This window comes from Schistocerca americana, chromosome 5 (assembly GCF_021461395.2).
Source record: "Schistocerca americana isolate TAMUIC-IGC-003095 chromosome 5, iqSchAmer2.1, whole genome shotgun sequence".
Classification (NCBI taxonomy): Eukaryota; Metazoa; Arthropoda; class Insecta; order Orthoptera; family Acrididae; genus Schistocerca; species Schistocerca americana.
In genome coordinates, this window is record NC_060123.1 from 34159290 (window position 1) to 34303468 (window position 144179).

Below are 144179 nucleotides of genomic sequence, written 5' to 3' on the forward strand. Positions count from 1 at the left end.
AAATTATGGTTACTATACAGATTGTACACAAGCATCAACGAAGCTAGTAAATAACTATATTATAAAATGGTTCACATTCAAGAAAAAAATTCTTAAAAAAATATCTTTGGGACAGAACACTTTCCTGGGCTAAAATCTGAAAAATAAAGTGATATATTATTCTATTTTGTATTGCTCCTCTTCTTGTACTGGATTTGTCGAAGCACTACAAATGGAATTGTGTAATATATTAAAATATATTCCAAACATGCATAACACATTTGTTGCATTTTAACTTTGGCAGCTACACCAATAAGGTACAGAGGAGATCTTCTCACAACTAATTTCTTAAGCACCTCTTATAGTATTATGCCTATTAAAATTCTTCATATATGTATATATACTTTTTCAGGAGACTAATCTAATATGTTGAGTCAACATACAAAGACTGGATTGTAATGAAAAATCAACAGATATTTATCAGAGCATAAAAAATAATTCTGTTATTACTTGACAGGAAGAACAGCAACTTTATAAGAATGCCCATACTTTACAATCTAGGGTGAAATTTACGAATTAGTTAACATTTAGGAAATTTCTGGTAGCCAGATGGTCTAAGTAAACAATATTAATCAAATGCATATAGGCCTACTTTTCAATAACTTACATGCATAGTGACTGTAGTGCCAGAAGTTTTTCATGTACAGTTTTATAGCCTACCTTGAGAAGAGAGTCGTGTAACTGGATGTCACTTTTTAGTACTGTGTGTTGTATATATGTGAACTGGGAACAATGATAGTGTTACAATAAAAGGTTATTGTCAGTTTCCTGATAGATCAGTAGTACCAGTAATGGAAGACAGCCTATCTTTTGTTACTGTATTATGCTATTAACAGCAAGAATTTATTGTATGCGAGGTGATGAGCAGAGTTAATAGAAAGGAAATTTAATAACACAAGACTAGCAGGATGTAATACTAATCATAAAGGTTTGAGTATTACACATAATTTGCCAGTTCATATATGTACACTGGGTACTGTAGAAGAATTCTAAACTGCAAACACTTATAATATCTCCTGTTGTGGGATGTTTTGCGGCTTTCACATTTTAAAGTGTAGGTATGCTACAGATTTCCAGGAACTATCATTTGACCAAAAGTAAATTCACAAAAATCAGAAGATGCTGTTTCTTTTCTTTGTTCAGTCTCTTTTTTGCATACAAAAAAGTACATCACATAAAAATAGCTATATGACATTCAAAAACTGCAATGTTTGCTGGACACCTATAAATTGCATAAAGTATTGTCTGAAAGCCACCACTTTTATTCATAGTCGCTTCAGACACAAAGAACAGGTATAGTTTGTAAGAGAGGGACATATCTCACTCTTAATTTAAGCTGTTAATGGTAAATTTCTATACAATTACAGTCAGATGATATTAAAACATGAAGCACTATTATAATAGTCTTGTCTTTCACACAACCAAAATGAAGTTAAAAATTTAAACTGATGACACATGTGTAGCTTATTTTCAGTCACAGAAGAATTAAATTTTTGAAATGTTACATAGGTAGCACTTATTTCCATTGCCAAAATTTGTTTAAGCGCAGTGAAATGGTATGTAAAGACTTTCTGCTCACTTGCAAGCATGAAGGTAGTACTCTGTTTCTGTCTTGTATTATCCTAGAGGACCTCCTCACTATGAATCAATTCGAATGAAAGTAAATCTAATCTAATCTAAACAGTTTACTAAGTTAGAAGCCTCCATCCTCTGGCATCTTTTTGAGGTGTGGGAGAGGATGTGGGTATTAAAATGAATAATAAAAAACAACTTATTACATTCTTCAACAGAAATAATCTGTCATAGCTTTTCAGTGTTTACATATAAGGAATGTATTTCAGTGGTTGAAGATAGAATATTAAACATATCATTATAAAAAGCAGCACCTTGTGACAACTGAAATTTGCATTCAGTGAAGAACAGAACAACATGGGCATTCTAATATGTACTTCCAAAGGCACCTGCACAGATGGAGTCTTTCATGTCATGCTGCCACTACTGAGTGTCTATTAAAAATAATTATGCTTAAATAGCTAAATTATGTATAATATCATTACTGTATTGTTGAACATTCTGATAGTTTGTTGGGAGTAGATTAATATTTATCATGTCACATTCAGGTGCATCTAAGGAAATATGAAGAGAGAAACAGCAAGAGCAATAACATCGTAATGAACATCGTAATGAAATGTCCTACTGTCTTTGTCAGACACCTTTGGTGAGGTTACTATAGTTTTGTGGGCCTTACTTCATAATAATAAAAATAATAATAAGAGACAATACCAACAGCTGTTCAATTTATTTCATGTTTCAGTCTTAGTTGGAGACAATCTGAAGACTTTTTATAAAAAATTGAGTATGGACTTTGTCTGCAACACAGATTTTCTTTCCTCATTTTCGCATTCAAAAGCAGATCTGTGACTGGCATAGTTAAATGGAATTTATAACTACAGAAGTGTGTGTTACTGCTTGATAATTTTATTAACGTTTCAGACAGTATTGTTCATTGCTTGCTGTGTGTATTGGGACTAATGGCCACTTTGTAACACAATTGTCTGCTTCTAAAATCTGAAAAAAGTGCCACAAAGTGCTTTGATCATTTTTGTAACATTAACGGTCACGATTTTTACGTGCTGAATAATGACAATTCTGAGGCGTGATAAATTATTTACAAGTTAGTAACATATTTATATCATAGCTCTTAATTGTGAAATGCTCATCTGTCTTGTTGCTATACATTTTATTAACCACAGAATTCAGAATACAAAATGACCTGGAAGCATACACTCACAAATGAGTTGTACCAAAGGGGGTGGTGGTGGTGGGGGGGGGGGGGGGGGGGAGGAGGAGGAGGAGGAGGAGGGTGAAGTGCCAACCCAATAAAATCTTATACTTTCAGAGTTTTCTAATTAATATCAAACAGCCAATCATTGCTATTAATTTGTTGCAGCTGAAATCTGTTAGAGTGGCTATTTTCTGCCCACTATAAAACATTTGTTCGTCCCTCGTAAGCAAAAAACCTTTCATGCTGCGGTGTGTAGAAACCTTATTGACAAGAGGCATTTCTGAGAGCAGATTGATAGTTTAAATGTTTTTCCAAAGCAAGGTCTCAAAAATTGTAACGTTGCAGCAGAAACTAACAAAAATTAAGGGCTATATTATTAATAAAAATGTTATTTGATACAGTGTACAGAAAATAATATCTAGTGAGCCAGAAAACTGGCACATGCAGTATGAATGTTGGCAAAATGCTCAAAAACTGCAGTGCAACTGTAATTTTTTAATCAATGCAAAAAACAGTGACAGGAACAGAAAATGAAAATTTATATAGAAATCAAAAGATACACAAATAATGATCCATAAATCAAAGTTTCTCTAATAATTTATAATTGCCTTAACACATTGATTGCCATAAGGCCTCGGGTGGTGCAGCAGAACTGCCTGCTGTGGCCACTGGCAGCCACACATCTGTTATGATGCTTTTTAAATTAAAGCAAAATGTATCTGGGTTAACAAATATCTACAACATTCCAATCCTAAAACAGCTGTTTGTTGCCTATAAAGGAACATACAAGATAACAGTCATAGCTTAAAGAAAATTGTAATGAGTTGCATGAAAAAGAAACAGAGGACGTAAGGACAAGCCCTGTCTAACGTAGAATTACCAACATAAAATCTTGTAGATTAACACACGTGTAGAAGCAACGAACATGTGTGTCCTCAGCAAGCAGAAGCATGATAAGAATATCAGGAAAAATAACCAATGGGAAAAATGTAATTTGAATAATTATGTTGTCAACTGCAAATAGTGCACTGTGGTTATTTTCTGGAGAAAATCTGTGGGTATCTTATGTGAAAAGACAAATTGTGGATAAACACCTGAACATAGATGGTGCTGATCGACCTCACGTAGATTTCTAATCGAGACTAAATCTTTCATTGTGCTTCAGTGTATAAGTGGTATTGAAATGTTCTGAACTATTAAAAGGTATATTAGACTAGAACTTGAATCTGGACTTGTACCTTTCACAAATAATATTCTTATAGACTTTAATGCCACAAAAGCCTCATTGTTCAGTCAAAGCTTCAAATGACAAAACAGGCCTGGAAACACCCCCCACCCCACCCCCAACCCATCTGCTCTTTTGCTTCACAAAGAGTCCAATCTAAAGTCCTAGTCTGGTATGCATTTTTAAACTGTCAGAAAGCTTCATCTCTACCAGTTTTTTGTCACTGTATTTTTATTTAGATGTGGTGCTCTAACAGTATGGATGACAGCCAGGTCACTATGACATAATGAGACAGGGGAGTCACAGGAAGAATATTTTATTTGCCATACAAAACTAGATGGCTGAAGCTTATGAAAATGTACCGTAATCTCAAACCTTTATGACAATAAAACTGCATATTTCATCAAGTGTTGACATCAACTTTACCACAATTAATTCCAGTCTCAGTTAAAACTTTGCAGTAAGTAATGGCTTTCTGAGTGTAAATTTTTGCTTGTTTATTGTGACTCTATTTTTTCCATCTACTTTCTTCTTCTTCTTCTCTTTTTTTTTTTTTTTTTTTTTTTTTTTTTTATCATCTAAATTTCATGTCTCATGGATCACATCACAGCATATTTTTTTTCGAGGCTCAATTAGCAGTGTGACACAAATTTTTTTCTCATTAAGCTTCACTTCAGTGGTTCACCCAAAGCCAAGTGAGAGGTTCATTCTAGGAAAATTAGATTTATAGTAAATATCAGCATCACAAATCATATTTCTAGCTGCCTTATCACTGAATTTGAATTACTTTCTTGCTTGGAGATCATGTGGGTGAGAGTAAAACAATGAGGGCAAACTATAGAATTATTGGACCGTAACAAAGAGGAGCTATTACAGTTTGCGTAGTTCTTATTCTGTCTGCGAGTACATGTCACACTTCAAAACATTTCACACAGTCTTCACAGCTCTCTAATAGAAGAGCCACCATCCGTACAGTGTCAGAGGAGCAGCCATAGAACCAGGAACTGTACTCGCTGCCAGGTACGATCAGCGCCGCTGGGATTCCACAGGCGGTGGAGGACACCGGGATCAGGAGATGGTGCAGTTCTTGTCCTTGTCATCAGCGGCACCACTCTTCTTTGTAGGTGACTTGGGGGCTGCAGACGCAGCTTGCTGCTGACGGCGGGCGCACGCCAGTGCATCATTGGGCACGTACGAGATGCGGACACCACCGTAGGCGCGCCTCGGTGGCAGCTCGTAGGCGTATTCGTCACTGCTGGAGCTAGAGGAGCAGGTGGAGCAGTAACTGTCTGCATCGTCACGGTCTGCTGACGACGACGGCGGAAGTGGGAAGCGCGCAGCGCTGCCACTGGGCACGTGGCTCTCAGAGTTGGTCTTGCGCGGCCCGCGCGCCCTCCGTGAGTCTTCGTAGCCATAGCTGTAGTCACGATCCCGGTCACGGTAGCGCGACCTGCCCGAGTAGCTCCTGCTGCGTGGGAACGTCGTCCGGTGCCGGCTCGGGGACGACGACAGTGTTGCCGACGCCGACACGCTGGAAACTGCAGCAGCGCCCTCTTCTGCATCGTCAATGTCGCGATCGATATCGTCGTGCCTGTCACCCTGGAAACGCACGCTTAGCTGACCCTTGCTTGCCTTGCCCTGCCGCCGTGAGGGTGAAGCCGGTTGCTGTGGTAGTGGTGATTGCTGCTGCTGCTGCTGCTGCTGCTGCTGGGGTAATGGGAAGTGGTGATGGTGAGGTGGGGGTGGTGTGGGCCTACGTGGCAGAATGTCAGGCGTAGCCTCGGGGAGTGGGGTGGTTGGCACGGGTGAGCTCTGCTGAGGTGCAGGTGTGGGCAGGGGTGGAGGAGGCGGTGCTGGGGGCGGTGGTGGCTTCCACGCGTCCAGGCTGAGGCTGAGTTCGGCCAAGTGCAGTGGCTCACGGCTACGGTCGCGTGCGTGCAACAACCTCTCCAGATCTGGGTTGCAGCCAGCGGGCTGCGCATCCATTGGACCCGCTGTCATGCTGCCAGGCCCCGAGGATCCACCACCGTGCTCCGAAAGCAGCCGCTCGAGGTTACGCTCCAGTAACACACGGTCCAGCCCCTTCCCTGCACAAAAGACAAGGTGTTTCTTCATTTAGCTTTCAATGTGGAACACAGGCAGCACAGTTAAACATTACAATAAACTCACCAAACATTATGTTTGTCACACGCTGGGCCCTTTGAAGCATTGTATATGGTTAAATTCGTGGACTCATCGAAACAATTCATGTGAAAAACTGCTTGCTTTATTCATTTGTGACATCTTAGAAACAATAGATGTGGGTGAACAGGTAAATTCTGCCAGTCAGGATTTACAAAATACATTTAAAGCTGCACTGCATCATCAATTGCTAATCAAAACATGATTATACAGAGTAGCTTTATAAATACATGACTGACTGTGGACTGTTTGACTAATAGAACCCAATATGTGATACCAGACAATGAATGTCCCACAGAAATGAAAATAACTTGTGGTGCTCCAAAATCGTGTAATAGGACATCTATTGTTTTCAGAGTATGAAAACAGTTTATCAAACAGGATCAGCAGCACCATGAGATTATTCGCTGATGCTGCTGCTATCTACAAGCAAATACGAGGGTAATGCCAAAAGAAAAGTCTCCTATTTTTTTATAAGTACATAGACCTGTTTATTTCTACAATGGTTTACATCAGTTTACAGCTTGAACATTAAGCTATTTTTCAACACAATTGCCATTTCTGTCAATGCATTTTTGTAGACGATGTGGCAGATCTTGTATGCCCATGTCATACCAGCTTGCTGCCATGCTGTTCACCTCGTCGTCGGAGCTGAATCGCTTTCTGGCCAAATGTTCTTTTAACTTCTGGAACAGATGATAGTCACTGGCCACCAAGTCAGGACTATAGGGTGGGTGGGTGATTATGTTCCACTGAAACTGTTCCAGGAGAACAACGGGTTGCCGAGCAATGTGTGGGCGAGCGTTGTCATGGAAATGTGTACACCCTTGCTCAACATTCCTCTTGTCCGGTTCTGAATTCACTGTTTGAGATTTTGCAGAGTCTCACAGTACCTGTCAGCATTAATTGTGGTCCCAGTGGGCACAAAGTTGACCAACAATACCCCTTTCTGATCCCAAAGAACAGTTGTCATGACTTTGCCGGCAGACTGTATTTGTCTGAATTTCCATGGCTTTGGCGAAGAAGGATGCCACCACTGATGTGACTGTTGCTTGGTCTCAGGTGTAAAGTGGGACACCCAGGTTTCGTCACCCATGACAATTGAGTCCAGAAAGTTGTTCTGTTCGGCTGCAAGGTGGTGAAGAAACGCGCGAGAAGCATCAACTTATTGCCGCATGTGGTCCTCAATCAGCATGTGTGGCACCCATCTTGCACACACCTTCTGATAGTCCAATGTTTCCATTAAAATTCTGTGAGTGGTGTTTCAGGAAACCTCAGGAACCAGCATGCAGAGATCATCCAGGGTGATCCTCCAATCTTCACGCGTGCTTTGCTCAACCTTCGACACTGTCTCCTCAGAAATTGACGGTCTCCCGTTCCTACCATCTGCAAACTCTCTACACCACTTAGGAACATTTTTGAAGTCCATGCATGAATCACTATATACTTCTGTCAATTGCTGATGGATTTCAATTGGCGCAGTGCCTTTTGCGTTCAAAAACCGCATAACTGCACACAATCGCACTTGGCGGTAACATCCAACAGGAGCTCCATGACTTTACCGGCAGACTGTATTTGTCTGAATTTCCATGGCTTTGGCGAAGAAGGATGCCACCACTGATGTGACTGTTGCTTGGTCTCAGGTGTAAAGTGGTACGCCCAGGTTTCGTCACCCATGACAATTGAGTCCAGAAAGTTGTTCTGTTCGGCTGCAAGGCGATGATAGTCACTGGCCACCAAGTCAGGACTATAGGGTGGGTGGGTGATTATGTTCCACTGAAACTGTTCCAGGAGAACAACAGTTTGCCGAGCAATGTGTGGGTGAGCGTTGTCATGGAAATGTGTACACATTCCGGAGCTGCAGTAGCCGTTGAGGCTGCCAAGCCAAGACTGAGCGACTCAGCAAGGTGTGCACATGTTTACACACAGCGCGTGAAGCACTCTTCATAACAGTGTGACCAACTGCAACCCAAACAGAGCTGGCAGCTGTGGCTGAATGGTTCTAGGCACTTCAGTCTGGTACCGCGCGACCGCTGGTTCAAATCCTGCTTCAGGCATGGATGTGTGTGATGTCCTTAGGTTAGTTAGGTTTAAGTAGGTCTAAGTTCTAGGCAACTGATGACCACAGCAGTTGAGTCCCATAGTGCTCAGAGCCATTTGAACCATTTTTGAGCCACATAAACAGAGTTCTGTACGTATAAAAAAATAGGAGACCTTACTTTTGGGATTACCCTCATATAACCATTGGACGATCAGAAAGAACTATAGTAAGACTGGGACAAAATTTCTGTTTGGTGTAATGAATGATAGTGGATTTAAATGTGGATAAATGTAAGATAATACCTTTAAAAAAAGAGAAAAACCCTTATAGTATATGTTTACAAGATTAGTGTGAACATCTTGAGCATGAAGCATTGCATAGATATAAAGGGGAAATACCAAGAAGCGATATGAAGTTGTATGTGTAGAATCGTACATAATCGGTAAATGGAAGATTTAGATTTGTTGGAAAGATTCTGGAAAAACATAGTGAACCCATAAGGGAAGTCACATACTAGATGCCAGTGCGATCAGTTTTGGAGTATTATTCAATGTTTGGAGTCCTTGTCAAATAGGCAAACGAATCCAGAGACATGTTGCTTGTATGGTAATAGATCAATATAGACCATATCAAAGTGCAATGGAAATGCTCATGGATCTTACACAGGAATCCATTCTAAGAATGATGATGTAGTTCTCACAAATCCATGTTGTGTAAATTTAGAGAGACTGTATTTGAAGAAGACTGTGTGACTATTATGTTGTCACCATCGTAGAGATAATGAGAATAATACAGTAGAGATTAGGGCATGCACAGTGGCAAACAGTCATTTTTCACTTGTTCAGTACATGAAAAGAACAGGAAATAATGGTATACCATCCATTTTACAGTGGCTTGCAGAATATTCATGTATATGTGTATGCAGTTGACCAGTCATGTGGCCTTCCACCACTGACTAAATCATGGTAGTGAAGTAGTGTGTATGCACAAGTTGGCTGTAGGGAACTGCTGCAGTAAGCTGGATTGACATGGACACATAACAGAATGGCAGATACGAGCTGTCATGTTTGGAAGTGCCCGTGACCACACGGTGGATGTAGTTGTCTTATTTACTTATGTATCAATGCAGATGGTGCATGGCATCTACAAGGAATAGTGTCACTTGCAGCCATGTAACTCAGTGTTAGAACAGCGACTGTAAAAATATCCTATCTGACAGGGAGTGGAAACAAATGTCACACCACATCAATGACAGTCAGTTTCAAATCAAACAAGAATTTCTACTGTCAGTGAATGCAATTTCATACCAACCAGTTTCAGTGAACATTGTGAAGGGAAATGCATGCAGTGGACATTTGGGAGCAGCTATCTTGCAAAAGTGCTTTTCTCATAGTGGCACATAAGGCTGCATGTTTTCTACGGGCCATACAATGCAGACTAGATGGTAGTTAACAGGAGGCATGGAGTGTGGCGCAAAGAGTCACTGTTTTGTCTTTTTCAACTTATGCAGTGCATCCAAAACATGAAGACTAAAAGATGCAAGAAGGCAAACGTTACGTGTGCCAAGTGTGGCAACCAAGGACACAAGCACACTGAGTGCACATCCACTGAGGCTTGCGACTGTGTGTATCCTGGAAATACAGTGGCCAAGTCTGCAACAAAATAAAAGGACATGATTGTCAAACATTTAAAGTCCGTAATTAAGATGTCACAGTCATGCACTCAACTGTAGAGATAACCAATGGGAATGTTACATGGGTGACTGCATCCACTTATGCCCACTACAGCCATCAATTACAACCTTTTGCAAATGACTTCAGAGACCTAGCACTGTAAGACAGGGGAAAAACAGTGGTAAATGATAAATGAATTCAAGATTCAACCCCTGGAACTCGGACAGAACATACAGCAGAGGACGCATAATCACCCACCTCAGTAGTATCAACTTTACGCTAGCAAATAATGCAGCAGTGGGATACGTAACAAATTGAAGCATACATGACAATATAACCAGTAGTGGCTGCAATGTTATAACATACACACTAACATACACTCATTATACAACTACTGAAGCACACATCAGACACTTATTGTTCCATAAAGGAGACCGGAAGAAATTTACAGCAATGCGGTCTAGAAAAGATCAATGGAGGAATCAGTTACAGAGCACACAAACATAACACAGGTAATACAACCTGCACAAAACACATTAACACTGATGGCAAAGAACATAAAATACTCATCAAAACAATGGATGAGATTCAAACAAGATGCCAACCACAAACGAAAATTAGAGAGATGGAAGCATAAGACTTGAGGCATTTAGACATACACAGACCCTATATAACACATGTACTCAATACTGGAAACAAATTGTTACAACACAAACAGAGCAAAATATAAGGGATGAACTGTACAAAATACTGCCAGAGAAGACAAAAACTGCACTAATCCTGGGAATGCTAAAGTAGGCTAACGGCATGATTATGAGGGGATTGTAAGAATGCAGTAGAGTTTGTACTGTTAAACTGCTCCCTGACGACATCATCGATACAGACACACAATATCACACAACGCTAAGAGAAGACCTGCCCACACCATACAACACTGCCACTCTCACCTGTCCTTTTGTGCAAGAAGTGGTTGCACTAGCAGTTTCAGAGCTCAAAAACAAAAAAGCATCTGGACCAGATGGTACCCACTCAGAAACACTGAAAAAACTGGCACTGCACATCACCCCATTTCTAATAACGTTACTGAATTATGCCTTATGGCTGGACAGGGTATCTACGGTATGGAAAACCTTCCGATACAGTACACCTAGTGCCTAAACAGACCTATACGCCTCATAAACGCCCTAGCAAAGATTCAGGGGAAGCTACCGTGTAAGTGTTTGCAAACCCACAGAGCTCTCAGGGGCATAAGCCAACGCCATTTCAGCTTTAGAACCAGCAAATCCATAGATGATACCACAACCACACTCTACACATAGTTAATAACACAATGCAGAAATACGCCACGGCATAAATGTGTCAACTGGAATCACTGGAGGAGTGCTTTTGAGCCCTTACCTAATGCCAGACAAGTTGAATGTGCCCCTGTATCGTACGTTTCTTTGCAATACTTTTCCTGATGCATTAGAAAACGTTCCACTTGATGTTTGGCTACAGCTGTTGTTTCAGCATAATGGTGCACTACCACACTTTGCAATGATTGTGCGTAACTATTTAAATGAAGTGTTTCCAGGGAAATGGATTGGTCAAGGAGGTCCGATGTTCTGGTCACCATGTTCCCCATTACTTAATCCACTAGATTGTTATTTGTGGGGACACTTAAAGGAATAAGTTTATAGTACTCCACCCATGAATATAAATGACTTAATAGCTCTCACGCATGCTGCTTCGGCTGTGGTGGATGTGGGTATGTCGTGGAGGGTCCAGTAAAACATTATTAAGCAAGTGGTGAAGTGTTTGCAAATGGAAGGTGGTTACTCTGAACAACATCTCTAAAGTGAATATTGCTCATACATGTACGTACATACCAGCTCTGCAAAGGCAAGTCTGGATATCAAACATACAGAATGGTATTACTGCACCTAGTATATTGTGCAGTCTAGTGTAGCCCACATATTGTTTTCTTTGTACCTCACTGGATACTGATTTACTTTCTATTGGCTTTATTTGTGTCATGGACAAAACTAAGTGGTCACTTATATATGTAAGAAATTTATAATATGTCTTAATGTTTAAATAAAGATAACAGTAACAGAAAGAAATGTACAAGATCCTGCATTGAGGAGGTGTAAATTAGATACAGTATGATGCGTTAAGTGAAAAAGAATGTTTGGCGCAAATGTAATGCGAACATCGGTGAATCTGCATATTGTTCTCCCCATAGTTACGATTTCTCACCGAGCTAACGGGACAACTCGAGCACAGTGCAAAATTCGTGCTACTTGTGCCTGGCCACACTGCACATAGGTGCAGTGTTTGCCAGAGCCTCCTTTTTTAAATCACATTTCTATTAAATGTACTGGCCGGACTACGTTTTGCTACATAAACCTTTGTCTCGAATTGGGATTAGGAAATGCATGCCGAATGCCAAGGGCAGCATTTTCTCTTCAACCTTTATAACTAATGATAATTTTAACGATGTCCCTTGAGTCAAAGCGAGGTTGGGAGCCTGTATTTAGAGTCATTTTATAAGTGTTGCTGTGTGGAGAATTGATGTAGGTTGGCAGTTTCCAGAAGGATGTGTAGAGTGGTATGTCACATAATTTGTCACACACACACAGTGCATCAGTAGGAGTGAGTGGAAACTAGCCACAGCCAAGAATGGGGGCTGTGCAATGCTGTGGATGCGCCGAGAAAAAGACAAACGAATGTTTCAAAATACACTGCCAGAAAAAAAATAGTAAATCCCTCTAGAGTTTTCCAATTTGGTCAAGATTTATTGTTGCAATAGTGCATACTGAGTACATGAAATGATAACATTTACAGATGAATAGCACAAGTGGTTCTGAGGTACCAGATATTGACCCATGCTGAAGCACCCGTATTAATACGTGGTGTAGCCTCCAAGGACGGCAATGCAGGTGCTGTCTGTGGCATCCAGTCGATCGTGGAGATGGTGAATACCATCCTGGGATATGTTATGCCACGCCTGCTCAGCCTGTTCACGTAGTTCTATGAGTCGGGAAGTCGCACGAGTCACTCCTCGTCCCATCGTATTCCACATGTGCCCGACTGGAGACAAGTGCTGAAATTGTGCTGGCCAGGGAAGTTGCTGCACATCTTGCAGAGCAAGTCGAGTTTGTCGGTCAGAGTGTGAGCAAGCATTATCCTGTTGGAATGGCACTTCAGCTTCCCGATGCCAGAACGGAAAAAGAACAGGTCTAACAACGTACTGAGTGCTGGTTAGAGTCCCCTCCAGAAACAACAAAGGTGAGCGAGTGTTATGGCTTATCGTACCCCCAGACAATAAGGCACAGGGTGGGCCACAGTGTATCGGACAAATGCATTTTACGAGACAGCGTTCACCAGGCCTATGTCGTACGTGCAAATAACTGTCAGTAGCATGCAGACAGAATCGCCGAAGACGACGGTGCCCATTCCATCATCAGAGTGATCCTCTGACGGAACCAGCCGAGCTATGCACGTCAATTCTGTGGCATGAGTAAAGACCGACTAGAGGTGTGTGTGCCCGTAGTCATACTCCTAACAATCAGTTCGCAACAGCTTGTGTTGACACGTCTGGGCCCACAAGCTCTCTTATCTGTGCTGTGGTAGCTGTACAAACTGCCACTGCTGCCCTTACAATATGATGATCCTATGATCCTGGTGGGAGTCTGCTGTGTGGATGCCCACAACCTTGTGTACGGGTGTAAGGACGGTCACACGACCACCGATACCAGCATCATTGGACAACTGACGGAGCACATTTAACTCACAAGGGGAGGCCATGACGTTTGGAACGCGGATTTACTGCAAACTTCGTACACTCGTAGTGCTCCATTGTTATTGTTGTTGTGGTCTTCAGTCCTGAGACTGGTTTGATGCAGCTCTCCATGCTACTCTATCCTGTGCAAGCTTCTTCATCTCCCAGTATCTACTGCTGCCTACATTCTTCTGAATCTGCTTAGTGTATTCATATCTTGGTCTCCCTCTACAATTTTTACCCTCCACACTGCCCTCCAACACTAAATTGCTGATCCCTCGATGCCTCAGAACATGTTCTACCAACCAATCCCTTCTTCTCGCCAAGTTGTGCCACAAGCTCTTCTTCTCCCCAATTCTATTCAACACTTCCTCGTTAGTTATGAGATCTACCCATCTAATCTTCAGCATTCTTCTGTAGCACCACATTTCGAAAGCTTCTATTCTCTTCTTGTCTAAACTATTTATTGTCCATGTTTCACTTCCATACATGGCTACACTCCACACAAATACTTCCAGAAACGACTTCCTGACATTTAAATATATACTCGATGTTAACAAATTTTTCTTATTCAGAAATGCTTTCCTTGCCATTGCCAGTCTACATTTTATATCCTCTCTACTTCGACCATCATCAGTTATTTTGCTCCCCAAATAGCAAAACTCCTTTACTACTTTAAGTGTCTCATTTCCTAATGTAATTCCCTCAGCATAACCCGACTTAATTCGACTACATTCCATTATTCTCGTTTTGCTTTTGTTGATGTTCATCTTATATCCTCCTTTCAAGACACTGTCCATTTCGTTCAACTGCTCTTCCAGATCCTTTGCTATCTCTGACAGAATTACATTGTCATCGGCGAACCTCAAAGTTTTTATTTCTTCTCCATGGATTTTAATACCTACTCCGAACTTTTCTTTTGTTTCTTTCACTGCTTGCTCAATATACAGATTGAATAACTTCGGGGAGAGGCTACAACCCTGTCTCACTCCCTTCCCAACCACTCCTTCCCTTTCATGCCCCTGGACTCTTATAACTGCCATCTGCTTTCTGTACAAATTGTAAATAGCCTTTCGCTCGCTGTACTTTAACCTTCAGAATTTGAAAGAGAGTATTCCAGTCAACATTGTCAAAAGCTTTCTCTAAGTCTACAAATGCTAGAAACGTAGGTTTGCCTTTCCTTAATCTTTCTTCTAAGATAAGTCGTAGCGTCAGTATTGCCTCACGTGTTCCAACATTTCTACGGAATCCAAACTGATCTTCCCCGAGTTCGGCTTCTACCAGTTTTTCCATAGGACAACAAAATGTGTAAGCACTAGCGCGTACTTCTCAAGTGTCATTGAGGAAATCGCAAGATAATTTCGGTCGTCAAATATATACCTGTGCGTGGCCATTTTTACCATGAAGCGCCGGCAGCCGAGTGGTTCTGCTCTCTGTAATAAAAAAAACTGAGTTAATGGATCAACGACGAACTGAAACGAGTGTCTTGCGACGTCCGCGCCGAGCAGATACAACGAACGAAAACGAACAAAATGAGATCTAAGAAAGAAAAAAAAAGGTGGTTAGCGTTCAAGCCCAGTAATCGTTGGGTCGCTGGATCGAGTCCTGCTAGTATTTTTTTTATTTCTAACATAGTCATTTTCTTTACTATTTATATTACAATTGATATAATGGGAAAAAATACGTGTAATCGGATGAACTTTTATTAAATTTACAATGTTATTTGGCAGTCTACAAATTTTTGCTATCACAAATAATATAATATTCATAACTACCGACTAGTAAACGACCAATCGCACAAAGTGATACTGAAAATGTATGCTTGACTGTGTCTTCAAAATTGTCCGTATTTAATCGAAAGAGAACGAGAAATTGCTTCTCGTGAAGACGCTATTAAAATACACTCGACACTACGTGACCGATGATCAGCGCCGATATTTAAGGAAATGCTGCATTACGCATGGTTTGCTTCCAAATTATCGGCTGAGAGAGAGGTTTTTGAAAATGTTAACGAGGTTTGTTTTTCCACGGAAAACCTCAAAAGACCTTGCGTGTGCAGAAACATAGCATTTATTCAATGCAGCTGGTGCCGTTTAACTTTGTTTTTCATGTTTTTACGAAAAATACCATCCGGCAACTTGTACTCGTAATGTCGAAAGCGACGATTAATTGTACATCTTTCGAAAGCCGTCTGTGCCGGTCAAAACTTGGAGGTAACAAGTCGTTTCGGGCTCCTTCCAGGTATAAGGGATTTCTCAAATCACGGACAAGCATACATTTACGTATTTTTCCCATTACATCAATTGTAATATAAATAGTGAAGAAAATGACTTTGTTAGAAATAAAAAAAAAAAAACTGACAAGCTGGACTCGACCCAGCGATTACAGGGCTTGAACGCAAACCACTTTTTTTTTTTTTTTTAATCTAATTTCGTTCGTTTTCGTTCGTTTCATCTGCTCGGCGCGGACGTCGCAAGACACCCGTTTCAGTTCGTCGTTGATCCATTAACTCAGTTTTTTTATTACAGAGGACAGCTAACCATCTGACCGAACACGCTGAGTTACCGTCCCGGCATCATTTTGTTCGCTTTTGTTCGTTGCATCTGCTCGGGGCGGACGTCGTAGGACAATCGTTTAAGTTCGTTATTGATCGATTAACTCAGTTTTTTTAATTACAGAGGGCACGTATCCCTCTGACCGAACACGCTGTTACCGTGTCGGCGTCCGCTCGGCTGCCGGCGGTACATGGTAAACATGGCCACGCACAGGTATATATTTGACGACCGAAATTATCTTGCGATTTCCTCAATAACGCTTGAGAAGTACGCGCTGCTGCTTACACATTTTGTTGTCATCATGGAGTACTACGAGTGTACGAAGTTTGCAGTAAATCCGCGTTCCAAATGTCGTGGTCTCCTCTCGTCAGTTGCCAATTCCCCGAAAGAATCGTCCCGCCTCTCGGAAGGCCACAGTTTGTCCCCTTTTAAATTCGCTCAGTCAGCTGTAGGAAGCACGAGTGTGTCTTTGTGGTACAGTTGCGTGCTCGCTTCAAACGTTTGCGCCACACTGACCCTCTGGCTGTGAGCATTTCCTATTAAAGGGTACATTGTTGTAGCTATCCCGCTATGCTGTATGTTGGTGGGCGAAATCGAAACCATTATCTGAAGGCTGTAAATTCAGTAAATACCTAGGGATTACAGGTACAAATAACCTAAACTAGAACGATCACATAGATAATATTGTGAGTAGAACAAACGAAAGACTGCGATTCATTTGCAGAACACAATGAGCGTGCAACAGGTCTACTAGACTGCTTACACCACGCTCGTCCGCCCTGTTCTGGAGTATTGCTGTGTGGTGTGGGATCCGCATCAGGTGGGTCAGACGGATGACATCTAAAAAGTACACAGAAGGGCAGGACGTTTTGTATTATCGCGAAATAGGGGAGATAGTGTCACAGACATGATACGTGAATTGGAGTGGCAATCATTAAAACAAGGGCGTTTTTCGTAGCGACGGGATTTTCTCACGAAATTTCAATCCCAGTTTTCTGCTCCGATTGCCAAAACATTCTGTTGGCACCCACCTACGTAGGGAGAAACGATCATGACGATAAAATAAGAGAAATCAGGGCTCGCAAGGAAATTTTTAAGTGCTCGTTTTTCCCACGTGCCGTTCGAGAGTCGAACGGTAGAGAGACGGCTTGAAGGTGGTTCCTTTAACTCTCTGCCAAGCACTTTATTGTGAATAGCAGAGTAATCACGTAGATGTACATCTACTATCACCAAGGTGGCATATGCCATCATCGGATCAAAATCGATGTCGTCTTTCCAGGTGTACTAATCTTATTTTACGATAGTGTATCGGAACAAGCTCCGGGCCGTTATACGTACCAGCTGGCGACGGCGAGGGCTGTATGTTGTACTGCGGCGGCTCGCTGGCTGGCGGCGGAGGCGGCGGGTCAGGCGCGGGTGGCGGGGGCGGAGGCGGCGTCGGGGGCAGCGCCTTGCAGGCGGAGGCGGCGCCCGCGCGGTCCCGCTGCAGCGCGCGCCGCCCCATCTTGGGCGAGCGCGTGGGCGGCGGGCTGCGCAGTGGCGACGCCTGCAGGCTGGGCGTCGGGGACTGCGACTGCGAGGAGTGGTGGCTGGCCGTGGGCGACTGGCACGGCGCCGCCCTCGACGGGGACAGCCGCCGCGGAGACAGCTGCGGCGGCGGCGTCAGCTGCGACGGCGGCGGCGACTGCGCCGAGCTGCGCGCAGCATGAGATGGCATCCTTCTTTAGTGTCTGCTTTAGCGTTCACTCATTCGTCGATGATATACAGGGTGTTACAAAAAGGTACGGCCAAACTTTCAGGAACCATTCCTCACACACAAATAAAGAAAAGATGTTATGTGGACATGTGTCCGGAAACGCTGAATTTCTATGTTAGAGCTCATTTTAGTTCTTCCACCTACGCTCAATGGAGCACGTTATCGTGATTTCATACGGGATACTCTACCTGTGCTGCTAGAACATGTGCCTTTACAAGTACGACACAACATGTGGTTCATGCACGATGGAGCTCCTGCACATTTCAGTCGAAGTGTTCGTACGCTTCTCAACAACAGATTCGGTGACCGATGGATTGGTAGAGGCGGACCAATTCCATGGCCTCCACGCTCTCCTGACCTCAACCCTCTTGACATTCATTTATGGGGGGCATTTGAAAGCTCTTGTCTACGCAATCCCGGTACCAAATGTAGAGACTCTTCGTGCTCGTATTGTGGACGGCTCTGATACAATACGCCATTCTCCAGGGCTGCATCAGCGCATCAGGGATTCCATGCGACGGAGGGTGGATGCATGTATCCTCGCTAACGGAGGACATTTTGAACATTTCCTGCAACCAAGTGTTTGAAGTCACGCTGGTACGTTCTGTTGCTGTGTGTTTCCATTCCATGATTAATGTGATTTGAAGAGAAGTAATAAAATGAGCTCTAACATGGAAAGTGAGCGTTTCCGGACACATGTCCACATAACATATTTTCTTTCTTTGTGTGTGAGGAATGTTTCCTGAAAGTTTGGCCGTACCTTTTTGTAACACCCTGTATATGGCAGAAGTTAACTGAAGATCGAAATACCTGTCCTCACATTTGTGTTAACACGACAAGGGTTGCGAACAAGTCCATATTCGAGTGTAAAATCCCTTAATTAATATTTTTCTGCCACCTTATTTTATTCTTGTATCTCTTTTTATCGAAATTACATGCCTTATATGTTGCTGGTCAATATATAAAAGTGTGCGTTTAGTAGGGTTAACTATTGGGTGCGAAAGCCTATTTACAAGAAAAAATAAAACTTTGAGGTTCGCTGATGATATTGTAATTCTGTCAGAGACAGCAAAGGTCTGGGAGAGCAGTTGAACGGACCGGACAATGTCTTGAAAGGACGATGTAAGACGAACATCAACAAAAGCAAAACGAGGATAATGGAATGTAGTCGAATTAAATCGGGTGATGCTGCCGGAATTACATTAGGAAATGAGATACTTAAAGTAGTAAAGGAGTTTTGCTATTTGGGGAGCAAAATAACTGACGATGGTCGAAGGAGAGAGGGTATAAAACGTAGATTGGCAATGACAAGGAGAGCGTTTCTGAAGAAGATAAATTTGTTAATATCGAGTATAGATTTAAGCGTCAGGAAGTCGTTTCTGAAAGTATTTGTATGGAGTGTAGCCATGTATGGAAGTGAAACATGGACGATAACCAGTTTGGACAAGAACAGAATAGAAGCTTTCGAAATGTGGTGCTACAGAAGAATGCTGAAGATTAGATGGGTAGACCACATAACTAATAAGGAGGTATTGAGTAGAATTGGGCAGAAGAGGAGTTTGTGGCATAACGTGACTAGAAGAGGGGATCGGTTCGGAGGACATGTTCTGAGGCATCAAGGGATCACAAATTTAGCATTGGAGGGCAGCGTGGAGGGTAAAAATCGTAGAGGGAGACCAAGGGATGAGTACACTAAACAGATTCAGAAGGATGTAGGTTGCAGTAGGTACTGGGAGATGAAGAAGCTTGCACGGGATAGAGCAGCATGGAGAGCTGCATCAAACCAGTCTCTGGACTGAAGACCACAACAACAACAGGAACCAGAGGGCAGTTATAAGAGTCGAGGGGCATGAGAGGGAAGCAGTGGATGGAAGGGAGCGAGACAGGATTATAGCCTATCCCCGATGTTATTCAATCTGTATATCGAGCAAGCAATAAAGGAAACGTGGACGACAAACAGTTCACACAAAAAGAGAATAGGAACTTTTGTGATGTGGTACTACAGGAGAGCGCTAAAGATCAGATGCGTATATTATGTAACTAATGATGAGGTACTGAACAGAACTGGGGTGACAAGAAATTTGGGCTACAACTTCACTATAAGAAGGGATCGATCGTTTGATAGGACACATTCTGAGACATAAAGTGATCACCAGTTTAGTACTGGATGGAAGTGCGGGGGGGGTGGGGGTAAAATCGTAGAGGGAGACCAAGAGATTAATATAGTAGTAGATTCAGAAAGTTGCAGTAGTTACTGGGAGATGAGGAGGCTTGCACAGGATGAAGTGCCATGGAGAGCTGAATCAAACCAGTTTCGGACGGAAGACCACCACAACAACAACGTATGTGATTCAAGAGTTAGCAGTTTACATAGTTAATTGTAGCCTTCAGTGTCCAGATCAGAGCACGTATGTTTAAATTACGAGCGACTCTCTGAGCCTTTGCAGTCGACATGTTACTATAAAAAGTATCCAGATAACTGCACCCCATCAGTCCTAAATATTTTCTAGACTGGATTAATAAAGACTAGAGAAACGTTAAGATGGTTGTTTTAGTGCTTCAGGTGTTGTACATAGTCCTCCACCAGTTAAGGACACCACACAAGACGTTCATACAGCCATGTGAAACTGTCAGAAAATTCATTCTCTTGGATGTTGTACAACTCGTGCGTCACACTGGCTTGAATGTTGGTCACGTTTTCAAAGGCTCTTATCCTTTATGCGAATTTATGCACTTTGTAGTTTTCTAATAGGCTTCGTATTGATAACACGAAGTCTCGTACTCGTGATGATTGTTTCCGAAAAATAATTGTCCACATTTTGCATTTCAGTAAAGTCGTAGCAGGCGTCCATGTGTCGCCATTTTTGTTCTGGAGTCAATATGTGCAGGACAAACTTGGCATACATTTCCCTCTTCTGCAGGTTACCGAGTTTTCCAGTAATCTTTCCCCAATTAGAAATATTCATAAGGCATAAAATATGACACATAGGTGAATAATTTTTACCTACAGTTGAATGTGACATATCCAAATTTTTATGTACGTACGTACTTAATGTTTCTTTGTTTGTTAATGGCCCAGTGAAACAACAACAGCGGAATCGGACACCATTTGCGAACAATATGTACCCAAACCAGGAGAAAGCCCAAAGTGTCCTCTGGTATAGCGAGACACAGTCACCAAAAATAGTAGAGAGAAAATTCCAGATGGCATACCATAGGCAGCCACCAGATGTTAAAGACATCAAGATGTGGTATGCAAAGTTTAAGGGAACTGGGAGCATCTGTGATCTCTCTAGAACTGCCTGGCCTGGACCTAGTGCGCAGACAATTCAAACAGTTAGAGACGTTTTCGTGAGAAGTCCCAAGAAGTCAGTCTGCAGGGCCTCACGTGAACTGCAGATTCCTAAGACATCAGTGCACCATATCGTACATAATCAATTTCTTTTCCATGCGTACAGAATCCAGATCTTGCAGTCCTTCCAACGAGTTGATTAAGTGCTCGTTATGACTTTGCTGTTGCCATGCTGGCTGAGACTGAGAAAGGTAATGACTATCTGAAACGTGTCCTTTTCTCAGATGAGGGCACATTTCATTTGAACGGTGTTGTCAACTGAAACAACTGGGGGTCTGAGAATTCCAAAGCTGTGCCTGAGAAGTTCAGAGACAGCACTAAACTGACTGCGGTGTGAAACGTTACGTACAATTCAGTTGTAGGACCTTTTTTCACAAGTAAAACGACAATCACAGCCAATTCCAGTCTTGATATGTTGCAGTTACTTGTTGTGGCCAGATTCAGGAGATTCTGGAATTAATTATTGTGGCATGAGTGGGACAGTGCACAAATGGTTTAATTCGTACCTAACTGGAAGAGTGCAGAAAGTTGAAATAAGTAGTTCTCATAACATGCAAAGATCAGCACATTCCTCAAACTGGGGAACTATGAAGAATGGGGTTCCACAAGGGTCAGTCTTGGGTCCTTTGTTGTTCTTAATATATATTAATGACTTGCCATTCTATAATCATGAAGAGGCAAAGTTAGTTCTCTTTGCTGATGATACAAGTATAGTAATCACACCTGACAAACAAGAATTAACTGATGAAATTGTCAATACTGTCTTTCAGAAAATTACTAAGTGGTTCCTTGTAAACGGACTCTCACTGAATTTTGATAAGACACAGTACATACAGTTCCGTACAGTGCATGGTATGATGCCATTAATAAATATAGACCTTAATCAGAAGCATATAGCTAAGGTAGAATATTCCAAATTTTTAGGTGTGTCCATTGATGAGAGATTAAATTGGAAGAAACACATTGATGATCTGCTGAAACGTTTGAGTTCAGCTACTTATGCAATAAGGATCATTGTAAATTTTGGTGATAAACGTCTTAGTAAATTAGCTTACTACGCCTATTTTCACTCATTGCTTTCATATGGCATCATATTTTGGGGTAATTCATCACTGAGGAATAAAGTATTTATTGCACAAAAGCGTGTAATCAGAATAATAGCTGGAGTCCACCCAAGATCATCCTGCAGACATTTATTTAAGGATCTAGGGATATTCACAGTAGCTTCTCAGTATATATATACTCTCTTATGAAATTTGTTATTAACAACCAAACCCAATTCAAAGGTAATAGCAGTGTGCATAACTACAATACTAGGAGAAAGGATGATCTTCACTATTCAAGACTAAATCTAACTTTGGCACAGAAAGGGGTGAATTATACTGGCACTAAAGTCTTTGGTCACTTACCAAATAGTATCAAAAGACTGACAGATAACCAACAAGTATTTAAGAAGAAATTAAAAGAATTTCTGAATGGCAACTCCTTATACTCCATAGAGGAATTTTTAGATATAAATTAAGAAAAAAAAATATTTTAAAAAATAAATAAATAAATAAAAAACACAAAAAAATAAAAAAGTTGTTAAATTAACTTAATTATGTCATGTATTGGAAAATTTGACTCGTTCCACATCATTACGAAATATCGTATTCATGATCCATGGAACTAGTATTAATCTAATCTAATCTAATCAACAGGATGATGTGCCACCCGACTGGGGGTTAGACGTTTGTGCCTACTTAAATACAACATTTGTGAGAAAACGTTCGAGCCTACTTGGATACTATTTTTGAAAGATGTTGCAGGCATGGTGGTCCCACCAACTGGCCTCTGGTCGCTGGATTTCTTCCATTAAGGACCAGGTTTATCAAACACTAGTGAACCACATCGCAACATTACGCCGCAGAATTACTGACGTCATAACATCCGTCCCTCACGAAATGCTGAGTAACACATGGGTGGAAAGGGAATATCGCCTGGATATCCTTTGGGCAACGAAATGAGGACACGTCGAAATTTATTAATTGTGTGTGAAAGTGTACACAAAAAAATAGTATGTTACCTGCACTTCAAAATAAAAGATATATGCGTGTGTGTCATATTTTCTGCCTTATGCATGTTGGGGTAATCAGGGAAAGACTCCTGGGACATCCTGTATTGTATTGACACCCTACGGCCATATGTCCACTACTTAACATAACCTGCTTACAACTGACTGGTCCAATGTACGTCTGCTGTTTATTGGTTCAACGCACGTCTGTTGTTTATAGTTATTAGTTCAAGCCGACATCGTAGTAACTGCACTGATAATGTTGCTTACACGTTAGGAATAAAATCAGTCTTGGGACGTTCTAGACGGATGGTGTAGTTGTGTAAAGAAGTTAAATTAGTAAATGAGTTTCCTATTATGATACTGTACCCATTTTCGGTTTTCATTAACCTGAGGCTGGACTACTCAGTTAATGTAATTTACAAGACGGTTGCAGTGTTTCCCCCAGGTAGTGTGCCTCGTCTCTGTGAGACGGGGTACAAATTATGGATGGACAAAGTTTTAAAAATATCGATATATATTGTATTAATTTTTATGAAAGGGGCATTGATGTTATCGAAACAAACAAATCGATATTTTGAAATATCGGTATTTTTGCCCCATCGCTACACGAGAGAAGTCTCTGGAGTGAAACACTACTGACGTGAGTTCTGCGCATTAAATGTTGTGCTTACCATAAATGTTTGCGACAACGAGAGTCCATTTTCCATTGAATACCAGTGCATTAATGTGTATGACTTTTGCGCTGAGTCTACGTCACTTTTACAGTGCGTCTGTCTTTTCTTGATCCAGACAATCAGGCGCACATTCTGTCTCATAGTTCAGAGCAGGGAGTGGTAGTTTCCATCATTTTCAAGAAATGCTGTCACCGAACTTGTTCGTTTTGCACGTCGTAACTGTCAGTTTCAGCGGTGGAAATGACACACGGAAGTAAAGAACTTTTGCAAATATGCAGCGCAGATCCATTCGTGTTGAAATATGGTGCTCAGTTGCAGTGCTGAATATGAAATTAAATTAAGCCAATTGTAAGACATATACGATTAGATAGCAAAGATTGGTAGTATCTGGGATGGGCAAGAAATCTGCCGCTGAAAACTTACAGTGCCTATGAGTGAAGAAAAGATACCCAATGTGTAGTATCGATTAGTCCTTACATCGACCGTTAAATTCTCAGAGTCGTATATCGACATGCTTAAGCGAAAGTATGAACATTCAGATGGATATCAATACTTCTTGCGTTACACTGCGGCGTTTTTAATAATCTATATATGTGGGCGATATTTCTTTACACGACATATCCATATCGAAATGGCAACATCAAGTGCCAATATTTTTATTTTTATAATTTAAAATTTTTTATATTTTATAATATATTTTTTCGCAGTTTTCGATAAATATTTGAAGCTGTTCTTTTGAAATTGTTATAGAACGTAATTTTGCTTTCGCTGTGTGAAGGAGTCTTACTACTTTTTGAGCTTTCTTCACGTCCAGTCTTCCTCTTTGACTGTGTGAAGCAAATATAGATGGCAGAAAGAAGTAGTCCGATTGCGCTTGGGGGGGGGGGGGGGGGCGGTGTGAACGGAATAAGACATCCGATGTGAAGAAAAACAATTTTTAACGCAGCTAGTGTGCTATTTCATTACATCGGTATTCTTAAAAAACTGCTGTTGAAAGTCATGAACAAAAATTCTAACTGACAAGATTGGTCTTTGCGGGTGGGCGGAGGCGTAAGAGAGGAAGTGCTGACGTAATCGGCGCTCGAAGCTACCGGCAGAAACTACAACGTTTAACTTCACCACGCAGTTTTGACACTACAACCGCTAGGTCGCTGGTGTTTACAGAAACACACACACACACACACACACACACACACACACACACACAGGGAAGTCGAGACCAAGGCTTCGAGACATCCGATATGTAACGAAACCGAACGACGGACCAATCGGACAGCTTTTATTGTGCCACTTACCTCCAGTTACCATTGTTAGCAAAGTGGTTATTGCCAATCGTGAACGTGTATCGTTTTCCTTTCACTTCTTGCTCTGAGGGGGGACAGTTTGGATTTCTGAAAGGTTCTGATATCGAGAAGGCTATTTACACCAACAGTGAAAATGTACTTAATTCATTAAATAACAAGTTACAAGCAGCAGGTATCTTCTGTGATTTGTCAAAGGCATTCGATTGTGTGAACCACAACATCCTTTTAAATAAATTAGAATTCTATTGTGTCACGGGCAGTGCTGCAAAATGGTTCAAGTCATACCTCGTTAACAGGAAACAATGGGTGTCAGTGCAAGGGACTAGTGAATTAAGTCATCAGTCATCATCAGAATGCGAAGAAATTACATGTCGTGTCCCACAAGGGTCCATCTTAGGGCCATTGCTTTTTCTTGTGTACATTAATGATCTCTCATCACTTAGACTGCCAGAAGCAGAGTTTGTTTTGTTTTCAGATGACACGAGTATTGCAATAAATAGTATGTCGAGTGTAGTTCTAGAAAGATCTGCTAATGAGATTTTCATGGATATTAATAAATGGTTCAAAGCCAACTCACTGACATAACTTCGAAAAGACTCACTATATGCAATTCAGAACCTGTAAGAGGTTTCCTTCCAGCATATGCATAAAGTATGAAGAAGAGCAGATAGAAGAGGTCGAAAGTCTTAAATTCCTGGGATTACAACTTGATAATAAATTCAGTTGGGAGGAGCACACCACAGAACTGCAGAAACGCCTTAACAAGTCTGTATTTGCAATTCGAGTGTTAGCAGACATAGGCGACATAAAAATAAAAAAGCTTGCATAGTTTGCCTACTTTAATTCCATAATGTCATATGGTGTAATATTTTGGGGTAACTCTTCAAGTCAAACAAAAGTTTTCAGAGTCCAAAAGCATGTAATACGTATTATTTGTGCAGTAAATTTGCGGACGTCCTGTAGAAACCTGTTCAAAGAACTGGGTATACTAACTACTGCCTCTCAGTATATTTACTCCTTAATGAAATTTGTCCCTAATAACATATCTCTTTTTCCAACAAACAGCTCAGTTCATACATACAATACCAGGAACACAAATGATCTGCACAAGGACTTAAAAGCACTTACTGTAGTTCAAAAAGGGATCCACTACTCAGGAAGACTCATCTTCAATAATTTGCCAGCAACATTCATCGGATATTTGATTATACAGAAGCAGCACTACTTCGAGAGAGGATACATTATACAAGACGAGAGATGGATTCTGCTGACCGTAAGTTACTGCAGTTACATTTATTCCTTGCTAGTAAGATACAGATAGACCTATGGAATAAAATAGATTGCCTTACATTTCAATCTATGGAAACCATGATGGAGACGACTACTAGAAGGCATAAGAAGAAGTTCGAAAAGTTGCAAAATTATGCAGAATCTACAAATAAGATAGTGATGTCCGAAACTGTTATTAATAAGTCAGACAGAGTTTTATCTCAAGACGAAATCTCAGTTCTTGCAAAAGGAGGAAACTACTCTATAACACCTCCGAAAGTTCCTGTTGAGGATATTATTGCAAATGTAGAAGCAGGTATACGTACTCTCCCCAAAGAAACTGCAAATGCAATCCGGATCGAAACCACCAGAGTATTATGCCGCAGTAAACCTCTGGAAAGTAATTTAACCAATGGCGAAAGAAAGGCTCTGAGAGATTTAAATGCAGATGAAGACATAGTGATTGTTCCTGCTGATAAAGGGAATGCTACGGTCATTTTAAATACAGAAGATTATCAAAGCAAAATTTTGAATCTTTTAACGGCAGGGCAATACAAAAAACTTAAGAAAGATCCTACAGCCAGCGTACTACGGAAAACAAATAATTTGATAAAATCGGCCACTTCTATTCAAAAAGAAGAAAAAAGAGCTTTATTGAAGACTGAAGCTATGTGTCCTAGACTCTATGGCCCACCCAAGGTACATAAGAGGGACCTTCCTCTGAGACCGATTGTTAGTGCTATCAATTCTCCTACGTACGAAATAGCAAGATATCTAACAACTCGCTTACAACCATATTTTGGAAAAACGGACTCATATATAAAGGACTCACGTCATTTTATAGAGAAAATTGAAGGTTTAATTCTGACTCCTGAAGATATTTTAGTAAGTTTCGATGTAGTATCCTTATTTACTATGATTCCAGTTAATGAAGTTATGGATTTTATAACGGATATTTTTCCAGAAGATCTGACTGCTCTTTTCAGACACTGTCTTACTTCCAGTCATTTCCAGTGGAATAATGAGTTTTACGAACAACTTAATGGCGTAGCAATGGGTAACCCATTGGGTCCTGCAGTAGCTAATTTGTACATGGAGAAATTCGAACAGTCAGCCTTGGAAAAAGCAGATAAGAAACCATCTCGCTGGTATCGGTATGTAGACGATACATTTGTGGTCTGGCCACATGGTAGAGAAGCCTTAGGCGAATTTTTTGATTACCTTAATAATATAAATCCAAGAATCCAGTTTACCATGGAGAGAGAAAATGATAACAAAATACCGATTTTGGATGTTTTAGTTATGAGACAGACGGATGGAAGCTTGAAACAACAGATTTTTAGAAAAATAACGCACACAGACAGATACTTACACAAAAACTCTAACCACCACCCAAAACAAAAAAGAGGTTGACAGACTCGTTGACAGAGCCAGACGGATTTGCACGCCGGAGTATCTAGACGACGAATTAAAACATCTGAAGCACGCTTTTGAGAAAAATGGCTACTCAAAGAAAGCAGTAAGCAGAATTCTGCACCCAAACAACAAAAAGCTTAAGGACAAGTCCGAAAAACGATGGAAGAATACAGTCTCTCTCCCTTTTATAAAGAAAGTAACGGATCAGATTGGAAAGATTTTAAGTAAACATGATATTAGACCTGTTTTTAGACCAACGAAGAAAATTTGTCATGTTCTTCGGTCTGTAAAAGATAAACGCGCTCCTCTATCAGCCAGTGGCGTATATAAAATTCCGTGTACATGTGGTAAAGTTTATGTTGGAACAACAAAAAGAAGCGTAAATACACGGTTAAAAGAACACAGAAGTCTTTGCCGATTAGGAAAAACAGATAAATCGGCTGTAGCAGAACACGCTTTTCAGCCAGGAAATCATCAAGTGAAGTTTTCCGAAACAAAAATTTTATCTACGACGACGAACTATTACCCACGGCTTTGTAGAGAAGCAATTGAAATATATAAACATAGGGATAATTTTAATCGGAAAGAAGAGACCATGAAACTTAGTGATATTTGGACAGTAGCACTACAGAATTGCTAGACAGTTTTATCCGTGACGAGATTACGATCGATAGTTAAGTTTTTATCTCTGACAAAGGTTATCTCTGCATATCACGTGTAACTCTGGTCACGCCCACTTTCTACGATACATAAGTCGCTCTCAGACGTCCGACCCGTCAGTCGGCAAGACTCACCGGAGGAGAAACACCCCTCTGAAGATGTCCAGCGCAGCTCTGGACGAAACGTTAGGAGCTGAAGAGTTTCATGGACCACGACCTTACATCCCGGAAGGTTTACCAGAAGATAAAAATTTTTGTTACAAATAAAGATCAGTTTAAAAGGAGCCTGAAAGACTTACTAGTGGACAACTCCTTCTACTCCATTGACGAATTTTTTAATAGAGACAAATGATGTTTTGTATATATTCTTACTATTAGTATTGTTATTTCAGGAAAAAAAAAATTGACATGTTCCACATCCACGAGGATCTTCTCAGCACGGATCTGTGGAACGAAAAACTAATCTAATGTAATTTATTCTAATCTAATCATAAGCAGGCTACTAGCTTTTTGATGTGCAAAATATCTAATAAAACTCAGTACTGAAATATACAGCTCTAAAAGTGGGAGTTTATTTAAAATGCGCGGCCGATATTCTTTGGGCTGTTACGTCGATTGTTTTTACCATCGATATACGTATTATACCTTTTCGATATAGGTATGTCGATATCGCCACACTTGAAGCATCGATACACCGGACACTCGATATTTTTATAAGTATCAACAGTCCTAGTCCGTAGTGCAAACAGTCCGGAAGCGTACCTGGTGGCGTGACGCGGCTGGTGGCGTCGCAGGGCGGGCGGCGAGGCGGCGGCGGGGGCGGGCGGCGGCGGCTGCGGCCGGTGGTGGGGGCGGCGCAGCCTGGAGGCGGCGTCGGGCGACCCCGGCGGCGTCAGGCTGGCGCTGGCGCTCGACTCGGAGGGCGCGCGCCGCCGCGGGCCGCCGCCCCCCGCCGGGCCGGCCGAGCTGTCGGACGGCGTGGGCGGCTCGCCCTTGCTGCACGCGATGCTGCAGTAGATGGCGCCGCGGCGCGGCAGGAAGGGCCGGCCCAGCAGCGAGGCGCGGCACGTGTGGCAGCAGAAGCACTGCTCCGTGGCGTGCCAGTGCTGGCCCTCGTGGCTCATCTGGCCTGCAACAGCGCGCAGCCGCCTCATTCACTCTGCGCTCCCGGGGGGCGTTCTCGCCCAGGAGGGGCGACGCTCTCGACAGCACACGTCGTTTTTACGAGATTTCTTACAAGGGAACCTCCTCATCGCACCCCCCTCAGATTTAGTTACAACTTGGCACAGTGGATAGGCCTTGAAAAACTCAACACAGAGCAGTCGAGAAAACAGGAAGAAGTTGTGTGGAACTATGAAAAAAATAAGCAAAATATACAAACTGAGTAGTCCATGCGCAAGATAGGCAACATCAAGGACGGTGTGCGCCCAGGAGTGCCGTGGTCCCGTGGCTAGCGTGAGCAGCTGCGGAACGACCGGTCCTTCGTTCAAGTCTTACCTCGAGTGAAAAGTTTACTTTCTTTATTTTCGTAAAGTTATGATCTGTCCGTTCGTTCACTGACGCCTCTCTTCACTGTAATAAGTTTAGTGTCTGTGTTTTGCGACCGCACCGCAAAACCGTGCCATTAGTAGACGAAAGGACGTGCCTCTCCAATGGGAACCGGAAACATTTGATCGCAAGGTCATAGGTCAACCGATTCCTCCACAGGAAAACACATCTGATATATTCTATACGACACTAGTGACGGCATGTGCGTCACATGACAGGAATATGTTGTTGACCCACCTAACTTGTACACTTGGCGAATGGCTAAAAAGATTCATCTACTTTGCCCGATTTAGGTTTTCTTGTGGATGTGATAATCACTCCCAAAAAAGTGATGAAAACATAACAGTTGTCAGATAATAATTCTCTGAAAATAAAAAATTAAACTTTTCACTCGAGGGAAGACTTGAAGTAAGGACCTGTCGTTCCGCAGCTGCTCACGCTAACCACGGGACCACGGCGCTCCTGAGCTTACACTGTCCTTGATGTTGCCTATGTTGCGCATGGACTACTCAGTTTGTATATTTTGCTTATTTTTTTCATAGTTCACACAACTTCTTCCTGTTTTCTCGATTGATCTGTGTTCAGTTTTTCAAGGCATATCCACTGTGCCAACTTATAACTAAATCTGAGGGGGGTGCGATGGGGAGATCCCTTGTTAGCGTATGTGGATGCTACTAGGAAGATACATACATTGACGAGCCCAAGAAACTGGTCACCTGCTTAATATCGTCTAGGGCAGGGGCGGGCAGGAATCCTGCACGTGTGCGGTGCACATGCACGCGTGCAGTTAACAGGTGTTCTGCGTGCACACAGGGGCAAGCTGGCCACCCGCTTATCTCCCATCCCCACCATACCTTCTGTCCTCTCCTTCCTCTGTAATGCGTTTTGTTTCCTAGCTTGCTTTATTGAGTGAATGAATAAGGTTAGTGGGAGTGCTTGAAGAAATCATGGTTTGAAAGGGTACCTATTACCTACGATACGTTTTATTTAATTATCACAGGTGGAGTTTACAATACGTTTAATATCTGGAACAAAATTTCTACATACAGACAAACACTAACAGTTACATAAATTTTCATCACTGATGTTTGCTCTTAACCGAGACTTATTAATTGAGCAAATGGTTTTCCAGCTCTCGCTATATTAAGCGCGGTCTTATAACTTGCACATACCGCTGCGCTATTATTGTTGTCGTCCTGAAAACTTGAAAACAGTGCTCCATAAAATGTTAAATCAGTTAGATGAGAGACATGACGAGAGAAAGTCGCAGATCTCTCGTGACAACAGCAACTACGACAAATTCAAATGGCTCTGAGCACTATGGGACTTAACTGCTGTGGTCATCAGTCCCCTAGAACTTAGAACTACTTAAACCTAACTAACCTAAGGACATCACACACATCCATGCCCGAGGCAGGATTCGAATCTGCGACCATAGCGGTCGCGCGGTTCCAGACTGTAGTGCCTAGAACCGCTCGGCCACTCCGGGCGGCCAACTTACGTCAGATTCATCTGGTATCGTCAGATCGCTCTTCTTAAGCTCAGTCAATTCCCCATCCGCTCAGAATCCGACAATAAATTGTACTCGTCCTTGTGAAATTTATTATAATGGCCTTCAATACTAAACTTCCGTTGACCAGCGAGAATACTGCCACATATTAAACATTTCGAATTTTCGCGTTTTTGCACAAAGAAAAAATGATTCTCCCATTACTTTTTAAAAGATAGCAAATCTCCACTTCTCCGTTTCTTGAAATACAACGTTCACTACATAGTGCTCGCTTCGCATCAACGTCCGCAGCTTAGCCTGGCACTACACTGCCGCAACCTGCCGGCTGTCGCCACAGCCCCGGTCGACGGCTGCACGCAAGCAGCACACGTGCAGCGCTGTGCGCTCATGAGCCGCGTGCAACGTTGGCCCGCCTCTGGTCTAGGGCCTCCGCGAACAAGCAGAAGTGTCGCAACACGACGTGGCATGGACTCGACCAATGTGTGAAGTAGTGCTAGAGGGAACTGACACCATGAATCCTACAGATCTATCCCTACATCCGTAAGAGTAAGAGGGGATGGAGATCTCTTCTGACACTCTCTGGCAGTTCTGGACGTGTGGGGTGTCTTATCCTGCTGGAATTGCCCAAGTTCGTTGGAATACACAATGGACATGAATGAATGCAGGTGATCAGACAGGATGCTTACGTACGTGTCACCTGTAAGTGTCGTATGTAGACGTATCAGGGATTCCATATCACTCCAACTGCAAACGCCCCGTATCGTTACAGAGCCTCCACCAGCTTGAACAGTCCCCTGCTGACATGTAGGGTCCATGGATTCGTGAGGTTTTCTTTCCTACAAAATGACACATCTACCGATTCTGTAAGTTATCTGAATAAATTTCTAAACCATTCCAAATTTGTGAAGTCGTTTTTGACTCACCTTATATAGGATGGGCGGGCAATAAGTAATGCAACACACTCCAAGAGAAATATTCATGAAAGTGGTTCTTCATAAAAAATTGGAGAAGTGACTATGAAGTACAATGTGTAAAATGTGTAATTGTGCCCATTGTATCCATTATACGTGGGGTAAGAGAGATATTAAGCATTATTTAGCTAACGTCAAGATTAAATAAAACGTGCAGTCTCCAAGCACTTCAAAGAAAGGGACATTTATTTTGTTTCATTTAAATAGGGAAAATACGTAAAAGCAGCGGAATTAGCAATGTGCTAGCACGCCGTTAAACTTCATACGTTTTTAATCAAAGGACTGAACTTCTAGGCTAAGTTCCAAACTTTTTCATGATTCCAATTCAAAAAATGTGGCGTTGGACAGAACAAAATCAACAGCAATAGTGAAATCAGTGTTAGCGCGTGACACTTCCAGACAAATAAGCGGCATCTTTCAAAGATCCATTATTTGGTGTACCTACAGACGCTTGTAATCACAAACCGAAAAATTATTTCCATCAATTAACTTTTTTTTTACCTTAAGGGCATTGCCCCTGTACCTGTCTCCCAAATTACGCCCATTTTCAGTCAGTTTAAGAGAAATGCCCCAGTTTGTCACACGCAAATTATGACAGTCCTAAACAGAACTGATATGATAATTCTTGAAGTGAGGCTGAATTCTCACCAGCATTTGGCAAGAGTGGTAAACCTTGTTCTCATGCCATTCGTGACCACGTCACGAAACGACATTTTCTAACAGGGTAACGCAAGATGCCGACAGTGAATTTCGCATCGCAAAAGCACCGAGCGAGGTGGCGCAATGTTTAGCACAGTGGACTTGCATTCGGGAGGACGACGGCATACCCGCGTCCAGCCATCCTGATTTAGGTTTTCCGTGATTGCCCTAAATCGCTTCAGGCAAATGCCGGGATGGCTCCTATGACATGGCACGGCCGATTTCCTTCCCCATCCTTCCCTAATCCGATGGGACCTATGACCTCACTGTTTGGCCCTTCCCCCAAATCAAACAGCCAACCAACCATCCAACCACAAAAGCTTTGAGGAATGGAGCGTGTCTGGATTGCAATGCGATGCCGCCCGCGTACGTTCACCTCGGCCTCCATCCAGCCAGCTACGTACGAGGGTAATCCCAAAAGTAAGGTCTCCTATTTTTTTATAAGTACATAGACCTGTTTATTTCTACAATGGCTTACATCAGTTTACAGCTTGAACATTTAGCTATTTTTAGACATAATCACCATTTCTGTCGATGCATTTTTGTAGACGCTGTGGCAGTTTTCGTATGTCCATCTCATACCAGCTCGCCCCCATGCTGTTCAGAAAGTTATGAACCTCTTCTGTCACCTCGTCGTCGGAGCTGAATCGCTTTCCGGCCAAATGTTCATTTAACCTAGGGAACAGGTGATAGTCACTGGGCGCCAAGTCAGGACTATAGGGTGGGTGGGTGATTATGTTCCACTGAAACTGTTGCAGGAGAGCAACGGTTTGCCGAGCGATGTGTGGGCGAGCGTTGTCATGGAGAATGTGTACGCCCTTGCTCGTCATTCCTCTTCTCCAGTTTTGGATTATCCGTTTGAGTTTTTTCAGAGTCTCACAGTACCTGTCAGCGTTAATTGTGGTCCCAGCGATTCAGCTCCGACGACGAGGTGAAAGAAGAGGTTCATAACTTTCTAAACAGCATGGCGGCGAGCTGGTATGACATGGGCATACAAAAAATGCCACAGCGTCTACAAAAATGCATCGACAGAAATGGTGATTATGTCGAAAAATAGCTAAATGTTCAAGCTGTAAACTGATGTAAACCATTGTAGAAATTAACAGGTCTATGTACTTATAAAAAAATATAGGAGACCTTACTTTTGGGATTACCATCGCATCTTCGCGAACTGACTCACTATGTGTTCTTAGTTAAGGCAGAAATTCCCCAAGGTCACATTCGGGGATTGTTTGCCTCCATGGTCCAACGAATACAAGAATGCATTCGTGCCCTTTGGGATTGAGCCGTGGCGCTCGTTACTGGCGCGCCAGTCTCTTGGATGTCCATTATCGATCCTTCCATGTTTCTATCTTTGCTTGGCTTGTTGATTTCGGCATTCGCGGGGCGAGTGGCAGTTGACGTTTGCTCGGGCGACCTGCTGAGACGCCGCGAGGTACGAGGGGGGAAGCAACCACGTATATGTGGAGTTGGTTGTACGCGGTCTGCCGGTTCAGGATGGAGGATATGCGTTGGCTGCCTGCCTGTTTGCTCTCCTGATTTTGCTCGCCGTGCCTTGCGACCGCCTAGTCTGGGTTGCTGCCTGGTGTATCCTACACGAGCCATACCGGGCGTCCAGCAGAAGTTAAGCAGCCTAGTGTTTCTTTTAAAGAAAAGGAGCGAATGTATAAGACCTTTTGTAACCAATTTTGGTGGCCTCTTAAATGTGGCCTTAGCGTTTACACTGCCTTTGGGGAGAGCTAATTCTTTTAAATTTAAATAGTTGGGGTTCCCTGTCCTTTATAATCTTTTGGGGGGTTTTATTTGAATTTTCTCTTTGGTGTTCCGTCCTTGTGCTTGGTTAAATGTTTACTTGTATAGCGGGAAGTGACTCCTGGTTAAAACTCGGAGAAGGTGTTTGATGTTACTGCCGCCTCCGGCATTCGCCTTTTCAATTAAGTGTTGCCATCCCTTCCAGCGACCTGGTGTCACTCCACGTTAATTAATGCTGGTTTATGTGTACTTAATTTTGAATTGGCCATTTGAATTAATATTTTGGAGCGCAGTATAGCACTAATGCAACCTCATTGTATACCACCTTGTGCCCCGGTCTAGTATCTTAATTTTCAATGGCACGAGTTAGCTCCACTACCGGTTTTACTGATGTGCTCCCTTCAAAATCTTGTCTTGTATAAGTTTGCCCCATGTGTGTCTGGAAACACAGAGATGAGCTTTAGTGTGGCTTTAGTGCTAGTCAGTTAATGGAATCTTCATTTTGGCTTGGCTTCCACTGAAGAGTTTGAGTGGAGCGTAGTGTGTTTTGATTTGTTATTCATTTAATTACTGTAAGTTTGTTTATTTAATGGGGAGCAAGACATTTAAAGACTGTTGGTATTAACTCCCCTAGTTGCTGGGTGTTGCTAATTCACCGGCCGGTGTGGCCGAGCGGTTCTAGGCGCTACGGTCTGGAGCCGAGCGACCGCTACGACCACAGGTTCGAATCCTGCCTCGGGCATGGATGTGTGTGATGTCCTTAGGTTAGTTCGGTTTAATTAGTTCCAAGTTCTAGGCGACTGATGACCTCAGAAGTTAAGTCGCATAGTGCCTCAGAGCCATTTTTGTTGCTAATTCGTTCCAACTGGCCTACTAGTTATTCAATGGCAAGGCTGTTGATTAGTTGATTACCGTGAGTATAAATTAACGCTATTTATTTGTTGCCAAAATTGTTAAAGTGTCTGTGTCGTGATTCAATCACTAGCTACGTGTTTGAGCGAAATTGATATAAACCTTACATTGCCTCCTTAAAATTTGTTGCCAGCAGAAACTCTAAAGAGAGCTAAGTTTTGTCACTGCTTATGTCAACCTTTACTGGGAGCAATATTTCATGTACACTCCTGGAAATGGAAAAAAGAACACATTGACACCGGTGTGTCAGACCCACCATACTTGCTCCGGACACTGCGAGAGGGCTGTACAAGCAATGATCACACGCACGGCACAGCGGACACACCAGGAACCGCGGTGTTGGCCGTCGAATGGCGCTAGCTGCGCAGCATTTGTGCACCGCCGCCGTCAGTGTCAGCCAGTTTGCCGTGGCATACGGAGCTCCATCGCAGTCTTTAACACTGGTAGCATGCCGCGACAGCGTGGACGTGAACCGTATGTGCAGTTGACGGACTTTGAGCGAGGGCGTATAGTGGGCATGCGGGAGGCCGGGTGGACGTACCGCCGAATTGCTCAACACGTGTGGCGTGAGGTCTCCACAGTACATCGATGTTGTCGCCAGTGGTCGGCGGAAGGTGCACGTGCCCGTCGATCTGGGACCGGACCGCAGCGACACACGGATGCACGCCAAGACCGTAGGATCCTACGCAGTGCCGTAGGGGACCGCACCGTCACTTCCCAGCAAATTAGGGACACTGTTGCTCCTGGGGTATCGGCGAGGACCATTCGCAACCGTCTCCATGAAGCTGGGCTACGGTCCCGCACACCGTTAGGCCGTCTTCCGCTCAAGCCCCAACATCGTGCAGCCTGCCTCCAGTGGTGTCGCGACAGGCGTGAATGGAGGGACGAATGGAGACGTGTCGTCTTCAGCGATGAGAGTCGCTTCTGCCTTGGTGCCAATGATGGTCGTACGCGTGTTTGGCGCCGTGCAGGTGAGCGCCACAATCAGGACTGCATACGACCGAGGCACACAGGGCCAACACCCGGCATCATGGTGTGGGGAGCGATCTCCTACACTGGCCGTACACCACTGGTGATCGTCGAGGGGACACTGAATAGTGCACGGTACATCCAAACCGTCATCGAACCCATCGTTCTACCATTCCTAGACCGGCAAGGGAACTTGCTGTTCCAACAGGACAATGCACGTCCGCATGTATCCCGTGCCACCCAATGTGCTCTAGAAGGTGTAAGTCAACTACCCTGGCCAGCAAGATCTCCGGATCTGTCCCCCATTGAGCATGTTTGGGACTGGATGAAGTGTCGTCTCACGCGGTCTGCACGTCCAGCACGAACGCTGGTCCAACTGAGGCGCCAGGTGGAAATGGCATGGCAAGCCGTTCCACAGGACTACATCCAGCATCTCTACGATCGTCTCCATGGGAGAATAGCAGCCTGCATTGCTGCGAAAGGTGGATATACACTGTACTAGTGCCGACATTGTGCATGCTCTGTTGCCTGTGTCTATGTGCCTGTGGTTCTGTCAGTGTGATCATGTGATGTATCTGACCCCAGGATTGTGTCAATAAAGTTTCCCCTTCCTGGGACAATGAATTCACGGTGTTCTTATTTCAATTTCCAGGAGTGTAGTTAAATTTTGTCTTAAAATGTGTATTTCTCTGATGTAATAGACGAGTGATACAAGAGAAAAGCAAAGGGGCCTGGTCCTTTCTATTGTGTCCGGTTTGCAACACGTATGAGGGATCACGTCTAATACTGATACTGACAGTGGACTCCAGTTCCGAATGGAATGAATATTTAATCATTTAATACCCTCCATGTGATGAACATGTCCGCAAAGTTTGATAAATATTGGATCACTGCCTTCGTGTCGTATCACTTTCCATTTTTGTCGGTGAACGAAGCGAAAGACAACATTAGTGCGTTACACACAAATGGAAAATTAGCTCCAGATGTGAAATCTCGGCATATATTTTGTCCATTTTTTCTCTCTCAATGTGACGATGGGCTGCCTGGAGAGGCAGAGAGCACTCACCTTGGTCGACGCCGATGGGCTCCCCGCACGAGTCGCAGTACTCGGCGAACATGGCGTCGAAGCAGTGCAGGCAGTAGGGGCGGCCGTCGCGCATGATGTACCGCTGCCCCCCCAGCTGGCGGTCGCACTCGAAGCACGCGAAGTGCTTCATGTGCCACGCCCGGCCCTCCGCCTCCGTGCACTCGTCCGCCAGGATGATCTGCGGGCACAGCCGGTACTCGATGACTACCAGTCCAACCTACACTACTGGCCATTAAAAGTGCTACACCAAGAAGAAATGCAGGTGATAAGCGGGTATTCATTGGACAAATATATTATACTAGAACTGACATGTGATTACATTTTCACGCAATTTGGGTGCATACATCCTGAGAAATCAGTACCCATAACAACCACCTCTGGCCGTAATAACGGTCTTGATTCACCTGGGCATTGAGTCAAACAGAGCTTGGACGGCGTGTACAGGTACAACTGCCCATGCAGCTTCGACACGATACCACAGTTCATCAAGAGTAGTGACTGGCGTATTGTGACGAGCCAGTTGCTCGGCCACCATTGACCAGACGTTTTCAGTAGTAGAATGTGCTGGCCAGGGCAGCAGTCGAACATTTTCTGTATCCAGAAAGGCCCGTACAGGACCTGCAACATGCGCTCGTGCATTATCCTGCTGAAATGTAGGGATTCGCAGGGATCGAACGAAGGGTAGAGCCACGGGTCGTAACACATCTGAAATGTAACGCCCACTGTTCAAAATGCCGTCAATGCGAACAAGAGGTGACCGAGACGTGTAACCAATGGCACCCCGTACCATCACGCCGGGTGATATGCCAGTATGGCGATGACGAATACACGCTTCCAATGCGTCCACCGCGATGTCGCCAAACACGGATGCGACCATCATGATGCTGTAAACAGAACCTGGATTCATCCGAAAAAATTACGTTTTGCCATTCGTGCACGCAGGTTCGTCGTTGAGTACACCATCGTAGGCGCTTCTGTCTGTGGTGCAGCGTCAGGGGTAACCGCAGCCATGGTCTCCGAGCTGATAGTCCATGCTGCTGCAAACGTTTCCGAACTGTTCGTGCACATGGTTGTTGTCTTGCAAACATCCCCATCTGTTGACTCAGGGATAGAGACGTGGCTGCACGATCCGTTACAGCCATGCGGATAAGATGCCTGTCATCTCGACTGCTAGTGATACGAGGCCGTTGGATCCACCACGGCGTTCCTTATTACCCTCCCGAACCCACCGATTCCATATTTTGCTAACAGTTATAGGATCTCGACCAACGCGAGCAGCAATGTCGCGCTACGATACACCGCAATCGCGACAGGCTACAATCCGAGCTTTATCAAAGTCGGTAACATGATGGTACGCATTTCTCCTCCTTACACGAGGCAACACAAGAACGTTTCACGAGGCAAAGCCGGTCAACTGCTGTTTGTGTATGAGAAATCGGTTGGAAAGTTTCCTCGTGTCGGCACGTTATAGGTGTCGCCACCAGCACCAACCTTGTGTGAATGCTCTGATAAGCTAATCATTTGCATATCACAGCATCTTCTTCCTGTCGGTTAAATTTCGCGTCGCGACGCTGCTGCAAACCAAACAAGCAAATGGCCTTGCCTTCGTCTCTTCAAGGTTTTAAGCCAAGTTCATTGCAGATATCAAACGCAAATTACTCACATGCCTATGAAAAGGACGTATAAGAAAAGCCACGGAACTTTTGAAGTGGATCTGGAAGTACTGGCGGAATATCGGGTTTCAGAATCTGCAGAGCACTTGCTGGCGAACCGTACAGCGTTCTACAGCCACATGACTAGCGCTCGCTGCTGGACGCTGGAGCCCACTTTCGATGCGGCGTCCGACCCGACGCTGCCGCGACCTGGCAGCCTTCCAGCGGGGAATGCCAGCGGCTTCGGGCCGCGCCTGCCCATGCTGGCTGCTCGCCGCCTCCCAGAATACGTAATGCCGGGGGCGGCGGGGTCCCCAGTCCGAGTGCGCAGGGCCGTGTTGTGTCCCAGATGCGATTCGCCGCAGGCGACAAGTTTAACAGCCCTGCTCTCTGGTCTAGCGGAAAGGGAACAGAGTCCCGCTCACTGTTAATAGTAGCGGTATGAGGCGCCATGGGACTACTTGCCACTACAGGGTCGTCGAAAAGTTTCGCACATCTAAAGATGTGAGTATGTGTAGTATGCATTTTCGCCCCATAGCGTCGGACACGTCGCTTGTGACGTATGTTGAAAATGGGTGCTCTCTTTAATAACGCATTCACGAACTAGTTTTACTACACCTGAGCTCACTTCGCGGAGCACGTTGAGAAATGTCAGTCTCTGTTATTATGGTAATATTTCATTCCAACAGCGTGTGAGGCCTATTTTTATAGACCCGTAGGTAGGTAATCCCAAAGAAATCAGGTGTTGACAGATGTGAAAATTACCGAACTATCAGTTTAAAATAAGTCACAGCTGCAAAATACTAACGCGAATTCTTTACAGACGAGTGGAAAAACTAGTAGAAGCCGACCTCGGGGAAGATCAGTTTGGATTCCGTAGAAATGTTGGAACACGTGAGGCAATACTGACCCTACGACTTATCTTAGAAGCTAAATTAAGGAAGGGCAAACCTACGTTTCTAGCATTTGTAGACTTAGAGAAAGCTTTTGACAATGTTGACTGGAATACTCTCTTTCAAATTCTGATGGTGGCAGGGGTAAAATACAGGGAGCGAAAGGGTATTTACAATTTGTACAGAAACCAGATGGCAGTTATAAGAGTCGAGGGGCATGAAAGGGAAGAAGCGGTTGGGAAGGGAGTGAGACAGGGTTGTAGCCTGTCCCCGATGTTATTCAATCTGTATATTGAGCAAGCAGTAAAGGAAACAAATGAAAAATTCGGAGTAGGTATTAAAATCCATGGAGAACAAATAAAAACTTTGGAGTTCGCTGATGACATTGTAATTCTGTCAGAGACAGCAAGGGACTTGGAAGAGCAGTTGAACGGAATGGACGGTGTCTTGAAACGAGGGTATAAGATGAAAATCAACAAAAGCAAAACGAGGATAATGGAATGTAATCGAATTAAGTCGGGTGATGCTGAGGGAATTAGATTAGGAAATGAGACACTTAAAGTAGTAAAGGAGTTTTGCTTTTTGGGGAGAAAAGTAAATGATGATTGTCGAAGTAGAGAGGATATAAAATGTACACTGGCAATGGCAAGGAAAGCGTTTCTGAAGAAGAGAAATTTGTTAACATCGAGTATAGATTTAAGTGTCAGGAAGTCATTTCTGAAAGTATTTGTATGGAGTGTAGCCATGTACGGAAGTGAAACATGGACGATAAATAGTTTGCACAAGAAGAGAATAGAAGCTTTCGAAATGTGGTGCTACAGAAGAATGCTGAAGATTAGATGGGTAGATCACATAACTAATGAAGAAGTATTGAATAGGATTGGGGAGAAGAGGAGTTTGTGGCACAACTTGACAAGAAGAAGGAATCGGTTGGTAGGATATGTTCTGAGGCATCACGGGATCACCAATTTAGTATTGGAGGGCGGCGTGGAGGGTAAAAATCGTAGAGGGAGACCAAGAGATGAATACACTAAGCAGATTCAGAAGGATGTAGGTTGCAGTAGCTACTGGGAGATGAAGAAGCTTGGACAGGATAGAGTAGCATGGAGAGCTGCATCAAACCAGTCTCAGAACTGAAGACCACAACAACAACAGGTAGGTAAGTTCACAGGAACAAGCCTGGAGACGTTCAGTAGGGAAGACGTAGGGGCGCTGTCAGATAGGTCACAGTTCGTAGTAATAGGCGGAAAGTCATCGAGTAAAACAGAAGTAGTATCCGGCGTTCCCCAAGGAAGTGTTATAGGCCCTCTATTGTTCCTGATCTATATTAACGACATAGGAGACAATCTGAGTAGCCGTCTTAAATTGTTTGCCGATGATGCTGTCATTTACCGTCTTGTAAAGTCATCACATGATCAAAACGACTTGCAAAATTATTTAGATAAGATATCTGTATGGTGCGAAAAGTGGCAATTGACCCTGAATAAAGCAAAGTGCGAAATTATTCACATGAGTACTAAAAGAAATCAGCTAAATTTCGATTACGCGATAGGTCACACAAATCTGAGGGCTGTAAATTCAACTAAATACTTAGGGATTACAATTACAAATAACCTAAATTGGAACGATCACATAGATAATATTGTGGGTAGAGCAAACCAAAGACTGCGATTCATTGGCAGAACACTTAGAAGGTGAACAGGTCTACTAAAGAGACTGCTAACACCACGCTTGTCCGCCCTATTCTGGAGTACTGCTGTGCGGTGTGGGATCCGCATCAGGTGGGACTGACGGATGACATCGAAAAAGTACAAAGAAGACAGCTCGTTTTGTATTACTGCGAAATAGGGGAGATAGTGTCACAGACATGATACGTGAATTGGAATGGCAATCATTAAAACAAAGGCGTTTTTCGTTGCGACGTGATCTTCTCATGAAATTTCAATCACCAGTTTTCTCCTCCGATTGCGAAAACATTCTACATAGGGAGAAATGATCATCACGATAAAATAAGAGAAATCAGGGCTCGCACGGAAAAATTTAAGTGCTCGCTTTTTCCCGCGTGCCGTTCGAGAGTGGAACGGTAGAGAGACAGCATGAAGGTGGTTCATTGAACCCTCTGCCAGGCGCTTTATTGTGAATAGCAGAGTAATCACGTGGATGTAGATGTAGATCCTTTATAGATTAGCTGAGTACCAACCGTTGCCTGGGTATTTATTTATTCTACTCTTCTACCAGTCAATCTCCTCCATCCTCCTCTCACCGTCCACCTTCTCCTGCACCCCCTCTATGTCCATCTCCTATATCCTCTCCCTCCACCCACCACCTCCATTCCCCACCCGCACGGCCTCTCCACCTCCTCCTGCCCCCCTCTATTAGTCTCTTCCTGTCCAATCTCTCCGTTCATTGGTCCTCCCTCTCTGTCCATAGGGTCCTCCCTCCTTATCTCTTATAGTTATCACGTTCACTCGATAAGGAGGCTGATGTTCGTGAAATTAAGCTAATGTGAAGCCATCGCAAAACTGTACGAGATTGAAGTAAAGCACGATTTCCATTTATTTTGTTATGGATCTGCTTAATCTAATAAAACATGTCCAAACGTGTATCTGCATTAATTTTCCGGGTAATGCAGAGAAGCAATTTTACAAGTAAATTTGTTTACCTTCCACTAAGAATGTAGAAACGTTTACGTCATTGTTCGCAACTGTTAGTGAGTTGTTTCAGTCGTTTCGTAACCTTGAAACGAGTTAGTTTTCTGCTTTGTTCAGTGAAATAACATAATAACAACATTGTATTTAATTGAAACCACACAGTAACTGTTGTAGTTTGTAGATGATTTATGAAAAAGGCATGTCTTTCGAATTTACGACAGAGGAATATGCCAAAATGTTGTTTCTTTACGGCAAATGTGATGGTAATGCTACGGCTGCAGTTAACGAATATTGCGTACGTTATCCAGCTCGGAGGATTCCGAATTCACGAACCATTAGCGGAGTCTTTCGAATGTTACGGGAGACAGGTTCTCTACCTAGCGTTCATAATCAGTACGAGCACTCGATACGTGAAGACGATGGAGAGGATATTATGGATGCTGTTCAACGTAGTCCGGGTACCAGTACAATAACTTCTGTTAAAAACTTCGTGCAACTGTCTGGAATTAAAAAAAAAACTAATTGAGTCAAGTAGTTAATAAATTAAAATTTTTACGAAATTACGTCTTTGCTTCTCTGGATGTTCTGGAAAACTACTGCAGAAACACGTCCGGGACCTGTTTTATCAGATTCACTAGATCAATAACAACAAAATAAGTGGGAATCGTGCTTTACTTTAATCTCTTACAGTTTTTCGATGGCTTCATATTTGCGAAGTTGCTGAATTTCAGGCAAAATCTTTTATTAGCCGTAACTCCGTAACTAAACATTTGCCCACCTATGTTTATATGAACTTTTTTCTCTAGTTTTACTTGTAGAATACCATATTAAAATATTTGCGTATCTTCGAGAATCACCCCGTATGTCATCCGTGAACATTATGTATTATGCTATGAGACCAAGACGCTAATGTGTTCGATTATATATTTTTGTTAAAATAAGGCTATTTCGACGTGATTGCCATCTTCATGTTATTTTAGTTTTACTTGTAGAATAACACGTTGAAGTATTTGCATGAGAACCTTGTATAAAATGAACTGTAGTGAGAGAGGGAGTCAGATCATCCTTAGCCTGGCTGGTTAACACTTGCTGGAATTCACGACCTTTATGCAGGATGGTGTTGCAACCCATATGACGACCGACATGAAGAGCACACTCCATGTTCGCGCCTTACCGCCTTCGAGAACGGCCTTGCAGTGGGGCTCACGAGAGATACGGGCCCCGCAACGAACTTTGTGATGTCACCTTGCCCGACGCACTTCGCGAACGCTCGGTTCCGTGCAGGGCCCGCCGGACATCAGTATGCCACTGGAAAAGTACTTGAGGACAATATTATAGAAATTGAAGAGGATGTAGATGAAGATGAGATGGGAGATACGATACTGCGTGAAGAGTTTGACAGAGCACTGAAAGACCTGAGTCGAAACAAGGCCCCGGGAGTAGACAACAGTCCATTAGAACTACTGACGGCCTTGGGAGAGCCAGTGCTGACAAAACTGTACCATCTGGTGAGCAAGATGTATGAAACAGGCGAAATACCCTCAGACTTCAAGAAGAATAGAATAATTCCAATCCCAAAGAAAGCAGGTGTTGACAGATGTGAAAATTACCGAACTATCAGTTTAATAAGTCACAGCTGCAAAATAGTAACTCGAATTCTTTAGAGACGAATCGAAAAACTGGTAGAAGCCGACCTCGGAGAAGATCAGTTTGGATTCCGTAGAAATATTGGAACAGGTGAGGCAATACTGACCTTACGACTTATCTTAGAAGAAAGATTAAGGAAAGGCAAACCTACGTTTCTAGCATTTCTACACTTAAAATAGCTCTGAGCACTGTGGAATTTAATGTCTATGGTCATCAGTCCCCTAGAACGTAGAACTACTTAAACCTAACTAACCTAAGGACATCACCCAACACTCAGTCATCACGAGGCAGAGAAAATCCCTGACATTTGTACACTTAGAGAAAGCTTTTGGCAGTGTTGACTCGAATACTCTGTTTCGAATTCTGAAGGTGACAGGGGTAAGATACAGGGAGCGAAAGGCTATTTACAATTTTTACAGGAACCAGATGACAATCATAAGAGTCGAGGGGCACGAAAGGGAAGCAGTGATTAGGAAGGGAGTGAGACAGGGTTGTAGCCTCTCCCCGAGGTTATTCAATCTGTATATTGAGCAAGCAGTAAAGGAAACAAAAGAAAAATTCGGAGTAGGAATTAAAATCCATGGAGAAGAAATAAAAACTTTGAGGTTCGCCGATGACACTGTAATTCTGTCAGAGACAGCAAGGGACTTGGAAGAGCACCTGAACGGAGTGGACAGTGTCTTGAAAAGAGGATATAAGATGAACATCAACAAAAGCAAAACGAGGATAATGGAATGTAGTCGAATTAAATCGGGTGATGCTGAGGAGATTAGATTAGGAAATGAGACACTTAAAGTAGTAAAGGAGTTTTGCTATTTAGGGAGTAAAATAACTGATGATGGTCGAAGTAGAGAGGATATAAAATGTAGACTGGCAATGGCAAGGAAAGTGTTTCTGAAGAAGAGAAATTTGTTAACATCGAGTATAGATTTAAATGTCAGGAAGTCGTTTCTGAAAGTATTTGTATGGAGTGTAGCCATGTATGGAAGTGAAACGTGGACGATAAACAGTTTGGACAAGAAGAGAATAGAAGCTTTCGAAATGTGGTGCTACAGAAGAATGCTGAAGATTAGATGGGTAGATCACATAACTAATGAGGAGGTATTGAATAGAATTGGGGAGAAGAGGAGTTTGTGGCACAACTTGACAAGAAGAAGGGATCGGTTGGTAGGACATGTTCTGAGGTATCAAGGGATCACCAATTTAGTATTGGAGGGTAGCGTGGAGGGTAAAAATCGTAGAGGGAGACCAAGAGATGAATACACTAAACAGATACAAAAGGATGTAGGTTGCAGTAGGTACTGGGAGATGAAGAAGCTTGCACAGGATAGAGTAGCATGGAGAGCTGGTGGCAGTTGACCCACATGAGTTCCAAAAGAAATCCGTTGGAATTCGATTACTCGATAAATAGTACAATTCTCAAAGCTGTCAATTCAACTAAGTACCTGGGTGTTAAAATTACGAACAAATTCAGTTGGGAAGACCACATAGATAATATCGTGGGGAAGGCGAGCCAAAGGTTGCGTTTCATTGGCAGGACACTTAGAAGATGCAACAGGTCCACTAAAGAGACAGCTTACACTACACTCGTTCGTCCTCTGTTAGAATATTGCTGCGCGGTGTGGGATGCTTACCAGGTGGGATTGACGGAGGACATCGAAAGGGTGCAAAAAAGGGCAGCTCGTTTTGTATTATCACGTAATAGGGGAGAGAATGTGGCAGGTATGATACGCGAGTTGGGATGGAAGTCATTAAAGCAAAGACGTTTTTCGTCGCGGCGAGATCTATTTACGAAATTTCAGTCACCAACTTTCTCTTCCGAATGCGAAAATATTTTGTTGAGCCCAACCTACATAGGTAGGAATGATCATCAAAATAAAATAAGAGAAATGAGAGCTCGAACAGAAAGGTTTAGGTGTTCGTTTTTCCCGCGCGCTGTTCGGGAGTGGAATGGTAGAGAGATAGAATGATTGTGGTTCGATGAACCCTCTGCGAAACACTTAAATGTGAATTGCAGAGTAATCATGTAGATGTAGATGTAGAAACCAGCCTCAGGACTGAAGACAACAACAACAACAACAACGGAAAAGTACCCGTTAAAGGTCTTAACTTTGTCGTATGCTATTGACAGCTTGCATGCATTTAAACGCGCAATTAAGAATTATTCAACTAGTCTGAAATACTCGCTCCCCACCGGAGACGGCTGCAGTCACTCGTAAGACGTGTAGTGTCACGTGGTGTGGCATATGCGCCGCTGCCTACCTTTCACGGAGGCCTCGCCTTGCAGGCTGTGACGTCAGACGGCGACAGGACTCCCTCAATGGCCCGTGAGAGTAACGTTCAGAGGAATGTAGCACTGGAGGTTTTACTCCGAAGCTACCTGCAGGTGAGCAAGCCTAGCTAGTCGACGGCGCCTGCTCGGCAGGCGTCGCGCGAGCCGCCAGCTGACCTCTGTCCGTGTCTACTCACCTCGTCGCAGGCGGAGCAGCGCGGCTTGAGCGTCTCGGCGTGGTGTCGGCCGCAGTAGAGGCGGCCGTCCTTCCAGAAGTAGATGAGGTCGACCAGCAGCTCGCGGCAGACGCAGCAGGTGAAGCAGGCGGGGTGCCAGCACGCGGCGGGCCCGGCGCGCGACGCGAACACCGCCATGTCGCCGCCCGACACCGGCTCCTCGCACTGCAACACGCCACGGCGCGGCCCTCACTCCACTGTCACACTGCCACTGTGCTGCTCCAGGCGGAGCCGCAGCAAGGGCGACGTCACTTTGGCTGTCATCATTCGACACTTGATAAATATTACCGGCTTGAGCTGCTCGTAAAAAGCTTTATTTATACAACAAGTTTCAGTCGTCTGACCATCATCGGGTTCCTAAACAGAAGTGCCAAAGAAAATGGTACAGGCATGCGTTTTCAAATATAGAGGCATGTAAACGGACAGAATACGACGCTGTGGTCGACAACGCCTACATAAGACGCCAAGTGCCTGGCGCAATTGTTAGATCGTTTGCTGCTGCTACAATGACAGGTTATCAAGTTTTAAGTGAGTTTGAACGCGGTGTTACAGTCGGCGCACGAGCGGTGGGACACAGCCTCTCCGGGGTAACGATGAAGTGGGGATTTTCCTGTACGACCATTTCACGAGTATAGCGTGAATATCATGAATCCGGTAAAACATCAAATCTCCGATATCGCTGCTGCCGGAAAAAGATCCTGCAAGAACGGGACCAACGACGACTGAAGAGAATCGTTCAGCGTGAGAGAAGTGTGCTGTCACCGCCAGACACCACACTTGCTAGGTGGTAGCCTTTAAATCGGCCGCGATCCCTTAGTATACGTCGGACCCACGTGTCGCCACTATCAGTGATTGCAGACTGAGCGCCACCACGCGGCAGGTCTAGAGAGACTCCCTAGCTCTCACCCCAGTTGTACAGCCGACTTAGCTAGCGATGGTTCACTGTCTACATATGCTCTCATTTGCAGAGACGACAGTTGAGCATAGCCTTCAGCTACGTCATTTGCTACGACCTAGCAAGGCGCCATATTCAGTTACTGTAATGACTACTTTCAAAAACGTATTCTGAACAGATAATATTGCGAATCATGTACCGTCAAGAGCGACATTCATCATTAATGGATTAAAGTTAAGTATGAAACTAATTACGTCCGCTTTCTGAATTCTCATTCCTTGTCATGTTCCAGACCTCAAGTCAGTATAGTTCTTCCCTCCTCACGCCAGCCTGCGTGAGCTAAAACGCGTGCATTTCGGCCTCCACTCGTAACACGGCGTTGGCTCTTCTGCTAACACAAAAGTTACAGTCGGCGCACCAGCGGTGGGACACAGCCTTCTCCGAGGTAGCGATGAGGTGGGGATTTTCCTATACGGCTATTTCACGAGTGTACCGTCAATATCAGGAATCCGGTAATACATCAAATCTCCGACATCGCTGCTGCCGGAAAAAGATCCTGCAAGAACGGGACCAACGACGACTAAAGAGAACCGTTCAATGTGACGGAAGTGCAACCCTTCCGCATACTGCTGCAAATTTCAATGCTGGGCCACCGACAAGTATCAGCGTGCGAATCATTCAACGAAACATCATCGATATGGGCTTTCGGAGCCTAAGGCCCACTCGTGTATCCTTGATGACTGCACGACACTAAGCTTTACGCCTTGCCTGGGCCCGTCAACGGCACACGCAAACACAACGGTACAGGTGAGCCCCTGTTAATCAGACGCCATTACTGGATATCCAGCTGGAATACACTGCCGAATAACTGGCACCACGCAGGGAAGCCGTACCGTACACTGCATGCAAACAAGCTCCACACATACCCCACACAGTGAGATGATCTATGGCCGATCTCCCACCACTATATAAAGATCTTGATTGTTCCAGGAATGTAGCGTCTGCAGCAACTGGGATACATCGCTATCGCTTGCCACGGTAATGATGCATGATACCTATACTAACAAATCCAACCTTGCATGAGCTATCGCAGCTAGTAAGCCACTACTGCTCTTACTACCCATCCCACTGTCGCAGAGGGTTTTTTTTTCCCCACGGCACGAGCCTTGGCACTTTTTTCCCTCTGCTCTTCAAATCGCTACCCTCACTCGCGTTTCGTCCACTATCTATCACCTGATGGACCGTGTTAATGCGTAGTCTTACCCAGACGCACGGACAACATCACAGCCCAGCATCTTGTGATCCAGCTGTTAGATAACTAACATGTTGTACGGAGGTGACAGTAGAACTTTTGCTTTGGTCACCACGTTGGTGCGGGCGTGGAGGGGCCCCATCTCTACAAACCGACTCTGGACTGCCGATGACTGGAAACATGTTGCCTGGTCGGACGAGTATCGTTTCAAATTGTATCGCTTGGATGGACGTGTACGGGTATGGAGACGACCTCATGAATCCATGGACCCTGCATGCCACTGTTCGAGCTGGTGGAGGCTCTGTAGTGGCGTGGAGCGTGTGCAGTTGGAGTGGTATGGGAACCCTGATGCATCTAGATACGACTCTGACAGGTGACACGCACATAAGCATCCTGTCTGATCACCTGCACGAGTCACGTCTTTTGTGCATTCTGACGGACTTGGGCAACTCCAGCAGGACAATGCGACACTCCACACATCCAGAATTGCTACAGAGTGCCTCCAGGAACTCTCTTCTGTGTTAAAACCCTTCCGCTTGCCACCAAACTCCCCAGATATGAACATGGCTGGGATGCCTTGAAACGTGCTGCTCCGGCGAGAGCTCCACCCCCTCGTACTCTTGCGGACTCATGGTGTCAATTCTCTCCAGCACTTCTTCAGACATTAGTCGAGTCCTTGCGGCGCACGTCTGCGTGCAGGAAGAGGCCCTACACGATATTAGGAGATGTACCAGTTTCTCTGGTTCTTCAGTGTGTAGTGCACCAAATAAAATAATGGTTCTCAATTGAACAGAGTTACCTGTCATTATACAGGGTGAATCACCTAACATTACCGCTGGATGTATTTCGTACACCACATCAAATACTGACGAATCGATTCCACAGACCGAACGTGAGGAGAGGGGCTAGTGTAACTGGTTAATACAAACCATACAAAAATGCACAGAAGTATGTTTTTTAACACAAAGCTACGTTTTTTTAAATGGAACCCCGTTAGTTTTGCTAGCACATCTGAACATATAAACAAATACGTAATCAGTGCCGTTTGTTGCATTGTAAAATGTTAATTACATCCGGAGATATTGTAACCTAAAGTTGACGCTTGAGTACCACTCCTCCGCTGTTCGATCGTGTGTATCGGAAAGCACCGAATTACGTAGGGATCCAAAGGGAACGGTGATGGACCTTAGGTACAGAAGAGACTGGAACAGCACATTACGTCCACATGCTAACGCCTTTTTATAGGTCTTTTTCACTGACGCACATGTACATTACCATGAGGGGTGAGGTACACGTACACACGTGGTTTCCGTTTTCAATTACGGAGTGGAATAGAGTGTGTCCCGACATGTCAGGCCAATAGATGTTCAGTGTGGTGGCCATCATTTGCTGCACACAATTGCAATCTCTGGCGTAATGAATGTTGTACACGCCGCAGTACATCTGGTGTAACGTCGCCGCAGGCTGCCACAATACGTTGTTTCATACCCTCTGGGGTTGTAGGCACATCACGGTACACATTCTCCTTTAACGTACCCCACAGAAAGAAGTCCAGAGGTGTAAGATCAGGAGAATGGGCTGGCCAATTTATGCGTCCTCCACGTCCTATGAAACGCCCGTCGAACATCCTGTCAAGGGTCAGCCTAGTGTTAATTGCGGAATGCTGATACCACACACGTCGACGCGTTTCCAGTGGGACATTTTCGAGCAACGTTGGCAGATCATTCTGTAGAAATGCGATGTATGTTGCAGTGCTCTCCGATACACACGATCGAACAGCGGAGGAGTGGTACTCAAGCGTCAACTTTAGGTTACAATACCTCCGGATGTAATTAACATTTTACAATGCAACAAACGGCACTGATTACGTATTTGTTTATATGTTCAGATGTACTAACAAAACTAACGGGGTTCCATTTAAAAAAAACATAGCTTTGTGTTAAAAAACATACTTCTGTGCATTTTTGTATGGTTTGTATTAACCAGTTACACTAGCACCTCTCCTCACGTTCGGTCTGTGGAATCGATTCGTCAGTATATATTTCCACAGTTCGGCTATGCGTACATTGTTTGTATCTGCACGGCGTGTTCCATTAAATTTGGTGTAGGACGGAAGCAGTACACATACAGTCAGTTCCACAAGAAAGCGTAGCCGTTACCTGTATGAAATACAAGACGCTATTATAAATATATGTTAACATGAAAATACATGCACAACTACCTAATAGTTAATCCAGTCGCCGCCATATCGATTATAGCCTGGCACTTTTATGTCATGCTTTTCACGAGATTTCCTGCATATTCTCCCGGTAACGATCTCCATATCGTCCTGATTTTATACGACAGCTGCTTCAAAGTATATATTGGCTTTCCTTCAAGCTTCATCTTAATATACGACAAAACATTTGCGATCGGATTTGCACTCTGAGACATTGCAGGCCAATCCGTCGTGGACAGCCCATTGTCTTGAGCCACTTCGCAATTAATGTCTTTGACTTCCTAAGAATTTTACCAGCGGCTACATGTGAAAGCTATGGTCCCTTTGTATGATTTACAAGGTACACAGCCTCGTGACGCTTTGCACTCATTTTAAATTGCAAGTGACGAAACAAGAAATTCAACTTTCACACTGTTTAACTATATACTGTATAAAAGCGCAATGAGTACAGATTCGAGCCGGCCGAAGTGGCCGAGCGGTTCTGGGCGCTACAGTCTGGAACCGCGTGACCGCTACGCTCGCAGGTTCAAATCCTGCCTCGGGCATGGATGTGTGTGATGTCTTTATGTTAGTTAGGTTTAAGTAGTTCTAAGTTCTAGGGGACTTATGACCACAGCAGTTGAGTCCCATAGTGCTCAGAGCCATTTGAACCATTTAGTACAGATTCGAGACCAATATCAGAGATTTCGCTGCGGAGTTTACATTTAAAACTATGGCGCACACTTTCTTGTGGAACAGACTGTGTCAATGTGGCTATAACTCTTTTCTCACTAGTGAGTACTTGTAAGCCATGACTTCTGTGCCTTTTGTTTTCAGTCACCGCAACTGTGATTGTAGCTCACGCAAATTGCTATTAGATGCAACGTGTAGAGGACCTGTTATGACTGTCACATGCATTTATCCTAGCAGACGACAGGAACCTTAGCAATAGTAAGATTCTAGTCACTACCGATGTATGTAAAGCTCTGTAATCATCTTTGGCTCTACCAGTAGACAGCCGGCCGAAGTGGCCTAGCGGTTCTAGGCGCTTCAGTCTGGAACCACGCGACCGCTACGGTCGCAGGTTCGAATCCTGCCTCGGGCATGGATGTGTGTGACGTCCTTAGGTTGGTTAGGTGTAAGTAGTTCTAAGTTCTAGGGGACTGATGACGTCAGAAGTTAAGTCCCATAGTGCTCAGAGCCATTTGAACCATTTCCTTCGTTTTTCATACAATACTTAGTACGAGGGTGAGTCAAATGAAAACCTTACATTTTTTTAAAAATATTGTTTATTGTGCAGAAGTGGTACAAAGCTGTATCACTTTTCAACATCATCTCCCCCACGCTCAATGCAAGTCCTCCAGCGCTTACAAAGTGCATTAATTCCTTTAGAAAAAAATTCTTATGGTAGTCCGCGCAACCACTCACGCACCGCGTGGCGTAGCTCTCCATCAGAACGGAACGTCTTTCCTCCCATTGCGTCTCTGAACGGTCCAAACATTTGGAAGCCAATTGGGGCAAGGTCTGGTGAGTATGGTGGATGAGGAAGACACTCAAAATGCAGGTCTGTGATTGTACGGGCAGTGTGGGGCCTTGCATTGCCATGTTCGAAAAGGACACCTGCTGACAGCAATCCACATCACTTTGATTTGATTGCAGGCCGCAGATGATTTTTTTAGGAGATCTGTGTATGATGCACTGGTGACAGTGGTCCCTCTAGGCATGTAATGCGCCAAAATGACGCCTTTTTCGTCTCAGAAGAGAGTCAGCATAACCTTCCCTGCTGATGGTTCTGTTCGAAATTTCTTTGGTTTTGGTGATGAGGAATGGCGCCATTCCTTGCTCGCTCTCTTCGTTTCCGGTTGGCGGAAGTGAACCCAGGTTTCGTCCCCAGTAACGATTCTTGCAAGGAAGCCATCACCTTCTCGTTAAAAGCGGCGAAGAAGCTCTTCACAAGCATCAACACGACGTTCTCTCATTTCAGGAGTCAGCTGCCGTGGCACCCCTCTTGCAGACACTTTGTGAAACTGGAGCACATCGTGCACAATGTGGTGTGCTGACCCGTGACTAATCTGTAAACATGCTGCAACGTCATTCAGTGTCACTCGCCGGTTTTCCTTCACTATGGTTTCAACTGCTGCAATGTTCTGTGGAGTCACAACTCGTTGTGTCTGACCTGGACGAGGAGCATCTTCCACCGAAGTCACACCGTTTGCGAACTTTCTACTCCATTCGTAGATTTGCTGCTGTGAGAAACATGCATCACCGTACTGAACCTTCATTCGTCGATGAATTTCAATAGGTTTCACACCTTCACTACGCAAAAACCGAATAACAGAACTCTGTTGTTTCCTGGTGCACTTAGCAAGTGGGGAGGCCATCTTTATGCTGATAGTGCGACGGTATGTGTGTATCAGCACTATGCTGCCACCTACAGGGGCCATTCTTCGCGTTGTTTGTAGCACGCTTACCAACTTACAGGATAACGACGCGAAATTTCGATTTGTTATTACAAATTTAAGGTTTTAATCTGACTCACCCTCGTATTGCCATATACCTCAACGATGGCGTGTGGAGAGTGTTTTGGCAGAATATTAAATGCTTCGGGCCTTTTCTCTGGGAGTCGACGTTGTGAGAAGCGCCTTCCGTGAGCGTTTAAGCTCAAAAGGGATAAATCTGTTTTCGGCAAACACTATAAAACAACATGATCACCATTAATTTTGCTTTTGCATGGCCAGTGTTTCGCCTTCCCGTTGAAGGCCGGCGATGGTGAATTACAGGCTTTGGCACCTCGCACTGTATCATTTGCGACTGGGGAAAAAGGGCGCTAACGTAGTTTGGATGACGTGACGTGCGCCTGAGGGGTCGGCCGGGAACATTAGCGTTGCTCCTTTGAGACTATTTCACCCGCTCTGCTACAAGGCAGTTTTAATACTCTCACCCGCCGCCGGTTGCTCGTGGCTGGCGAAGAGCTGCGCAATTTCATATCGTTCGGGAATATAAGTGGCGTGATCACTAGTTCGTATACAAGTGATTTCCGACCAAATTCCCAAAGTGGCTCCCTCGAACCACTTTCGAGACAGGTATTAATAACTTCAGTACGTCGAGCAGCCGCTGGAGATAGCATCGCCAGTCCGTCGCCGGATACGGTCTGGCCACGAGTGCTTGGGGCGGGAAGGCGTCGCTAGGCAACAGGTACGCTGTTGCTACGACTACGCTCTCCAGATGACTCTCTCTTCTACCACTAGTTAGCTGCTAGCGTATACTGCGATGTTGACATCATCGGCCCACTCTCGACATCGGAAGGCTACAGTTATTGCCTCACGGTGATTGACAGATTTACTAGGTGGCCTGAGGCATTTCCAATGAAGGACACCACTGCAGAAACTATAGCTCAAGCATTTTTTCGTGGTTGGATTGCCCGGTTTGGAGTTCAACTGAGAATTACAACTGATCAAGGACGACAAAGCATTGGCTGCGTTATTTGGTACGAAACGCATACGCACCACGGCATACCACCCCGCGTCCCGCATTTCTGGACGCAACACACACCACAGCTACCACTGAACACAAACCGGAGAAGACAGGAGAAGCTACAAGATGTGTTCCTGTACCCCATGAACACCACAACGCTCAGCGAACACCAGTCACTGCAACACCAAGACCGACGTCGAGGACTGCTACACCACTGCCTGACACAACCACTGACACACGTGACGCACCGCCCGGTTTCAAGAAAGAAGTAGTTACAAGAGCTGGACGGCGTGTGAAATTTAATCTGCGGTATCGTTAGCATTAAAGGGGGGAGTCATGTAGTGACCTATCTCTGACAATCGATCCCTACAAGTGTACAGTGCTTCATAAGCATTCCGTGAAGTGATATAGTTATTCTTGGACTTAGCTTTCGTTAGTTATTCCGTGCTGTTCATGTCTACACAATTCATTCATGTGTGTAGTGTTAAGTTATTGCTAAATATATGTGGGAATAAAAGAATTGTTTTCTCCAACAGCCACAAGTAGAAATTAACCGATGAAAAAATAAATAAATAAATAAAAAGATCCGTAATTTTTTTCTTTTATTACAAGGCCATTTCCTCGCCCTCTTTGGGGTTGTCCGAGCCGCGTTTGCGAGTTGTGTAAGACTAACATTACATGTAGTAGCAAGCAGTGTGGTGGTTAACTCTTCAAGGAATCTACGATCTCGGAATTTAAGCAGTACACGAAACCGTAATGCACAACGCCTCTATTGTAATGTTTTCCACTGGAGTTGCATAAGCACTACAATGGCACATTTGCACTACTATAGGAACTCGTGGTGAAACGCGCTGCCCTTCTTCGGATGTTCTCCATTTTCTCTCTCGGTCCTAGGAGGAAAGGATTTGAAACTGACGAGTGGTACTTAAGTATACATAGGACGAGATATTTTTTTTAAGTTACCGCCTTCGTGGGTGGATTGTTCTTTCTGACGCTCCTCCCAATGCCTGACGCAATCGCTGTTCTGAGTTACAACCTGCTCATATGTACACTACTGGCCATTAAAATTGCTACACCACGAAGATGATGTGCTACAGACGCAAAATTTAACCGAAAGGAAGAAGATGATGTGATATGCAAATGATTAGCTTTTCAGAGCATTCACCAAGGTTGGCGCCGGTGGCGACACCTAGAACGTACTGACATGAGGAAAGTTTCCAACCGATTTCTCATACACAAACAGCAGTTAACTGGCGTTGCCTGGTGAAGCGTTGTTCTGATGCCTCGTTTAAGGAGGAGAAATGCGTACCATCACGTTTCCGACTTTGATAAAGGTCGGATTGTAGCCTATCGCGATTGCGGTTTATCGTATCGCGACATTGCTACTCGCGTTGGTCGAGATCCAATGACTGTTAGCAGAATATGGAATAGGTGGGTTCAGGAGGGTAATACGGAACGCCGTGCTCGATCCCAACGGCCTCGTATCACTAGCAGTCGAGATGAGAGGCATCTTATCCGCATGGCTGTAACGGATCGTGCAGCCACGTCTCGATCCCTGAGTCAACAGATGGGGACGACTGCAAGACAACAACCATCTGCACGAACAGTTCGATGACGTTTGCAGCAGCATGGACTATCAGCTCGGAGACCATGGCTGCGGTTACGCTTGACGCTGCATCACAGACAGGGGCGCCTGCGATGGTGTACTCAACGACGAACCTGGGTGCACGAATGGCTAAACGTCATCTTTTCGGATGAATCCAGGTTCTGTTTACAGCAGCATGATGGTCGCTTCCGTATTTGGCGGTATCGTGGTGAACGCACATTGGAAGGGTGTATTCGCGATCGTCATACTGGCGTATCACCAGGCGTGATGGTATGGGGTCCCATTGGTTACACGTCTCGGTCACCTCTTGTTCGCATTGACGGTACTTCGAACAGTGGACTTTACATTTCAGATGTGTTAGGACCCGTGCCTCTACCCTTCATTCGATCCCTGCGAAACCCTACATTTCAGCAGGATAATGCACGACTGCGTGTTGCAGGTCCTGTACGGGCCTTTCTGGATACAGAAAATTTTAGGCTGCTTCCCTGGCCAGCACATTCTTCAGATCTCTCACCAAGTGAAAACGTCTGGTCAATGGTGGCCGAGCAAGTGGCTCGTCACAATACGCCAGTCAGTACTCTTGATGAACTGGGGTATCGTGTTGAAGCTGCATGATCAGCTGTACCTGTACACGCCATCCAAGCTCTGTTTGACACAATGCCCAGGCGTATCAAGGCCGTTATTACGGCCAGGGGTGGTTGCTCTGGGTACTGATTTCTCAGGATCTGTGCTCCCAAATCGCGTGAAAATGTAATCACATGTCAGTTCTAGTATAATATATTTGTCCAATGAATACCCGTTTATCATCTGCATTTCTTCTTGGTGTAGAATGGGATGGAAATCGGTAGATGTGATATACATCTACAGGCAAATAAGTGATTACAATTTCAGAAAAGCTGAATGATTTATTTCAGAGAAAGAGCTCCACCGATTCAGACAGCCAATAAAGAGCTGGTCCTCCTGCGACCATTATGAAAGCTGTTACATGGCTTGTCATTGATTGATAGAGTTGCTGGATGGGCTCGTGTGGGATGTCGTGCCAAATTCTGTGCAATTGGCACGTTAGATCGTCAAAATCCCAATCTTGTTGGAGGACCCTACCCACAATGCTCCAAACGTTATCAACTGGGAAGCGATCCCGCGACCTTGCTGACCGAGACAGGCTTTGGCAAGCACTCAGAAAAGGAGCAGAAACTCTCGCCGTGTGCGGACGAGCATTATCTTGCTGAAGTGTAAGCCCAGGATGGCTTCCCATGAAGGGCAACAAAACGGGGTGCAGAATATCGACAAAGTAGTGCTGTGTTGTAAGGGTGTCGCGGATGACAAAGGTTCCTGCTATCAAAAAAATGGTAGCCTAGACCATGACTCCCGGTTGTCAGATGGCGGGCGATAGTCAGGTTGGTATCCCACCAAGTCCGGCACATCTCCAGACACGTCTTCGGCTTGGAATCTCATTGACTGGTGTAGAATTGTAAAGTTCCGCTTCGAACTGGGCTCCGATTCGAGAGGCGGCAGTGCCGAAATGTATCGAGCGCCTTGTGTTTAGGAATACGGCATCAACTTGGGCCTCGGAACGTACAGTGTGTGAACTTTGAGATGGCAGACCTCTCCCTAGTCCTGAATCGGTAGAAGTCGGTACACGTCGGGAGGCTTCGGTAGGCACGCAGTTTCGACTGCTGCCAACATTACGTAGCTCACTGTGTTGTACAAGGTAGCCATTGTCGTCTGCTTCGTAATTATCTTGCGCTGTACTGTTCCGCGTGTTTTTATTGTGCAGTTGTGCTAAACATTATCAAAATGAGTGAAGAGGCAGTTGCTGGTCCATCTGCTGTACGCCCGTGCTTCGCAACGCGAGAAATCTCGGAAAGTTGTTGACTGATTGATTTTAAAATTTTGGCACAACGTTTTTTAGGAATACGCCCGTGGTTTTATATACGTTTTTTTAACACGTTTGCGAAACGTGTTGCGGACAGTGTTAGTAGTGAAGAAATAATAGAACAAAACGTCATGCCTGACGCGGCACTTTTTCACGCATCTCGATGTTTACCACGTCGTATCTCCTGAATTATATGTCGTAAAGAGACATAAATTTGCCGGCGCATTTACTGATATATGTGGATACTGTATGCGAAATATGTTGCGATTAGATTTAATAGTAACGAAATAATACACCAAAACGTCATGCCTACTGCGGCAGATTTACGGTATGTACTGAGCAAATGTAGTAAGGCACAACCTTTTTTCCTTTTATTATTTTGTGGGGGGTGTCAGCGAGAAAAATTTTCGTAAAAGTTTGAAATTGTATGTAACGTTTGTTGCTAGTCGCGAAGTGCTCTCACTCTCAAATAGGGTGAGCATAAATCTGGGTATTTTCCTGCGGTGGCATCTCATTGTTTATGACGTCATATCTCCTCAAGAATGTGTCTTATTTCTTTTTTTTTTTTTCGGCTAGGAACCTTCGTGGGCGTACGGAGAACAGATCACCAAAATTTGATCGCAATCGGACGAATGGTTTGGGAACGCACAGAGACCAGACATACATCCATTCATTTTTATATATAGAAATTGACGGTTACGTTATACTATATGGCCTGTTTAAGTATATTTAAATTTTATAATTACTAGTTTAACATTGCGGGGAATGAAATAAAAAATTGCGAACAGTGTGAATCGAACCTGGGCCTGCTGCATGATAAGCCCATACCTAATCAATTGCGCTACGCATGTCAGAGTAACTATACTCTTGAAACATTGTCCATTACTCTTTTCAGGCGTTCGGAGAACAACTCACTAAAGTTTCATTGCAATCGGATGAATGGTTTGTGAGCGCATAGTAGACAAACATAGATACATTCATTTTTATAAATATGGATTTTAATGTACATGACAATTTCAGTTTCGTTTACGAACAACATCTAAAACGAGTTTTACTTGCAAGCCTTTCGTCTGCTTTCGTGTAAGTATGACGCGCAATTTGTAGTGCCAGCACTGCAACTGGTTGGCGTGCCTTGTCCCCCCCCCCCCCCCAGGCTTCTCTCCCCTCCCCCCGCCAGCCAATGCTAGCTTCCTCCTCACCCCGCACGCCCCCACAACTCAGCCGTCTTACAGTTAACACACTGTACTGCTTCCTTGGTCACGTAGAGGGCTGGGTTTCAGACGATCACGCCTCAGCGCAGACAGGAAGCGCGCGTCGCGACAGAGGCGGCATCGGTGAGCGTCGCGACGCAGCTGCGGCCGTGTCTCTGGTAGAGCGTAGGCGGGCGCCGTAGCGCGGAGCGTCGCCGGAGACGAGGACGCGTCCTCGAGGGGACGTCCGTGCCCGGAAAGCGCGATGGCCGCCTCTGGGGCCGGGACGTGGCCCAGCCGCCTCCCGGACTCTGGTCGGCAGGCCTTGGCCCTCCCGTGTCTGCCCATCTGTTTCGCTGTCGTCTTCTCTTCTGCTGCCAGCTGCGGCCCTTCCTGAGTAACTCGTGACCCGACTGTCTCGCAAGCAGTCGCACGTCGACAGCGGTAATAAAGTGGTTCTCTCGTCACAGCACAGATATCACTTAAAACGGACAATTTTCGCTACTTGTTCGTAATACCACCAGCTTGATTCGAGTGCAATCTTCATTAAAATACCATGATACTTACGAGCACGCTAGTAACTGTCATCATCTTATACTCTACCTCTACATCTACATTTATACTCCGCAGACCACCCAACGGTGTGTGGCGGAGCGTACTTTACGTACCACTGTCATTACCTCCCTTTGCTGTTCCAGTCGCGAATGGTTCGCGGGAAGAACGACTGTCTGAAAGCCTCCGTGCGCGCTCGAATCTCTCTAATTTTACGTTCGTGATCTCCTCGGGAGGTATAAGTAGGGGGAAGCAATATATTCGATACCTCATCCAGAAACGCACCCTCTCGAAACCTGGACAGCAAGCTACACCGCGACGCAGAGCGCCTCTCTTGCAGAGTTTGCCACTTGAGTTTGCTAAACATCTCCGTAACGCTATCACGCTTACCAAATAGCCGTGTGACGAAACGCACCGCTCTTCTTTGGATCTTCTCTATCTCCTCTGTCAACCCGACCTGGTACGGATCCCACACAGATGAGCAATACTCAAGTATAGGTCGAACGAGTATTTTGTAAGCCACCTCCTTTGTTGATGGACTACATTTTCTAAGGACTCTCCCAATGAATCTCAACCTGGTACCCGCCTTACCAACAATTAATTTTATATGATCATTCTACCTCAAATCGTTCCGCACGCATACTCCCAGATATGTTACAGAAATAACTGCTACCAGTGTTTGTTCCGCTATCATATAATCATACAATAAAGGATCCTTCTTTCTATGTATTCGCAATACATTACACTTGTCTATGTTAAAGGACAGTTGCCACTCCCTGCACCAAGTGCCTATCCGCTGCAGATCTTCCTGCATTTCGCTACAATTTTCTAATGCTGCAACTTCTCTGTATACTACAGCATCATCCGCGAAAAGCCGCATGGGACTTCCGACACTATCTACTAGGTCATTTATATATATTGTGAAAAGCAATGGTCCCATAACGCTCCCCTATGGCACGCCAGAGGTTACTTTAACGTCTGTAGACGTCTCTCCATTGAGAACAACATGCTGTGTTCTGTTTGCTAAAAACTCTTGAATCCAGCCACACGGCTGGTCTGATATTCCGTAGGCTCTTACTTTGTTTATCAGGCGACAGTGCGGAACTGTATCGAACGACTTCCGGAAGTCAAGGAAAATGGCATCTACCTGGGAGCCTGTATCTAATATTTTTTGGGTCTCATGAGCAAATAAAGCGAGTTGGGTCTCACACGATCGCTGTTTCCGGAATTCATGTTGATTCCTACAGAGTAGATTCTGCGTTTCCAGAAACGCCATGAGACGCGAGCAAAATACATGTTCTAAAATTCTACAACAGATCGACGTCAGAGATATAGGTCTATAGTTTTCCGCATCTGCTCGACGACCCTTCTTGAAGACTGGGACTACCTGTGCTCTTTTCCAATCATTTGGAACCTTCCGTTCCTCTAGAGACTTGCTGTACACGGCTGTTAGAAGGTGGGCAAGTTCTTTCGCGTACTCTGTGTAGAATGATTCCAGTTGCTTTTCTATTCTTTGGACACTTATTTCGATGTCAGCCATTTTTTCGTTTGTGGGAGGATTTAGAGAAGGAACTGCAGTGCGGTCCTCCTCTGTGAAACACTTATGCGGCCATCCACGTTACGTCGTGTGCGACTGTACTTGAGCGAAGTACGACTCGAAGTTGCCAGGAAGGCGCGGTGCCACAAGCGGTCCTGGAAGAGAGCGGTTGGCCAAGCGCCGCGCTGTAAAGCAATAGCGAGCTGCCGCACGGCTATCTGAGCAAACAATCTGAGTTCGTGCCGGCGATATTGAATGCGGGCGAGCGCTTAGCGGGCCACGCCGCTCAGCAAGTGGGACGTCATTTGGGACGAGATGCGCGATAAAGGCGCGGCAGCCCGCCAACGACCCCGAATCAACAGGTGAGGCGGCGGGCGCCCGGTGCCAAGTGGCGATAAAGCCGTGCGCAGCTGCGGGCCCGCTCCCCGCTGCCGTCAGTTCGGACTGTGTCAGAGCGTGGAGAGCGCACAGTATTTTACGGTGTCTTTCCCAACATGCAGACTGTATCGAGCGTGTCAGTTATTTTGAACGCGCACTCTAAAGTGGACCACCATAATGGAACAACGTTACCCACCTATTTTTCCGTATTGTAATTTCGCCCTCCTCGCCCCATATGGGCAGAGAATGGACTTCCAGCGATACACCTCTTCACCAAAATGCTTCAAAATGTACAAGAAGACGAAAGAAAGTGGTTAAAAGGTGAAATATTTTACAAACGTTTTAAAAATCTATAAAACGATGGATTTTTAACAATATTTACATACAACTGTTAATTACTTTGGTTTTTTCTTCTTTTTTTAATCAAATCGAAATACTAAACCATCAAGATTAAAAGGAAAAATATTCGAAACAAGTGGCAGAAACGGTGAACTGTAGGGCGCAGTTTTTCTTCGAAAAATTGTCTACAAAATTCAGGTACGTCTTGTAATGGTACTTGAATTACGTAACCATTACGGCACCTCACCTGAACCTCTCGATACCAGCAATATTCTACTGTGTTTCTGTAAAGTAGTTGACATATTTATGAGACAACATTGAGATTTGATTTCATTAATGTAGAGGTACTTTGATACATCGATATGTTTGTATTGCAATGATATTATTCTTATGTGTATTCTTTCTTTTGTCACTATGATCTTTGACGTACTTGTAACTCTGATTTTTGGGCGCGTAAGCGATTATTAGTTAGTTAGAGTGTCCGACCTTGAGAAAGTCAAGTCTTGGACGTCATGTTGGAAAGACGCATAACGTAGTCAGCTTATAAAATGTGAACTTTAACAGTGAGGAAGATGTTTTCAAGTATGTTTTGCATTGTGAAGTGATGTTTTGTGTGTTACGTGATATTGCAGCAAAAGCAATAAAAAAGAAGTGTAACTTAAATTCGGAGTGCTGATTACTTTTTTTACATCACCATTGTGCTAACTTTCAAAGGTTTAATCTTCAAGAATGGTTTGTGAAACACATCTATAAAACTTTTGAATATCGCAGAATAAAACCTAGGCCTCTTTGCATCCGAGCTTTGAATCATCACCACCTACACTTTCGACGATTGAGCCATGATTTTACAACGAGACCAGCGTGGGAAACACGAAAAGATGAGTGCGTAGTTTATTCATTATTACATGAAATGACTTTATTAACTGTGCTCTAATGACTCCTGCCACATAATAACTTTGTTGTTGCCCGAAAATGCAGTATTTAGCAGCGTGAGCAACACCACAATCAATATTAAATTTTGACCTTTGTTGTGGTAGGGTTGTAAGAGTCTTACACTCGAAATCAATATAAAAATGTCGAGTGTTTGATACAAATTCCCGCCAGTCTTCAAAATCGCCATATATTCGATGATGCGGAAAACTATCTGGCACCGAGCGAGGTGGCGCAGTGGTTAGCACACTGGACTCGCATTCGGGAGGACGACGGTTCAGTCCCGCGTCCGGCCATCCTGATTCAGGTTTTCCGTGATTTCCCTAAATCGCTTCAGGCAAATGCTGGGATGGTTTCTTTGAAAGGGCACGGCCGATTTCCTTCCCTAATCCAATGAGACCGATGACCCCGCTGTTTGGTCTCTTCCACCAAATCAACCCAACCCAAGTATCTGGCAACTTTGGATTCAACTGGCAACAGCAGCGCACCGAAGCGACGAATATGAGTTGCGGGGATTCGCAAGTTTGCCAACACTGCCTCCCTCCCGCCCCACCAGCACAGACCCAGAACACTGTGTGGCCTATGATGCATCTTTGCAGTCTACGGGGTCAGTGAACTTAGACTGAAAGTCGTTTTTTGTGTTATGGATAATAGTGCACTATTTTTGTTAGGAGCTAGTTTCGTATTGGAAAAAATAAAAGGTATTCACATGAAGCGGGCTATAAATTGGAAGTAATAGCACATGCAGAAGAACATGGAAACAGAGCAGCTGAGGGCCATTTCGGGCCCCCACCAACATAAAAAACCACTCGTGATTGGCGGCTAGTAAAGAAGAACTAGAAAAAAAAGCCGCGCGGAGTGGCCGCAGGGTAAGAGGCGCCATATCACTAATCGTGCGGCCCCATCCCGCCGGAGGTTCGAGTCCTCCCTCGGACATGGGTGTGTGAGTATTGTCCTTAGCTTTAAGTTAGTTTAAGTAGTGTGTAAGTCTGGGGACCGATGACTTCAGCAGTTTGGTCCCTTAGGAATTCACACACATTTTTTAAAAAGATAAGGAAGACAAAATGTGGAAATAGAGGACTGAGTGCAAAATAACCAAAATCAGAAGATGACGTATTGAAAAGGATGCAAGGACACCGTCAAAATGGCATTGGAATTAATACAGCCAAGCGGGATTTGCCGAGCGGTCTGAGGCGCTGCAGTCATGGACTGTGCGGCTGGTCCCGGCGGAGGTTCGAGTCCTCCCTTCGGCATGGGTGTGTGTGTTTGTCCTTAGGATAATTTAGGTTAAGTAGTGTGTAAGCTTAGGAACTGATGACCTTAGCAGTTAAGTCCCATAAGATTTCACACACATTTGCACATTTTTTTATAGAATTAATACAACAATGATTCATATACACGATCGTAAGCTAGAGGTACAGTGGAACTTAACAGTCTTTAAGGGTGGAGTTGTTTACTGTTACAGGTTTATGAACCGTCATGGCCTTAGCATCCGAACCAAACGCAAAATATCTCAGAAAATGCCACAAGACTATGAAGGGAAAATATTACCTGTCCATCGCTTTATTATTCAACACCAAAAGGAAACCAGTGTGGAATTAACCCAGACAGCGAATATGGACGAAACTCCTCCGACATTTGATGTGCCGAGTAAAAGAACTGTTGCCACGAAAGATGCCAAAACTGTAACTATAAAAGCAAGTGTACATGAAACTATGCACTACACTGCTGTCCTTTAATGTTGTGCTGACAGTGCTAAACTTCCCGAACGAGATTTTCACTCTGCAGCAGTGTGGCCGAGCGGTTCTAGGCGCTACAGTCTGGAACCGTGCGACCGCTACGGTCGCAGGTTCGAATCCTCCCGCAGGCATGGATGTGTGTGATGTCCTTAGGTTAGTTAGGTTTAATTAGTTCTAAGTTCTAGGGGACTGATGACCTCAGAAGTTAAGTCCCATAGTGCTCAGAGCCATTTGAACCATTTCACTCTGCTGCAGAGTGTGCACTGATACGAAACTACTGGCAGACCAAAACTGTGTGCCGGGCCGAGACTCGAACTCGGGACCTTTGTCTTTCGTGGGCAAGCGCTCTAACATCTGAGCTACCCAAGCACGACTCTCGCCCCGTCCTCACAGCTTTGTTTCGGCCAGTACCTCGTCTCCTACCTTCCAAACTTTACAGAAGCTATCCTGCAAACCTTGCAGAACTAGCACTCCTGAAAGAAAGGATATTGCAGAGACATGGCACAGCCACAGCCTGGGCCAAGTTTCCAGAATTCTTAATAAGCCACTGTTTCAGAATTCTCTTGAAATGGCGTCTGCACAACATGTTAGTGAGAAGACATTGTCTAAAGTCTGCTGTGTTTTGGGAAAATAAGCAAATTCTTACATAGCAACAACAGAAATCCAAGTTTTACTCTCTAACAAATGGTTAACCAGGCGAAAATAAATTGCAACTTTCATTGAATTTCAGTGGAATTCTTTCTAGATCATAACCAAAGCAGAGACGACAATAGATCTTTCTGGATGGTCACCATGCCAGTGTGGGCATGGAGGAGCTCCACTTAATATTTACAAAAAATATGAGTGTAGGCTTCAGTTTGGAACGGGGCTTCCCCTCCAGCGCTCGGCATTTCCCCTACGGCGCACTTACCACCTGCCTGCAACCCCCACCACAACTGCTCTGCCCAGGCTTGCCCTGTCGACTGCGCATCTGCCAGCCACCTTATTCTGCACACTCTCTACCTCATACAGTACTCTCAGCTTGCTAATCTTGGCCACAGCCAAAAACGAATGACTGTCAGCCGAATCTGTCTGACCTTTACCGACCTCTACCAATTCAGGAAAAGGGAGCGGTCTGCCAACTTAAAGTTAACACACTGTACTCACGACTTCAGAAATACACGACAAAACACCACCTCCACTCCAGAGGGCACATGACTTCTAATCCCTACAAGTGCTTCAGACCTAGTCCTCGATTTCGCCAAACCCCACACTACTTCCAACCACTCAAAATTAGGGTCGGGACATAAGCATTCTCACTGGCCACTTCCTGCTTCTACTTACAGCGTTTCTGCAAGGTGCTGCCTGCTGGCTAAAACTTTAAGAACTTCTGCTGCTGCAGCCCTCAAGGTGAAATTAAGAGGCTCCATGACACGCTTACAGCGCATGATGTTATACGACCCGAACAATTCGGTTTCAAGGACAAGTTATCTGCCGAACTTCAACTTCTACGGATCACCGAACGGATACAAGAAGGATACAACAAGCAGCACTTCACGATTGGTGTATTCCTTGACGTCAAAAAAGCTTACGATAAGGTGTGGCGGCCCAACCTTATCGTCAAACTGCATCGCATTACCCCTATTGCGGATTGTTACATTGGACTCATAGACAGCTTTCTGCAGGACAGGAAACTGTATGTGCGAGTCGACAATAAAAACTCCGAAGTGACACTGATTTCCGTAGGAATTCCGCAGGGCTCTGTCATTTCGCCTCTGTTTTACGCCTTATGTATAAATGACATCCCAACAGTCCCCCTGGTTACGGCGAGATTTTATGCGGACGATACGGGCTTTCTGACAACTGGACGACACTTGGACCAACTAATCGCTAGGATGCAACGGCAACTTGCTGTAATGGAACGCTGGGCGCTGCAAAATAAGATAACGATCAACCCGACGAAGACGGCAGCCGTTCTGTTCACACGGAGGAAACCAGTTCTGAACGACAGACTCCAAATAGCTGACCAATTTATCCCACGGTCGCCGAGAGTGAAGTATCTCGGTGTCTACCTTGACAAAAAATTACTCTTTACGCAGCATATTGACGACAAGAAGACGGCAGCCCAGAAGATGGCCAGGTCATTGATTCCGTTCCTGAAGAGTAAGGATCTCAACCCTAAGACTAAACTCCAGTTGTATAAGGCAACGGTGGAACCCACAATGTTATATGGCTCCACCTCGTGGGGAACTACGTGCGTCTCCAACTATAACAAACTCCAGGCGCTGCAAAACATTTGCTATCGATAGATCACAGGAACTGCATGGTGGACAAGAAACGTCGACATCCGCACAGCACTCCACGAGACCACTATGCAAGAAAAGGTCCAAGACAAGGCTCTAAGAGTTTTTGACAAAATCGATGCCCTTAGGGACGAAGTTCGACAATTGGAATAGGTAGGAACGGTAAACCCTGCCAAATTGCACAAGTATCGAGTACCGAAGTGTATAACGTGTCACCCCCCCCCCCCCCCCCCCCCTAGGAAATCTGTCATAACACGAGGAAGCAGTCACACATAACAGCCTAGACACGTTTCACCCTCCACAGCAGATAGACATCACCAAAGACAGCAGGCTAAAGGACCCATTGCGTGCCCAAGCCTAATGTGTAATAAATAAAGTGTTTTCCTTTTATCGTTACATCTCATCCTAGAAGAATAAATCATCAAGGATGATCTCTTCAGCGCACACTACACACACACACACACACACACACACATACACACAAAAGATGAAATTACTGTCACTGTAAGCCAGTCATGCAGGCTCCAGCCACAACCCATTTAGGAGGATTAGTCGAAAACTCGGCCCATCAGTTCCATAAAGCCGACCCTATCGTTGGCAATGGCCGAAGGTAAGACATACAGGCAACAGCCAGGGAATGAGATGTTGGAGAGTAGCAGGGAGTAGGAGTGTGGCGCTCTAGTATCCCTTTAGTGACCAAATTATTTCTGGAAGTTGTAGACTTTTTATGAATACTTTATTGGGCTCAGAAACCGTTCATAAAATCGTAGTTTAAATCTTGAAAGTGAGAGTTTAGCCTACGAGTATAAAAAAATTAGTGGCAACTATTGTTCCCATCGAACTCTGGAGTAACCTCACTTGCTAATTTAAAAAATGTATTTCTTTTATTTTTTAGTACAAAAACATGTTAAACATTACATTTATATTTGCATTAGTTCATACTGTCCTTTCAGTTCACTAAGGTGATGTACTATGGAACTTAGAGAAGCATGGTGCCACACACAAAGGTACACGACAGTTGCTACACATTTTTTTTGTTCTCTTTTCTTCGTTCTTGGTGCTACATTGGCGGCATCTTCTGTTTGTTGTACCTTTTGTAGGGAAATGAGTTCCAACTTTCTCCAGACAACTTCATCTGGTACTCCAGACACACCTCTTTTTGGTGTTTGAAAATGAACAGGCCTTCCTCTTCTCTTACGACTTGAGAAGCCAGAGATAAGTTGCCTTGCCAAGTGCAATCTAATTGTTAGCTTGTCTGCTTCTGTCTTCTGTAGCTTCCACATAACGTAGGAATTGACAACTGCCAAACCCACAAGAAAGAAAAACAGTTTGTGCCACCACTTCCATGAACGAGGCCTACAGGATACGGTTCACGCAGCTGATCAAATCTATCCACTCCTCCCATTATTTTATTATACCTTGCCACAGCCAATGGGCAGAATACTTCACTTCTGCTTCCACTAACTTGCCTCGGAATATTTATGTAATTTTCAGTCAAATCCAGCAAATATACATGAATACTATCTCCCTCATAAATATAAAAGTAGATAAATACAACACAAGTCACTTCACACGCAAAAGGAAAGCACACTATCCAATAAACGCTGTAGCGGTCGAAACAGTTGCTCGTTTTCACGCGGGAACTGCGCTTCTGCATTGATTGGCTCACAAGGTAGACATGCAACAGCTTTCGCCTAACCGTTGACAATCTACACATAGTTAGCACACTCTAACAGAGATGGTAGCACAAGTTAGAAGTGGGAACACGGATTACCACTGAACTTACAGCGAAAACAAATAAGTGGGAACTATAGTTCCCACTGGTCACTAAAGGGGTATGCAGATGTCAAGAGACGGCAGCGCCGCGCGCGGCGGCCGCTGGCAGTGTGTGAGTAGGAGCAGGAGCAGTTCGTGCGTTGGCCGTTCCCGCCGCCGGTCGTTGCGGGCCGTGCTGCTCGTTAGTGGCGCCTTCTTCACATCCGCACATGAGGGGCTGCACGCAAATAAATCCCCGCCGCGAGAGGCCCGCCGCGTTTTCTGGAGGCTTATCCCGGCAATCTGGCGCGTAAGCAGCTGCGAGCCAATAAAGGCGTCCCGGGCACGCGCCGTCACGGCTTGCCGTGGCCGGCAGCGCCCCGCAGATACCATCTGGGCAGTCCGTCCGTCCGTCCGTCCGTCCGTCCGTACATCCATCCCCTCTGCCGGCGCTGACTGGCCGCAGCTGTGGCAGCAGCACTGCGAAATAACGCTGTTCCTGGGCGCACACTCGAAAAACTGGCAACATGGTAAAACATTGGTAACGCAGTTTCCCAATTATCAGGCTGATACCGAGTTTCTTGACTTCTGGGAGGCATTCGATGAAGTCCCACACTGCCATTTACTGGGCCAAACACCAGCTTGCCAAGCCTCGGACCGGATTTCTGACTACACTACTGGCCATTAAAATTGCTGCACCAAGAAGAAATGCGGATGATAAACGGGTACTCTTTGGACAAATATATTATACTAGAACTGACATGTGATTACATTTTCACGCAATTTGGGTGCTTACATCATGAGAAATCAGTACCCAGAACAACCACCTCTGGCCGCAATAACGGCCTTGATACGCCCGGGCATTGAGTCAAACAGAGCTTGGATGCCGTGTACAGGTACAGCTGCACATGCAGCTTCAACACGATACCACAGTTCATCAGGAGTAGTGGCTGGCCTATTATGACGAGCCAGTTGCTCGGCCACCATTGACCAGACGTTTTCAATTGGTGAGAGATCTGGAGAATGTGCTGGCCAGGGCAGCAGTCGAACATTTTCTGTATCCAGAAAGGCCCGTACAGGACCTCCAACATGCGGTCATGCATTATCCTGCTGAAATGTAGGGTTTCGCAGAGATCGGATGAAGGTAGAGTCACGTGTCGTAACACATATGAAATGTAACGTCCACTGTTCAAAGTGCCGTCAATGCGAACAGGAGATGACCGAGACGTGTAACCAATGGAACCCCGTACCATCACGCCGGCTGATACGCCAGTATGGCGATGACCAATACACGCTTCCAATGTGCGTTCACCGCGACGTCACCAAGCACGGATGCGACCATCATGATGCTGTAAACAGAACCTGGATTCATCCGAAAAAATGACGTTTCGCCATTCGTGCACCCAGGTTCGTCGTTGAGTACACCATCGCAGGCGCTCCTGTCTGTGATGCAGCGTCAAGGGTAACCGCAGCCATGGTCTCCGAGCTGATAGTCCGTGCTGCTGCAAACGTCGTCGACTGTTCATGCAGATGGTTGTTGTCTTGCAGTCGTCCCCATCTGTTGACTCAGGGATCGAGACATGGCTGGACGATCCGTTACAGCCATGCGGATAAGATGCCTTTCATCTCGACCGCTAGTGATACGAGGCCGTTGGGATCCAGCACGGCTAGCAGCGATGTCGCGATACGATAAACCGCAATCGCGATAGGCTACAATCCGACCTTTATCAAAGTCGGAAACGTGATGGTACGCATTTCTGCTCCTCACACGAGGCATCACAACAACGTTCCACCAACTGCTGTTTGTGTATGAGAAATCGGTTGGAAACTTTCCTCATGTCAGCACGTTGTAGGTGTCGCCACCGGCGCCAACCTTGTGTGAATGCTCTGAAAAGCTAATCATTTGCATATCACAGCATCTTCTTCCTGTCGGTTAAATTTTGCGTCTATAGCATGCCATCTTTGTGGTGTAGCAATTTTAGTGGCCAGTAGTGTATTACCAGGTGCTTTTTCTCTTCAGCGACTGTATTTTGTCATTCACTGTGAACGTCCCTTTAACATTTGCCTCTTCTCTGTTACTTGTGGCGAAACCTGCGTGGCACTATTAATGTCTTCTGTTACTTAGTAGACATCTTAAAAGCAACCTCTCATTTCTGTTTCGACAGCGCTTTCTACTACTACCGAAGTTAAAACAACATGTAGAGGGGTCTGTCGGAAAATGTAATGCAACTGCAAAGGAGACAAAGGCTAGAGGTCGATGTGAGTACTCCTCGAGTGTTCGTCATTTTGGTCAGGTCGGGCTGAAGGAAAAGGTTTAGGGGAAAATGAGCAACTAGTTCTGTAGACGTCCGTTTCAGTTCATCCAAGAGTGTTACTCAAATGATGATCATTGTAAGAAGAATGAAATTTTTCTCGTAAAGGATGAAGTTTATGGATTGGGTATTTCGGGCAGGGAAAAGGACTACTGACTGCGACGAAAAGAAATTCGACCGTGAGACTGAAACGCACTGAATGCAAATGTTCTTCTGTGAGGAGGAGTGAAACATGAAAATCCGTAGCGGACCTTTGGATTTGCTCCCTCATTTCTCCGAACGAGAATAGCCCCTGATTGGAAGGTCTGTTCCAGCATTCAGTCCAAAGTAAGTGGAACAGTTACACGGGAGACATCAAATTGAACAGGGACAGACGAGAGAATTCTGGACGATTGTCCAGCAGACGTCCATTAAGAAAATTACCGACAGAGTTTCTCGGCTTTTGTCTAGCGTCTGCGAGGATTCTGCAAGTTTCTTTCCTCTTGTTTGGCCCGCTCAGCAGCTTATTATCCGGAACAGAGTGGAAAGCCAAAACTCAGTGCCAATGCTTGTAATAGTGTGACTCGCTACCGACAGGCATGTTGTGTACTCGGATAGGATATTTAATCACGCTTACTAATAGTTCGTGCTCGACGTTATAGCTCTTAGTCATATAACATTATATTGAAACAACGAGACAGCGACTCTTTCCTTTCCTCCTCGAAATTCTAGTGTGTCTATGTCAAGTGGAGCCCGTGATCTCTCTCTCTCTCTCTCTCTCTCTCTCTCTCTCTCTCTCTCTCTCTCTCTCTCTTCCTCCCTCCCTTCGTCTCCCTCTCCCTCCCTCCCTCCCCTCCCCCCCCAATGACTACTGGTAAGTATGTATGCATACTTATGATAACTCCGAGGAGCAGAACAGTGTGTCAGCAGTGCACATTTCAGCTTACGTCAAATTAAAGTGTTTGGACGTCATTTAGACCTGAACCTTAATTATCATTCCCCTCACACAAGATGTGGGAAAGCGTATACGGTACAAAATAACTGAATGTGTTTTTGTTATATGTGAATATGTATGTCCAGTGTTTTCCGGTATACGGAAGGGATTTGCCCAATGGAATACCTCGCGAAGGCAAACACATTAGCTGGCGAATGTTACACAGTTCGTCTGCATCAACCCAATAAAAACAAAACTTTTATAGGTGACCAAGCTTGAACAGAAAAGGAAACACTTCTCATCAGAACATGCACACATTAGTACAACAATAAGAAACACAAAAGAGAATTGTTTTGCTCAGCTCATATGGTATAGGTCATTCCGAGATTCATTCAAAGACGTATCAGATGATTCTCTGATCTATTTCTCACTTTTAGACAAATCATATCACAAAACACTTGATCATTTTTACATGTTTTTTATTTGTCTGTTTTGTTCGGAGAGTATGATCTTACTGACATCTCATTCGATGTCCTCTGTTCTCGAAATGTCCTGAATTTAGTACGTGATCCGAAGGAAACCTTTCTTATAGTTGAATATTGCCCGAACGCAACCCTTTTACGCAAGATAACTACGCCCTGAAGAGATGAACTTTTTGACACTTTATTTACATCACTAGCAGCAGCAGTTCATGAAATATTTCTAGTTCCCCCACGGAAAAATTAAGTTTTCTTGATTACGAAGACTGCTTTCGACCAATTTTTTTTTTCGAAACTAGACCTTACGATGGCCAATTTGATACACCGTTTGTCTATTTTCCACTCTTAGTTCGGCTATGAAAATTCGGAGAAAACCCATTGTGTAATTTACAGCTCAAACATTTGACAGAAAAAAGTGCGTGACTCAACGTGAACTGGGAAAAAGGAAAAAACCTCTCATCAGAATATCCACACATTAGTAAAGGGAAAATGAAAGAGCCGGCCGCTGTGGTCGAGCGGTTCTACGCACTTCAGTCTGGAACCGCGCTGCTGCTACGGTCGTAGGTTCGAATCCTGCCTCGGGCATGGATGTGTGTGATGCCCTTAGATTAGTTAGGTTTAAGTAGCTTCAAGTCTAGGGGACTGATGACCTCAGATGTTAAGTCCCATAGTGCTTAGAGCCATTTGAACCATTTTTGAAAAATGAAAGATTGGAAGTTAAAATTGCAGAACCAAATCTGGTTTGGTCCACCGTGACTCCTCCATCTCTTACTAAAATGTAGACTTTCACGGCCGGAAATATCATGTCCATAATAATTATCCGGGCTGTTATGCCGTGGTCGGTTGATGAATTCTGTGTAAATTGCCAACGTTTCGTGCCCGTCTTCGGAGGACATCTTCAAGGGGGTCTGTAGCTTAATGGAAGGTCCAACACACACTGGCTCGCTACTGACTGCCGCTAAATTCCGTGTCCGCGCGCTCCGCGCCGAGACGTGACGTCACGTGTTTTGAAAACGTCAGTGCAATTGGCCGCTGTCCGCTTCCGTAGATCGCCTTTGCCACCACCCAGTAGTGGACGGGAGGTACACATCTTCTTCAACGCCGGCACCCATATACCGTTTAATTTCACACCCTCCTCCTTTCGATTGAAATTATTAGGGTGTTTAGCGATTTCGATTGCCTCTCTGTAGAGCCTTTCGTAACATCCGCTTGTGGCCGCTAGTACTTGCGTCTCCTCGAAACGAATATGGTGGTTACCTGGCTGGAAAGCATGCTCCGCAACAGCTGATCGTTCCGTTTCTCCTCTTCTACAATTGCCCTTGTGCTCTTCCAAACCTTTTGAAACAGATCTTTTAGTGGTACCCACATATACATCTCCGCAGCTGCATGGGATCCTATACACTCCAGCTTTTTCCAATGGTTTGCGAGCGTCCTCTGCAGGCTTAAGGTATTCCTGTATCTTCCTGGTGGGTTTGTAAATAAAGGTAATATTCCGCTTCGTGAAGATCCTCGCTATTCTTTCCGTTACATTTTTAACGAACGGCAGGAAAGCCTTAGATTTTGCAGTAGCCTGTACGTCACTATGGTTTCTGCGTGGCTGTCTCAACGCACGTTTCATTTCGGCGGACGAATATCCGTTCTTCATTAGTGCATTGTGGAGATGTTCCATCTCAGCGTCGAGCAACTCAGGTTGACAAATATTTCTAGCTCTGTCCGCTAACGTCTTGTAAATGTAACGGAAAGAATAGGGAGGATATTGACGAAGCGGAATATTACCGTAATTTACAAACTCGCCAGGAATATACAAGAATTCCTTAAGCCTGACAATGACGCTCGCAAACCATTGGAAAAAGCTAGAGTGTATAGGATCCCACGCAGCTGTGGAGATGTTTATGTGGGTACCAGTAAAAGAAATGTTTCAAAACGTTTGGAAGAGCCCAAGGCAATTGTAGAAGAGGAGAAACGGAACGATCAGCTGTTGCGGAGCATGCTTTCCAGCCAGGGAACCACCATATTCGTTTCGAGGAGACGCAAGTACTAGCGGCCACAAGCGGATATTACGAAAGGCTCTACAGGGAGGCAATCGAAATCGCCAAAAACCCTAATAATTTCAGTCGAAAGGAGGAGGGCGTGAAATTAAACGGTATATGGATGCCGGTGTTGAAGAAGATGTGTACCACCCGTCCACTACTGGGTGATGGCAACGGCGATCGACGGCGATGGACAGCGGACAATTGCACTGACGTTTTCAAAACACGTGACGTCACGCCGCGGCGCGGGGGCGCGCGGACACGGAATTTAGCGGCAGTCAGTAGCGAGCCAGTGTGTGTGTTGGACCTTCCATCGAGCTGCAGACCCCCTTGAAGATGTCTCCCGCAGACGGGGACGAAACGTTGGGAATTGACACACAATTCATCAACCGACCACGGCATAACAGCCCGGATAATTATAATGGGCATCCTCCATCTCTGGTATCAAAAGTGGCTGCAAAACGTTTTGAGACCAATAAAGAAGCGAGCTATAATTGGATTTTTTGTAGACTTGCTACACGTTATTCACGGATGGAATCTATTCATTATAAAAACGTTAGATCTAAACAACGACTGTATCGAATACTTGGTGGACTTGGGACCTCCATGTCACACCTGTTGTGTGTGAGTGTGCGATGCTGCCTCGGTATCGAGCAGACTAAAGAGCGCTGACGTCATTAATACCATCGACAATCCGGTGGCCGGCAGAAGGCGCAGGCGGTCAGGCGCCGGACAATGTGCGGTTAACGAGGCGGCCACAAGGGGCGCTAACGACCGCCCCAGCTGGCGGCTGGGCAGCCCGCGGCCCCGCCTCCTGGCGCTACACGGAAACCGCACAATAGCGCCATTCACACCGACTGCACCAGCGCCAACGCCACGGCAGAATCTGATGCGGCGGAAAAGTGACGCTGCCCACTGCTCTTCTTCCTTCCGCGTCCGGCGAAGCGAACGACGGCACTATCTGGGACGTCGAGAGGGGACGTGAACGCAGTACTGGTCGACAGCTAAGTTGGTGGTGTGGCTTCCTGGGTTTTGTCCCTTTGTAACGCCGGAATGCATATCCTCCTATTTCCATCTATTGTACTATAATTTTTTTCCTTATTTTGTTACCTGAAGATATGACATTTCTGTGTCTTTATATATTGTAATTGTTTTAATATTTATATATATATATATATATATATATATATATATATATATATATATATATGTGTCGATGTGTAATTGGTTTGTTTTGTAAATATTATTTGTATTTTTACGCTGGGTCTTGCCTAGGGAAAACTATGCTATCGAACGAATACATCGATAGGTCGTGTGGAGAACCAAAGTGTTTAGGATCTTTGGTAGTGTTAACTCTGCCGCGTGGAGCGCGGGCAGAGGGAGTCTGGCTGGAGTAGGGCGGTGGAGCAGGTGTGTTGTGTGACGCTCCCGCGAGTTGCCGCGCTTTCGGGGTTTGGCAGCATGTACGAGTAACTGCGCTCGACTTGCTATGATAGTTTCCGACACGGTGTCGCGGACGGGAAGCATTAGCTGGCGCACATCGAGCCCGTTTCGCCTGCTGACCGTGTCGAGAAGGAGGCGCGCCAACATCCAGCTTCTGCAACAGCGACGGCCGACAATGAGTGACTGTCGCCACCTCCTCGACCGACGACTTCAAACCTTTAATGAACCAACAAGGAAGACTGGAAGCACGTAAAGTTTTAGAACTGTATGGCAGACCTCAGCTTTTAAAATTGTTGCATCACAAAATTACAGCAACTTAGCATGAACCTTTGTTGCTCATTGTCCCAATTGCATCACCAAGCAGGGCATCTTCCTTTTCCGAAATGAACCCGAGTGTCGTTGAAATTCAGACGCCAGCATTAAAGTTTCACTGCTTTAATTTCAAATTTCAGTTAAGGTATTCATAGCTGGTTATTTAGATTACACAAGCACAAATTAAGAGTGAGAGTTTTGTTACCATATTTTAGCTTACCTGTGACTGCAGCTCAGCCTGGTACGTATTAAATTGTACTATTGTTAATTGTCCAGAATCATTTAATTCAAGTTCAAAGTTAAATCTCTTATTTCTAAATTGCGTAGATACAGGTAGCTTTTGAAATGATTGTTGAGGTAGCCCAAGACTAACCTTATTTTACTGAATTTCGTAGTGCTTCAGAAACAAGTCTCACTATTCAGTCACTAAATTAACTTACAATTTTCCGGTTTTATTAATTCTTTTGCTAAATTAAGTCAGAGTGTAGCGAAATTAATCATTTCTGACAAACTTTCAGTTTTCACACTACACGTGTCAACGTTTAGTTGCCACGCTTTTAGTGCTAATTATATGTGCAATAACCTTTCTTTTTCAGTTATTATAGTAGTTGTCCATAGGACTGGCGACCGTAATTTTCCCCAAATCTCAAATATCTAATTAACGCCAATTAATTGTTAACGTGACGACCGCACATCTACTTTCTTTATTAATTTTACCCTTTTCTCAAAATTAATTTCCACCAATTTCATTTGCATTTTTCCTTTCATTCAGATGTAACCCTTTCCTCCCTCTTTACCGACAAATTAACTTCGGTGACGATTGCTTTTCCCAGATTTCCGCACGCGGTTTAATTTTTCGCTGTCATTAAGGTCGATAAGTGAGGGGGAGGTTACACCTTGTCGTCCAATAGGTATTTTTCGACGCTAAAATCTAGGTCTCCAGTTGGTTAGATGGACCGGTTTTCATGTCGGAGACGACGAAGGGTATAGCGTATGCAGAATTATCAGTGTGGGGTTCACGCCATTCTCTACGCTGACAGCTGCTGTTCTTGACCTCAGCGCGGCCAGCGCTACATCATGAGTTGACAGGAGTTGTTCCCGTGTGGTCCGGCTTTATGAGAGAGAGCTACAAACGCATTTCCGAGGCGAAGAGCGGACTGGCAGAAGTCTCCGTAGAAGTCTTCCGTTCCCAGCTTGCCTAGAGTGCGGACGTGGCGTTCTTTACTCAGCTTGCCTGAGAGAGAGTGAGCATCTCTGCAGTTTAGGGCTTAGCAAACGGAACGATTGAGCTTGGAGATAGAAAATTTTCGTTCAGCTGTGTACTGGGTATGATAGCTAGGAGTGAATAGACGAGCGCAGCCTTGCAGCACCACGAGGTCGGCCGAGATCCACACAACGACGCCGCCCCGCCACGCTGAATTCGGTGATATTGGGCTCACTCTGGCTTGAGTTAGACCACTCATTAATTTGTTGGATCACGTCGGCACAGTCTCCACCAGGGTTTCATGGGCCGTGTACTGTAGAATTCTTCTCGCACTTCGCATTATGCCCGATTCAGTCGATAGGAATTAATTTTGATTTATCGCGCTTTACTCCACGTAAACGCAATTTATTCCCACTGCCTGTTAGGAGAGTCATGTAACGTGACGATTGAAGGTCAGGAGTTAAAATAAATTTGTGCTAATCGACTGCATCTATCAAGTAATTGAAATCCCAAGTCACTTTCTTAATTAATTTTATGTTCAACATTTTCATCTGGTGTTCGATAGCTGAATATAACATCAATGTGCACCCCTCTTTAATTAAAAGGGATCAATTCTGAATCAATTAATGTCAACGCTGCCACCGCAGTTCAATCAGGGGTCACAGGGCATTATTACTTTCTTTGCGTTATACGATACTGCGGCAGTTTTGCACTCTCTGTTGATCTGTTAGTCAATTAGCTGGGGTGAACACACGCCAAAACCAGATAAGTGACGGGTGGGGTGTTACAAACTTGCTTCAGCGCTGCATAGTCACATACCCATCTGGTACCAGCTCTACACCACCTAAAGCGCTCAATATTGTTCTTTAAGGGGGTAGCTGATACTTTTTCCGGTGACCTTAAGTCGTCGGCACACGGACCGTGCTGTCGAACGTCAACGTTGAGCGTGCCGAGTTCAACGTGCTGCTGAACTCTCAGGAACGATGCGACTTGTGCACACGGTACGTGGGCCCCAACGTGGTATACGCGATCGCAACGCACTCCGGCGGCAGTTGAGGGATGCTTCTAGTTCGTAAATCACACTGTTTACTCATCGGGCGAGCGTAAAATTCCCACGTTAGCTCTATTAAAACGCACATTTCCTCCACTGACCATATCCTAGTCACGTTGTTCTATATGTAATGTACACAAAATCTTCAATATCAATGTACATGTTTTAAGACAAAAAGGGAAGTACCACTTCCAATCAATAAGGCCAAAGGCGTATAAAAGTTCCATTACAAACTGTGCGACACAAATTTGCAATATTTCTCCACATAAGATAAACATTATTTTATCTTTCCCACATTTTTGTAAAACCCTAAGGTCATTCGTACTTGATCACTGTTCCTACCTAGTAGCAGAATCTTTAAAAGACGTGAATTACGAAACTCGAAAGAAAAAGGAACAAAACATCTTCATACAAGTAGCGCAACCTGTCCTGTAGATTAAGCCAATCGAACAAACTCACTCCTCAAAAAAGGGTGAACTTATATTTATGTGTTATCAAATGTGTAGTATATACTTACATTAAACTAATAATTGAGCATCAGAACCTATTAAATACGCGAATGTTAGGAAAAATAAACCTCGCGAGACACGAACCACTGTCCTACTTTCCACCTGGACCAGGACCAATGACGCTACTCGCTACACTTTTTTTTAAAATTAATCTCATTTTGTTCACTCTTGTTCGTTGCATCTGCTCGTGGCGGACGTCGTAAGACATCCGTTTAAGTTCGTTGTTGATCGATTAACTCAGTTTTTTTTTTTTTTATTACAGAGGGCAGCTAACCCTCTAACCGAACACGCTGAGCCACAGCGCCGGCTAAAAGTGGCAACAATTTATCAGGATCCAATTGGAACATGTTACGACGTGCTAAATGCTTTAATCGTAGTTATGTTACTACCTGAAATTTAATTATTAGAAATTGTACCAAGAGCAATGGATTTTTGGTGGATCCTCAGTGTGTCACTACCTTCAAATGACATACTCTCATAGTAAGTAAGTTACAATAATTCTTTTACCACGAATGTGATGTTTCTCATTATTTTATTGCAGCGAATCACACAGTTAACAACGGGTTTTCGAGTGATTCTCAATTTGCTGGTGCTCAGAAACGGCATATACAGGGTGTTACAAAAAGGTGCGGCCAAACTTTCAGGAAACATTCCTCACACACAAATAAAGAAAAGATGTTATGTGGACATGTGTCCGGAAACGCTTAATTTCCATGTTGGAGCTCATTTTAGTTTCGTCAGTAACGTGATCAAATTGTAAATTTTCATAATCAACATGTGTGGGCTGACGAGAATCCGCACGCAATTGTGCAATCACGTCATCAACACAGATTTTCTGTGAACGTTTGGGCAGGCATTGTTGGTGATGTCTCGATTGGGCCCCATGTTCTTCCACCTATGCTCAATGGACCACGTTATCATGATTTCATACGGGATACTCTACCTGTGCTGCTAGAACATGTGCCTTTACAAGTACGACACAACATGTGGTTCATGCACGATGGAGCTCCTGCACATTTCAGTCGAAGTGTTCGTACGCTTCTCAACAACAAGACTCGGTGACCGATGGATTGGTAGAGGCGGACCAATTCCATGGCCTCCACGCTCTCCTGACCTCAACCCTCTTGACTTTCATTTATGGGGGCATTTGAAAGCTCTTGTCTACGCAATCCCGGGACCAAATGTAGAGACTCTTCGTGCTAGTATTGTGGACACCTGTGATACAATACGCCATTCTCCAGGGCTGCATCAGCGCATCGGGGATTCCATGCGACGGAGGGTGGATGCATGTATCCTCGCTAACGGAGGACATTTTGAACATTTACTGTAACAAAGCGTTTGAAGTCGCGCTGGTACGTTCTGTTGCTGTGTGTTTCCATTCCATGATTAATGTGATTTGAAGAGAAGTAATAAAATGAGCTCTAACATGGAAAGTAAGCGTTTCCGGACATATGTCCATATTTTATTTCTTTGTGTGTGAGGAATGTTCCCTGAAAGTTTGGCCGTACCTTTTTGTAACACCCTGTATACGTATACGCTTGAAATGAATGCCAATAAGCCGCCTCACATCTCTGTGCTGAAGGGAGATGGCGTGCGTGTGACGTAGGTGGCGATGTGCCATCTGATTGGTCAACGGTCAGACGTATGCTGAGAATATGACATGCTAGATATTGCTCTGCACATTTGGAAAGACTCCCGAACGTGCTATTCCACGCTATGACGTCAGAAACTCGGCACGCTCAACGCTCAACTTTCGGACGCACACGGTCCGTGTGCCGACGGCTTTACTCAGCTGCACAGTGTGTAATCTTTTAGATGGCAGACCTCTCCCTAGTCTTGAATCGGTAGAAGTCGGTAAACGTCGGGAGGCTTCGGTAGGCACGCAGTTTCGACTGCTGTCAACATTACGTAGCTGACTATGTTGTACAAGGTAGCCATTGTCGTCTGCTTCGTTATTGTTTTGCGCTGTACTGTTCTGCGTGTTTTTATTGTGCAGTTGTGCTAAACATTATCAAAATGAGTGAAGAGGCAGTTGCTGGCCCATCTCGGGAGTCGCCAACAAGCCCTACCGGTAGGCCTACGGTTAGATGGAAACCAGTATTACGTAGCGATGCTCGCAAAATTATATTGCGTGTGACTGAACGCTGCGAAAGGGAAAGGGAGCAGAAGAAATGCTTCACCCCATTTACAAATCTTCAGTGAGAGCTGCTACATACACAGGACAAAGCATGCGTAGCGTTGGAAGATTCAAACAGTTTTTCCAAGATTCAACCGTGGCGTATCACCACAAACGCCTGGCAAGAAAAGGTGAGTTTCCATTTCAGATATTTTGTTCGCGATCACTTTGAAGGAGCCCCCTATTTCGTCCGAATTACGTTATATTTCATTTTTCCTTGCTACCGTATTGCTTTGTATGGAAACACCACTAGTTACTGTATTATTTCGAAACACATTCATTTTACAGTACATTTCCAAATTTAAAAAAATACATGCAGTGCAGAAGGCATTTTCTTATAAATCTTTCTCGCTTTTAACTTAGGAAAAGAAGTGGAGAAATCGAAGTAATGATCGATGATTTCAACCAGCGTGTCATTCGCGACACGATAGCGGAATTTTATTCAGTGTGGAAGATTGTGCCGAGCCTGCGAACACTGCGTCCAGTTCGGAGAACAACTCACCAAAGTTTCATTGCAATCGGATGAATGGTTTGTGAGCGCATAGTAGACAAACATATAGATTTAAATGTACATGACGATTTCAGCTTCGTTTACGAACAACATTTAAAGCGAGTTTTACTTCCAAGCCTTTCGTCTGCTTTCGTGTAAGTATGACGCGCAATTTGTAGTGCCAGCACTGCAACTGGTAGGCGTGGCTTGTCTCCCCCCCCCCCCCCCCCTCCAACCCCTTGGCCAGCCAATGCTTGCTTCCTCCTCGCCTCGCACTCCCCTCAAAACTCTGCCGTCTTACAGTTAACACACTGTAGAGGTTTGGCCACCTGTCGGCGGGCAGCTGCGCAGAAGCCAGGCGGGCAGCTGACAGCTCCAGGCAGGCGTTCCCTGGCGAGAGTGTAACGGCAGCCACACCTCGCCTCACACGACCCGGCGAGCGGCCATTCGTCAGCAGGCACAGGCAGCGGTGCGCCGCGCCGAGCCGCCCACGCAGCCGCGTCGCCACCAGAGGAGCATATCTCGGCACGCCATCAATAACGAATAACTCATCCTAATGTTTGGGCGGCTGTCGGCGCGTTTTACAGCCACCCCGCCGGCCCTAACTCATCCGGCGAGACAGCGGCGGCGGCGCTGGGAAGGCCCTCGCTTCCTTCCCAGGGTCCGACTAAAGGCCTGCCGAGAGGCAGAATATGCTTGGCAGGTTTACACTTGCGCGAGAATAACGTCGCCTCTTAACATCCACTACTCTGCTGTAGATGCGTCCTTTAGTGTCAACCTGAGGGTTGCTTGGCAGTTGTCTGGCTGGTAGTACTTCCTGACTCAAGGCTACGGCCACTGGTAGGAAAGTCAGAATGTGTCTGACAGGTTTACAGTTCCACGAGAATAACTTCGACTCTTAATATCCATTACTGTGCAATTGGTCCATCCTACAGTGTCTGTCCGAGGACTGGCTGGGAGCTAGCTGTCTGGTTAGTAACACCTCCTGACTGAAGGTTATGGCTGCTGGCAGAGGAGACAGAAATACTTGGAAGGTTTATATTTGTACGAGAATAATGTCTTCTGTTAACACCCTTTACTCACAAGGGAACCTCCCCATCGCACCCCCCTCAGATTTAGTTATAAGTTGGCACAGTGGATAGGCCTTGAAAAACTGAACACAGATCAATCGAGAAAACAGGAAGAAGTTGTGTGGAACTATGAAAAAAAATAAGCAAAATATACAAACTGAGTAGTCCATGTGCAACGTAGGCAACACCAAGGAAACTGTGAGCTCAGGAGCGCCGTGGTCCCGTGGTTAGCGTGAGCAGCTGCCGAACGAGAGGTCCTTGGTTCAAGTCATCCCTCGAGTGAAAAGTTAAATTTTTTATTTTCAGACAATTAGCAAAGTTCAGGCACTCACACATAAGCAACTTCGCTCTCCAAAATTCCAGGACACGTTCAGATATGCTTGGAAATATGCAGGACTTGACGGTCTACACACGGAAAAATTTTAAAACGTTAAAAACGTATGTTTTGACACAGCACAGGGAAAACTGTGCGACTGTGAAACTGTTGCATTCATTTGTTGCAGTTCATGTGACAAACTCTTATGTTTTCATCACTTTTTTTGGGAGTGATTATCACATTCACAAGAAAACCTTAATCGGGCAAGGTAGAAGAATCTTTTTACCCAATCGCCAAGTGTACAAGTAAGGTGCGTCGACAACATATTCCTGCCATGTGACGCACATGCCGTCACCAGTGTCGTATAGAATATATCAGACGTTTTTTTCCTGTGGAGGAATCGGTTGACCTATGACCTTGCGATCAAATGTTTTCGGTTCCCATTGGAGAGGCACGTCCTTTCGTCTACTAATCGCACGATTTTGCGGTCCGGTCGCAAAACACAAACACGAAACTTATTACAGTGAACAGAGACGTCAATGAACGAACGGACAGATCATAACTTTGCGAAAATAAAGAAAGTAAACTTTTCACCCGAAGGAACACTTGAAACAAGGACCTCTCATTCCGCAGCTGCTCACGCTAACCACGAGACCACGGCGCTCCTGAGCTCACACTGTCCTTGATGTTGCCTATCTTGCACATGGACTACTCAGTTTGTATATTTTGCTTATTTTTTTCATACTTCCACACAACTTCTTCCTGTTTTCTCAATTGACCTGTGTTCAGTTTTTCAAGGCCTTCCACTGTGCCAACTTATAAATAAGTCTGAGGGGGGTGCGATTGGGAGGTTCCCTTGTCAGCAGTAGATCTGTCTTTAACTAGTGTCACCTAGGATTGGTTGGCTGTAGTCTGGAAGACGGCAGGGATTTAGCAATCTTCACTTTCTTGTACCTTATCCTTCCTTTCTTTGTAGATCTTAAGCCAGATACCTTTCGTAGGTTCACCCACGTACATCAATCGCCGTCTTCTTCTTTTTCCAGGTGCACGTCTTTCCAGTTATGCAATCCTAAGGCAAATTTAGTGTTGGAAATATTTTTTTTTTTGCGCGTATGAACGTAGAGGGTGAGCCAGAAGGAACGCTCCCTTTCAACTGTTCACAAAAAATTTAGTGACACAGGTCTTCATGATTTACAGATGCAGACGTGTTAGCGAGACTCTGGCGTTTCAGGTGGCATACAGGCGCTCACTTATTAAAGATCACGTAACTCAGACGAGCACCACGTTTATCGCAGCACTCTTGTACAGGAGCTATGAAGCTGCTACGCAAAGTGTTCCCCAGTACAGCAACAGGAATACCGGCGACTTCTGTACGGATGTTGGCCTCCAGCGCCTGGAGGTTTGCAGGGAGATTTCAGACACACGGGATTAAATATACCCGAGGAAGAAATCGGTAGCCATGAGATCGAGGAACGTACCGGCCAAGCCACAGCACCACATCGAGAGGTCAAACGACCAGGAAACTGTTCACGAGTTGACAGTCGGGCGGTGTGTGCTGTTGGACCGTCCTGTTGATACTACGAGACCAATACGAATAGCGAAGTAAATACAGTACATTACGAAAAGAAGTACAAACGACGATCCACGAACATAACATAAGACAACATTTAACTGTTTTCGGAGAATAAAATGTTTTGGATACGCTCTCTTAGGAAGGATGATCAGGGATTAAACGTTCCATCAACGACGAGGTCATTAGAAACTGAGCACAAACTCTGAGACAGGAAGGTTTTTGGATTGAAACTGGCGACGTTCTTCTCAAATGAAGCGTAGCAACTGCCTTAATGAAATTACGGAAACCACTTAAAACCTAAATAAGGATGGCCGGAGAGGGATTTGAACAATGGACCTCCAGAATGCTTGTGTAATGTCCTAGCCACTGTTCATCGTATGGTTATATGCCCTCGAGACGATCCAAGACGTTTCAAAGTAAGGGAGAAAGCATGTTAGCCTGTAGCGTTCTCAGGAATACGGGCAACACGCAATATGTACAAGAACCAGGGTCGAACAATAAGGATGGCGGAACAAGAGAGAAGAGCTCGAATTAATCCTTTATATGGCAATGTTGCTCTCAAGCAACATCAAAATTGCTTGCTGTTTTCTGCAACACGTTTCAAGCTGAACGGGCAATACTGCTTGCAAGCAACGTTTAAGATATAATGTACGGCGGTAGTTCGTCGTCTCTGATGAAAAGTTTCTCAATAGTTCGCATCTTTAGCAGACATCATAAGAGGTCACGTGAGCATCAGTTATCGGTGTAACAGTTTCTTTCGATTTTGTACTGCGTTTTTTTTTTTTCTTATGCAGCGAAAACTGCTTATAAACGATAAGACGAAATCTTGAAACTCAGGTATTATACAAACATGTTAGCGATTGATTACCTGGAGCAATGCAAATGTTCCGATGTTTTCTGGGAGATGGAACCTGGCTTTGGTTATAGGATGGACAAGTCCAGAAGAATAAGAAAACTTCAGCTCCGTGCCAGTGAATTGTGTTTTGCACACCGGCCAGACTATCTTGCGGAAAAGGAAGAGGTAAACTTGGCCTTCAGGGGTATTCGACTATAAACAGTGGAAAACGTGGAATTGTTCTGTGGTTTGTACCAAAATGAATTGTTCTAAGACATTTCAAATGAAATAATGAGAATGCGATCAGTTTTTCAGCCACAGCAACAACGTCGTAGTATTTATAATGCAGCACCTGTGCGCCTTTAGGGCACAAAGATACTTAAAGGCAACATACTGCATTTTAAAAAAATAGAGGTGAAAGTGTTCATATGACCATATACATCTAATTTAAGTATCTTCGTATTTTTTTCTTCACAATGTTTCTGTGTGTGCCAAAGAAAGGGTTAATAAGGGCGTAAGGCAGGGAAACAGTCTTTGTCCCCTACTGCCCAACCTGTACATCTAAGAAGTTACGACTAAAATAAAAGAAAGGATCAGAAATGGGATTTCAGTGACAAGATTCGATGATGACATTGCTATCCTCAGTGCAAGTGAAGAAGAATCACAAGACCTATTGATGGAATGAACAATCTAATGAGTACAGTATATGGGCTGAGTGTTAACCAAAGAAAGACGAACTTAATGAGAAGTAGCAGGAATGAGATTAGCGATAAAATCAACATCAGAACTGGAGACCACATCTCAGGCTAAGTGAAGGAATTCTGCCAACGGCAAAACAAAATAACGCTTGACGGACGGACCAAGGAGATACAAAACGCAGACTAGCACAGGTAAAACGGTCATTTCTCTCTAAAAAGAACTCTATTCCAGTAGTATCAAACGTAAGCCTTAATCTGACGCAGAAATTTGTGAGATTGTGTGACTCGAGCACAGCAGCGTATGGAAGAAAATCGTGGACTGTGAGGTTCAAAAATGGCTCTGAGCACTATGGGACTTAACATCTGAGGTCATCAGTCCCCTAGAACTTAGAACTACTTAAACCTAACTAACCTAAGGACATCACACACATCCATGCCCGAGGCAGGATTCGAACCTGCGACCGTAGCGGTCGCGCGGTTCCAGATTGTAGCGCCTAGAACCGCTCTGCCACACCGGCCGGCGGACTGTGAGGAAGCTGGGAAAGAAGAGAATAGAAGCGTCTGAGATGTAGTGCTATAGAAGGATGTTGAAAATTAGGTGTACTGAAAAGGTAAGAAGTGAGGTGGTTTTCGGCCGAGCTGGCAAGCAAAGGAACACGTGGCGAAAGTTAACTGAAAGAAAGGGTATGATGATAAGACACGTGTTATTACAGGGGCAAAAGCTGTAGGTGAAGACAGAGACGCGTACATCCAATAGATGATGGAACATGTTGGGTGTACGTGCTGCTCTGAGATGAAGAGGTTGGCGCAAGAGAAAGTCGTGGTGGGGTCCGTCACAAGACTGGTGACGCAAAAAAGCAACGATGATGAAGACTAAAAACCAGCTCTGTTGATGGAGGATGGAATCTGCTAGGGCCTTTTGAAAGAAAGGTCCGTGCATTCACAAGGAAAGATTTATGGTAAGTGTGAAGAACCTAAGTCTAAAAAGCCGGACAGGTATTTGAACAATAATCCTCCCAATACGACTCGAGCGTTTGAAGCCGTGAGCAATCCCCATTCGGCCACAGGATTGGGATAAGCGCCCATTCAATAAATTCTATAGAGGCGTTTCATTGCTGTCCGCATTTCACAAGACGTATCGAGGTTGCTATAAAAGAAGCTACTACCAGCAGGTAGCTCCGCGACTTGGAGACTATTATTCAACGTTTGGGGACAAGACGATCGTGCGTCAGATAAATCTTCAACTAGAAGCGTATCATTACATATAAGAACCCGAGGGGGACAGAATGTCGCTCATCACTGACACGGATATGCAACACGCACACGCGAACGCCCTCGTAAAAATCTGATTGAGCAGATTTTGTAGTTTCAAGAAGTCAAACGCGGACCGTCTGCAATTGTAGCGTACCTAGAAAAATGCAGTGGTACCCAAAGCAATATTCAGATTGCCGACCGCTTTATTTATTTGTTTATTTATCACCCCAGACACTTGTTACTCATTTGTAGCTGTTTCTGTACCATGTAGAGATGCAAAATTCGATTGTTACGCATGCCGGTTTTAGAATTTGTTTGCGTATGTCAGACTTATCAGTAATGTCAATATCCGGCAGCTGTCAGTCAAGAGTTCAATTCGGTGTCACGTAGTGTTAATCTGAATATCGGGGATTGGCGTCATGTAACATCTCATTAGCTTAATTATTTAAATCCTCTCCCGAATAATTTAGCATTATTACAGATATGTTTTTATTTTAAATTCGGTTTTTCGTGTTCCTCTTCTCGCCAGCGAGACCATCAAAAACAGAAAATTAGATCAGCGTTGGCAATCGCAGAGTTCCTGCGTCACTTCAGGCCCTTGGGTAACGCCACCGTCATGTCTGCTCGTTTATTGCATGAATTATCTGCAGAAAGATTGTTTCATACTTCGCAGTGTCAGATTTATACGCTCAGCCACTAAATCTGCAGTCCGATTAAATACTATAGATAAAGTTTAGTTAGTAACTAATATATCCATTCAGTACACTTGGCGTAACGTTGAGGAAGTCATTACAGTCTGCTCGAAATTTCGTGGATGCAAAAATCGATATGCGATCATCTGTTATTCGCCCGTTGACCACCTGTTATTTAATGGCTGATTTTCTGCGACAGTCGGTCACTGAATATGTCTGAATTACCTTCTCCTTTTTGGATTCACTATTTTACTGGCAATATGGAGTAAACATTGTTGTCAATGTCAATTCTTCATGTATTTCTGTACTCCATGGAGCTTACATGGTGTACTGGTATCGTTTTCATCTATATCCACGTACTCCGCAAGCCACCATACGGTGCGTGGTGGGGAGTACCTTGTACCGCCGCTAGTCATTCGCAAATGGAGCGAGGGAAAAATGACTATCCACACGCCTCCGTACAAGTCCTGATTTCTCTTATCTTGTCTTCGTGGTCCCCACGCAAAACGTGGATTGACGGCACTAGAATCGTCCTATAGTCAGCTTGAAACGCCGGTTCTCTAAATTTTCTCGACAGCGTTTCGTGAAAACAACTTCCTTCTAGGGATTCCGATTTGAGTTCACGAAGCATCTCTGTAATATTAGCGTGCTGATCGAACCTATCTGTGACAAATCTTTCAGCTCGCCACTGAATTACTTCGACGTCTTCCTTTAATCGGACCTGGTTCTGGTGGGGATCCCAGACACTCAAGTGGTACCGAAAAATGAGTCGTACGAGTTATCCATACGCGGTCTCCTTTCCAGATGAGCTACACTTTCCACCGACCTTACGTGTTCCTTCCATTTCATATCACTTTGGAACGTTACGCGTAGATATTTAATCGAAGTGAATGCGTGGAGCAACACACTACTAATGGTATATTCGAACGTGACAGGATTATTTTTCCTACTCAATCGCATTAACGTATATTTTTCTACATTTATAGTAAGTTCCTAGGCGCTCAGTCCGGAGCCGCGCGACTGTTACGGTCGCAGGTTCGAATCTTGCCTCGGGCATGGATGTGTGTGATGTCCTTAGGTTAGTTAGGTTTCAGTAGTTCTGAGTTCTAGGGGACTGATGACCATAGATGTTAAGTCCCATAGTGCTCAGAGCCATTTGAACAATTTTTTTATAGTAAGTTCCCATTCATCACACCAAATAGATGTTTTGTCTAACTCATCCCGTGTCGTCCTAAGTCACTCGACGACAACAGTTTCCCATATGCTACAGCGTTATCACCAAACAATCGAAGATTACTACTCATCCTGTGCTTCAGGTCGTTCATGTCACACTTCCCTGACCCGCTCCTCACGAAATCCATGTCTCTGATGAACATTCACCCTCCAGGACAGCATTCTATTACTTAAGGGGTCTTCGAGCCACTCACCTACCTAGAAGGTCGGCCGCTGTGGCCGAGCGGTTCTAGTCGCTTCAGTCCGGAACCGCGCTGCTGCTTCGGTAGCAGTTCGAATCCTGCCTCGGGCATGGATGTGTGTGATGTCCTTAGGTTAGTTAGGTTTAAGTAGTTCTAAGTCTAGGTGACTGATGATTGGTTCAAATGGCTCTGAGCACTAAGGGACTTAACATCTGAGGTTATCAGTCCCCTAGAACTTAGAACTACTTAAACGTAACTAACCTAACAACATCACACACAACCATGCCCGAGGCAGGATTCGAACCTGCGACCGTAGCGGTCGCGCGGTTCCAGACTGTAGCGCCTAGAACCGCTCGGCCACTTCGGCCGGCTGATATTTTACAAATGGCTCAAATGGCTCTGAGCACTATGATACTTAACATCTGTGGTCATCAGTCCCCTAGAACTTAGAACTACTTAAACCTAACTAACCTAAGGACATCACACACATCCATGCCCGAGGCAGGATTCGAACCTGCGACCGTAGCGGTCGCGCGGTTCCAGACTGAAGCGCCTAGAACCGCTCGGCCACTCCGGCCGGCGGGGCTTATGACCTCAGATGTTAAATCCCATAGTGCTTAGAGCCATTTGAACCATTTGAACCTACCTAGAAACCTGACACGTGTGCTCGGAACAGTGTACAGTGGGGCACCGTTTCGGACGCTTGTTTCCCGTCCCTTCTTCTCCGATCGGCGAATGATAGACAGGAAGAAGGATCGTCGGCAGGCCTAGGAGGAAACTGTTAACGCCTCTCATTTTTACCGTTGCGTACGGGAGGGACCAATATGTTTCTTAAATGGTGTTGAAACCAGCAAGCATGAAAGTGCCATATAAAATCTTTCCTTTAGCGACTCCCACTGGAGAATTATGCTCTCTCATCGAATGAAGAAACACGTCAAGAATGGTAGTCTTGATGATATCCTCTAATATTTTTTTCTGCTCATCTGTAATGTCAAGTTTCTCTCGTGAAGTTGTGATCTTATCTTACTACATCAGTCTTTTAGATTAGAGTCGTGTAGTCAGCAGGTGGGGTGTTGTGATGCATAATGGTTTTCTGCAGTGAGAGGAGAATGGATCATAAATTGCCTTCCTCTTTGACAGCTGCCTCTGCCGCCTCAGATACAGCAATGCTTTGCTGTCTAATACGAGTAGGCGTGGGAAAGGTATTGAGATGATATCTACTTCCTAGAGACAGCGGCTGTTAATACCCAGGCAGCACCGATTACTCTGTTAAGGAATACAGGGTGAACATTAATAAAACTGCAGAGACGTGTTCCGGCGAAAAAAGGTGCTATGAACATGTGTCTGGAAATGGACGGTGTGCGTGCAACGACAACAAATCGTTCCGGAACACAGTACAGAGCTGCATTGCATCCACGTTACGATAGATGTTCAGAGTGGCCCCCGTGAGATTGCAGCTAACAGGGTCGGTAGCGGTTGTCGTGCAGGAGAGACAAACTCGTACTTTGGCTTACACCGTGTTGGCGGGCCACTTGTCTGGAGCTGGTACTGTACAGTAGTGCGCGTCATTTACGACGGCGGCCGAGTTTAGGTTCGTTCTGCGCATCTGACGTCACAAAACACAGTCAGCCAATGAACAGAGGACGACGTTGCCAGAGCTCGACTGCAGTGCAGAGCACGGACGAGTGTCTTCAGTTTTAGAAATGTTCAGCCATAAATAAAGTAATTGAACAAAAACAATGTCTTGATAGCAGACTCTTTTATAGAAAGTTTGGAAAAAGCAGTCTTTATACCAGTTGCTTCATATTCTATTAATTAATTAAACCAAACAAGCAAAAAACCTCCTAATTCAGGCGATAGCAAGAAAAGGTGTTTCTATCATTCTCACGAACCGCTTTTTCGCAATGAAGAACAGCGGTAATTGTTTATTTCCTAATGTACTTCGATGAAACGTGAGCAATTCGTAGTCATACCAACAGTGTTTGTCGGTATTTTGCGTGATATTTTAGAGTACTCCAGGACTTTCGTTAAACGATGAGCTGCGTTAGCCTAATGGTTAAGGTGTTTGGCTGCTATGTGAGAGGTTCAGGGTTTACCCCTTCTTCGGTGCGTAATATATTCTTATATTTAAAAACAATATCGAAGTGTCTTACTTCACGAATTTTATTCGTTTGAATGTAATTTTTTGAAATTTCTAGTGCTTTGTCCCTTCATTATAATCATAATAAGTTTTCGGTTTTTCTAATTTTGTCCTCCCATATTTCTTTTCACAACAATTATAAACAATGGTTTTTGTAAGTCCACAGTTTTGTTTAATGTATTTTGTCTACTTCTTTTTGATTGATTAAAGTGCTTTAAAATGAAGTCAAACGCGCCCTGTGTAAATAAAACTTTTATTACAGACGCGAAAGACGGAATATTTCTCAATATTACACACGTCACCTATCTGATACTTAAATTAAATAAGATATTGTTATACAGTAAATTTTATATGAAATTTAGGTATCTTGTCCACATTTCACTCTCAACATTGTGGCAACTAAAATCGACCATACGGAAAGTATACGCTATGGACTTTTACCTCTGCAAACTCTTCAAAATTTCGTGCAATGGTTTACTACATTTAACGCTGCACAATAACTGCGTTGAACATCGAAACAAAATAAGTCACTTATGGGGGGAAGGTATCAGTCAAGAAGATGTGTAAAAAATCAAATTTTTGGGCCAAATAGTTTTTGTGAAAGTGTGTCAAAGCAGTCGGGAACACCATGTGTCAGCAAAGGCGAGCAGTGCAGTGATGAGAAAATCGCGCACAGCGCGGAATGCGGGGAGCACGTGTCTGTAGCAGCGAAAGGGCTAATGCGGCCGTGGTGGCTTGACTTCATGAACTGCGCGTTCCCCCCCCCCCCCCCCCTCCCCCCTAAACGTAAGTTCGCGAACTGTACTATGCTATACTATGGCGCTGCTTCTCTTGGCGCGTGCGCCGTTTGCAACTGGCAACGCAGCAATCTCCCGCGTCTGGGCGGGCATGCGCGAGTCGCCAAGATAAAAGAATTAAACTATAGGATTCGTCTCAATATCCTGTAGATTCCGGTGCTCCAAATCTGGTGTACGCACAGTCCGCCGCCTCCCAGCATCTTCGTCTGTCTGAAAGGACCCGTGATAACACAAACTCCAAAATGGGTTTGAATTGTTGTTTCCAGTCTGGAATCCGTCCCTCCAGTTTGTTGGTTTTATTATTGTTCACCCTGTATACAAGTGGCTGACTGCGGTACTGAGAAGATATATCTAATGGTTATGACATGGTTCTCCAGTCAGTTTTATTAATATTTCAATATTTTACTTTAATTTTTTAGCCTACTTCTCGAATGCGTTCTCACAGCTTAAAGAAACCGTTGTTAACAAACTTCATGTGAAGAATGATATAAATCACATCACGACTGTTACTCTGGAAGTGCACTTGGATCCACCTGAATACGACTCCAATGTCTTCCCCTCGCCGCCGCAATAGATGGAAGAGAGACGCTTGGCGTCATATATTCGTTGTATGTTTCTCACCTCTACAAACCGATTTTCCCGTGTTAATTTTGTCTTAAATATGTATATAATAGAAATGAGGGAACGGTTTGGTGGTGCAAACAGTTTTCCGGGCTAATTTCGTAGGATTAAATTTCTCGAGGTACAAGATGAATGTCATTTTGTTACGATGTACCGACGAGTTTCCTACCCGTCAGCTTCCGGCCATGAGTCAGGATTCCATAGCGGGCCTCTGTTTATGTATTGTGGGATACATTTCTCCGTTCCCGAGGCATAGCGCGTGAACCAACCGCGCCATCCAAAGTGGAATGTGGTGGATGGTGGCGACACCGGACGGGGAGATGAAAAACGAATTCACTAGCTATCGAGTGTACATCGTCCGTTAACCGTCCGGACTGTTCTCAACTTTGAGCCTTAATGTTTCTGTTATCGAAACATTCCGTAGATATATTAGAAGGAAGTCGCTGTCTCCGTTGACTTATCATCAATACTGGTATTTTGACTATCTCTTTGATCATGGAGCTGCAGATCACATTTGCATGTATACATTTTTGTGCGAATGAAGTTAAATGTATTTTGCGCGCTCTGTGTGTGCGCGCGCGCCCATGTGTGTGTGTCGTGAGCGCTTTATTTGCTTCACAGTTTCCAGCGATAGATAATGAATAATGTTACGTTTAATCGATTTACTGACACCTTTCTTCACGGCTTGAGGTAAGAGATTTACGTATTAACGACGCGATCTCATTAGAGACTTGATAATATCCCGAAATGGTCAAAGATGAAGAGAGGATTCAGAAGTGACGCTATTGAAAGAACCTAAATGTTGCTGGTCGAACTAGTAAATGAACACCATTACTACAGAATTCCAGCCCGCTGCAGTTTTTTTTTTTTTTTTTGGTCATCAGTCTACTGACTGGTTTGATGCGGCCCGCCACGAAATCCTTTCCTGTGCTAACCTCTTCATCTCAGAGTAGCACTTGCAACCTACGTCCTCAATTATTTGCTTGACGTATTCCAATCTCTGTCTTCCTCTACAGTTTTTGCCCTCTACAGCTCCCTCTAGTACCATGGAAGTCATTCCCTCATATCTTAGCAGATGTCCTATCATCCTGTCCCTTCTCCTTATCAGTGTTTTCCACATATTCCTTTCCTCTCCGATTCTGCGTAGAACCTCCTCATTCCTTACCTTATCAGTCCACCTAATTTTCAACATTCGTCTATAGCACCACATCTCAAATGCTTCGATTCTCTTCTGTTCCGGTTTTTCCACAGTCCATGTTTCACTACCATACAATGCTGTACTCCAGACGTACATCCTCAGAAATTTCTTCCTCAAATTAACGCCGGTATTTGATATTAGTAGACTTCTCTTGGCCAGAAATGCCTTCTTTCCCATAGCGAGTCTGCTTTTGATGTCTTCTTTGCTCCGTCCGTCATTGGTTATTTTACTGCCTAGGTAGCAGAATTCCTTAACTTCATTGACTTCGTGACCATCAATCCTGATGTTAAGTTTCTCGCTGTTCTCATTTCTACTACTTCTCATTACCTTCGTCTTTCTCCGATTTACTCTCAAACCATACTGTGTACTCATTAGACTGTTCATTCCGTTCAGCAGATCATTTAATTCTTCTTCACTTTCAATCAGGATAGCAATGTCATCAGCGAATCGTATCATTGATATCCTTTCACCTTGTATTTTAATTCCACTCCTGAACCTTTCTTTTATTTCCATCATTGCTTCCTTGATGTACAGATTGAAGAGTAGGGGCGAAAGGCTACAGCCTTGTCTTACACCCTTCCTAATACGAACACTTCGTTCTTGATCGTCCACTCTTATTATTCCCTCTTGGTTGTTGTACATATTGTATATGACCCGTCTCTCCCTATAGCTTACCCCTACTTTTTCCAGAATCTCGAACAGCTTGCACCATTTTATACTGTCGAACGCTTTTTCCAGGTCGACAAATCCTATGAAAGTGTCTTGATATTTCTTTAGTCTTGCTTCCATTATTAGCTGTAACGTCAGAATTGCCTCTGTCGTCCCTTTTCGTAAAGCCAAACTGATCGTCACCTAGCGCATTCTCAATTTTCTTTTCCATTCTTCTGTATATTATTCTTGTATGCAGCTTCGATGCATGAACTGTTAAGCTGATTATGCGATAATTCTCGCACTTGTCAGCTCTTGCCGTCTTCGGAATTGTGTGGATGATGCTTTTCCGAAAGTCAGATGGTATATCGCCAGACTCATATGTTCTACACACCAACGTGAATAGTCGTTTTGATGCCACTTCCCCCAATGATTTTAGAAATTCTGATGGAATGTTATCTATCCCTTCTGCCTTATTTGACCGTAAGTCCTCAAAAGCTCTTTTAAATTCCGATTCTAATACTGGATCCCCTATCTCTTCTAAATCGACTCCTGTTTCTTCTTCTATCACATCAGACAAATCTTCACCCGCCGCAGTACCTATATGATATTTTCATACGAATCGTGAATTGCTTAGCGTTTAGGAAGACACTGTCATGCATGAACTGCAACGGTTGGTGTGAGTCCGGCACGGAATCTTAACTATTGCGCCGCGTCACACGGTGGCTTTGAACGCAGTACATGTCAGGACTCCGTAGCCCCAGCGTTTGAATGATAGAGCTCGATATGTCTTTAATTCTGTGATCCGGGTGGAATACCATCGTAACATTAGGTTTGTTCAGGATACTAGCAGTCTTAACGGTGGTCAGTCCTGCGTAGGTCAGGAAGCACTAGGAACGGAGACGACGTTGTACACACGTTAAAACCGATTAAGTATCAGTCTTCTGAGGAACGTATATGGACAAGTCAGATTATCGCTTACCACCTCGAATCCTGCCTAGTCGTCAAATGTGGGGTGTCTGGCAGACCTGCTTTCTCGGATCGCTAGGCAACATTCAAGCGAATCGGATTAATGAGTTTTACTACGAAAGGAAAAAGTACAATACTTAAATTTGTGTCAGACAGATGTGTCGCAAGCAAAGCGCGACAGACAAAATAAGAAATGTCCTCAGTATAACAATTCCATGTTTGAGCTACATAGAATGTACGAGCAAAGTAATGAGCTTTGACGCTTCTACTCAGGTCGCTGGTCTTGAAGCTTCTCGTAGAACTGGGCCGCAGCCTGTCGGGCGCTTATCTTAGGAAACGATTAACATCTCATTACTATAAATAATTTAATAATAATTATGATACATTAACTATAAATTATTTACAGATCAACCCAAATCGAGACAAGTAAAATAAATACTAAAATGTGAACGTATGCTTTCCTGGCGTATACAGCTGGCGAAGAGTTCTCGGGCTTCCAGCCGGGTGGCGGTGTCTTCACACTGCGACGTTTCGACGAGTGACGTACTCGTCATCTTCTGGCGAAGACAAAAGATGACGAGTATGGCACTCGTCGAAACGTCGCAGTGTGAAGACACCGCCACCCGGCTGGAAGCCCGAAAACTCTCTGCCAAATACTAAAATTTTGAATAACCCTCCTCGTATAGAGGCCGTTGTCGTCGCATTGTCGTCTTGGAGAGGGGTCGGTCAGCGTGCAATTGTCAGACGTCTTCTTCACAGCCCTGTCTGCTCTCTCCTTCCTGACTCGCGTGCTTTACGCCATAACATGCCAAACCAACCCAAACGTGGAGATGCCTCGTCCGTAAAAAGTACAATTTCATATACACCAGACCGTGGAATGGCTTACACCCATTTCACGAGTAACACTCCGCGAGATTGTTGAGGGCTTGTTTTGCAGCCGTGCAAACGCCTCTTCTTCAAACTCTGGTGTTGGCATTGTGTGTTGACTACCGTGTCCGTCAGGCCTTCGCACCTGTATCACAAAACGGATACATCGGGTTTCGTTGTAGTCCTGTAATGCCATTAGGATAGCTTGTCAGCGAACAACTCACCTCAAGTTCATCCATCTCTCTTACGGACCTACGGATGGCGGTGAACGTGCGTGGATTTGGTACACGACGATTCGGAAACCGCTGAACGTACAACGGGTGAGTAGCGACAGCATTTCCATTTGCCACCCAACAAGCACAGTGCGTTTCTGGCCTTTGCTCCCGAGAAAAGCGTTCCATTTCCCGTCCGCTCCGCACAGGACCAAACACTCTGACGCAAGGTGAACCAGACTCTACTATGCGCACAGGTCCCGCCCTGTGTGCTACATCTTATCAAAGAGGTATTTGTAAGAATGGTGCCAAAAAACTAAAATGCCAGTTGCACCAAATACGTCAACCTACATTTTGCTAAAAGGACAACTAATTAGGAATCCGACAGTTAGAATCGAGGGCTCACGAGTTCTCCGGCGCCGAGAGACGCGCTATGTGGGAGTCGTTAGTGATGAAAGGTGGAACTTCGCAAAACACATTCAAACCGTAGCCCAAAGGGCCTTAGACGTGCTCAACAATCCCTGCGAAACCCTACATTTCAGCAGGATAATGCACGTCCGCATGTTGCAGCACATTCTCCAGATCTCTCATCAATTGAAAACGTCTGGTCAATGGTGGCCGAGCAACTGGCTCGCCACAATACGCCAGTCATTACTCTCGATGAACTGTGGTATCGTGTTGAAGCTGCACGGGCAGCTGTACCTGTACACGCCATCCAAGCTCTGTTTGACTCAATGCTCAGCTGTACCAAGGCCATTATTACGGCCGGAGGTGGTTGTTCTCTGTACTGATTTCTCAGGATCTATGCACCCAAATTGCGTGAAAATGTAATCACATGTCAGTTCTAGTATAATATATTTGTCCAATGTATGCCCGTTTATCATCTGCATTTCTTCTTGGTGTAGCAATTTTAATGGCCAGTAGTGTAGTATAATATAATCTTGGTGTTGCGATTTTTTAGTGTATGTGTATTACTTTTACTTCACTTTACATGTGGCAAGGGCCTTATCGACCATACGCCTGCTCTATGAGCCTCTTCCACTTCTGCTTGTCCAGTGCGCTGTTTGTCCGGTTGCTGCTACTGTTCATCCTCATTGTGTCCTCCCGCCGCCTGATTCTGCGTCTCCCTCTTCTTCTCGTTCCATTTATTGTTCTGCTGAATGCCATGCTAGGTAATCTATTCTCTGTCATTCTTGCTATATGGCCTGCCCAATTCAACCTTCTCCTCTTGAGCACTTCGACGATGTTACGGTGTTTGCACAGCCCTCTTAATTCTTCATTTCTTCTTATTCTCCATTCCATGTTATTTTCGTCGTATACAGGTCCGAAAATTTTCCTTAGTAGTTTTCTTTCGAATATTAACAGATTTTCTTCATCTTTCATTCTGAATATTAATGTTTCACATCCATATAACATCACAGGTATAATGGTCGAGTGATGTAACCGGATTTTGAAGTTACTGCTAAGTGATCTTTTTCTTAGAATTTTGATGAAACTAAAAAGTGTCTTGTTTGCTGTTGATAAACGGCCATCTATTTCTATAGCTGTTCTGTTGTTATTACTAAAAACCTAGGTACTTGAAGTGGTCAACGGTCTTGAAATTGAATCCATCTACAGTCGGAGGTGCATCTTTTCTGGTTTTCTTACTTATGGGCAGGTATTCTGTCTTTTCTTCATTAGCATGTAATCCTGTTTTCTCAGCAATTTTGTAGTAATTTTGCATCATTCTCATTAATTCTCTTTTGGATCTACTTATTAGTGCTACATCATCTGCATAGGCAAGTCTTGTAATGTTCAGATCCTGTAGCTGGATCCCTTGTGGACTGGTTTTAGAAAATTCTCTATCGATCTTCTGTAGGACAAGGTAAAATAAAATAGGTGAAATGGCATCCCCTTGTCTCAGTCCAGTGTACACCTTAACATCTTCAGTTTCTCCTACCGGTGTCTTTATGCGACATAAAGTTTCGTCGATACACATTTTAACTAATCTTATTAATTTGGATGGTATTTTAAATTCCTTCATTATATTTAGGAGTGTCTGTCGGTGTATGCTATCATAGGCCTTTTTAAAATCTACGAATAATATGTGGACATCTACATTGAATTCCCACGCCTTCTCAGTTATTTGTCTTAGGGTGAAAAAGTGATCAAATGTGGAACTGTTTCTGCGGAAACCGCATTGGTACGGTGTATGTGTATATGTATATGTTTTTTAATTGTGAGAAGAGAGAACAACGAGTAGGTCGAAGCTTCCAGGTCGGCAGGCGCCCACCCTTTCGAAGCTTGGGGACGGAATCGCCGAGCGCTCACGACGAGAGTGCGTGTGTCGGGCGGTGCGGCGTTATTTTGCGCGAGCTCCAGGCTCTTGTTGACGGGGCAGTCGGGCGTCGGGCGCCTCGGCCGCACGCACGCGGCGATAGCGCGTCGTTCCGTCGCGCCCGCGCCTTCCCGACCACTTTGCGACTGCGTGACGCGCTGAAGGCGGCGTTTATCCTCCGGCGGCGTGTCCGCCGGCCGTGCTCTTAAAACCGACGCCGCTGCACCGGTCGTAAAGGCGTCGCTGCGGGCTTCTCTGAAAGGGATTCCTGGCCGCGCTCCATAAACAAGGCCGGCGGTAATTACCGTAATAAAGGCGCCACCGCCGGCGCCACGCCCAGTGCCCTGCGTGAGCATGCGTGCGGGCAAGTGCGTGCTCCGCGATATTAGCCGCCGGCCTCGCCTGCGGGGGCGGAGGGCCCTCCACCCTGAAACAAAGCCCGGCCGGGCCGCGCCGGGTCGATGCGGCGCTCTTATCGGGCATTCTTCACGGACAATTGGTGCCCGCCTCCAGGCTGGAGATTACCCGCCCCTCCAGAGGGCGACGTCTCGCCGAGATTCCGCTACCTGTCCTGCGCGTCTCGCCCGGACACAAACCCCGCACACGGCTTCTCTACAAAAGGCTCAAGCTTTTAGTTATCACTCCGTCAACTTGTTCCATTTTTCCCTTTCCTACAGGGTGACAATTACTGAACTGTATGAAATAAAATAGTCATAACTTCTAACGGTTTGCGTTAGGACGTTCAGACTGCACGGGCATGATAGCAATTAGTATGCGCACGCGCCTTGTTCTGTTTAGAGACTTCCATTTGGATGCGTTCGTCAATAAGCAACATTGGCGCATTTAGGGAACTGAGAATTCCCATTTCGCAATAAAGAAGTCCCTTCACCCTCAATTTTCCTTGACTTCCGGAAGGCGTTCGATACAGTTCCGCACTGTCGCCTGATAAACAAAGTAAGCGCCTACGGAATTCCCGGCGGGGTCAGTGATTTTCTCTGCCTCGGGATGACTGGGTATTGTGTGTTGTCCTTAGGTTAGTTAGGTTTAAGTAGTTCTAAGTTCTAGGGGACTGATGACCATAGATGTTAAGTCCCATAGTGCTCAGAGCCATTTGAACCATTTTTGAAAGCCTACGGAATATCAGACCAGCCGTGTGGCTGGATTGAAGAGTTTTTCGCAAACAGAACGCAGTGTGTTGTTCTCAATGGAGAGACGCCTACAGACGTTAAAGTAACCTCTGGGGTGCCACAGGGGAGTGTTATGGGACCACTGCTTTTCACAATATATATAAATGACCTAGTAGATAGTGTCAGAAGTTCCACGTGGCTTTTCGCGGATGATGCTGTACTATACTGTAAGTTGCGGCATTAGAAAATTGCAGCGAAATGCAGGAAGATCTGCAGCGGATAGGCACTTGGTGCAGGGAGTGGCAACTGACCCTTAACATAGACAAATGTAATGTATTGCGAATACATAGAAAGAAGGATCCTTTATTGTATGATTATATGATAGCGCAACAAACACTGGTAGCAGTTACTTCTGTAAAATATCTGGGAGTATGCGTACGGAACGATTTGAAGTGGAATGATCATATAAAATTAATTGTTGGTAAGGCGGGTACCAGGTTGAGATTCACTGGGAGAGTCCTTAGAAAATGTAGTCCATCAACAAAGAAGGTGGCTTATAAAACACTCGTTCGACCTATACTTGAGTATTGCTCATCAGTGTGGGATCCTTACCGGATCGGGTTGACGGAGGAGATAGAGAAGATCCAAAGAAGAGCGGCGCGTTTCGTCACAGGGTTATTTGGTAAGCGTGATAGCGTTACGGAGATGTTTAGCAAACTCAAGTGGCAGACTCTGCAAGAGAGGCGCTCTACATCGCGGTGTAGCTTGCTGTCCAGGTTTCGAGAGGGTGCGTTTCTGGATGAGGTATCGAACATATTGCTTCCCCCTACTTAAACCTCCCGAGGATATCACGAATGTAAAATTAGATTCGAGCGCGTACGGATGCTTTCAGACAGTTGTTCTTCCCGCGAACCATACGCGACTGGAACAGGAGTGGGAGGTAATGACAGTGCCCTCCGCCACACACCGTTGGGTGCCTTGCGGAGTATAAATGTAGATGCAGATGAAGTGATTGTATGGTGTGCACTGTTCAGTCACGGAATAATCGGTGCGATGTGCTTGTAGGCACGTTGACTATCGAAAGGTACCCGAATGTTTTGGAAGATCATTTCAGCCTCATTATCCAAATTGACTCTGGTTTCGACATGATATGGTTTATGTAAAGACGGAGCTCGACACCATGTAAGCAGGAGAGTTTTTGACGTCCTGGAGGAGCACTTTTGGGACCATACTCTGGCTCTGCGGTTCCCAGAGACCACTCGCATGGGTCTCGATTGGCGTTCATATTATCCAAATCTGAACACAAGCGACTCCTTTTTGTGGAGCTATATTAAAGACAAGGTGTACAGCAATAATCCTTCAGGAAGTCATCGATGTCCCGACACTTCAGCGGATCATGCAGAATGTCGCTATTCCCCTCCGCCACATCATCGCCAATGATGCCACGCATATCGAACATGTCATAACCTAAATCCAAATATCTGTAATAACGTTCACCTGTTGAATAAAGTGTGTGCACGCCGTAGTTTATAACTAATTTACGTTTTTTTTAATATACAGGGCGAGTCAAAAGTCCTTGGACACCTTCATAAATTGGAAGTTTAAAGGGAAAATTGAAATGTGATGATGGGAACATAGGTTTTACGTGGGGTCACAATTTTTGGAGTTAATCTCATTCATGGCCGCCATCTTGAAATCCGCCATTTTGGAGTCAAGCCATTTTTTTTAAATGGGAAGGGGGGTGTATGACACATCAAATAACACTCGCTTGAGCTCTGGAATTGAGTGGTGTAATTTGTTTTTGTCTATCTTGTACAGTTTAGAAGTTATTAATGGCGGATTTCAAGATGGCGACCATGAATGACATTCACTCCAAAAGTTGCGGCCCCACATCAAACCTATGTTCCCATCATCACATTTCAATTTTCCCTTTAACCTTCCAACTTATGAAGGTGTCCAAGGACTTTTGAGTCGCGCTGTATTTCCATAAATGTCCGGCCTTGTGATAAAGTTTTCATCTATACTTACCTAGGACGTACGCCGTCCTACAGAATCCTGTCCGGTGTCCGTGAATTTTATATAGCTGTCAGTTATTTGGGGGCTGATATCCTACAGGGACAGCATCTGATCACCACATTTTTGTTAATGCGCAGCAGGGAGACTGGCCGTTCGGCGTCTGTTGAACGGGCATCGCCGCAAACGTCTTGGAAGACGGTGTGGTTTCATCGTAGTCTTCCTGTTCTACCAATGGCGATGGCGTCCTGGTGGTATACATAGTATTATGCACCAATTCGTTCACAGACAGATCAGCGCAGTCGCTATCCCGCCATAGACATGCTACGACGTAGATTTACCTTCCACGGTCACGAAACGAACTGGCATTGACTTCAAGAACAATAGGTGTTTCTAACTCGATCCGTTGAGACTGTCTTTTCGGCAGATATCCTACTGCGTCAACCGCGTGGTTGTTGGGCCACTATTTTCTTTATATTGTACATGGAGGGAGTGACAGGGTCCCACTCGCCTTCTACCAATATATGGCCACTGCATATTGGAAGCCTTTGCGCTTCCCACATGATCGCAAATTATTCGCCAATACTTCGTCCTCGAGATATCGGTTGAGTTAAACGGTCCTTGTAGTATTCTTGTAATGGCCGCTTTTCAGGTGCATTGTTATACAGTCTCTTTCATTTTTTGTAAACCTGTTGGTCTTTTTTAATTAATAAAAAAATTAACAAAAAATGTTGCAGGCAAAGATTGGAAAAGGAATGCAGTCTCTCTCTCTCTCTCTCTCTCTCTCTCTCTCTCCCTCTCTTTTTTATTTTTATTTGTTTAAGTAAGTGTAAAAGTGGCGGTGCCATGTAAGATTAACTCCGATTTTGTTTTACTCTTTTTTGAGAGGTTTCCGAAAAAGAAGACAAGCGGTAAAGTGTCTGGCTAGAAGCCGAAAGGTTGCGAAAAAAGCGGTCGAGGCATTAGGCAGCTAAGCCGCTGGCCCGTGTTCGAGTCGTGGTCGTGGCGAAATAAAAAAAAAGCGGTAAAGCGCGTGCCTGGAAACCGAGAGATCGGAGGATCGAATCCCAGTTGGACCACGGAAATTTTCAAGCTGCCTTTAATCGGGTATTCAACTCTCAACGATGTGAAATGTCGCAACGAACGACACTTTGTTCGGATTCTATGCTAAACTGTGGATCCTCTTTTGCCCGGTGTAAGGTGACTGCGCCAGATTTGGGAGACGGAAGTTGCTAAACTGGCGTCCAGTCGCAAGGCTTGTATTCGGCCATTGAGCAACACGGAATTACGAGAATATCTAAAAAAAAGTAATGCCCCCGTTTAAAAAAATTATAATACGAGTAAAATACGAAAAGAGCATTACTACAGACGGTAGCCTGGACTGTATTCTGCGCAACACCAACGTTCAGAATAGTCACCATGTATATTATTGTGGGCGGACAACTTGATAAATTTTCAACTGATGGAATTAAGTCAGATTGTGGGCGAAATTTGAACTGTGATTTTGACTAATTATGTTAGAAATTGTACCGATTGATTTTAAGAACATGTGGTATTAAGTTTTATGTGTCCTGCGTTTTTCTTGCAATTGTTCAAATGTGTGTGAAATCTTATGGGACTTAACTGCTAAGGTCATCAGTCCATAAGCTTACACACTACTTAACCTAAATTATCGTATGGACAAACACACACACCCATGCCCGAGGGAGGACTCGAACCTCCGCCAGGACCAGCCGCACAGTCCATGACTGCAGCGCCTGAGACCGCTCGGCTAATCCCGCGCGGCTTTTCTTGTAATTATCTGAATCTTATTTTTCATTTTTAAAGATTTATTTCTTCGTAACTTGTGGGAATGTGTCAAGGACGAAGGATAAATCAGTCTACAGCAGTTGCTGCCTTTTGAGCAATTCATTTCATTACCTAATTTATTTTCTTGAATACAACTAAGTAATGGCCCATTCATTCTCCACGCAGAGTGCCGCAATGGCACAAATGCGGTCTCGCGGCGACGCAGAATCAAACAGTGGACGCTTTTGTTAACGTACTATGATTAGCACATTTCAACTCTGATGCGGCACAGCTTCGCTGAGCACATGAAATCACATTCACCTTGGGAACGTTTTCAAGTTGGATTACCTTTGACAGAGCGATATTGCATAAGTAATTTACTGAAGCGAAGTGATAAAATTCCTACGACAATGCTTTCATTCAGTCACATTATTTCACAGCAGTTAAAGACTTTTCAGCGTTCCTCTTTCTGTTACATACACAGTTAGAAAACGCATGAGTCAGATTATATAAATTAATACTGTAGAAATACAATACTGTTTAAACTACGAAATTCACTAATTGCGCTGTTATATCTTCATTATTAAATTTCTCAAGGCGCAGGAGCCATTACTTTTCGATCCACCCTTGTATTATTATCATTTTCTTTACTTTCTCAGACGTTATGTCTGGTTAAAAATGGAAAGTGACGCGGACCTTGATCACCCGTGACTTTCTTTTAACTGTACGGTATATGTTACATTGCATTTAGGAATTTTCGGGTAATTGAACATGTATCAATAATTACAGATTTCTGTAGTTGTATATGTACGTTTGGATGTAGCTGTATTGCGTTGATGTACTGGTGGATATTGTGTGGTGTGACTCCTGTAGTTCATAGTATAATTGGTATAATGTCAACTTTATCCTGATGCCACATGTCCTTGACTTCCTCAAGCAGTTGGATGTATTTTTCAATTTTTTCTCCTGTTATCTTCTATATATTTGTTGTATTGGGTATGGATATTTCGATTAGTTGTGTTAATTTCTTCTTTTTATTGGTGAGTATGATGTCAGGTTTCTTATGTGGTGTTGTTTTATCTGTGGCAGTGGCTGTCTACTTGGGGGTGCTTGGAAACAGGTGCTTGATGCCATCCACCATAGGACGAAATCTCTGGTAGGATACGGAAGTTCAGTGACTTCGTGACCTCTACAAGACTTATTATTATTATTATTATTATTATTATTATCATTGTTATTATTCTCTAGTCCAATGGTTTCCATCATTTCTGGCATTATTACTCGCGAACGAGATTAAATGTTAGTCAATATTCCCACAAGAGACTGATTTCAAACTAAACGTTAGATTGAGGAACAATTAATTCCTAATAAGAACGTAGTTTCTCGCAGTAACATTCTTGGATATCTTGCTGCGTCAGATTTGCGTGTAATCTCGAGCTTTCGATGACTTCCTCTGTCGTCATCTTCAGGAGATGTCAAGGAGTCACGGAACTTTTGCATGCTATTAGAGATTATGTCGATGTCTAAGATAGAAGAACTTTGTAACGATGTTCATTTCGTTAGATGCTGCATGATTCAGCTTATTTCTCTGCTGTAATTTAGCATCACGCGCCTATTTCCATTCTCCACTAATGGTATGAACGCTCTTCCGGTTAATGTAGCTGTTCCAAATTCTGATCTCAATGGCCTCTCTGATGACAGAATTTCATTGGGTAGATACATGGGATAAGATTTTCGTTTAATCAAAAATTAAATATCGCTATTTCGACACATCTGCTATTGCTGAACTCATCCTCATGAACAAATACACGATTATGTTTGACGAAACGGAAATCTTATCGTATTCATCTACCCACTGGGATTCTGTCATCAAGGAAACCGTTGAGACCAGAATGTGCAGCAAATAGTTTAACCGGGGCAGTGGTTATCTACTTGGGGGTGCTTGGAAACAGGTGCTTGATGCCATCCACCACAGGACGAAATCTCTGGTAGGATACGGAAGTTCAGTGACTTCGTGACCTCTACAAGACTTAATTCGGCCAACTAAATGAAGAACCACACAACTTAGAGATTACACACAAACCTGGCGCCGCAAGAATTTCGCGGTACATTTAACCAATTAATATTCTTGTTTTAAAATGACGAAAGCTAAATACACAGACGGTAATGGGAAGTGTTAAGCAGTGAACAATCTGACCGATCGCTGCTAGAATGATACTCCACTATTTACATGACTGCGGAATATTTCATACACACGCGAGCTTGTTATTAGTATTTCCAGTGCAGAGCAAGGGAGTTCCTAAACATGAAGAATGGCGTGGGTACATACAGGGTACTAAGTGAGTCTAATGTTTCTGGAACTATTCCGGTATCGACCGCAAAGCAGCATGCCCAGAAGACGTTATTCGTGCAGCCAGTCGCCATCTTGCGGAATTTGAGAATAGCTCAGTGGACAGAATACGTAGGTACAAAATGAAGAGAAAGGACAGACAAAACTTTGGCAAAGGAGGGAAATACAACAAAGGCATCCGGAGAAAATTCACTAACCACTGTACGAAAAAGTTTGGAGGAAAATGCTACGGGCTTGTGAAGTTTATAACAAGTGCAGCAGGAGAAGGGAAGACGCAATATCTGCTGTGCTGCGAGTTCGTGTTGCCAGGCGACATATCTAGTACCGTTATTTTTTTCAACGAAAGGTGTAGGAATGTGTTGAATAAACTATGTATAAATGGCATCTAAAATGAACAAAAGATGTATCTCTGGAGCAGCTCTTACACTTGCGTCATATCCCTGAAGATGGCATAATCACGCACTACATGTGACGTCAGTTGCATATAGAAAACACCTACCACAGTTTCTAGCACTGTCGGCTGTAGGGGTGGCAGAACCGAGCCAACGCCCAGGTCGGCAGGTTTCCGGGGGCGGCGAAACGTGAAATTTTAATATACAGATAGAGGCGTTTTGCGCCTTCATGCGTGGAAATCATCGTCATCTTATCCGCTAGTCTTTCTGTTGCGGTCACTGGTCTCAAACCGCTCCTGCAAAGAAACTCCGGCGGCGGTCGGTCAGTGGTTGATTATACCAACAACTATCAGGTCCATGGGGAATCCAGGCATGATGGCTCCATAACGTAACAAGGTAGAACTACGAGCAGGCTGGTAACTAAGCTGTTCATATGACAGTTCCCTATTTTCCGCCTGTTTCAATCACCTGATCACCTTCACGTATCATAAAATTATTTATAACAGTTTACTGTGAATGCTGCTGTAAATAATTTTACGATACCCGAAGAACCCTCTGGTGCAGTTGTCCAATGCAGTGGACAGCTGTTAATGTCGCTTATTTGTCGTTTTTAATCAGTCCTGAAGCTGCAAGTGCACGCAATTAACTGCTGTGGATACTCCCTACCAATGCAGTGCCCTGCACGTATTTGCAGCCTCAGGACAACATTAAACAGCTGTCCGCTGCAGAAGACAACTGCACCGCAGGGTTAACTCATGACATCCCCACAACCACCTTCTTGTTTCCTTCCTCCCCCCCCCCCCCCACTCCTCCCCAACTCATACCTACTCCATTCGCTCTCTCTCCCCCTCCCTCTCTCCTACCTCCAACACCATCTCTCTAAAACACTGACCGCAGCTGTAAAACATAGTACTCTGATATGTAGTTTTGAGTGGACAAGACGGGTTGCTGACGCAACTAATTACATGAATGATGGAAAATTCTTTTCTATTTATTATAAAGTACTAGATAGTACATATTTAGTTTTACTGTTTTTATATCTGAAGATGATCCAGAATAATTGAAACAAGTAATATAATTAAAAATATATAACTGAGACGGAACAGTAAATGAGAATTATCTTAAATATCAATACAACTGCTGAAACTTTCAAGACGAATATGTAGGCAATAGCGAAAGTGTTAAGTGTTTGTTCCCGCTACGGACCACCACCTTATATAACTGGTAATTAATTTAGGTTTATAACGACCATCTTCAAGACCTGTGTGCAAACGCTTTTTCTGCCACATCTAGCAAACGTGCACTGAAGAGCCAAAGAAACTGGTACACCTGCCTAATATCGTGTAGGGCCCACGCGAGCACGCAGAAGTGACGCAACACGATGTGGCATGGACTCGACTAATGTCTGAAGTAGTGCTGGAGAAAATTGACACCTTCAGGGCTGTCCATAAATCCGTAACAGTACGAGTTGGTGGAGATCTCTTCTGCACACCACGTTGCAAGGCATCCCAGATATGCTCAATACGGCTCATGTCTGGGGAATTTGGTGGCCAACGGAAGTGTTCAAACTCAGAAGACTGTTCCTGGAGCCAGTCTGTAGCAATTCTGGACGTGTGGGGTGTCTCATTGTTCTGCTGCAATTGCCCACGTCCGTCAGAATGCACAATGGACATGAATGGATGAAGATGATCAGACAGGATGCTTACGTACGTGTCACCTGTCAGAGTCGTGTCTAGGCGTATCAGGGGTTCCGTGTCACTCCAACTGCAGACGCCCCACATCATTACAGAGCCTCCACCAGCTTGAACAGTCCCCTGCTGACATGCAGGGTCTGTGGATTAATGAGATTGTCTCCATACCTTACACGTCCATCCGCTCGATACAATTTGAAACGAGACTCGTCCGACCAGGCAACAGGTTTCCAATCATCAACAGTCCAATGTTGGTGTTGACGGGCCCAGGCGGGGCGTAAATCTTTGTGTCTTGCAGTCATCAAGGGTACACGAGTGGGACTTCAGCTCCGAAAGCCCATATCGATGATGTTTTGTTGAATGGTTCGTACGCTGACACTTGTTGATGGCCCAGCATTGAAATCTGCAGCAATTTGCGGAAGGATTGTACTTCTGTCACGTTGAACAATTCCCTTCAGTCGTCGTTGGTCCCGTTCTTGCAGGATCTTTTTCCCGCCGCAGCGATGTCGGAGATCTGATGTTTTACCGGATTCCTTATATTCACGGTACCCTCGTGAAATGGTCGTACAGGAAAATCCCCACTTCATACTCGGAGATGCTGTGTCCCATCGCTAGTGAGCCGACTAGAACACCCACACTAAAACTCACTTAAATATGTATATCCCGCAATTGTAGGAGCAGTAACCGATCTAACAACTGCGCCAGACACTTGTTGTATTACATAGGCTTTGCCGACCGCAGCGCCGTATTCTGCCTGTTTACATTTCTCTGTATTTTGAATATGCATGCCTATACCAGTGTTCATTGGCGCTTCAGTGTATGTAAGTATAACACAGTCAGAAAATAATAAACCCAAAAAGCTTCGTCTTTTCATGTAAAACTGAAGTACCACATACTATATAAGATATACGAACAGGCTTGTTGGAGGTATACCAATATAGATTCAGCACTAACATAGATCCAGCATAGATTTAACATGCCCAATCGTATGAGTTGTTAGCGGTTCTTAACACTTTTCATGGCACGACAAGCTTGAATGCTTTATTATTTTCTGACTATAACATATAGGCGTTGTCTGGATGTGGCAAAAAAAAAAAAAAAAGCGTTTGTACTCAGGTCCTGAATATGGTTATCATAATTACAGGATTTCAATCCGCAGGTTATGCAGACAAGTGCTATTTTTTTACTCAAACTCTAAAATGCGTCACCACCGTTCTCTCTCTTCAATGGGTAGTCCTCATTCAGTTCTTAATTATTCTACATTATTGAGTTATACAGGTCCCTCTATATATTACTGTGCATTGATAGTCTACCATGGCTAGATTCGAAATACTCGTGCTCATCAGTTGTTGAACTGTCCACACAAATACAACAAATGTTTTTGCGGAATTTCACTCGCAAATAACTCGTGGAACTTCAATCGAAGCTAACACTTTGTTACTTAATAAATTGCATTGTTCAGATTGCTTCTGTCCGTCCACTCAGTTCATGTTTACTCGCTCCTGCACCAGTGAACATCAACAGGGACTAGACACCCACCAGCAACAATATCAGTGTGTTTGGAGAAGCGAACAAGTGTTACTTCCGAGTGAAGTTCTCCAAAACATGTGTTGTGTTTGTGTGTACATTTCAACAACAGATGAGACTGCTGATGGAAATGGATATTTCTAATCTAACTATGACAAGCTGCCAATACACAGTAATGTACAGAATGTCGTACATAGCCCAATAACGAAGAAAAATTAATAAGTGAATACTTTCATATGCGCCTGCATAACAGGCGGACATGAAATTCAGTTATTTTTGTCTGCTACAAGGCCGCGGCAAGAGCTTCAAAACCAAATGATGATTAATGGTCAGCACTGTCCGACATTAATTACCTGTTGTATAAGGTCATGATCTGCAACTGGAACAACGACAAATTTACGCTTATGGTAAGCGGCCAATCCGAATTGATGAGCGGGGCATTTCTCTAGATTCCAGGAAATTCGCTTCCGAATCTGTCAGACCGTTACTGCGCGCGAAAAAAAAAAAAAAAATGGCTCTGAGCACTACGCGACTTAACTTCTGAGGTCATCAGTCGCCTAGAACTTAGAACTAATTAAACGTAACTAACCTAAGGACATCACACACATCCATGCCCGAGGCAGGATCCGAACCTGCGACTGTAGCGGTCACGCGGTTCCAGGCTGAAGCACCTAGAACCGCACGGCCACACCGGCCGGCGCGCGCGAAAAGAAAACATGTACGTAGCTGGGAGGGAAGGCGTCTCCCACTTGGTTCCGACCTCTTCAAGGTGCGAGCCTCGTCGCGCGAGAGGAAGGCGGGGTAATTTATAACGGCCGTCAAGCGATACATGACGGGGGAGCGCAATATGGAGGCGGCAATTTGGGAAGGCGCCGCGCGCCGCACCTGTTCCCCTGTCCGCCGCGCAATCTTTTTAACTTTTCGCCCCCGTGCGGGGTGCGCCGAGGTCGTGAAGCACTCGGCGCTGCAGTTATTGGGGCCCGCGCCAGCTGCGCCGTCGTCACGTTGCAGGGCAACGCGGGGTTTACGTCTGGCGCGCCGTCGTATACCACCAGCTTCCATGCACTCCGTGCGGATAATGACACGATAACTCCTCGAGTCTACATAAGGGTTCATCCAAAAGACACTGTATTCAGTTTGCATTAAGCGGTCCAAAAAACGCATCAGGTACCCATGTTCGTTTAGATTGAGGCGTAGCGCCGTATAACGATCCTCCCTTGGAGGCGGTTAAGTGGGAGATGTGGCCCAGAGCTGGATAGGGACAGATGCTGACGCGAGACTGGACGCGCAAGTAGTTTATGTATTAGCCGATAGAGAACAGTATTGGATAGGGGGACTGTGATTTTAGTTTCGATTGTGCCCACTAGAGTGTACTAAAGTAATAGAATGTTTTCCATAAACTGTTCTAATATTTTCATAAAGTGTTATTATGTCTTTTTGTGTATGTAAAATGTTATAAATGTGTTTTCGCAGTATGAATGATGCGTGGGTGTGGTTTAAGGTTAATATAAAGATAATTCTTTAACGAGCTATGTAGTAGGATTTAGTGTGGGAACATTTCGAAGAAGTATGGATATGGAAAAAGGGGATTTTTGTAGAATAGCTTTGTAAAGTAAGTGTATGGTAAAGGGAAAGTTAATTCAGGTATAAATAACAATAGTAAATAACATTTATGCATAACCAAAATTTCAGCACATTAGATAATTACGTCGGTAAAAAGTGCAGTCGTTAGGTTTACTATTTTGCGATTGGTTATTGAGGAAAAGCGCGGATTGACAAGGGAGAATGTTGTTCTGCTATTGGCTGTTGAGTAAACCGACTAATGGTAAAGCAATATTCTTCGCGCGACTTTCTCTGCTGGTAGAGAAAGAGTATTCTAAAGAAGAGTCGAAGCCTAGCCATGAAACAGATCGGACGCGTGTAGTAGTAGTTCCGATGGAAATGATAAGTTGCCCGATCTAGAAGTGCTCCATACATCAAAAGTGTGGTAAAGTGACAGCATAATTATTCCGATGGGTGTGTAGAAATTTCGGAATTTTTAAGTGAATTTTGTGACGAGAAAAGACATATATTCCGCGTGGCGTATTGAGCAGGTCGGTGGCTAAAATCTGTGACTGCATTAGGTACCGACAGACTTAATATTTGGCGAGCATTCTCAATCAAAAACAATCAGTTTTTTTGTAGCTATTACGTTTTCGGGAAATGCAACACTATAAACTTGATAACGTGAGTGAAAGAGATTGTGAGTGACTGTGTTAAGACTAGCACGGGCTTGGCAGTGAAACTTGTTCAACTAAGTTTCAGAATATATTAATTGAGGACAAATTTTCCAACCTTTCATTTGTGTGAAAACTTTCTCCGGAAACGTAGATTAGTGACTTTAATTGCAGCCTGGTTCACGTCGAAGTACAGTAGGTTTCGCTCGGCTTTCCTACTGATGATCTGCTGAGACAATGTTCACAGGTAGGTGCAGATCCGTCGTAAAGGGACGCAAAGAACAGCGCCGCCGCTAGGTCTCCTTGATAAAAAGGAGCGACTCTACACTCTGATTACATTGCTGTTGTTGTTGTGGTCTTCAGTCTGAAGACTGGCTTGATGCAGCTCTCCATGCTACTCCGTCCCGTGCAAGCCTCTTCATCTCCGATTAACTACTGCAACCTACATCCTTCTGAGTCTGCTTACTGTACTGCTTGGTCTCTCACTACAACTTTTACCCCTCACGCTTCCCTCCAATGCTAAACTGGTGAGTCCTTGATGCCTCAGAATGTATCCTACCAACCGAGCCCTTCTTCTAGTCAGATTGTGCCATAAATTTCTCTTCTCCCCAATTCTATTCAGTACCTCCTCACTACTTAAATAATTTACTCATTTAATATTCAGCATTCTTGTGTAGCACCACATTTCAAAAGCTTCTATTCTCTTTTTGTCTCAACTGTTTCTCGTCCATGTTTCATTTCCATATATGCCTACACACCCTACAAATAGTTTCAGAGCAGACGTTCTAAGATTTAAATCTATATTGATCAGCAAGAACATTACGACCACCGACGTAATATCGATAGAAAGCCATCCAGGAGATAGCAGCGACACCTGGCCAGGAATGACTGCTAGTCGGACACAGGCGCGGTGTATGTACACTACTGGCCATTAAAATTGCTGCACCAATAAGAAATGCAGATGATAAACGGGTGTTCATTGGACAGATATATTATACTAGAACTGTCATATTATTCCATTTTCACGCAATTTGGGTGCATAGATCCTGAGAATTCAGTACCCAGAACAACCGCCTCTCACCGTAATAACGGCCTCGATACTCCTGGGCATTGAGTCAAACAGAGCTTGGATGACGTGTACAGGTACATCTGCCTATGCAGCTTCAACACGACACCACAGTTAATCAACAGTAATGACTGGCGTATTGTGACGAGCCAGTTGCTCGGCCACCAATGACCACACGTTTTCAATTGGTGAGAGATCTAAAGAATGTGCTGGCCAGGGCAGCAGTCGAACATTTTCTATATCCAGAAAGGCCCGTACAGGACCTGCAACATACGGTCGTGCATTATCCTGCTGAAATGTGGGGTTTCGCAGGGATCAAATGAAATCTAGAGGGGAACGGGTCGTAACACATCTGAAATGTAACGTCCACTGTTCAAAGTGCCGTCAATGCAAACAAGAGGTGACCGAGACGTGTAAGCAATGGCACGCCATACCATCGCGCCGGGTGATACGCCAGTATGGCGATGACGAATACACGCTTCCAATGTGCGTTCACCGCGATGTCGCCAAACACGGATGCGACCATCATGATGCTGTAAACAGAACCTGGATTCATCCGAAAAAATGACTTTTTGCCATTTGTGCACACAGGTTCGTCGTTGAGTACACCATCGCAGGCGCTCCTGTCTGTGATGCAGCGTCAAGGGTAACCGCAGACATGGTCTCCGAGGTGACAGTCCATGCTGCTGCAAACGTAGTCGAACTGTTCGTGCATATGGTTGTTGTCTTGCAAGCGTCCCCATCTGTTGACTCAGGGATCGAGACGTGGCTGCACGATCCGTTACAGCCATGCGGATAAGATGCCTGTCATCTCGACTGCTAGTGATACGAGGCCGTTGGGATCCACCACGGCGTTTCGTATTACCCTCCTGAAGCCATCGATTCCATATTCCGCTAAAAGTCATTGGATCTCGACCAACGCGAGCGGCAATGTCGCGATACGATAAGCCGCAATCGCGATAGGCTACAATCCGACCTTTATCAAAGTCGGTAACGTGATGGTACGCATTTCTCCTCCTTACACTAGGCATCACAACAACGTTTCACCAGGCAACGCCGGTCAACTGCTGTTTGTGTATGAATCTTTCCTCATGTCAGCACGTTGTAGGTGTCGCTACCGGCGCCAACCTCGTGTGAATGCCCTGAAAAGCTTATCATTTGCATATCACAGCATCTTCTTCCTGTTGGTTAAATCTCGCGTCTGTAGCACGTCATCTTCGTGGTGTAGCAATTTTAATGGCCAGTGGTGTATTATTATCAGTGAGCGTCCATGTGTAGAATAGGGCAGGCGCACGATGCATCTGCGTTTGACCGAGGGCAGACTGTGATGGCCCGAGCATTTCTGAAACTGCTCGGGTGTTCGTGGAGTACTGAGGTGAGTGTTCTCAACACGTGGCGAGACCAAGGTGAAACCACGTCCAGATGTCGTGGGGTTGGGCGGCCACTCCTCATTACAGATGTCAAACGGTGTAGGCTGGACAGACTGTTAAAATAGGACGTGTGGCGAACTATGGCGGAACTAAAATCAGTCTTGAATGGTTGGCAGCGTGCAAGTGTCTCTGAATACAGTGTACGGAACACTTGTAACGATGGGCCTCCGCAGCTCATGCATGTGCCTATGCTAACAGCGCGACATCGGCAACTACTACTGAAATGGGCACGTGATCAGCGGCACAGGACGTTGGCGCAGTAGCAGAGCGTTGCATGGTCCGACTAATCCAGATACTTTCTTCATCATGTGGATGGGGGTTGGGGGGGGGCGAATTCCTCGTCTTCCACGGTTGGTTCAAATCAAATGGCTCTGAGCACTATGGGACTTAACTTCTGAGGTCATCAGTCCCCTAGAACTTAGAACTTCATTAAACCTAACTAACCTAAGGACATTACACACATCCATGCCCGAGGCAGGATTCGAACCTGCGACTGTAGCGGTCGCGCGGTTCCTCCACGGTTGGGCTGGGTTGGGTTATTTGGGGGAGGAGACCAAACTGCGAGGTCATCCGTCTCATCGGATTAGGGAAGGAAGTCGGCCGTGCCCTATCGAAGGAACCGTCCCGGCATTTGCCTGAAGCGATTTAGGGAAATCACGGAAAAACTAAATCAGGATGGCCGGACGCAGGGACGCAGGATTGAACCGTTGTCCTCCCGCATGCGTCTTCCAGGGAAACAGCTCCTTGACATATGTAATGCAGGACAGAGACAAGCTGGCGGCTCACGCGGGCGTCCATGGGTCCAGTGGAGCTCGCGCAAGGCACCATTATGGCCAAGGAGTATTGCGCACCGGTTGCGGACCGCGTACACCCCTTCAGGACGATTATGTTTCCCTAAGGCAGTGGCATTTTTCAACAAGATAATGTGCCCTGTCACGAGTCAGGAGTGTAATGGAGTGGCTCAAGAGACACAGTGGCGAGTTCCAGTTGATGTGCAAGTCCCCCATCTCGCCAGATCCAAACCTGATCGAACACATCTGGGATGTGGTGTCAGAGCTCATGCCCCCCCCCCCCCCCTCCTACACGGAATTTAAGGGAATTATGTGACTTCTGTGTGCAGATATGGTACCAACTCCCTCCAGCGACCTATCAAAGCCTCATTGCTTCCGCGCCACGCCGCTGTTCTCCGTGCCAAAGATGGACATACCGGCTACTAGACAGGCGGTCATGATGTTGTGTCTGATCAGCGAATATTCGATGTTAACAAACTTTTCTTCCTCAGAAACGTTTTTCTTAATATTGCCAGTCTACATTTTACATCCTATCTAACTCGGCTATCATCAGTTATTTTGCTGCCCAAATAGCAAAACTCCTCTATCGTTCTAAGTGTCTTATTAATCTTTACTGCCAGTAAAACTCCCATGCTCGTTTCTTTAAAGAATCGAACTCTACATCTCGCAAGACGTTTTCAAGACGGCAAAGGTCGCGACCTACTGGGTTCCGAGACTGCTGACACCGGTTCAAAAGGCTCACCGATCCAACGCAGTAGCGGAAATGTTGTAACTGTGTCACGGCAGTCCGGATAGCGTCTTTAGCCAGCTACACACCACGGACGAATGCTGGGTGGATCACTATGACCCAATAGCCACATGAGCAAAGCTAGGCGCGGAAATACAGGAGTTCACTACCGCCGAAAAAGGCGAAGACCCAACCGTCATCAACTAAGGTATTGTAGGGCGTTTTTTCGGACTGCCATGTTGTGGTTTTAACATATTATACAGCAGAAAATACGATTAAAAACTTCTGACGAGGTAACTGGGAAGCTTTCCAGGGGGTGTTTTTGTTCAACGACAATGCCTCAGCTCATTCTCCTCAGAACACAGTTAGGCATACATGCCACTTCCTTTCCCTATCAAATTTATCCTCATCTCATTTATTCTCCTGACATGTCACCAGTGACTTCTGCCTTTGTCGTTACAGGAAGAAACCACTGCGTGGCAAACCTTTCCAGAATGACGATGAGGTGACATGCAGCGCTTCCTGAATGACTAAAATACATTTTACAGCCGAGGTCTCCGCAGGTCGTCCATCATCGATAAAAATGTGTCACAGTGAGGGTTGATTATGTAGAGAATGACGCCATCATCCAGTTTCATGGTCGCAACTTGATTTTTTCGAGGTGATATTTAAAACTTTTTTGCCTCCACACGAGCACTAAACTTCAGAGGCTACAGTGGAATTCTGTCACTATACGTAGCAAAAGCTTTTGATACGGTCTGGCATCAGGGCTACTACGTTAACTATGCACAGAGCCCATCGTGAAGCTTATAAAAAGGTTGCTATCGAGCAGAAGCTTGACAACGCTCACTTCACGAAAAGCCACACCCCGGCCGGAGTCCCACAAGAATCCTTCATAGGGCCCATATTGTACAACCTGCACAGGGCTGACACGCCAACAGACCGAAGGATGCACACGGCAAAATACGCTGATGACACGGTGTTCTCCGTCAGCAGTAGCAGCAGAGATTTGGCAACGAGGGGCTGCGAAACGTGTTATCCATGGGCCAATAGATGGCGCTTAACTCCGAATGGTGACTAGATGCAGGGATTCACGGTCACGAAAAGGAGATGGAAAAGATCTCCCCCCCCCCCCCCACCCGCCGTCGCCCACAACCGAAATTGCGCCTCCAGGGGTACAACGTAAGAATGACAAGCTGCTGTGAAATACCACATCGTAACTAAGGACTGCCTCACATGGTGAAGGAACATCCTGAGAGTGAAGGCAAGCCTCAGGCTCCATGTGCCATACCAACGCAATCTTATATCAGCCAGAGTAGGGGTGATTCTCGACAGCATATCAGCACGCTGCCGCCGGCGGTTCTAGGCGCTTCAGTCTGGAACCGCGTGGCCGCTACGGTCGCAGGTTCGAATCCTGCCTCGGGCTTGGATGTGTGTGATGTCCTTAGGTTAGTTAGGTTTAAGTAGTTCTAAGTTCTAGGGGACTGATGACCACAGATGTCAAGTCCCATAGTGCTCAGAGGCATTTGAACCATTAGCACGCTGCCGTTGATACAGAGCAGTGTTTCCCAATTCCCAACCTAGGAGTAATTACGTACTGGGGGGTAAAATGAAATTTACTGAGGGGTTAAAAGAAAAAGGTTGAATTGTATTACGATCACGAAACAAACTAATCTTCAAAATATCGCTGTTTGATGAGACTGTGATGCTGATTACAAGTTAACAATTATTAAAATTTTTATAGACTAGCATTAACGCTTATCGCAGTGTGGTGAAGGTTACAGCGTCTGAAACGAATGAATGAAGTCTTCCCCACATAGTCCACCCGCTACACACATATGTTGTATTTTGCACCATGCATCTATGCCATTAAAACAATTAAAATATCGGCATATGCATCACATATGCTTAAAAGTCTATATGTCTCATAATGTCTCATGGAAATGCCTACTGAGAATTTTTTTTCCTTTTTTTTTTTAACGTAGACCCTACAATAGACCAGAAATTGCTTCACTCCTCGCTTTGCAAGAATAAACGCTTTAACTGAAAACACAATAGTAGCTGTGAAATGGCTACTACACTGCTGTAGAAGCTATAAAGTATCATATCATTATTATTATTGACGGCAGTGGTCAGACACAAAGCATTGGCAGTGTGAAGTTTTTGAATTTCTGTCATTTCAGAAATAACGAGTCCAGCAGTCAAGTGATTTACAGGCAGTAAACACAGGACACATTTTTAACTTGGTTGATTTTGAATGGACCTATAGGGATGTTACAGAGGATGCATGTTTTGTAACAAGTATCTACGCTCAATGTCTATAGTTAGCTTTCTTTTCTGAGAGGTGTTATGAGTACCACTCGCGATGCACTGAGAATTACTGCATTATTCTACAAAAAAAGGAAAAAAAGTTTGTTAGAAGTAAGTAGTAAATAACTGTCAACCATCGACTAATCAAACACAAGAAGTCAGTAATCGTCTCATAATAGAGGAAACTCATGAAAGGCAGGACTCATAATCATTTCAACGCCCTAGTCAGTCCGTAGAAATGTTGGAACACGTGAGGCAATACTAACCATACGACTTATCTTAGAAGAAAGATTAAGGAAAAGCAAACCTACGTTTCTAGCATTTGTAGACTTAGAGAAAGCTTTTGACAATGTTGACTGGAATACTCTCTTTCAAATTCTGAAGGTGGCAGGGGTAAAATACAGGGAGCGAAAGGCTATTTACAATTTGTACAGAAACCAGATGGCAGTTATAAGAGTCGAGGGACATGAGAGGGAAGCAGTGGTTGGGAAGGGAGTGAGACGGGTTGTAGCCTCTCCCCGATGCTATTCAATCTGTACATTGAGCAAGCAGTAAAGGAAACAAAAGAAAAATTCGGAGTAGGTACTAAAATCCATGGAGAAGAAATAAAAACTTTGAGGTTCGCCGATGACATTGTAATTCTGTCAGATACAGCAAAGGGCTTGGAAGAGCAGTTGAACGGAATGGATAGTGTCTTGAAAGGAGGATATAAGATGAACATCAACAAAAGCAAAACGAGGATAATGGAATGTAGTCGAATTAAATCGGGTGATGGTGAGGGAATTAGATTAGGAAATGACACACTTAAAGTAGAAAAGGAGTTTTGCTATTTGGGCAGCAAAATAACTGATGATGGCCGAAGAAGAGAGAATATAAAATGTAGACTGGCATTGGCAAGGAAAGCGTTTCTGAAGAAGAGAAATTTGTTAACATCGAGTATTGATTTAAGTGTCAGGAAGTCGTTTCTGAAAGTGTTTGTGTGGGGTGTAGCCATGTATGGAAGTGAAACGTGGACGATAAATAGTTTGGACAAGAAGAGAATAGAAGCTTTCGAAATGTGGTGCTACAGAAGAATGCTGAAGATTAGATGGGTAGATCACATAACTAATGAGGAGGTATTGAATAGGATTGGGAAGAAGAGAAGTTTGTGGCACAACTTGACTAGAGGAAGGGATCGGTTGGTAGGACATGTTCTGAGGCATCAAGGGATCACCAATTTAGTATTGGAGGGCAGCGTGGAGGGTAAAAATCGTAGAGGGAGACCAAGAGATGAATACACTAAGCAGATTCAGAAGGATGTAGGTTGCAGTAGGTACGGGGAGATGAAGAAGCTTGCACAGGATAGAGTAGCATGGAGAGCTGCATCAAACCAGTATCGGGACTGAAGAACACAACAACAACAAGTCATGAGTAAACGTCACCATAAGCCTGTGATCAGAAACAAGCAGTAAGGCATTCATTTATGAGAGAGGAACAGTGATAGATTATGCCAAGCAGGTTTTTTGGCACATGGCGTATTTGAAAAAGGACTGGTCGTATCACGTTTCCTTAGACTAGTCAACAGAAGGCACCACTGTTCCGTACTTTAGAATCCGTACTTGGCCTTGGACGGCCATGGTGGCGACGCCGAGGTTTTAAGGCGTCCTCCCGCCGTCTTTCCTTATCCGGACCGACGCCCTCGGCGCCCCCTACGAGCGGGGAGCCGCCATTTTCGGCGTCGCTTCATTACCCTGGGTTAGTTTTCCAGCCCGCTGACCGTGCTCGTGGCTTGACAACTTCTTCTTCGGAAAGAGAAAAAAGAAAAAGATCCTCGGAGGTGCCGTCGTGAAACGCGCACAGGGCTTCCCGGCTGAGAAAGCGGGTACTGCAAAAAGGAACTAAAACGGAGAGGAAAGAAATAAAGGAAGGGGGCACGGGTGTGGCCAGGGACGCATCCGCCGGTTCGGTTAGCGCCCTTGTCTGCGCTCGCGGGGAGGAATCCGGGATTTCTCTCCCCCTGCTCTCTGGTGGTGCAGTCTGGGCAGGGGAGGGAGGGGGCCAACTTTGTTTCGCGACGGGCCGGGTGGCGGCGCTAATGTCGCCCCAACAGCTCTCCCCTGGGATTTCGCTGCATCGCTATCCGGATCGTCCATCAGCGCTGTCGGGGAAGGAACGCCCCACCGAGGCGCCGGCTACCTCGCTCTCCTTTTTAACTGTTCCGTTTCTAATTAAAATCTCAAAAAGAACACTCGCTAATTAGAAAGGTTCGAACTTGGGAGAGTTCCCAACCTCCGCTGTAAGGGGCTTGGTCTGGCTTTGCAGCAAGGGCGCCGCCGTGTAAAAAGGATTTTACGAAATAAACTTCCTTTGCTCTTCGCATTAATTTGCACATACTTTCACCCTCCATCAGCATCAGAGACTACCTTTGACGTCCTTTCTAATTTATTTATTTACACGTCAAGTTCCGTAGGACCAAATTGAGGAGCAAATCTCCGAGGTCATGGAACGTGCCAGTACACGAAATTACGACATAAAAGTAATAACAGATAAAAATAAATGTTCATGAACCCGAAAAAAGTCAGTCCATAAGTTTAAGTAAACGCAATCTACAATACAATAAGAATCAGCTTAATTTTTCAAGGAACTCCTCGATAGAATAGAAGGAGTGACCCATGAGGAAACTCTTCAGTTTCGATTTGAAAGCGCGTGGATTACTGCTAAGATATTTGAATTCGAGTGGTAGCTTACTGAAAATACATGCAGCAGGATACTGCACACCTTTTTGCACAAGAGTTAACGAAGTTCGATCCACATGCAGGTTTGATTTCTGCCGAGTATGAACCGAGTGAAAGCTGCTTATTCTTGGGAATAAGCTAATATCGTTAACAAGAAATGACAGTAAGGAATATATATATTGAGAAGCCAATGTCAAAATACCCAGACTCGCGAACAGGGGTCGACAAGAGGTTCTTGAACTTACATCACCTATTGCCCGAACCACCCGTTTCTGAGCCAAAACTATCCTTTTAGAATGGGAAGAGTTACCCCAAAATATACCATTCGACATAAGCGAATGAGAATAAGCAGAGAGACTGATTTTCGTTTCAAACGATCACTCACTTCTGATACCGTTCGAATACTAAAAATGGGAGTATTAAGTCTTTGAACAAGATCCTGAACATGGGCTTTCCACGACAGCTTTCTATCTATCTGAACACCTAGAAATCTGAACTGTTCAGTTTCACTAATCATATGCCAGTTCTGTGAAACTGAAACGTCAGGTTTTCTTGAACTGTGTGTTAGAAACTCTAAAAACTGAGTCGTACTATGATATAGCGTTAGTTTATTTTCTACAAGCCATGAACTGCATTATTTGAAACCGAGCCAACGTTGCACACAACATCCTTTACTACCAGGCTAGTGTCAACAGCAAATAGAAATATTTTAGAGCTACCCGTAATGCTAACGGGCATATCATTTATATAAATAAGGAACAGGAGTGGCCCCAACACTGATCCCTGGGGCACCTCTCACTTAAAAGTACCACACTCAGACCCCACATCACAGCCGTTATCAACATTGTGAATAATGACCTTTTGCTGCCTGTTGCTAGTTAGAGGCGAACCAATTGTGAGCTACTCCCCGTATTCCATAATGGTCCAACTTCTGGAGCAATATTTTGTGATCAACACAATCAAATGCCTTAGTTAAATAAAAAAATGTGCCAAGTGTTCGAAACCTTTTGTTTAGCCCATCCAGTACACACAGAGAAAAGAGAATTTAGCATTTTTAGTTGTTAAACGACTTCTAAAGCCGAACTGTACATCTGATAGCAAATCGTGTGATATAAAATGGTCAATTACCCTTACATACACAGCCTTTTGAATAACTTTCGCAAACACAAACTTCACTAACTTACGTTATTCCAACCGTTCTTGATATTCTGAACAGAAAGCTTATCTTTTTAAGAAATGCTTGTAGCATGAATCACTGAGGCTTCTTGTTTCTCTAGTTCTGAAACGATGAAAGTGGAGAATTTGGGACCAGAATGATCTTGTGCGCTCGCAGTCATGTATTGCGGTGAAGCAAAGCTGTTTGAAATAGCACTGCCTAGCGAGATGACACACCAGTAAGACACTTAACGGGTAATCGGGTTACAAATCCTTGCCCGACCATCCAGATATAGGCGTTACGCGGTTACTTTACATTGTTTGAGGCAAATTATAGAATGGTTCGTCTCAGAAGGAGTATGATGCACATTAGTTTTTGATACTAAAGGTGGTAGTTTAATTCTATCTTATGTAATTTGTTTAATGAAGGTAATTTTATTCACTTGATTTACGCCCAATTTCCTTCCCTGCCCTTCTCAAATCGGAGCTTTTGTTATGTATCTAATGACGTCATCGTTTGCAGGACACTGCTCGCTAATTTATTTCCCTGCAATAGCACTATCCTAGTTGCATATGCTGTTGTCACTTTTCTCAGTTGTGTCAAGTTTTTATTTTAAATTTTTTTGAACTAAACTGAGTGATGTGACAGCCATAGTCATATCTGACTAAATGCCTTACGTAGTGACATATAATTGAAACATTTAAGGAAAAAAAAAAACAAGTTGAAGTCAGTTTTACTTGGAGTTCTACTTCGTAGGTGCATTTCTGAATGGACCCAGCTACTAAATGTGAATGTAGATGACAATTAATGTCAAAGTCGGTCATGTAAGAGTCAGTACGTGATGTGACCACACGAAGCTACGTTTGTTCGGGCGTAACTGTGGGTTCTTTGAGTTCTCGGTAAGGTGGCACATAGGAATTTAACTCATGAAATACGAGTCCACTTTATTGCGTGGCTGAATAAATGATTTACTTAACTTTAACGCAGTTCTTTGTCACAGGATTGCTTGATAATTTACAACTGTCGTTGACTATGAAAGCACCACTTTATGTACAGATTAACAAACTGTTCTCTCGCAGTACATGATGCAACATACGCTACTGGCCATTAAAATTGCTACACCACGAAGATGACGTGCTACAGACGTGAAATTTAACCGACAGGAAGAAGATGGCGTGATATGCAAATGATTAGCTTTTCAGAACATTCACACAAGGTTAGCGCCGGTGGCGACACCTACAACATGCTGACATGAGGAAAGTTTCCAACTGATATCTCATACACAAACAGCAGTTGACCGGCGTTGACTGGTGAAATGTTGTTGTGATGCCTCGTGTAAGGAGGAGAAATGCGTACCATCACGTTTCCGACTTTGATAAAGCTCCGATTGTAGCATGGAGGTAAGAATAGAGGGAGACGCCGTGACGTCACAGTTGTGAAGCTATGTGAAGCCGAGGGTAGCCATCTCAGTCCGACCAAAGCATTGCTGCTGTTAGCTTGTGTGCATAGGCTTGTCGCTCGCTTTTGGAAGGATTTTGCGCTATTATGGTGACTTGTGTGATGTTCGGATGTACGAATCGTTCTGATTGTGATGCGAAATCGAAGGGAATAACATTTCATGTGAAAGTTGTCTCGTTAAGTGTGATTTTACAACTTCATTGTGAATGAACGTGTGCTACATCGGTACTTGTACTATAGCGTGTTTTTCTCCTGTATGATTTTAGATTTCCTAAAAATGAAAGTCGGAAAGCTGTGTGGGAGAATGCCGTGAGGAGGAAGAATTGGCGTGCGTCTAAATGGAGCACTATATGTTCTCAGCATTTCCGAGAAGAGGACATAGACCGAACTTCCCTTTCAACAGTAAGGCTCCGAGAAAATGCTGTACCATCAGTTTTCCCTACACACCCAAAACATTTGCAAAAGGTATGTTAATTCAAAGAATTAAATTCTTAGTTTTCAAGTACACGTTTCAGTATAATACGTACGTATCGTCGATAATCGAAGTGTTGAGTAACTCACTTTGTCTTCATCATGTACCAAATTAAAAGCTAACACTACATTAACTGACCTAAACAGGACACTGTGTAGATTTGCCATTCTATGTACCGTATTTCAGTAAATATTGGTGGTAATGAACAGTGTTTTCCAGTAGTGTAACGTAACTGAAATGTCCCAGTACGTATTACAAACAAGATGTATTTATGGGGTTTTGGAGGGAGGGTATAGCTAACTTAGTTTTCAGTCTCTATTATTTAGTTTGTGATACACGTTTATTACTGAATTAACAAAATTGTATCGTTTACATTGAAGGCTAGCTATTCGTAATATTACATTAAAAACTATTTTTAATCAGAAGAAACGAGGAATTTCGTCTTTACGAGATTTTATTTTAAACAAAAACTTTGAAACAACCAATCTGATGACGTTACATGCGTATATGGTACAATTAGCGACTGTAATACACGCAGCGCTATAGCACACTGGCAATGTTTTGGTCAGAGTGTCATGGCAGCGAACCACGCCCCCATGGCTTCAAAACGTAGTACGGCTGGGATACGTAACGCCATCTCCCCTTATTCTTACCTCCATGGATTGTAGCCTATCGCGATTGCGGTTTACCCAGAGATGTATATTATTGAGGATATCTGGCATTCCTTGCAACTTGCTGTGAAGAAGAGATCTCCATCCCTCTATTTATAGACAGCCCTGCAGGGTTCATGGTGTCAATTCCGTCCAGCGCTACATCCAGACATTAGTCGAGTCCACGCTATGGCGTGTTGCGGCACTTCTGCGTGCTCGCGGAGACCCTACACGATATTTGGCAGGTGTACCAGTTTCTTTGGCTCTTCAGTAGATGTTGACGCCAAGGGTAAGAGCGGAGGGGTTTCCTAGTCCTTCCCGACGTCTACCTCCCCCATCTTCCCATCGGGGTTTGTTTCCACGCAACCCTCTTCCCGCTCCCCTCTTAACTCCGCCAAGAAAAAGCGTGTGCACTGTAAATGCAAATGTCATGCGGCATTGTCGGTCCGGAAATGCGCCGAGGGTCGTTTTCCGTGTTGTTAACGACAATAAAGATGGAACGAAAAGCTGAAACCGGTGCTGGCTGAGGGTCTACGCTTTCGAACAACATCAAAGGTACTGAGCTTCAGGTCATCATCTAATGGATGGATCACCTGCCGAAGGTGTCACACACGCTCACTCCATAAGACACGGCGACAGGTTTGGAATTTAACTCACTCAACATTTCAAAAGTTAAACGATACTTATTCAACGATTTGAAATTTCCTGGCACATTAGAACTGTGTAGCGGATTGGGAATCAAACCCAGGCTGTGGCTAAGCCATGGCTCGGCAATATACTTTCTTCCAGAGGTGCTAGCCCCGCAAACCACGCAGGAGAATTTCTGGGAAGTTTGGAGAGTGGGATATCAAGTAGTGGCGGAAGTAAAGGTGTGAGGGCGGGTAATGAGTCGTGCTTGGATAGCTCAGTCGATAGAGCAGTTGTCCTTGTTAGGCAAATGTCCCAGCTTCGAGTCTCGTTCCGGTTTGATGTGAGGTTTCAAATCAGCGCACAAACCGCTGCAGAGTGAAACTTTATTTTGGAAGCAACGTACTAGTTTCTCCAGCAACGTTAGTGATGCATAGGTAAGAGGAAATGACTGTATCAGTAAATACGGCTGTAATTTATATATAAGCGATTTTTGCGCAGCGGAAAGGTTTTGCAGCTATCGGCGCCTTTTCACACTGGACAAAATAGCAGATAGCCCAAACTTCGCTACTCAGGCACGCTGACATTTCATCTAAAGAAAAAAATTATAAATTCGTGAACGCTGCCAACGGGAAATACTTGTTACAACACCAAACATAACATAAAACCCAATACACAGACATACAACAGCGGAGTGTACAAAGTATCATGACCCAGTTGTCCTACCTATTATGTAGGGAAAACAGGCAGAAACTTCAAAACCCGTTTTCAAGAACACGTAAATGCTTTCAGGCTGAACCACGTCGAAAAATCAGTCATTGCACAACATATGCTGGAAACGAAACATATCATCAACAGTCTAGCAAACAATTTGGCTGAAGTATTTATTTTTTTTAAAATTCAGGCCTCCATTGATTGAATCAGTATGACAGTTCACCCTATATGAAGCAGCATCTAGTGAGACAATGGTCTATGGACAACAACATTCCTGAAATGGACCGGCCTGCCCAGAGTCGCGATCTGAGTGCAATGGAACACCTTTGGATTGATTTGGATTGTCGGCTTCGTTCCAGATCCTAGCACCTAACATCATCATCATCTCTGGTTTCGGCTGTTGGGAAACAATGGGCTACCATTCCTGCACAGACATTCTCACACCTCGTTGAACCTGTCCCCAGAAGAATTCAAGCCACCATAACGGTGAAACGTGGACACATCCTACATTACTGTGCTAAAGATGGTTCAAATGGCTCTAAGCCCTATGGGACTTAACATCTGAGGTCATCAGTCCCCTAGAACTTAGAACTACTTAAACCTACCTAACCTAAAGACATCACACACATCCATGCCCGAGGCAGGATTCGAACCTGCGACCGTAGCAGCCACGTGGTTCCGGACTGAAGCGCCTAGAACCGCTCGGCCGCAGTGACCGGCTACTGTCCACTAGTAGGTGTACCCACGCAAACGGTCTTGCCGCAGTAGTAACACCGGTTCCCGTCAGATCAAGGCAGTTAAGTGCTGTCGGGCTTGGCTAGCACATGGATGGGTGACCGTCCGAGTGTGCCGAACGCTGTTGGAAAATGGGGTGCACACAGCCCTTGTTAGGCCAACTGGTGAGCTACTTGACTGAGAAGTAGCGGCTCCGATCAAGAAAACAGGCAACAACCGGGAGGGCGGTGTGCTTGCTATACACCCCACCATATCCGCATCCAGTGACGGGTGACGCCTATTGCCTGAGGACGGTATGGCGGTCAGCCGGTACCGTTTGGCCTTCAAGGCCGGTTCGTATCTTAGAGTAGGTGCCCGATTTCTTTTGACATATAGTGTAATAGTAATTCGGCAGGAGAGAAGACGTACGCTGTATGCAATCGAGTACGTTTCTTCGCAGAACTAATAGAAAAGAATGAAATGTAAGACATGGGTAATGGCGTAGTTTGAGTAGACCAGCGGTGCCTCCGGAGACCTTTTGCATGTTACAAAAAGTCTTCTACTTCCTCTGCATGGCCGAACCGATTCTCGAAACGCACCATAGCTAAATTACACTCCTGGCCATTAAAATTGCTACACCACGAAGATGAGGTGCTACAGACGCGAAATTTAATCTACAGGATGAACATGCTGTGATATGCAACTGATTAGCTTTTCAGAGCATTCACACAAGGTTGGCGCCGGTCGCAGCACCTACAACGTGCTGACATGAGGAAAGTTTCCAACCGATTTCTCATACATAAATAGCAGATGACCGGCGTTGCCTGGTGAAACGTTGTTGTGATGCCTCGTGTAGGGAGGAGAAATGCGTACCATCACGATTCCGACTTTGATACAGGTCGGATTGTAGCCTATCGCGATTGCGGTTTATCGTATCGCCACATTACTGCTCGCGTTGGTCGAGATCCAATGACTGTTAGCAGAATATGGAATCGGTGGGTTCAGGAGGGTAATACGGAACGCCGTGCTGGATCCCAACGGCCTCGTATCACTAGCAGTCGAGATGACAGGCATCTTATCCGCATGGCTGTAACGGATCGTGCAGCCACGTTTCGATCCCTGAGTCAACAGATGGGGAAGTTTGCAAGACAACGACCATCTGCACGAACGGGTCGACGACGTTTGCAGCAGCATGGACTGTCAGCTCGGAGACCATGGCTGCTTTTGTCCTTGACGCTGCATCACAGACAGGAGCGCCTGCGATGGTGAACTCAACGCCGAACCTGGCTGCACGAATGGCAATACGTCCTTTTTCGGATGAATCCAGGTTCTGTTTACAGCATCATGATGGTCGCATCCTTTTTGGCGACATCGTGGTGAATGCACATTGGAAGCGTGTATTCGTCATCGCCATACTGGCATATCACCCAGCGTGATGGGATGGGGTGCCATTGGTTACACGTCTCGGTCACCTCTTGTTCGTATTGACGGCACTTTGAAGAGTGGACGCTACATTTCAGATGTGTTACGACCCGTGGCTCTACCTTTCATTTCATCCCTGTCATACCCTACATTTCAGCAGGATAATGCACGACCGAATGTTGCAGGTCCTGTACGGGCCTTTCTGGATACAGAAAATGTTCGAATGCTGCCCTGGCCAGCACATTCTCCAGAGCTCTCACCAATTGAAAACGTCTGGTCAATGGTGGCCGAGGAACTGGCTCGTCACAAGACGCCAGTCACTACTCTTGATGAACTGTGGTATCTTGTTGAAGCTGCATGGGTAGCTGTACCTGTACACGCTACCCAAGCTCTGTTTGACTCGATGCCCACGCGTATCAAGGCCCATATTACGGCCAGAGGTGGTTGTTCTGGGTACTGATTTCTCAGGATACATGCACCCAAATTGCGTGAAGATGTAATCACATGTCAGATCCAGTATAATATATTTGTCCAATGAATACCCGTTTATCATCTGCATTTGTTCTTGGTGTAGCAACTTTAATGGCCAGTAGTGTAGAATGTGTTCACAATGACAAATACTGCTACACGATTAAATTACCTATCACTTGAAATGATCTTTCTTCCCCTGAAATTGATAGCTCACCGGGAAAAAAATACCGCGGGAAATTTGCATCTGAACTGCAGGAGAACGGAAAGGCTAGCAATCTAATTGTGGCTCTGCATTTCACACTTGCCCCCCCCCCCCCCCCCCCCTGAAATCAGATCGAGAGGATGAGTCCACAATAAATGACAGCTCATAAGTTGCTTTCATCGAGTGCGTTACACCACGCCTCGGATTATGGTCGCTATTAGTCAGCAGATGTTGGGGAGGCACCTAACTTATCACACGGCTGCTGCTGCGCATAGAGAAAACAGATATCGCGTAGGAATTAACTAGCGGCAATGAATCCAGGTGATAAACCTCGGGGAACAGGGGACGAGCTTCGTGGGAAGGTGCGCCCGAGCAGATCCACCCGACTGATAATCATGAGCCGCTATTACTGAATGCATTAAGATCTGTGGCGTAGATACAAATAGAGACGCTCCTTGCCGTGCTTTGATAGAAGTTGTTCTTATTTTCTACGGATCGCATGTTCCATAGAAGGGAGATGATATTGATTAGCTGTGTGCGCTGAGAAAGGGCAAAGCTGCTCTCAATGCAAAACAGGAGTTCGAATTAATTCACCGCTTTCACGAAAATTATTAGCAGCTCCGTGCATTTTATACCTACCAGTACCCTTGTGATCTTGTTCGACAACTTGTTGCGGCAAGTGAATTTTGCTGCAAAACTTCTTGTCGTTTCCCACTAAAGAAAGAAAATGTCTTGTTTTCATCTTTATTAATCTATACCAACAGTCCTTGAATCTACCTATATGAGAACATTGAAGAACGATTGGAAAAGAGCACAGGTAGTCCCAGTCTTCAAGAAGGGTCGTCGAGCAGATGCGCAATACTATAGACCTATATCTCTGACGCCGATCTGTTGTAGAATTTTAGAACATGTTTTTTGCTCGCGTATCACGTCGTTTCTGGAAACCCAGAATCTACTCTGTACGAATCAACATGGATTCCGGAAACAGCGATCATGTGAGACCCAACTTGCTTTATTTGTTCATGAGACCCAGAAAATATTAGATACAAGCTCCCAGGTAGATGCTATTTTTATGGACTTCCGGAAGGCGTTCGATACAGTTCCGCACTGTCGCCTGATAAACAAAGTAAGAGCCTACGACCAGCTGTGTGGCTGGATTGAAGAGGTTTTAGCAAACAGAACACAGCATGTTGTTCTCATTTGAGAGACGTCTACAGACGTTAGAGTAATCTCTGGGGTGCCACAGGGGACTGTTATGGGACCATTTCTTTTCACAATATATATAAATGACCTAGTAGATAGTGTCGGAAGCTCCATTCGGCATTTCGCGGATGATGCTGTTGTATAAAGAGAAGATGCAGCATTACAAAATTGTAGCGAAATGTAGGAAGATCTGCAGCGGATAGCCACTTGGTGCAGGGAGTGGCAACTGACCCTTAACATAGACAAATGTATTGCGAATACATAGAAAGAAGGATCCTTTATTCTATGATTATATGATAGCGGAACAAACACTGGTAGCAGTTACTTCTGTAAAATATCTGGGAGTATGCGCGCGGAACGATATGAAGTGGAATGATCATATAAAATTAATTGTTGGTAAGGCGAGTACCAGGTTGAGATTCATTGGGAGAGTCCTTAGAAAATGTAGTCCATCAACAAAGGAGGTGGCTTGCAAAACACTCATTCGACCTATGTTTAAGTATTGCTCATCAGTGTGGGATCCGTACCAGGTCGGATTGACAGAAGAGATAGAAAAGATCCAAAGAAGAGCGGCGCGTTTCGTCACAGGGTTATTTGGTAAGCGTGATAGCGTTACGGAGATGTTTAACAAACTCAAGTGGCAGACTCTGCAAGAGAGGCGCTCTGCATCGCGGTGTAGCTTGCTGTCCAGATTTCGAGAGGGTGCGTTTCTGGATGAGGTATCGAATATATTGCTTCCCCCTACTTATACCTCCCGAGAAGATCACGAATGTAAAATTAGAGATATTCGAGCGCGCACGGAGGCTTTCCGGCAGTCGTTCTTCCCGCGAACCATACGCGACAGGAACAGAAAAGGGAGGTAATGACAGTAGCACGTAAAGTGCCCTCCGCCACCCACCGTTGGGTTGCTTGCGGAGTATAAATATAGATGTAGATGTAGAATGCCATAGCAGTCATTAATTGTATCTGGACAGAGCAAAATTCATAACTGAAAGAGGAGTAAGGAATGTTGATTTCACACATGCCACACTGTTCCCAGCAGTTAGTGAGGACCCACTTCGTTGGCAATTGCTCATCTCCTTGTCGATGATGGGTTGTTTCATCATTCGTATTATTTGATAATCGAGTGGGTGGAGTTCATTAATCATAATGGATTGACGTGTCACTGTTACGAGGGTTGCTTAGAAAGTAATGCATCGCATTTTTTTCTTCAACAATTCTTTATTGAACACACACAAAAGAATGGTGTTTTACCTACACACCCTATTCTCTCACGTAATCTCCATCCCGTTGTATGGCCTTCCTCCAGCGCGACACAAGGGCGTGTATGCCCTGTCGGTACCAATCCTTGTCCTGGTGGGGGAGCCAGTCACCTCCACATCGTCCTCAAAACGTCTTCCACGAAAGCGTCTGTCCTCGCGAATGACAGCTCACTGCAACATGTCAAGTGTGGCTGCCGTGGTCCCACCGACCGCTGCAAATCAGAAAACATCGTTCTTGTGCAACGCAGCTCCCTCTTTATTCGCACGAAGAATGGCCGCTATCGACAGGGGATCTGAAGTTGATTCCGCATTTCTAGATTTCCGGAAAGCTTTTGACACCGTTCCTCACAAGCGACTTCTAATCAAGCTGCGGGCCTATGGGGTATCGTCTCAGTTGTGCGACTGGATTCGGGATTTCCTGTCAGGAAGGTCGCAGTTCGTAGTAATAGACGGCAAATCATCGAGTAAAACTGAAGTGATATCAGGTGTTCCCCAGGGAAGCGTCCTGTGACCTCTGCTGTTCCTGATCTATATAAATGACCTGGGTGACAATCTGAGCAGTACTCTTAGGTTGTTGGCAGATGATGCTGTAATTTACCGTCTAGTAAGGTCATCCGAAGACCAGTATCAGTTGCAAAGCGATTTAGAAAAGATTGCTGTATGGTGTGGCATGTGGCAGTTGACGCTAAATAACGAAAAGTGTGAGGTGATCCACATGAGTTGAAATCTGTTGTAATTCGATTACTCGATAAATAGTACAATTCTCAAGGCTGTCAATTCAACTAAGTACCTGGGTGTTAAAACTGCGAACAACTTCAGTTGGAAAGACCACATAGATAATATTGTGGGGAAGGCGAGTCAAAGGTTGCGTTTCATTGGCAGGACACTTAGAAGATGCAACAAGTCCACTAAAGAGACAGCTTACACTACACTCGTTCGTCCTCTGTTAGAATGTTGCTGCGCGGTGTGGGATCCTTACCAGGTGGGATTGACGGAGGACATCGAAAGGGTGCAAAAAAGGGCAGCTCGTTTTGTATTATCACTTAATAGGGGAGAGAGAGTGGCAGATATGATACGCGAGTTGGGATGGAAGTCATTAGAGCAAAGACGTTTTTCGTCGCGGCGAGATCTATTTACGAAATTTCAGTCACCTACTTTCTCTTCCAAATGCGAAAATATTTTGTTGAGCCCAACCTACATAGGTAGAAATTATCATCAAAATAAAATAAGAGAAATCAGAGCTCGAAGAGAAAGGTTTAGGTGTTCGTTTTTCCCGCGCGCTGTTCGGGAGTGGAATGGTAGAGAGATAGTATGATTGTGGTTCGATGAACCCTCTGCCAAGCACTTAAATGTGAATTGCAGAGTTATCATGTACATGTAGATGTAGATGAAATCGTGGAGCTCTGTCAAGCCTTCTGATGACCTCACCTCCGTGCCCAGTGACTAACTGGACTTCTGTCGACAGCAGATGCTCCGTAGACTTTGTGCAAGCGTTTGTTAATACTCCCCACAGTTTCTTTCTGTGCAGTGAGAATTTCAATGACGGCACGTTTTTTTTTTTAACGTACATCATCTACAGACGCCATTTTGAAACTGTCCTGCAGCTACGCTATCTGTCGGAAGTGACGGAAACTTGGCCAGCTCACTCATTAGACTTCAAGTAATACAGTCGTAGCATTGTTTTCGGCTGAGAAAAAAAATGCTGTCCATTACTTTCTGGGCAACCCTCGTAAGACGAAAGTTGTTATTGAATTATAGTAACAAAATCATGCCACGAGATCCAAATAATACTTCAACTTTCATCAATGTTCCAATCTTGACATCAATGTTCCAATGTTCCAATCTTGCCCAGTATTTTTCAGACATGCGACGGTAAAATTCAGTTCACTGCTTCAATTTCTTTCGAATAATCACATTAACGACCCCAATGCTGGCTAAACTGGAAATAAGGAGAACGAATACGTGTTAATGGAACATATCTAAAACACCTTAATTTATTGATGAAATTGTACAGAATGTATCTGGCTCTACAGCAAGCAACCGTAAAACTAATTGTTGAGTCCAGAGATGCTTAACCACACGTTGTCACAGATAACAGAGGTTGTACTCGTTTTCGTATCGATCGAAAAGCAGCAAAGGTTATCTCACAAGTCGCAAGTCCTAGAAGAAGTTTTCAAATCGTTAAATTGGAAATAAGGAGAACGAATACGTGTAATTGGAACATACATGAACCACCTTCATTTTGCTGACGAAATTTTACTCCATCTCTAGCAAAGATAAACTCCAGAAGTTAATTGGGAAAGTCTGAAAGTATATCTAAAAATTCGGTTACAGTAAATCTTGGACAGAGTACACACTATTCATTGACAATAATTATAAAAAATGGTTCAAATGGCTCTGAGCACTAAGGGACTCAACTGCTGAGGTCATTAGTCCCCTAGAACTTAGAACTAGTTAAACCTAACTAACCTAAGGACATCACAAACATCCATGCCCGAGGCAGGATTCGAACCTGCGACCGTAGCGGTCTTGCGGTTCCAGACTGCAGCGCCTTTAACCGCACGGCCACTTCGGCCGGCGACAATAAATATGCATTTTAATTATTGAACCAAGGTCGTTTTATGTTGTTTTATTTTGGACAGCTGAAGACGACGGCTGGATGGGCAGTTTTCACTTATGGCAGTTAGACATGAACTTTTAATGCGGAAAGCAATTAAAATTGAGGGGGAAACACGTAAAGTTGATTTCATATAAGCTTTCCTCAGAAGTTAAGTCCCATAGTGCTCAGAGCCATTTGAACCATTTGATTATTGATTTACAAAGGTAAACAATCTTCCGGCAGAGTTATGAACATAGTTGTTTTATTTATGATCTAGAAAGTTACACCAAGGAGTTATAATTTATTGAATAGAAAATCATTTTTTCTATTATGTAGCTGCTGTGTATTTAAAATCAACTGTGTATATATCAAAATTTCTATCAATTTTAGTTAGCGAGCCAGAAACGTTCTAAGTTTTAGGGGTGAACCCAACATGCTGTACACAATTGGCTGTGTTCAGATGGATGTTCTAGTGACGTAATGTTCATTTAAGAGAAGTTTTCAAACGAGTGCATATTTTCCTGAATGCACAACTCAATGCAGCTTCAAACGACGTGCTGACGAGATGATAATTTGCTGGTGTCATGGAGAGAAAAAGCTTCTATTCACAAAAGAGCGGCTGCACATGTCGTACTGCATTCGGTTATGCATGTGCATGTTAAAAAAAGATATATAAATAAGAGGATAGACATCGATGTTTGTGAATCAATTACCTGACAACGACACGGAGCAGTAAATTGCAGTCTGTCGTGCTTTGTTGGCGGAATTTTCAAATGCACGTTTCACTCAGGAGTGTTATATTCTGTAGAATTTATCGCACTTCACATAGGAATAAAGAGGTTTTGGGATCTAAGGAAACTCATTATGTGCAAAGGTTGCAAAGGAACACGCTTCATGTTATATGGACTGCTATGTCATTGAGATAGCTGTTCGGGCAGTATTTTTCTTAGAGATGCGTGATCGGAAATTTTTATTCGGACATGTTCCAAACGTGATTAGTATGGGGGATTCATGAATCATGTGTCGTTGCAGCCTGACAGAACTAACGCGAGTTCCTTAATAAGCTAATTTGAGGTCGCTGGATCGGTTCAGCAACATCTCCAGCCACATTAGAAAAGAAGGACCTTACTGTAATATCACGGAAATAATTGTGTGAGATACTGTGGCGTGTGTAGGAACCAAAGATGTTACTCCTTGCATAAGAAAAGCAAACATTATCATTGCATTATCTCTGATTTTTATTATCTCTGTCGTTGAATGTAGTGTTAATTTCTTCGATTTTGTTCTTGCTCTGATAAAGATGAAGGGAACTTATAATTGTGAATATGACGTATTACAACTCTACAGTGAGGGCAAAAGTTGTATTCATGGAAGAATTAAACGAGTGCTCATCTCTGATAAATAATTAGGTGAGACTCAAGCGTAAATATTACTCTTTCTAGCCACTCTAATTACTATGGAAATTTTCAGCTACACTACATTGACGTGGTGTTGGAGAGCTTCTTGGGATATCGGCGAACCAATCTGCAAATAAACACGGCGACTTTCAACGGACTCAAGAACACGCAACAAGAAAACTGCCACAGCTCGTTACTAACATATTACCACACGACAAAACACACACATAAAGCGAGTTTAGTTTCAATGGAGATTTCAGTACACCATTTGAAGGTCACGAATACATGCTAAACGTTTCTATCAAACAATAAAATACCATAAAAATAGCAATACCACGCCAGACGGCTTATCGTCTGTACGAACCTAATGAAGAATTGCGAGGAAGTGTTAAGGGTGCCTTTCGAGAATTAACTCCCGAGATGCTCTCTAAGATGTGGCGGTAGACATGAAGATGCATAGATACCTCTTAAAAGCACGGTGGTGCACGTACAGATCCGCTGGATATGTAGTTTTTATATTTTGTAAAACAACATATAATACACTATTCTGATCTCGGGGTACGGTGATTTCTCGGGCACATTGCCCAACTCCAGAACAAAAAGTTTAGAGACCGGATTAATAAAAAATAGAGACACGTTAAGATTCTTGTTTTAATGACTCACCTATTCTACGTAGCCTTCCTCAACTTGAGTACAATGCACAGAACTTTCACACAACCATGTGAAGGAAAATCCTTTTTTGGGATGCTGTTCACTTCATGCGTCATGCTGGTTTGAACTATAGATATATCGGCAAAGCGTTGATCCTTCGGATGAATTTCCGCACTTTGTGTTTTTGTGGTAGGTTCGTATTGAAAGCACCAAATCTCGCCACCAGTGATGATTTTTTACAGAAGGGAATTGTCCACGTTTTGCCTTTCAATGAAATCGTGTCTCCGGGAGACAAAGTGTGCTTCACAAACATTGTACCAACTTTTTTCTCTTCTTCAAAACATTCTGGAAAATGCCTCGAACACCTGGTTTAGAGATGTTGCTTGCGACGCAACTTCGTTCACGCGCTACGACCGCAAGTCCACTACCGAACACTGCCTGCTCACAACTAACTGGTCGCATGCACTTCTGTTGTTTACAGCTGTTACTCGTAGTTCAACATGCTGCCGTAGTTTCTGCGCGGACGTCGCTTATACGCCAGGTATAAAATCAGTTAACGAATTGGTGACTGCTGTCAGACGCATCACAGTGAACGAATTGTCACGCTACGTTGGTATAGGGGAAGGAAGTGTTTGTAGAATACTGAAAGTGTTGGCGTTAAAAATGTTTTGTGCCAGATGGGTTCCCAGGATGTTGACAGTGGCTCACAAAGAAACAAGAAAAACGGTATGCAGCGAACTTTTGGAACAGTACGAGAATGGTGGAGATGAATTTCTTGGAAGAATTGTGACAGGTGATGAAACATGGCTCCATCATTTTTCACCATAGGCGAAGAGGCATGAAGAAACTTCAAGCTCGACTGAATCGTGTTCGACCACATCGGGAAAAGCAGGATGTTTTGCTGTTGCACGACAGTGCACGGCCACATGTCAGTCAAGAAACCATGGAAGCGATCACAAAACTCGGATGGACAACCCTGAAACACCCGCCTTACAGTCCTGACCTTGCTCCATGTGACTATCATCTCTTTGGGAAACTGAAAGACTCTCTTCGTGGAACAAGGTTTGAAGATGATTACTCCCTTGTGCAAGTTGCCAAACAGTGGCTCCAACAGGTTGGTCCAGAATTTTGCCGTGCGGGTATACAGGCGCTGGTTCCAAGATGGCGTAAGTCAGTTGAGAGGGATGGAAATTATGTGCAGAAATAAAAATATTGATGTTGTTGGGGCAGCAACCAGCCACAAATTTACTTTCAGTTCCTTTTATTCAAAGGGTATGGTTACCGATTTCGAATCGTTGTCATTCATCCTCAGACGGTTTACACGCTTTCTTTATGACATGTGGTGTGTTTTTTTTACAGATTAATTGTCGTGAAATGTCGGTTTGGAGTGTTTGTTGTCATAACATTCGTCCAACAGATGCGAATACATTCGCACTGCATTCTCATTGTTGCTGTCCCAACACCATCAACATTTGTCTTCAAACAACAGCCACAGTCTTCATCATGTCATCATATGACAAAATTGCAATGAAGATATTGCTCCTAAAAGATGTATCTACACACTGTAAAACTTACAAACATCTAGAATAAAAGACGGATTAAAAAAAAATAGTGTGCATTTGTTTTGGAGTCTCCCTCGTACATCAACCGATTTCCGTCGCGTTCGGATAATTCCTCCGTGACGCGTCGTTTCTTTTCATGTTAGAGTGTATTACGGGCACGGAATTCTTACCAACATTGAAGACAGCGTAAGTCTACGGGTTGTTGTTGTTGTTGTTGTTGTTGTCTTCAGTCCTGAGACTGGTTTGATGCAGCTCTCCATGCTACTCTATCCTGTGCAAGCTTCTTCATCTCCCAGTACTTACTGCAACCTACATCCTTCAGAATCTGCTTAGTGTATTGATCTCTTGGTCTACCTCTACGATTTTTACCCTCCACGGTGCCCTCCAATGCTAAATTTGTGATCCCTTGATGCCTCAAAACATGTCCTACCAACCGGTCCCTTCTTCTTGTCAAGTTGTGCCACAAACTCCTCTTCTCCCCAATTCTATTCAATAGCTCCCCATTAGTTATGTGATCTACCCATCTAATCTTCAGCATTCTTCTGTAGCACCACATTTCGAAAGCTTCTATTCTCTTCTTGTCTAAACTATTTATCGTCCATGTTTCACTTCCATACATGGCTACACTCCATACAAATACTTCCAGAAACGACATCCTGACACTTAAATCTATACTCGATATGAACGAATTTCTCTTCTTCAGAAACGCTTTCCTTGCCATTGCCAGTCTACGGGTACGCCACTCAAAGTTGTAAGGGGAAGACACAATGTCCCAACACATGCACTTGTAATCGTTTTACAATGCGGCTGGGAAGGGCGGCGCAGAGAGAAAGACTCAAAACGGCGGCACGCGCAGCACCTGCGCTCCTGCGCTCTTTTGACTCTTTGAGAAGACGTTTCGGAGTGGAGCGAGGGGACATCCTCAGTGCGTTCGCCCGCGTCGCGACGCCCCGAGTGTCCTCGTGCGCACATTGACGGCCGCCCCTCCGCGCCAGACGTATAAGGGCCTTTTTCCCCCCGTGTAAATAATACGTTTTGCATGTTTGTATTCAATTAATCTGGGGCGCCGTAAGTCAGCGCGGAGGAGGGACTGCGACGTCCGAGGGAAGCGGCGGTGGGGAGAGCGGGTAAGATGGGGGAGGGGGGGGGGAAGCGTCGCAGCCGCCGCCATAAATCCTGCGGCGACAAGTGGCGCTCGGCGCCGCGACGCTGAAAGATGGCCGCCGGCGATCGATGCCGCCCTGAGTTACGGCCGGCGGTTATAAAGGAGCAGGCCGCGCTGACAGACGGGGGAATTACTTTATAAGGCGCCAGCACGGCCGGCGCGGCGGCTGCCCCGTCCGCACCTTCGCCCCGTAGCCCGCGGGATTAGCAGTGTTAGGTTAGCGCCCGGGTCCCCTCGTAGGGCCGGTTCTTGCTCGCCGTGACGCGCCCAGATACATTGCACCGTGCCGGCAGAGGACGGCTCGCCGACATCATATATCAAACTAATACGACGTTAGCCCTGCCGGAGCGTTCCAAGACTGACGAGAATACTTCCACGACACCTGACGCTGGGGTGAGACCAACGTCATTTGCACACACTTTAGTCTACGAGGAACAGACGTACAGCTATCACCAACCCGAAGACGCAGAGGTCGAAATAAATGTTGTGTATTGCTGATATTTTGATACTGAGCGTTGTGATCCAGAAATATGTTGTGTTATCAGTACATTGGTTTGAAACTTCCTGGCAGATTAAAATTGTGTGCTGGACCGAGACTCGAACTCGGGACCTTTGCCTTTCGCGGGCAAGTGCTCTACCAACTGAGCTACCCAAACACGACTCACGCCCCGTCCTCACAGCTTTAATTCCGCCAGTACCTCGCCTCCTACCTTCCAAACTTTACAGAAGCTCTCCTCCGAACCTTGCAGAACTAGCACTCCTGAAAGAAAGGATATTGCGGAGACGTGGCTTAGCCACAGCCTGGGGGATGTTTCCAGAATGAGATTTTCACTCTGCAGCGCAGTGTGCACTGATATGAAACTTCCTGGCAGATTAAAACTGTGTGCCGGACCGAGACTCGAATTCGGGATCTTTCCCTTTAGCGGGCAAGTGCTCTACCAACTGAGCTACCGAGCACGACTCACGCCCCTTCCTCACAGCTTTACTTCTGCCAGTACCTCGTCTCCTACCTTCCGCAGGAGAGCTTCTGTAAAGTTTGGAAGGTACGAGACGAGGTACTGGCAGAAGTAAAGCTGTGAGGAAGGGGCGTGAGTCGTGCTTGGGTAGCTCAGTTGGTAGAGCACTTGCCCGCGAAAGGCAAAGGTCCTGAGTTCGAGTCTCGGTCCGACACACAGTTTTAATCTGCCAGGAGGTTTCATATCATCGCACACTCCGCTGCAGAGTGAAAATCTCATTCTGGAGTACATTGGTTTGTTTATAATGTACAGTGAGGTGACAAGTCACGGGGTAGCGATATTCACATACGCAGATGGTTGGGTTGTTTGGAGGAAGAGACCAAACATGGAGGTCATCGGTCTCATCGGATTAGGGAAGGACGGGGAAGGAAGTTGGCCGTGCCCTTTGAGAGGAACCATCCCGGCATTTGCCTGGAGCGATTTAGGAAAATCACGGAAAATCTAAATCAGGATTTCCGGACGCGGGATTGAACCGTCGTCCTCCCGAATGCGAGTCCAGTGTGCTAGCCACTGCGCCGCCTCGCTCGGTACGCAGATGGCGGTGATATCGTATACACAAGATATACAAGGGCGGTGAATTGGCGAAGCTGTCATTTCTACTCAGGTGATTCACGTGGAAAGGTTTCCGACGTAATTATGTCCACCAGACGGGAATCAACAGACTTTGAACACGAAATGGGAGTTGGAGCTACACACATGAGGTATTCCATTTTGGTAATCTGTAGGGCATTCAATATTCCGAGTGTGCTGGGAATACCACATTTCAGGCGTCACCTCTCACCACGGGCAACGCAGTGGCCCACGACCTTCAGTTAACGACCGAGAGCAGCGGCGCTTGGGTAGAGCTGTCAGTGATAGCAGACAAGCAACACCGCGCGACATAACCACAGCGATCAATGTGAGACGTACGAGGAACGTACCCATTAGGAGAGTTTGGCGCCGGCCACTGTGGCCGAACGGTTCTAGGTGCTTCAGTCCGGAACCGCGCTGCTGCTACGGTCGCAGGTTTGAATCCTGCCTTGGGCATGGATGTGTGTGATATCCTTAGGTTAGTTAGGTTTAAGTAGTTCTAAGTCTAGGAAGTGAAACATGGACGATAAATAGTTTGGACAAGAAGAGAATAGAAGCTTCCGAAATGTGGTGCTACAGAAGAATGCTGACGATTAGATGGGTAGATCACATAACTAATGGGGAGCTATTGAATAGGATTGGGGAGAAGAGTAGTTTGTGGCACAACTTGACAAGAAGAAGCGACCGGTTTGTAGGACTTGTTCTGAGGCATCAAGTGATCACCAATTTAGCATTGGAGGGCAGCGTTGAGGGTAAAAATCGTAGAGGGAGACCAAGAGATGAATACACTAAGCAGATTCAGAAGGATGTAGGTTGCAGTAGGTACTGGGAGATGAAGAAGCTTGCACAGGATAGAGTAGCGTGGAGAGCTGCATCAAACCAGTCTCAGGACTGAAGACCACAACAACAACATGTCTAGCGGACTGATGACCTCAGATGTTAAGTCCCATGGTGCTTAGAGCCATTTGAACCATTTGACAGTGTGTTGAATGTGACGTTAATGGGCTATGGCAGCACACGACTGATGCGAGTGCCTTTGCTAACAGCACGATTTCGCCTTCAGCGCCTCTCTGGGGCTCGTCACCGTACCAGTTATCGGTTGGACTCTAGACGACTGGAAAACCGTTGGCTGATCAGACGAGTTCCAATTTCAGCTGGTAATATCTCATGGTAGGGTACGAGTGTGGCGCAGATCCCCCAAAGCCTTGGACTCAATTTGTCAGCGAGGCACTGTCCAAGCCTATGGTGGCCCATAATGATGGGCCTGCGTTTATATGGAATGGACTGAGTCCTCTGGATGTTCGACTACTTGGAGACTATTTGTAGCCGTTCATGGGCGTCATGTTCCCAAACAACGATTGAATTTTTATTGATGACAATGAGACATGTCAACGGAGCACAATTGGTCGCGATTGGTTTAAAGAACATTCTGGACAGTTCGACTGAATGATTTGGCCACCCAGACCGCCCGATATGAATTCCCTTGAACATTTATGACATACAATCGACAGGTCTATTCGTGTAGAAACGTTTTCACCAGCAATTATGGACGGCTATAGAGGCAGCATGGGTCAGTACTTGTGCAGGGGGGTGCCAACGACTTGCTGACTCCATGCCACGTCGAGCTACTGCACTGCGCCGGACAAAAGGAGGTCCGACACAATATTAGGAGGTATGCCATGACTGTTGTCACCTTAGTGTATTCCACGACTAAATACAGTAAAGCTGCCATCAGCCCAAACCCCAAGATACAGTGCTCAAAACAAGCGTTGCATATTGCTGAAACTTTAATACTGAACGCTATGATTCAGAAATACATTATGATATCAATGTATTGGTTTGTTTGTATTCTAATTATTGCACAAAAGTCCTAGTTCCTACGGTGGGGTGTCTGTATGTGCAGTCTGAGGCAATCGCGTCACCTGTAACAGTGCCTTTACTGTGTGGTATTATGGCTGTTGTTTTGTTTCAGGGAGGTCCAGACGACAACAATGTACTGCGAGAGGTTCAGTATAGTCACTGTAATGCAACAGGGAGTGAGAGAGGTTGGCGTCGCAGCAAATGTCATTGTAAGTCGGAGTGATGTCTCTTGAATCTGGAACGAGTTTCTAGCGACTGGATCAGTTGAGAATCGTCACGTGGCCGCGAAAGAAAAACAAGAGGTGTGCAGGACCGATATCTCCGTACGACAGCAAGCAGAAAAACTCAAGCACAGCGCAGCACGTCTACGGCGACAGTTACAAGCAGCTACAGCAGTGCAGGTGTCAACACAAACGATACCAAATGGGCTCCACAAGCAGCGACTGCGTGCCAGAAGATTTCTCATGGACCCTCCACTGAATCTGGTTCGGAGAGGGCCTCGTGTCGCTTGGGCATGAAACCAACCTTTATAGACTACAGAGCAGTGGGACAGAACGCTCTTTTCTTATGAGACCCATACCAGTTTAAATACTGAGTTCAAGGCTTCGTGGGGGGGGGGGGGGGGGTTGTATGCGCCACACTCGTACCCTCCCATCAGCTCTTACCAGCTGAAATTGGAACTCGTCTGATCAGCCAGCGGTTTTCCAGTCGTCTAGAGTCCAACCGATGACAACGTTTACACCCTGAATGTGTTGTAGACCGCCACCCTTATCGAG

General features: G+C 44.6%; 1 protein-coding gene across 1 annotated transcript; it reads right to left on the reverse strand.

Moving 5' to 3' along the window:
- Positions 1-4623: 4623 nt before the first annotated feature.
- LOC124615612 (protein prickle-like) lies at positions 4624-60385 on the reverse strand. The gene is made up of 6 exons (XM_047143611.1): positions 60089-60385; positions 47509-47712; positions 38176-38374; positions 29511-29877; positions 17601-17956; positions 4624-6136 (listed from the first exon to the last, which is right to left on the reverse strand). Exons 1-6 carry the CDS (start codon positions 60383-60385, stop codon positions 5118-5120), a joined length of 2442 nt encoding a protein of 813 aa, XP_046999567.1. The 3' UTR covers positions 4624-5117.
- Between the last annotated feature and the right edge of the window lie 83794 nt (positions 60386-144179).

What these genes read in the sequence shown, in the direction of transcription:
- LOC124615612 (XM_047143611.1), bottom strand. Translation starts at nt 60,385, where the DNA reads ATGGGCAGACACGGGAGGGCCAAGGCCTGCCGACCAGAGTCCGGGAGG. An exon ending in GCCCATCGGCGTCGACCAAG is followed by an intron (nt 29,878 to 38,175) that starts GTGAGTGCTCTC and finishes GCGCTGTTGCAG; the next exon opens with GCCAGATGAGCCACGAGGGC. An exon ending in GCCCTCGCCGTCGCCAGCTG is followed by an intron (nt 6,137 to 17,600) that starts GTACGTATAACG and finishes TCTTTTGTGCAG; the next exon opens with GGAAGGGGCTGGACCGTGTG.